A 144,179-nucleotide genomic window follows, 5' to 3' on the forward strand; every position below is an offset into this window, starting at 1 on the left:
ACTTCAACAGCAACAACAAAATACTCACTTGCTTTATTCTTCTAAGATCAGTTGCAATCGGATTCCCGGGTCTTACCATTCAGTGTGGAACCCCGATTTCCCTCTCCTGCTTCCCTCCACGACCACCAGGGTCTGGGATCTTGGTGGGGTCCAGAAGATAACTGGAATTTCTTTTGCTCTTGGCACCGATTTTGTTTATTTTTCTCTAAGAACCAGCTCTTGGTTTCATTAAGTTTCTCTATGTTTTCTGTTTTCTATTTCCTTGATTTTCCATTATTTCCTTTTTAATGCTTACTTATGGCTTTATTTGTTCTTTTTCTCCCATTTCTTAAGGAGGATGACGAGTTCATTGCTTTTACGTGCTTCTTTGTCTCTAATACTGCTATTCAAGGCTCTCAAATGTCCTCGAAGTTATGGTTTGGAACCTGACAATTTGTGATGCATGGTGTTTTTATTTTCATTCAGTTCCAAATGTGTTCTAGTTTTTATTTTGCTAAATGAGCACATAGTGCAAACCTGATACACTTGTAGGGTTGGTGAGATGTTATGATCTTTCTTCTTTTTCATGTGGTTTGTTGCAATATTCTCAGCTTTTTGGGTTCCAGAAAACTTTCCTCTCTAAACTTCCCTCCTAATTTCTGCTTCAGTGTAAGACGTGAGTGAGTTGCCAGGACCGTGATCTTTTTACACCCGTTTTGATAACAGTTTAGTGACTTACTGTGTGTGTCACGTTATTTGCTCATTTAAGAAACGAGGTAGCTGAAAAATAAAAATGCTGAATGACTTGAGCGGGATCATTCAACATGCCTGGACATACAGGCATATCACACATTATGTACACAATGCCTTTAACATAGATGTTCTTTGCAAACCTTTCCATTGAAGTGCCTCCTGCGGCAGTGAGTTCCTAGTGGGGCTGGGGAGGGGTCGATGTGGGAGGGGCTGGGGGGGTTCAGGAGAGGTCTGTGGCACTACCAGCGAAGCTTATCTCTGTCGTGTGCATTTTTAGTGCAACTCCCCAATATGGTTACACATGGTGCTGCTCTGTTTTGTGCTGTTTTGCTAAAAAAATTGGTTTAATAAAGTTAATGTCCCAGGATGATATATGCTTTACACCTCCTGCTTCTCCTCGGCTATGGCTTCACCTACTCACAAGGCCCAGCTTTGTGTCCTCAGGGCAGAGCCACGGAAGCACCTCACTGGAAACACATTTTAAAGGTCATCATGCCAGTGCAGAGTGTTCTAGAAAATTGTCAGTAACTTTTTATTTAAAAATATGGTTACTAGAATGAAATGATGCAGATTCGTTAACTATATCTAAAACTGGATTTCTCATAAATAATAATCTTAAAATAATTTAGAACTTAATTTGCAACTTTAGTGTTTAATTCTTTGGTTAATAAATCATTGGCATTATGAATTTTATAGTTGTAGATGACAGATTTTTATACTGGTCTTGAAAAAAGGCTTCATTTTACCTTCATATTTGAAAGACTTATTTGGTTTAGAAATCCAGGTTAACAGTATTTTTGTTTTGTTTTTAAATCACAGCATTTTGAGATTTTTTCTGTGCTGGTCAGAATACCTTCTGGTGAGCACCGTGCCCACCACAAAGCCTGGCTTCTTGGTTATTGGGTTCTGATCTCCGTACGGTGTGATTCTCCACCAGAGGCTTGTAAGATGGTCGCTGTCATTTGTTTTAAGCCAACGTTAATTTGCTTTGGTTTGTTTTTCTTTTTTCTTTTTTAATTTCTTCTGTCCTGGGGTTCATTAACCTTCTTAGATGTGTGGGTTGCAGTATTTACCGAGTTTGGGTAATTTTCAGACATTATTTATTCAAATATATTTTCTATTATATTCTCCCTCCTCCAACAACTCCAGCTACACAATTATCAGCCATTTGAATTTGTCCACAAATTAATTTGTCCAAAATTAATGCTGGCATCGAATTTTTATTGTATAGTCCCTTTTCCTGGTTTTCATTTTGGACAGTTTCTATTGCTCTGTCTTCTATTTCACTGGTCTGTTTCACTGGCAGCGTTACGGGAGTGGGGAGCAAAAGTAGGTTTACAGTGGTATGCTAAAAAGAGTTTACTATTGTATTATCATTTATTAATTATTGTATTGTTTTCCATGTGAACTGTAAGCCTACTTTAGCCATACCCTGTATCTGCTTTTAGTGATTTTTATCTCACAGTTGAGCCCTTTTATATTCCCCATATTGCTACTTAGCATGAACATTCTTTCCTCTGGCTGTTACACTTACGGAGGCATAGTTATTATAACTTTTTAAGTGCCATTATTTATAACTGTCATTTGTGTCATTTCTGGCCCTTTTCCTATTCATTGATTTTCCTTCTTATGGATTTATTTTCTTCTTCGAATTTTTGGTTACATTTGATTGGATAACGGACTTTGTGAATTTCCAGATCCAGAGTTGTTCTGGGATGCAGTTATTTAAAAACAATTTTACATTATTTTTTTAAAATTACTTTATTGATTTGAGAGAGGAAGGAGGGGGAGAGAGCAGGGAAAAAACATTAATTTTTGCTCTTCTGCTTATTTATTGGTTGATTCCTGTATGTGTCCTGACCAGGGATTGAACCCTCAACCTTGACATATTGGGACAATGATCTAAACAACTGAGCTACCCAACCAACTAAGCTCTTTTTCAAGAAATTTGTAGAAATAAATCTTTTGCGTTCTCCCATATTTGCAACAAATGTCCTCTCATAAGAGATATAAAATCTGCTATTTCAGACTGAAAAGGACACGGATTTTGCCATCGGGAAATCACACTTTGCACTAAACACTGCATGCATATTCGAATGCTTTTAAAATAAGCCTATCAGGAAATGGAAAGAGAGTTCACCTACCCTGCAGGTTGTCCTCCTGAGGAGTCCACCCCTACTGAGCGCATTTCCCGGCGTGCAGTCCAGCGCCCTCCGGTGGTCTTTTGATAGAACTTCACTACAGAAGACAAGACAGCATCTTCTCGGTCCCTCCAATTTCCAGTCCTGCAAGGAAGGAGCTGGGGCAATTTGCAGAAATGAATATAAACACGTGCTCTCAGGGAGAAAAAATAAAAGGAAACTTGTCTAAACATTAGGACAATATATTTAAATCTAAATTCTAAGCTTTTTGGAGGTGATGGATATTTTTATTACCTTTGTGGTGGTGGGGACATACATACGTCCAAACTCAGTAAATTTATACATTATTAATGTACAGTTTTTTTTGTAAACCAACTGTACCTCAATAAAGCTAAAAAATCCTAAATTTTATGGTGAGAAAGATTATAAAATTGAAAGTTGTGTTATTTTTGTTACTGACTGAGGGCAAGTATGCAAATTCACTTTAAATGAAGTGCCAACAGTGGTAATGACCGCAACCCACTTTCTTTTCAGCTTGAGATAAATTACCATTCACATTAAAGCTGAATCTTTGTTCACTTTGTTCACATCAATATTTAAAACAAAGTGTGACTTTAAGTTCACCTGACATTTATTGACAGCTGCTTATGTCATTTCATTTTTATGGGATATAAAAGGCAGGTTTCAAATAAATAAGTAAAGAAGCAAAAAAAATCCATTAAAAGTAACTTTAAACATTATTTGATGTTGACAGTTTTTCTCTGTGTGGAAAAAAATCCTATTAACTCCAGATTTGGCTTCATTAGTGGGCATTAAAATAATTTTCTTGATTTAGAAGAAAAATTCAGGAGTAGGCAGCAAGGCATGTATGAGGAAAGGGTACCTCATTCACCGGCAGGCCAGACGGTAGACTTCTACTTCTCAGAAATGTCATTTCCAGTCTGGAATCCCAAGAACCTTCTGTGATCACCTGCCTCATGGACCAGAAACTCTTAGGTCTTTCTGGGTGGCTCATTGGTCAGTTTAGATCCCAAGCAGATAATCCAGGTCCTCCCTACCGATGGGAATGTGGGCCAATGAACTCCACTCTCTGTCCTAGGTCATCTTCTCACTGTGCCCTGTGTAAGCTGGAAACGCAGACAGTCTGGGTTGTATCCTCAATCTGATGCTTGTTGTAGAAAGATCAGAGAGCTAAGTCTAGTTTCAAACACGCCCTGCACTAAGAGATGCATCCCCACTACGGCCACTGTTCACGCCCACGGCTGGAACTACACACAGAGTTGTTTCTTTCTGCCATCAGAAGCACAGGACTGTTCCGCGTGGGGTTTTGACTTCCACCTAGAAAGCAACATGGCTGTGCTAGCAAACTTTGCCTTCCAGGTCGTCATTCGTGTGAACAGATACTCACTTTGTTCCATCCCTAGTTAGGGTCATCCCCCCCCACAGAGACAATCTCTACGTACACTTTCTGTGGTTCATCAACACTCTCTGAGCAGTCAAATCTTAATCATTATTTTGCCTTCGGGTCTTAGCAGTATGTTACATGTTTGATGGATTAACTAATTGTTCTAGTGAACATAAGAATATGAAAATAAGGCTTTACACTTAAACATGAATAGATCCAATAATATCTGCTTAGCACTTCGGAGGTCACCAAGAGGTTTAATTTAGATGACTTAAGTTGGTGTTTATAAAACACATGACAGGTAGGTAATATCAACCCTAGTGTCAGCAAAACTGCTTTTGTCACCTCCATGCACGGTGACCTCAAGCCTAGATCTTCGCCTTTCTTAACCATCTCGATGGTTACAATACATCCTCAGCCCAAATCTCAGCTGTAATAACTAGTACCTATATAATATGATTAAATTCAGCATTACCTTAAACTTATAGTACCAACCATATGAAAAACATTTATAAATATTAGGTTAATGAGAAGTGGTCATATAAAATACCAATGTTAAACAAATATTATTGAGTCATCTTCAGAATAAATTCTACCTTGAAAATGCATTTTCTGAAGAATCAGATAGTATGGTTAAAATTGTTGAAATTATATGTAAGCATATCAATTTCTTAGCAATGCATACACTATAAACTTAGAAAACATAGGTTCAAGGTGGAAGAAATGGACAACGGTAGGACCCAGGCAGGATTTTCACAGGGGGCTCTGTTTTGCGGGCAGTAAAAGGCACACTGTTGATTAAGCTCAAGAGAAGGACAGTGACCCAAAATGTAAGGCTCAGAGTGTCACCTTGAGGCACTATTTCTGGGTTGAACGTAACTGTAACTCAGGTCAAAGGGTCAAGTCAGAGAAAGTGGCAGACAGAAAAGACCAATAAGGCGGCCTAAACAAATTGGACTTGCTTCACAGTGTCACAAGGGTCAGATGAGACCAGATCTTTGGATTACTGGATGTTATGGGCATCAAACAAAAGTTACAAAGATAAAGAAAAAAATAAGATCAGAGGTGAAGCTCAAGTTGTTTATTGACAATATAACTGTACTATTGGCAAAATACGTATTTTTTGTTTGCAAGGAATTGTTTACTGCTGTTGATTTCTAATCAAGTACTGACACCTAGTGGCAACACTACTGCTTAGCACCGCAAATAATAGTGAACATTGGATACACCAGATCTCACCTTTAACCACTTCCCCAACCCGCTCTGTCCCCACAAAAACACATGTAATTTATTGTAATTTTTCCTTAGGTAAAATATTCATGTAGATTTTGTAGATATTTGTGAATATTCGTGTTGTATGCATGTGTATTTAACTATCAGGAATAAGATATTCCATTCCGCTTCTGTAATATCTGGGAAAAATATTGAGAATAAAGACTGACACTTATCAGAAAAGATAAATAAGAATTTCCACTAATTTTTAAATATTTTAATACCAAATATATTTTCAACTTAAAAATATTTAATTTGGATTATTTAAGATTTATATAGAGAAATTCACCAATCTCTCAATACATAATCAAAGACAAATAAATATATTACTTTTCCCATGTAATCATTAGACTTTAAAATCTCACCATTTAATATCCAGAGAATAAAAATGAGTCCTAAATTCTCCTGTGACCTTATCCAGAGTGAGGAGGGAGGAGTCTTTTCCTTCACAGGGATGTGAGATCTTTATGCAACTTTCAAAAGACCGGGAGCTGATGAGTCCAGTTTTCCTGGCTCTAAGACCAGCTCTTGAAAAGTTGGTGCTTGTCTCGCCTGCGAGGGCGACTTCCAGCCAGCAGGGGGCCTTGGGCAGGAGAGTTTTTCTACTGCTGTCATTAGACAACCTTCAGGCACAGAGAAGAGTATCATCATATAATGATCCGGTCTTATTTTTAAAGTAACATGTTATCATTATTAGAGAATTGACACAGGCAAATCCCACATCTTTAAGAGTTAAATTATTACATATGATAGATTGAGTTCTAGAGAATACATGTGGGGAAGAGCGGCTAACAAGTAAAAAAGATATAGCACTTCACAGAAAATAACTTCTATTCCAAAAACTCAAAGAAATTGGTATTATCACACTTTAATCATTTGTATTAATAAGTAAAGAAGTCCATTAAAATGAAGCACATTAAAACACACACACATAAAGAAACTCGGGTAAGGTCGATGGGGAGTTGCTGATGGGAGTGGTGGCGCTATTTTCTCAAATTCTTCCAGGAGTAAGAATACATTGAAATGCTGATGCAAATATCCAGTCTCATTCTATATTTTAACACTACAGTTCTCCCATGCATATGAGTATCAGACTATCAGCCCATTTTGTTCTGGTCTCAGCCTCCCCAAAACCAATGCTGTGGCTGGACCAGCCCTTCTTCCTATGACTGCAAGATACCTTTCAGCCATAACCATTAGGAAACTTGGAAAAGGTGCAGGTTTATTACTTACAATCCCTGGAAATTACGCAGCACACCTGGGGCCATACAGAGAGGTTGCAGGGAGAGAGAGTGTGCTCCTGGGCCTGGAGATCTACTTTGGGAGCCTAAGGTTTAGTGATGCCAAGGAAGAGAAAAAAAGCAAGTAGTCCAAATGGTCCACTTTAGTTTTCCAGCTGCCAATGTGTTTAGTATTTGATACAGAAATCTTTGAAGTAGATGCCTTTTTGAAATGGAAGCCTCAGCAATTAAAGTTTAATGCAGGTACTTGCATCTTGCATTACAAAACAAACAAACAGACAGACACAAACAAACAACACACCATCACAACAAAAAATTCCAGGGCTTACACTACAGATACCCTGAGGTCATAAGCACTAATATCACATTACTTATTAGGCTAATTCACCTATGCCAATTTCTGGCTTACTAAGTAATCTAATTATTTGGCTTTTGATAGTTCTTTTTTAAAACCAAACTGAAAATGGCTCTGGTGATATAAATATCTGACCCATTTGATGGTTATATTTCTTTGTATAAATTAACAAAGATACCAATGAATACCTGTGTCTCTTTTAATGTTAACTCGACTCGTTCAGCTTCCCGAGGCTGATCAAGCCAATGTATCTGTCCAGGACTGAGCCACACGTAGACCCGGGGAACTTATTTATGTCACGCACCTTATCACATCAGCTGGTGGGCAGCTAGCAGTCTCTTTTATGGTGACATCTCGTATTCACTGGGTTTCATCTCCACCATCCTTCCCTCCAAAAATCTTTTATAATTACTGAAAGCTTCGGGTCTACATTTTATATTTATTTCCATTCTATACATTTTAGAGAAAAATTAGATAAGTGCATTTGAAACCAAAGGTCCTGATTTAATGTACAATTCTGATTTAACGTGTAGCCTCAGGACTCAGTTCAGTTTTTCTCACAGCATGCCCATAAGCCTGGGTCCTCTCCCGTATTTACTCTCTGGGGTGGTAAGAAAGGCTACCAGGCTCTGACCAATGGTCAGGTACGGGTTTCATTAGGCTAAACACAGCATCATGCCTTAAATTGTGTTTCAGCCTCTAAGCCCTAAAGCTGGGTCCCCATAGCAGGGACCTGCATGATCTACATTGTTAACTCCTCCACTTATTTGCACGTGAACTTTCCAATCTGCTGCCCCCAGCAAATATGGAGGAGTGGACACTTTTTCCCTGAGGAACTAGCCCCCTGCTTCACCTTACGCCAGGTGTGTGCAGCCTGTGGCTCAGGGGCCGCATGCAACTCAGAATGGCTATGAGTGCAGCCCAACACAAAATCATAAATTTACTTAAAACATTATGAGATATTTTTATGATTAGGTGTCACAGTGTATTTAGTGTGTGGCCCAAGACAATTCTTATTCTTCCAGTGTGGCCCAGAGACAACCAAAGGTTGGACATGCCTGCCTACCCTGTTGTTACCAAACAGCAAGTGGGGCTCTACTGCTCGCTGCCCAACAGGCAAACTCTGGAGGCAGAGGTTTGGTGAAAAAGGAAAGGGGTTGTTCAAAAGTTCCACAATTTTGGAAGAATGACAGGCTTCTGCCTCAGAGCCCATTCCCTCTAAAACACCCAAACACCCAAAGGGGGGCGGTAAATAATCCCATCACCCTTTGATAGATCAGTTCAAAGCTGCACCTGGAATCCCTTCTCCCATTTCAAGTACAGTCCTTTGGGAAACGTAGGCAGCTGCGGGATGATCATCGAGAAGGCTTAGCTGGCTCCCGGTCGCAGTGACCATGCAGAGCAGCGCTAGTGGCCCGTGCCACCGCGCCTTCTCCGGCCACTAGCGGCCTGGGAATGCTGCCCCACCATGTGGTCTCCAGGGCTCCCCAGGCAGGGAATGCTCAGGACCAACCCCCCCGCCCCGGCCCACACATACCGGGAGAGTGAGGGGAACCAGAAGGGCAAAAGGGGCCGAGTCTCCACCCATCCTTCATTTAAAAATCCTGGCCCCAGATCTTGTGTGGTCCAGAAGCAAGCAGGCGAGACCTTTCCTCTGTGCGAACATGTTACTAGTCTGGTGCCCGCCCTCTGCAGGGGCCTTTGCCGCCGCCGTGTTAACCGCCACAGTTGTGCGGCCACCTTTTCCGCCTGGCACACTCTGTGCAAGCTCCCTCCTGCCGTGTCACGGGCCTCGATGGTTGGTTTGTCCTTACCTGGGCGTCTGGAAATCTGTCCTGCGCGGGCTGCGGTTTTAGTCCGGCGCCTCCGGCACTTCCCGACCTTTCCCTCCTCAGGCAAAGGCAGGCTCGCCCTTGCCACTTCAGAATTCCCTCGCTGCTCCCCAGCGAGCTTGCAAGATCCCCCCTGTAACACCTTCCCCTTCCTCTACAGCTAATTAAGTCCTTTCAGAAAGGCTTAGACCTTCCTTAACTCCATCCACTCACACCTGAAGTGTACAAACGCTCGCAAACACTCTGGAGCCATGGACCTGTTCTCTTCTCCCACCTAGCGGAGCTGCTGCTGGTTTAGACGCCGTGTTCCAAGACCCACCACTTATTTTTGTTCGTTCGTTTGTTTTTTTGCTAGCCATGGCTTAATAAGCCCTTTCTTTAAAAAAGACTTTCAGCCACGGAGGTTAACATTTTTTTGTTTAACGATGATCAAGGAAAATCTGAGTTCATGGAATTGTCAAAATGTGACTTAACTGAAGTACTTAATAGAAGACATTGACAGATATAAACATGAAAAACCACTAGTTCTTCCAAGAGTAAGACTATTTTAGTTTCCCAATTGTATTAAGCCTGATATATTTTGTTATATAAAATTCAGCATATTATATAAAGATGGTTAAAACCATGATGTAGTAATCACAGAGAGGGCACACTTAATTAGCAAGTGTTTTAAAGTCAAAATTGTAATATTTTTGAACTAGAAGAATTATTTATAAAGTTGACATAAAATATATAATTAAATATTTTAAGGTTTTTATTCTGAATTTCAGTATTATTATATTCATACCTCTCTCTATATGTAAATAATAGTATTTATTCAGGTATTTCTTCATGTGGAACCCAATTAAGAAAATCCATGGTTACTTTAATTTACCTAATATGTATATAATGTATATTCGTTATTGCTGAGATATGTGGAATTTCCAGGGGAATTACCAGAGAAATGAAAATCAATTAAAAGGAATATGTTGGAAAAGGCAACAAGAAACTCTGAGAACTAAAAGGAGGAGAGGTGGGCTAGCATTGGAAGTGGGACACAGGGACTGTTTTGTTACACATCAGTTCAGAGAATTCAGGGAAAAAAGGGAAAAAACAGTAACGAGTGTTCTGACTTGTTTTTATTATCATGAATGAAAACTATGAAAGAAACTTGATGGAAAACAGAAAATAACAGAATTTTAAAAAAGTAATTGGTGCAGCTCCTTCAGTGAGTCAGGATTTCAAAACCACGAGGACAGACTCCTAGTTTAATATTGGATTAGCTCAGAAGATTGAAGAGCTGAAAATTCTAGAATTGCACATTAAGTTGCAAAGAACACAGAAAAAAGAGTGAAGATTATAAGAATAAAGACACAACCCAAATGCTAAAAGGAAGGAAATGGGCAATAAATTCTGCAAATGCCCGTCTTCAAGCACCAGGCGGAGAGAAATGATCTCGCCCCGACGCCGAAGGGAGAAAACGGTGCCTTACAGACACAAAACAGGGTCGATTCCAGCCTAAATTATTCAACCAAAGTGTTAAAACTGGTAGATATAATCATTATCACTGAGACAGATAAAATGTAAGGGGCACTCTATATCACAGGCTTTAATATAAACAAGTTTAGACATCTGCTTGGCTCCAACTATCAATAACCACTTCTCTAAGAGGACCGTTAATGTAGATTTTTATGGCCACCCTGCAGTCATGGAAATTATATATATGTTTTTCAGACGATAGGCAAATTCACAGCTCCGTGTTCAGAGTGCTTATTAGCACAGACTTAATTACTATCTCTGTGATTTACTTACCATGTTAGGCTATAAATACAAAATAGGTAGGTGAAATAGAAGAGGCATTTGTTGAGAAGTGACACTGAAAACACTAGTGTTTAAGAACTAGGAAACACGTAAACACTCTGAACAGGTCCTGGACCCACTTCTAGCATGTGCGTGGAGGCTCAATCACACCAACAAATCATCTGCAGATGCCAGCAGTGCGTCTGAGAATTCACCTCAATTCTGGCACTGTCTACCCCGAGACAGTCAGATTTCACAGGCAAAGGCTCAGTCTCACGAGATTGGCTTTCTCTTCAGATGCCTGTGGAAATCCCAGGATGTAAGCTGTGCTTCTGACCAAGCAGCTACGGATCAGAGGTTCATTCAACCCTCTCCTCAGGTTCAATTAATTTGCTAGAATGGCTCAAAGAACACAAGAAAACCCATTTACTCACTAGATAGCTGATTTCTTTTAAAGCATACCAATCAATAGCCAGATAGAGAGATACGTAGGGCAAGGTCCCAAGTGGAAGAGCTTCTGTTGTATTGGAGTTTGTTTTTATCATAAAAAATGTGAAAGAAAATTGATGAAAAACAGAGAAAATAATTAGGATTTAGAACATAATAGGCGTGGATCTTCACTGAATGAGGATTTCAAAACCTTAAGGTCAGTCCTGGCTGGTGTGGCTCAGTGGGTTGAGTGCCGGCCTGAGAACCAAAAGGTTGCTAGTTTGATTCTCCGTCAGGGCACATGCCCGAGTTGTGGCTAGGTCCCTATTTAGGAGCATGTGAGAGGCAACCACACATTGATGTTTCTCTCCCTCCCTTTCTTCCACCCTTCCTCTCTAAGAATAAATAGATAAAATATTGTTCCTAGTGACACTGAGTGTGTTTTAAAAATATTTTTTCTTGGGGGCTTTCACTTTTCTTGGTTGATTTTTTTGTTTGTTCATTTTTAGAGGGAGGGGAAGAGAGGGAGAAGGAGCAGGAGAGAGACATAATGTGTGGTTGCCTCTTGTGCACCCCCTGCTGGGGGATCTGGCCTGCAACCCAGGCATGTGCCCTGACTGGGATGAAACCTGAGTGAGACCTTTTGGTTCACAGACTAGTATTCAATCCACTGAGCTACACCAGCCAGAGCAAAATAAATAGATAAAATCTTAAAAACAAAACAAAAACCTTAAGGATAGTTTCGTAGTTTAATATTGGATTAACACATTTAGAAGATTTTAAAAAGTCAAAGCTCTAAAATTATGCATTAAATGAGGAAGTGTTAGCTGGAAAGCTGAAAGACTGTATAAATGTAACTACTCCTTGACTAGGGGCAAGGAGCCCTACATTCGGCCCTTTGAAGGCAACCGCGAGGCTGATGTGGCCCCAGTGAAAATGAGTTTGACACCCCTGTCCTAGTTCATGCATCTCCTCAACTCCTTACCTTCAGCAACCATCAGTTTGTTCTCTGTTGCTATGGGGTCTATTTCTGTTTTGTTGTTATTATTATTTTTAGATTCCAAATATTAGTGAGATCACATGGTATTTGTCTTTGTCTTATTCCACTTAGCAAAGCACCTTTCTGGTCTGCCCATATTGCTGTAAATGGCAAGATTTCGTTCATTTTTATGTCTGAGTAATATTTCATTCTGTGTATATACATGCCACATATTCTTTATTCATTCATCTATTTATCGAAGAACACTTATGTTGAGTCATATTTTGGCTATTGTAAGTAATGCTGCAAAGAATATAGAGGTGCAGGTATCTTTTCAAATTAGTGTTCACGTTTTAGTGGGATAAATACTCAGGAGTGGAATGACAGTTCTATTCATATTCTTTCTGAGGAATCTCCATGCAGTTTTCCATAGTGTCTGCACCAGTTTACAATCACAGCGTGCGAGGCTTTCTCTTTTCCCCATGTTCTCGCCAACGCTTGTTATTTGATTACATTTTTATGATGGACATTCTGACAGTTGTAAAGTGGTATCTCCTTGGGGTTTTCATCTGCATTTCCCTGATGATTACTAACGATGAGCTATGCGTTTCTTCTAAATAAGGAGAAAACGGAGAGACTTGCAGTAGACTCCCCAACATTTTATAGACTAGGTTACGGCACATGCTCATTTCTGAAGCAGTCAGTGGTAAACCACTTACTGCAATTAGCTTAGTAAAAACCATTTTTCTTTCTGGAGCTGGGGAGATACCACCTTGTTTGTGTATCATGACAATAAATACCCAAATACAGTTGTGCTTCACCAGCAAGAATAAAGTCTAAGGAATGGCTATTGATTAGGGAATCAGCAAAATTTCCTCCAGGGATTCATTGGAGAGCTTTGAGCAGAAGTGTAACAAGACTGGATTTGATTAGGAAGCTCTGGTTATGGTACAAAGCAGAGACCAGCAAGCTTTTTCTGAAAGGGCCTGATTTTAAGCCGTCTGGTCTGTCCCATCCACTCAAGTTTGTCATTGAAGTGTGAAGGCTGTCATAGACAAAATGCAAGTGAACAGGCACGACTGTGTTCCAATGAGGCTTTATTTACAAAAACATTCGGCAGGTAGGAATTGGCCGGTAGGCCCTAGTTCCCTGAACCCTAGGGTAGAGGATAGCTGGAAGGAAACTACACAAGGAGGCTGGGAGACAAAGGCAGGTTTGCCTCCTTGGACTCGCTCCATTAATCAGTCCATTAAAAGGTCTTCACCCGTCCATGCTCATCAGGCAGCTCAACTTACTCAATGTAAAATGCATTTTTCTAGGCCTATGTCTTTCTCATTTGCTTTGCTTTAAAAATCTCATTCATTTAAGAAAGAACAATGGCAGTTGGTGGTATTTTCCCCCGAGGAAGCCTGTCTCTGACCAGGGCAGCGACAGTGGCAGAACAAAGCAGCGACAGAAAGGAGGTGCTAGTAGGACTTAGTGACGGTGGGACGTGAGAAGTTAGTGGGCAGAGGGAATTCTGTGATGTACAGGTTTCTAGGCTGTGCACGTGGCATTTAAATTGGACACGAAGGACAGGGCTTCATCAGATGAACGGAGAAAAGCAGCAGGTCAACAGGGAAGACCGGTTGCATTTTTCACACCTGCTGAGTTTGCTGGAATGTCCGTGGGGAACTCATCCTACACTTTGGATGTGATTTCTTTGATTTGTTGACTTGCTGGGCGAACACTAAACTGCCTTTTATAGGTGAGCCATGTTTTTAGTTTAATAAAAAATTTGAAAGATTAGAAACAAATAAAAAAAAACTATAATCACTGGTACATTATTATACTATATATGATAGTTATATGTTTTTCTGTGGTTATTCCAGTTACTTGATTGATTTATAACTATTATAAAAAGGAATTAAACCTTCCTAAGTTGAAGAAAATGGACACTGATATTTTCATTTTCTTTATACGAACTTTCACACTATAGAACATTGTCAATCATTAGGATTATGTTTTTTTTCTTATTAAAATAGGATTGATGCTTGTTTCACATTATTTTCTGATATCGTTGTTTCACTTACCCCTTTAATGCCTTTATTCAGATGGATGCTGATCTATAGGAATCTCCACAAGCATCCAGAAAAACAAATTCAAGGACAGGTATTTTGTGAAATCACCTTCCAACTATAGTCATGTGTAACACATCAACCCAAATAATAAAAATTTCACATAATGAAATCATGTTAGAGGTTCCTAAAACCACACCTAGGTTTGCTTATTCACTAGAAAAAAGTACAGGATCATCATATAGTTGTTCTCACACCTGTGGTTTATTACAGCGAAAAGATCAAAGCAAAATAAGCAGAGAGAAAATGTGCGTGTGATAAAGTCCGGAGGAAACCAGGCACAGGCTCCCGACGTCCTTTCCCTGTGAGGTTACCAGGATGCGCTTAACTAGCCCAGAGCCCGATTCCGACAACACACGTGAACGCCATCTCCCAGTACCGGTCTCATTGGACTCAGTGCCGGTGTTTTTATGGCACGCTGGTCACACACAGGCATCTTCCCCACAGCACGTCCCAAAATTCCAGATTCCCAGAAGAAAAGCAAGTCATTCACATTAACCCCCTTGGTTTTACAAACAGTTTTGAGGCCTAGTAAGCCACTCCTATCAGTTAGGAAACAGTGGAAACCCTACCCAAATTCAGGTTTCCGGATACCAACCAAGGGCCAGCCATGCAAGCAGAACTTTCTAAGGACAGCAGTCTTAGGCCTGCAGTATGCATTTTTCTGCACAGCAATTATAACCCTGGCTTAACTTTTGGCATTATTTTAAAATTTTATTTTAAAAGCAAGTAATATGATAATAGAATATGGTACTGGTTTCAGCTGAATCATCCATAATTAATTGCAATGCTGGTTACTTTTGTAACTCTTGGTGAATATTTAACAGGTATTTGTGCACAAGTTACTAGGGAAATATCAGGTACTCTTTTTATCCAATTAATGTTTCAAGGTAATTTTTAGATAAAATTAGCATAATGATTTCAGATTCAAAATTAGAATAAAAATTGTCTTTTAATAATGAATGATTCAGTTTTGATTTATATTGCACTAAATCTGTTTATAATTATAACATGAGACATGTAATCATATTTATCAGTTGTTTTCTTGCCCTAACATGCAATTAAAATTATTTGTTTTGTTTATGTTTTCATCTGCTTCATTCAATTGGAGGGATAATACCCATTCTGATAGTTGGCTAGAGTGAGTATTCGTGCCTGGCAGGTTTTTCTTTCAGCACTTGGAATACGTTACCCTACTTTCTCCGGGCCTGCAAGGTCTCTGCTGAGAAGTCCACTGATAGACTCCCTTATAAGTTACAAGCTTCTTTTCTCTTGCTGTTTTTAAGATCCTTTCCCTGTCTTTGATCTTTGACAGTTTTACTGTAATATGTCTCAGAGAATATCTCTTTGAGTCTGGTTGGTAACTTAAGAGCTTCAGTGACTTGAATATGCAAATCTTTCCCCAGATTTGGGAAGTTCTCAGCCACTTTAAAAAAAAAAAAGCTTTCTATCCCTCTCCCTCTCTTCTTCTTCTGGAACTTCAGTTATTTGCAAATTGTTTCTTTTGATAGTATCTCATAATTCAGATACACTTTCTTCACTATTTATTCTATTTTTTTTGTTTTTCTCTGATTAGATAATTTCCAAGTTTCTGTGTTTTAACTCACATTCTTTCTTCTGCTTATTTCATTCTGCTGTTCATGCTCTTTTTTGCCATATCCATTGTGTTCTTCCAGTCCAGAATTTCTGTGGGGTTATTTTTTTATTGTTACTTTCTCATTGTTAAATTTCTCACTTTGTTTGTATATTGGTTTTCTGATTTTGTTGACTTGCCATTTTTGTGTTTTCTTATAGCTTATTAAATTTCCTTAAAACTTATTTTTTTAGCTCTTTATTGGATATAGTGCATATCTCCACATCTTTGGGCTTGGTTACAGGAAGATTAATTTGCTCCTTTGCTGTTATGGATCCTTGATTTTTTCATGTTTCTAAAAGGTTTTCGTGGCTGTGTTTACATTTGAAGTAACAGTCACTCTTCCAGTCTTTAATAGCTGCCCTCCTGACTGCACCCAGGATTATTATTTTTTTTCCTCTAATTGATGTGCTGGAACTTTTCTGCTGGAAACCTGGGAAAGGCTTTCTTGCCTGTGGATGATTATCTCAGATGGTGTTTTCAGGGGGCTGCCAGACACTGCTGAGAGTAGCTGCAGCCTGTTCGTGGCTCATGCAGGGTCCACAACCAGGACTGTGGTCTGCATGCTGGTCACTCAAAGGGAGATGCCTTCTGGATTCCTTGGTGTCTGGTGATGGATCTCACAGCCCTTACAAAGGTGCTTTTGTTTGTGGATTGATGCCAAATTGTTCTTGTTGGAGGTGAGGATATGATGAGAGATACCTGATTCAGCCATGATGCTCTCAGTCACTCCAACATATGGGTATTTTAAAAGTAAAAATTTTCCCCAAGACATTTCCCTGAATTCTTTCTTCATGTTATATGTGCCTTGTGCTATTTTAAACATCATTCATAACATAAATCTACGTATTACTCTCTTGTCTAGGAGTTAGGAGTCATTACTTCCTTGTGTTCACTTAAAACTTTTCATATGTCAACTTCAAAATATCACGTTGTATTATACTTGCATATTTATCTTTAAAGCAAGGAATGCATATGGGCACTTTTTGTTTTGTTAATTAACAAATTAATTAAGATGGATAACAGTTGGAATTTTATAATTTTTAAAGTTCTTTATCAGTATAATTATTTAAAAACATTAGCTTTTTTGATGGACTTTTAAAAAAGTAGCAGTCATGGCTTACAAATGAAGTAAGGAAAAACGGAAGTGAAAAATGGACCTCAGAAGAACCTGTGATTACACCGGCTTTTGAGAAGGCTGATTCGCTGACTGGTGGTCCGCTTCAGTGAACGGTAACAGGAGTTTAAGTGAAATAGACCAGGATGATAGAAGGTAAAATCTATACATTTTTTATTTCTAGGTAATGGAATATTAGTAATGATTACTTTTTCTGGAGCTGAAGTGGCCTAATGTAGTGTACAGGCCAAGGCAAGGGAATTCTCACTCTATGGAATGCTGTTGAAAGGTTAAGATGAGGACAAGTGACTCTGACAAAGAGCATTTTTAATAAATAGTTGCCATGGAAGCCCAACTGTGGGGAACAAGTGTAAACAGCTCCTTAGAGCATTTTACTGGGAAAGGCAATAGAGAAATGGAAGATGATGAAAGGCAAATGTGGAGTTCAAGGGAGATTTTTCTTTTCTTGGTTTAAGATGGGAGCTTATAGAGAGTGTCTATGTATTGTTGGTAAAGATCCAGTGGCGAAGGACATGTTTATTAAAGTCAAGTTTATTTTCAAGTATTAGAAAGCTCACTGGTTGCATTATATTATATTTTAAAGATTATATTACCTAATTGTCTATAGTACTTCTATGATGTGCAGTTATATGGTAAGAGGTTGTTCATTCAGAATTGGTTTTGTAACAACTCCTGTGGGTCTATTGCTCTGGGTTCTATTGCTCACTGCTGATAAGAACTGTGGCTCTCAATGCTGGAGTTTGGTAAAAGGAAAGGAATTATTTACTTAAAAGATATACAGGTTTCACCCTGGCTGGTGTGGCTCAGTGGACTGAGAGCTGGCCTGTGAACCAAAGGGTCACCAGTTTGATTCCCAGTCAGGGCACATGTCTGGGTTTGCTGGCCAAGTCCCCAGCAGGGGGTGTCTGAGGGGCAACCACACATTGTTTCTCACCCTCTCTTTCTCTTCACTTTCCCTCTCCCTAAAACTAAATAAATAAAAATTTAAAAAATAAATAAAAATAAATACATAAATTACAGGTTTTGAGTAATGGCGGAATTTTGCAATTAAGTCCCACTCCCTTTGAACGCCCACAAACACACACAGTCCTGCCTCCCCCCCGCCCCATTTTGCCCAGTCAGGCCAGTCAGAGGTATCGCATTTCAGAGGGAAAAAACCCAGAAGTCCGGGCTCACTTCTCCCCTTGGTTTCTCCCAGAGATCTGTGCTCAGCTGGTAGTTCTCCCGCAGTCCCAGCGCCATCAGCTGTGTCACCACAATCTCCAGTTCTTAATCCAAAACCACATGGTACCTCCTCCTGGCCAGGGTGGGCGAGGGTCCTTCTACCTCCTTTTGACCTGCAAGGTCCTGCATGGTCCCCCCCCCCCCCCCCCACTGCACATGGCTGCCTGCCTTTTAATTTAAATCCTGGCCTGGATTCTCCTCTGAAACCCCATTTCCGACTCCTCTTATAATAGGCTACACATGTATTTTCTGCCGCTCTTGGTTGCCATTGTCAGTCTGAGTAGGCGTGGTCCTGGTGTGGAGCAAACTATTTCCAAGAACCAGGTGCTGAAACGGGGGAGCCACCCTCAGCTACTTCAGGGGTCAAAGTCACACCCATCTCCCTGGCCCAGGCAAACTGTTCAGCGTTGCTATGAAGCTAGCCTGCTGTTATTGATATGCAAAGTAACTCTCCACGGCCCTGCTCCACGTTTCCCATCCCCCAGCCAGGTCCACGGGGGATATCCTATATTCCTGGACACCCCAAGTTCTGGACCCCATTCCACACCTGTTACAGTTCCACGGTGGATATTGTCATGTATTGAATATGCAAATAATTACTTAAAAATTATACTATCATACACATATTTTTAAAATTACATGATTGTAAATATATAAATATTGAAACCATACTGAATAGAATTTAATCATTCCTTAGTGATTCTAGATATTACGGTGCCTTGAAAATATTGTAATAAACAGCAATCGTTTTGTAAGGTATGCTAAAGTATTAGGATATATTAACAGTTTTACAGATTCTGGGGAAAAGGGGAAGGCTCTCTATATATGAACAATAGAAAGATAAACTAATAACAATCTATCACAGATTATTACTTTTGGGTTATAAAGTTCTAAAGTATAAAAACTTCTGCAACAGCGGTGTCATTGACACCTATTATGTGCTGAACGGATGAATGCTTGTTGACGAATTTGTTTAGAAAAAGCAAATGTTTAGCTTATTAAAATAATATTGCCTTGATATAGTCTTTTTATTTTAAAATATGTGTAATTTTCAGAAATTATTATTTTTATCTTGAAATGGAATAATAAGAGATTTATTTGTTATCATTGAATTAAAAATGTTGAAAAATAAATATTATTTTCAAAGCATATTGTGAAACACATGTTTATGTTTTGAAGGCAGATTTCCTATATTTAAATTCTGGGTGTGCTTTTCATCAGCTGTGTGGGCTTGGGCAAGTTACCTAGTCTTTCTGTGCCTCATTGTCTTGCTTTGTAAAATACTAGTATATTGCCTAACTCCCAGAATTTTTATGAGGATTTAAATGCTCTGAAGACATAAAGTGCTTATGATCATGCACAGAACTTCCATGGTAGGTCTTCAGAAAATGAACGTCATGATTATTAAAAACAAGTTTCCTTCATTTTTGGACCTAAGGTCTTAGTGTAAGTAAAAGTTTGTTTTTTATTGAAAATGACAAAAAATACCCCCCACACCCTGGGGTATTATTTTTTCCTAACAAATAATGTAAGTAACAAATTTTATGTTATTCCTTTTGATCTGTCAGTTTAATAGAAATTTAATACTTTGTGTTAATATTATCAGTAATATATTTTCTTTGTCTCAGTGTTATTCTTTTTATATATTGTTTAGTCCTTCATACAAAAAATTAATTACAAACCTAGAGATTTTATATAAGAAACAATAGCTTTAGATATTCTTTGTATTTTAAACATTGACTATTTGCCTGAAAAGAATTGTTTGATTTTTTTAGGTCTGCAAAGAAAACATCTTATGAAGAGAATAGGTGTTTTAAGAAATACATTATCAAAAATATTCTCTGTAGTAAGTTTGCTTAGTTTGCTTCTGTTTTTGTTTTAGGTGTGGTTGTTAATAACTGTGAGTTTGCTGTCATTTTTACTGTTCATATTTTTTTATCTTCTTTTTCTTAGATAAATCCCTTTAACATTTCATATAATAAGGGCTTGGTGATGATGAACTCCTTTAACTTGACCTTATCTAGAACAGGAACAGAACCACAGAAATGGAGATCACATGGAGGGTTATCAACAGGGGAGTGGGAGGGGAAGAGAAGGGGGAAAGGTACAGAGAATAAGTAGCATAAATGGTAGGTAGAAAATAGGGGGAGGGTAAGAATAGTATAGGAAATGTAGAAGCTGAAGAACTTATATGTATGACCCATGGACATGAACTATAGGGGGGGAATGTGGGAGGGAGGAGGTGGGCAGGATGGAGTGGAGTGAAGGGGGGGAAATGAGACAAGTGTAATAACATAATCAATAAATATATTAAAAAAATATTATCTGTAGAAAGAAAATACATTATAAAAGATACAATGAAAAAATAGAAAATCTTCCTTTGTTGTAGAGACATTTACTTTGAAAAAGTAATTTAGAAACACTAGTTATTGATAAAGGTATGATTTTAAAAATTAAAAACAGTCTTTTTAAGAATAGCCATGTTTTTGCTTTCATGAAAAGGTGGGTATTTATCACTTCTGTATACTTAATATATTTTATAAATATTTGGGAGACATTTTGAGAAACGGCATTATTTATTTTTAGGTTAAAGAGAAAATTAATTCTGTGGATGACCTTGATGACTCAATTTAATCAACTGAAACAATTTCAGGCTCTTGTGAGTCACCTTACCCCACTTACAAGAATATCATGTTGCTAATTGAACAACTTTGCATGGATTGTAAAGGTAGCACCATCGTACAAATATAAAGCCTTTAGGGTACACTGTAGTAATAATATATGGACACCCTGACTAGTTCTGCACCGCAGGGGATATATTATTGAGCTACTTATATATGTTTTTTTAATTAAAATAAAATGAAAGCTTTTGTAGGTTCTCAGCCAAACAACTCAGCCAAAAGTACAGTAAGTTCCACTGTACTTTTCTCAGTGTAAATGGCGACATCTGGTGGTCAGGTTATAAGGCTGTTCCTTCAAGAATACTGTAATAAGCTCAAAACTGTTTTTCCTGATATTTCACCTCCTGGAACCTTGGTCTATATGGCCACCATAATTACTTTATATTAAAAAAATCAGCCTTGGCTGGTGTGGCTCAGTGGATTGAGCATCAGCCTGCGAACCAAAGGGCCACGGGTTTGATTCTTAGTCAGGGCACATGCCTGGGTTGCTGGCCAGATTCCCCAGTAGGGGGTACACAAGAGGCAACCACAAATTGATATTTCTGCCCCTCTCTTTCTTCCTCCTTTCCCCTCTGTCTAAAAATAGATAAATAAAATCTTTAAAAAAGTAAAAATTCAGATTTCATCATGTTTAAAACCCAGCTATTTTCTCATTGTCCCTTGGGTACTTGAGAGAATGGTGGTGTTCAAGTCTACCACATTCTGATTGATTTTCTTGGTACTTGTTCTGTCATTTAATGACTGAGTGGTATTTAAATTTCAGACCTAAATTGTGAACATGTCTATTTTTCTCTGTAGTTCTATCAATTTTTCCTTCATGTATTTTGAAGCTGTTATTAGGTGCATGATTGTTTAGGATTCTTATGCTACTTGTTAATTTATCATTGTGCAGGGACTTTGCTAATTGCTAATAATATATTTTATTATGAAATATACTTTGATATTAATGTATCCACTTTAGTTCCACTTTTTTGTTAGGTGTTAATGTCATGTATCTTATTTCTATACTGAAAAAAATTGTCTTCACATTTAAAGTGCATTTCTTACAGGTGCCATATAGTTGGGTCTTGCTCTTTTATCCAGTTGGACAATCTTTCTTTTACTTGAGGTTTATAGGCTATTTTCATTTGATGTGATTATTGACATAGTCATTTTGAAACTGTCATTATGCTGTTTGATTTCTCACTGTCCCATCTGTTTTGTTCCTGTGTTCTTTTTCTGTCCCCTTTTAGATTAACCAAGTAATCTCCATGATTAAGTTTATTTTTTTTGGTTATTAGTTATAATTCTTTTGCTATTTCAGTGGTTGCTTTAAGGTTCGTTTATGGTAAATGAGTTGAAGTTATAACACTCTACCTTCAAGTAATACTATATCACATTATATATTAATTACAATTGTTTACTTCCATTTCTTCTTTCTTAGAATATCCTTCCTGGGTCTATGGAATTGTAGTTTTCATTAAGCTGTGGAAAGTTTTTGGCCATTTTTTCTTCTGTCCCTTCCTTCTACTTCTTCCGGGAATTAATTATACATTAGCCATTTCACTTTCAGTTTCTTGATTGTGATCTTTGTTATTATCACTAGAGGGCGCCTTGAGACAAACTATCCTACAGTTATGGTTTCTACATAAAGGCATGCATATCAAATAGGGAAAGATTAATAGGGGTGAAGGGCAGTATACCTGTAATTGACAAAGAGGCTAAAAATAATGTGGTTTGCTGGAGTGGGTGTGTGGAAGACAGAAAGAACAGATCCTATCTCCAATGCCTCGATACTAATGTTACAAGCTAATTGTCTCTAGAGCTGTTTTTGTTAGTTTTGATCACCAGTTCTGCTATATTGTTCTCCCCTAGAGGTTGATGGTCTAAATTTTGCCTGGGTGCCAAACGGTTAAAATCCCCAAGGTAGTGAGTGCGTTGTGTAAAGGTGGTGAAAGCAAGTGCTTTACCATGTCTTCGAGGGATTTTTTTTTTTAAAGCTCTAAACTGGTTTACTAAACATATCCAAAGCCACCCTCAAGAATCTTGAAAGTACAGCTCTTCTAGAGGCAGAAAATATTACCTGATAAGCTACCTACATTACTGATAGCCATTTCTCTCCCTTCCCTACTTTGAATTACTTGTTAGTTAGGAACTCCCCCTCTGCTGCCAATACACACACACACACACACACACACACTTGTTTAGAGCAATTTAGAAACTGTATTTGTATATAGTAGCTATGCTTTGACACATTTTCAGTGTTAAAACATTGTTTAAAGGGAAATTCCATTTACTATTATGGCAACTTAAAAAAACAAGCCAGTTCGCTTAGGAAAAAATGAAATACCAAGTAAGCACTTCCGTTTTACAGTATTCACAGGACTAAGCAGAGGCTAGCTGAGGTCAGCACCCCACTTCGGCAGAAACAGCAGAGCAGATCTTGCTGAGCACCCTCAATACGAGGCCAGTCCTGAGACACCATGTGTTGGAACTGTTAGTAACAGTTTTGTACTCCGCAGAAATTACACTGCAACAGAAAACTTGGTGATTCCTACCTCAAGATCATATACTTCAACTTACTTGATCAAGGTTAGTTATATCATCTTTTTTTGGTGCGGATCCTGGCCCTCGGGATCTGTGTGTTGTGGCAGCAATGGACAAATTCACAGGGACTACAGAAATCCTGTGGAGAAAAAGGGACAGCATGGCCACTCTCTAAGTGAGAGAGGGCAAGAGGGCCAGAGAGAGCCCAATCCTTGCCTGGACAGGCTTTTATTGCTTTTCTGGGCACATTACATGGAGGATGGTCCTCATTTACTATGCACGGAATCGCTGTAGGTGATTACCTTTTATAGATAACAAAGGAAAGAACAGTTGCTAACTACTTCAAAGAGAAGGATGTTACAGCTCAAGGGGGAAAGTGGTTGAACTGGTTACACTCCATATTTGGGAGGTTTAGCACAGACTTTAGGAAGTTAAAGATACTCAGTAGACATTTGCTGCCTCAATCCAGGGTGAGGGAGTTTTAGCAAAAGCAAGTGTCATAGCAGCCTAGGTACAATTCGGGCCTGATTCCCCACGGGAGAACCTGTCTGTGGGCGTGGGTCCTGTGTGTTGGACCTTGCTCCCCACTGGGTTTTCCGAGTGGGGGCTGGGCTACATTCCCCATGTGTGGAATCATTCCCTATATTTTTTCCCTTGGGTTTCAGATTTGTGATATAATTCTTATTTTTAATTTGGTGAAATTCTGAATTGACACCATGCAAAAGTGTTTATTTGTGCTAATATAGAAAGGAAACAGAAATTTTACAATCTTTTTTAAGTTCCCATATCTCTCATTTTCAAGCGATACCTGTCATTAACTTTATTCAATAAATGTAACTAAAGTGACACATTTTAACTTTCTTAAAAAGCTGCATTTAAATTTGATTTTAGAAATGAAATATGATTGCCTAATAACCAGTGGTGTACTTGGAGATGCTTTGGCTTGCTTTCTAATAGATTTTAGTTTGGTGATGGCTCAGAACATGAAGTTTTGCTGCACCCGATTTTCCACCCCTAAGCAGAAGTGAATGATTGACTTCTAAAGACTTATGCATATATGGATGTTTGTTATTTAAATTGAGCTGAGATAAACACTGTTTATGAATTAAATAAACATGTAACACTAAAAGGATTAATTTCTGTTTTTAAGTGAAAAATTTTGTCATCTTACACGAGAGGACATTCTTAATAGCTGTTTAACTTTCAGCATTTTTCTTTAAATTTTTATAAAATGTCATGCTGAGCAAGTGTACATTTTCTTAATAGCTCAATTAAGAAAGTATTTGAATTTTAATTTATTTTTTTAATATTTGAATTTTTAAAATGGATTCACTATCTTTGCCAGCACTTGAGTGATTGATGGCTAAGATGGCCACGATAGGGTGTCTTGAAGTAGCAACTGGCTCATTGAGGATCGTTGTTATTCATGTATCCATTCTTCATCGTGTTTATTTAGAGCTTTTCAGTTCCAGAATTTCTGTGTGGTACTTTTTTATAGTTTTTATTTCTTTGGTAAAGTACTCCTTCTGTTCATTAATTTTATTCCTGAGCTCATTGAATTGCCTTTTGAGTTTTCTTGTATCTCATTTAGTTTCCTCATGTCTTGATAGGTTGTTCCTCTGTTGGCGATTTGAAGTAGTGAACACTCTTCTTATTTAGTTAAGTTTTTATTTTCACAGCTCAGCAACTTGATAGAAAACACAAGTGCTTACACAGAATTTCATTTTTCCCTTAGCGGACTTTCTTTTGTTTTCCAGTAGATGGTGCTATAGAGCAGTTTTCTGTTACCTGTACTATTGGTACTTAAGCTTGGGGTAGGGTAGAGGGGCGAGTCAAGGTGTGGGAGGCTTAGCCTTGGACGTGGGAGCAGCAGCCTGGATGACCAGGGTGGTGAGTGCCAGTGCTGTTTCCAGGTCGCCTAGGTCTCAGGACACCACTATCGTGGTAGGGGATGTGGCCAGTTAAAGGGAGCCAGTTCGTGAGCCCAATGAATTGCTATCTCATTTCCTATGGCCACCGGCAGCGCTGTGCCGTGGTGGGGAGGCTGCAGACCTGTCCTTGGAGAACTGCAGCTGTGGACCTGTCCCTGTCCTGCCCCCCATCCCGCTTCCCCTACACATTCCAACAGGCTTACCTTCCGAGGGACACTGACGTGTACACCACTTGGTGTGTTGAGCAGAGGAACCTTTATTGAGTTCTAGATGTCCGACTAGTAGATGTTTGGCGGGGATACAAAAGGGTTGTCTCACTTCGCCGTGATGCTGACGTCACTCGCTAAAATAGCCGTTTTATCAGTGCACATTGATTTATAATTTTGATGGTGTTTTTATGGTCTTCTTAATGTAGAGAAAAATAACATGGGCCTGTGCTAAATGAGGCTTCAACCTTATTTTTTCGTTTGGCTTCATTATAACACATCACAGAAGAGTAATGCTAAGGATTTTTAAATAGCCTTTTTGCCAAAGGGTCTAAGTACTTCAAAGTCGTGAAACTGGACTACTGGGTACAAAAAGAAAATGAATGTCAAGTACTTCTGTAAATTGTGAAGCATGGCACAGACCTGTAATGTCCTCATCAGTTTTCACCAGAAAAATTAGATAACGTCTCATTTTATAAGATGAAGATGAAAGAGTGTGTAAATGCAGAAGTAATGCAGAACATTTTTGTGGAAATTTTTTCCTTTAATTAATATTTTGGGAAGAAAGTGGTACTATTTTTTAGTATTTCTAGATAAATTGAAAATAATTATTTTAAACTTAATATTGTAGTTCCAAGGTATACATAGTTTCCTTGTGGTTCACCAAATCATGCTAGACTTAAGATAGAGTAAAAAGCACCCCTCTATGAAGATACAGAGATAAGTCGCCAAAATCCCTGCAGAATGCTTGGAAACACTTACTATACACACAGCTGTTGTTTAAAGAATTCTTAGACTTACAGAAAGAAGGGGCTGTCTGGAATTGCTGGGAATTTAATTATTGCCACTAGGGAAAAATAAAATAATTCCATGAAAGGTGGTAACATTCTGTCTAAAATCATAGCAAACGGTGAGTTTGGGGATGGAGCATCACAAAACAACAGAGAGACTTTAAAGATTTTTAAGCTATGATTCTAGAGAGTAAAATGTTAAAAACCAGCATTAATATAGAATTTTGTAGTCAATCCCCTTTATTTGCAAAGTTTTAATATTTCGGACTATTCCTACTGTAAAGTTCTATCTTATTCATCATTGGTTTTCCAACTTTAAGGACAATAATTGTGATAAAGTATTGTTCTAATCCGTGAGTTCAGTTTTCTCCACTTTCGTAAGATTTGGGTTTGCTGCCTCTCCCGCCGTGACATGAAGTTCGGTCTTGGCGCTGATTCCCTTGTCGTGGCTTACATTGCCCCATCTGTTCTGCTAATTCTTACCTTCAGTTTTCACATTCTCCTTCAATTCTGCGATGTTTGTCCTACATGTAAAAAAGTAATTTTTTTCATTTTTATTCAACCATGTTAATGATATAAAATAGAAAAGTTAAATAGCTATATCACTAGATTTTCCTGCACATAAGACATGTCTATTCAGTTTAGCAACTCTTTCTATACAAATATATGAAATCTAAAATAGTAATATTTCTAAGACTTTAACTTTGTACATGGCAGACAGAACTTTGTGTCTCAACAGAAAAAATGAGTCACATTCCTTCCCGACTAAAAACAGGCCTCACGTTTACATCACCGAGGTAGTAAGTGCCTTTCTACGCAATTCTAACTCGACTCAAACTCTCACCGCAGGTATGCTAGATAAGCACACAGCGGCAGAGACGGAGTTCAGCGAACTTGTGTATTTCTTCAATTGTATGCTGTATATGATTCCTCCTGCTCTCACTTCATTTTGCCTGCTGAGACAATTATGCCATATTCATTTTATCTTTTGAAGGGTGCAGATAATTGTTAAACCTCTTCCTATTCTTTTTGTCGTTCCTTTTCTCTGTACTTTGCATCTCCTTGACCAAATTTTCCCTCAGTTCTTTTTTCTGCAGCAAAATAGAGGTTTTTAATAGTTACAAACTGATGAGTGTATTTCCTCTGTACATCAACCTGCTTACAATTGCATATTGAATGCAATTGCTTAAATGAGTAAATACACTTGATTTTATTACATTTTATATCACATTTATTTTTATAACATTTAAAATAAGATGATATCAAATTTTAACTTGAAAGTATCAAGTTACCAAAAATATATCAAATTTGGAAATGTGTGTGTGGTTTGTATGTGTTTATCAAATTGATCTCAAAAAGAGAATGCAACATCATTTTCCAATCTGTAATCTCAAGATTAAGTTCTGGCCTGCCGCGGACTGGTGGTGTGACCTCAGGCCATCCACAACCTCTCCGAGCCCTCGTTGCCTGTAATGTAAAATTAGGAAGTTAGGCCAAATTAGTGATTTTCATACCTTAAAATTATTTTTTTCGAAGATTAGAACCTTTATTTTTAAATTTTGCATGAAACTTTTATATAAAACAAAACAAATAGAGTTGTTCAGCCGAAGGAGGCACGGGAATGCTGAAGCTGTGCAGTCCCACAGGTGTGCCCGGAAGGAGAAGACTTCTATGGGATATACTCTGAGAACTACCAGTTATGAGGAAATCCTTCTAATTATAAATCCTTTGAATTAAAAGTTGCTGATACATTGTTTTTATGTGTATAATTTTCTCACCTTTCTATATTTTTGGTAAATGGAAAAATATAAATGAAGTTGCTGATGTATTTTTTTATTAACATTAGACTTCTTCAAACTACTTCTGTGGTCCCAACACAACCCTCACATAGAAATGAACATAAACGTCACAGAAGTAAATATTTAGGAAAAGAGCTCTTGGGGAAAAGAGTTACATTGGTAGTTTCTTAATTCAAGTTGTAGTAACGTAAAATTGATTCAGTGAAGGCCTCTCTCTGTATCTGGTATTGAGTTGCTTATTTTACAAGGCCTATTTAGCAATGCCGTTGTCACATCACTCATTTTATAAGGCCTATCATGCTATTGTTAAAAACTGTTATGGAAAACAGCCTCTGAAAATACTGGGGACCTTTTTTGTAAAGGCATTGGTGTCACATTATCATTATCACCAGTGTCTTTTTAAAATTATTTTATTGTTCAATTACAGTTGTCTGCATTTTCTCCCCTCCGCCCCCCAACCCCATACAAACCCACCTCCCTCCCTTGCTTCCACCTTCCCCCTTGGTTTTGTCCATGTGTCCTTTATAGTAGTTCCTGAAAACCCTTCTCCCCACTGTCCCCTCCCCACTCCCCTCTGGCTATTGTTAGATTGTTTTTAACTTCAATGTCTCTGGTTATACTTTGTTTGCTTTTTTCTTCTGTTGATTATGTTCCAGTTAAAGGTGAGGTCATATGGTATTTGTCCCTCACCACCTGACTTATTTCACTAATCATAATGTTCTCCAGTTCCATCCATGCGTTTTATGTTCTGTATACTATTTTACACCCTGTTTTGGGCATTTAGTAAGAGGATGCCTTTTATAAGAAAGGTTTAAGTAAGAACACTCTAGTTCAGGACGGTTGTAAAATAATTTGAAATATTCCTACACATTTCATAATTAAGTGGACTATAATTATAATTAGTTGAATGTTTCCAAATTTAGCTTTAATTCTGGAAAGGAAACAAAGATATAATTAAAGAATTATGTATCGGGGGTGTTTTTTTGTTCCTCAAATCAAAGAGTTTCTGAAATCTTTGTGTCCACATGAATAAATAAATGTTTCAGTCATAATACAAACAGCAAAATAGTTTTACTTATTTTCTTTGCCAGTAGAATTTCCACATGACTTTATGACAGCACCACTTTTGTCATTTCAGTTTGAAAAGTTAATAGCATAGACATACCTTAAAATTTTCACTAAAAGTATAAGAATAGGAAACTCATTTTAAGGAAACATCCATTAAAATAAAAAACTAATTAAACTTTTATAAAGGGCGTTTTTTTCTAAGAATTGCAAAGTAATGGATTCAATGTGAAATATAACTTGCTTGTTTAAATTTCTTTGAGCCAATGGGATCAAATATCACTTTTCTAAAGTTATATTTATTCAACTGACCAATATTAATTATACTTTTCATCGGATTAATCTAAATATCATTACATACCTATGTTCTCTAATATCTAAACTTAAAATAAATAGGAATTTATTTTATGTATGATTATTTTTCTCTTTATGCAATTCTCAAGTTAGATCTAGTCTATAAAAAGCACATTTTATAAGTTACATATTGTTTCTGCAATAATGTCTTGTTTTAAATACTGTAAGTACTATTTGACTCATTTCAGATGAGGCAGGTGTTTAAAAAAACTGTAAAGAACTAAAAGAAGGTATGTTGCCAAATTTTATGAATTAAATTGAGATATTATTGATTTCTGAAATAAACTGTAAATAGTGAATGGCATCCACTATTATCCATGTTTGGGTAATAGAACTGAATTAAATATTTTCTTATACACTGTGAATAAAAATGTGAAATAAATATTCATAAGGAAGAATACACTTTCTCCGCACCTATTCATCACATTCCACCACTTTTTAAAAATCTCAGAAGTGCATGTATCTTTTTAAAAAAGTTTTGGCTGCTCCCTCCCTTTCCTCTACCATGCCTATCTGCACACTGGAATCTGCACACTGGAGTTATTGTCAGAAAACTGGGCTTCATTTGCTCTCATGATTTTGCCAGTGATAGAAGGCCAAATAACCAGACTCATCTAGGAATACTTAGTCAAGCGGTTACAGTTCATAGAGCTGTCACCCAAGGGGTGACATTTAAATCTCCAGTCATTAACTTTGTCATTGGTTTACCCTTTACTCTCAGGGAAAACTCCGATTTTGTTTTGCATGGAGCACAGACCTCAAAATCCATTTAGTTCTTGCCAGATAATTCAGCCTTATCTCTTCCTACTTCCCCTACTCTGCCCCTTTGCTCTAGCCTCTAGCCACATGAGACTACTTCTAATTCCACAAGTGTTCTTCACCTCGAGTCCTGGCATCTGCTTCATTTCTTTTTCAGCCATACTTTTTTTTTTGTCCTTTGGGTATCAACTTGCACAGCATATCCACCAAAAAGCTGACGATATTGGCACAAAACTAGGATGCACCTTCTGTGTGCCCCAACAGTGCCCTGCTTGATATTTATCGTGGTATACCTGACTCTGAGTAAACATTTCTTGTCCATTATCTTTCCAGTTCATAGCATGATTGTTCAGGGGTGGACTCTGGCATCTTCCTCTTGTAACTTCAGTGCTTCTCAAGCTACCTCAGTGCAGGGTTGTTAAATAAATGAATGAAGGGTCAGAAAACCAGAAGCTCTGATCTTAGCCACAATTCCTGTGCAGCATGGGCAAATTATATTTCATAGAATTCTTGTGTTGTGTGTTGTAGTCATATATAGATGTTTTTGTTCTCCTTAACACTTAGTTGTAGTTTAGATTAAGAATATAATTCTTTTTCTTTCTAGATGCTGCTGAATTGGAATCCTATAGAGCTTATCCTGTAGGATTAATCAATCGGTCAAATTCATATCAAGATCTACTTTTGAAAACATCACAAGAATATGCACAGATTTTGAAGAAAAATTATATGACCTGGAACAGAAATAGTACAAATTTATTTACTACACTGTTTACATGGCATTTTAATTGTTTTTCATTAAACTTCTAACATGTGAAATCTTTATTAAAGAAAAGTATTTTTGGATCATATGTGCATAATGAAAATATACATTGTATTTTAAACTAGGTTTCTTGGAATCTAAGTTTTAAGCAGATTTCGTAAATGAAACCCAGCACCATTGAGTTTAACAAACTCCAACTGCCCAAATACCATCTGTTTAAACAGTCTCCAAACAACCTAGTTGTCATTCATACTTTGGTGGTGCTAGTTGATAGCTTTTTATTTAATGTTCCAATTTTATAACTATATTGCTCCAAAAGATTTAGTCAGATATCATTTTGATATCTGCTGCTGAGGCTACCATCAATGTCTGGATGCATTACAATTGCTATAGTGCTCGTAGACTTACACTTTTTTTAAGTCACAGATTCATAGATCTTTCCTCATGAGGGAATAAAGTTTGCCTAAGGCCTTTTCCTCTTTTCTATGGATTTTTGATGTTTTTTTAGAAATGGTCTTAAAATTAGAGAAAGGTCCAAGTTTGGTGGGAAGAACTCTTTCCCCCTGAACCGTTTGAGAGTAAATTGCTGACATGGTGCCACCATCCCTGATTCCTTCCATGTCTACAAGTGTATTTCCTGCTAGTCAGTACGTTCCTCTTGCCTACCGTATGACCTTCACAACCAGAAAATTAACACCAATACATTCTCTTATTTAATCCTCATATTCTTTTCAATTTTTGCTCTTTGTCTATAGTTTCTGTTACAGCAAAAAGATCCTGTTCAGGTCCATGGATAACATTTATTTGTGTCTATTCATCTCCTTGAGTCTGGAACAGTTTCTTAGTATTTCCTTGACTTCCATGACCTTGACTCTTTTGAAAAGTAAGTTCCAGTAATGTAGGATGTCCTTCAATGTGGATTTTTCTGATGTTTCCCATGATACAATTTAGATCATACGTTTTGAGCAAGAGCATCACATAAGGGGCCCTGTATTCTTCCCGCCGCATTCTGTGATGTGACCTGCAATCTCGATTCCCGCCATTCTTAGTGATGTTGGTGTTGATCACAAAGGTAGTTCTGCGGGGTTTCTCCTCCATAATGTTCCCTTTTTCATTTTACAATCACTTGGTGTTTTATAGGGAGGTTTATAGAGACTACGTAAATATCTCTTCATTAAACTTTCATTTCATTCATTTATCAATATGGATCATGGTTCCTTTTATTCAATGGGTTATAATTTGTTAAAAATCATTGTTAAATTTGTTTTTTTTTTTAGAAATATTCTGTATTGGCAGTTTCAGACTTATAGAAAAGTTACAGGAATAGTATTGTACAGAGAACTCTTGGTCATCATTTCCCAACTGTTAATATTTTACTTTATTTGCTTTATCCTTTCTCCCTTCTCTATTTCCAGATATAAGTGTAGGTATACTTTAGTGTGCATTTCCTAAGAAAAAGGAATGATCTTACATAACTGTAGTATAGTTATCAAAATCAGGGAATTAAAATTGGCTCAGTATTAATACTGAATCTTGGATCTTATTCAGATTTTTCCTATTATCTCTAACATCCTTTATAGTCAAGGAAAAGCCAAGATGATGTGTTATATCCAGTTGTCCTGTTTCTTTGGTCTCCTTTAACCTGGGACAGACCTTTAGGCTTCCTTTGCTTTTCATGACATTTTCATTTTGAAGCGTATAGGTCAATTATTTTGTAGACTTCGTCCCAGTTTAGGTCTGTATAATGTTCCCTCATTAGTAGCATCAGGTCATGGCACCCAGGCACAGATGTCACACAAGTGATGCTGAGTTCTTCCCAGTACAATAAATTTGGAGGCACATGCTCAGTTTTATTACTGGCAATGTTGACTTTGATTGTGTGGTTAAGAAGTGTCTGCAATGTTTGTCCACAGTAAATTTGCACCTTACCTTTTGTATGTTATAGGGATCTTGTGTGGAAGTACTTTGAGTCTCTGTAAATATCTGGTTGCTCCTCAAAATTTCTCCAAGTAAATTTAGTGTCACATCCATTGTTGATTCTTGTTTGAATCAATTATCATTATGTTGGTGGCCAAATGATGCTATTCTTATTCTATCATTCCTTGTTCATTGATAAATATAGAAAGCCAACCAAACAAAGAAATGAGGGAGAAGGAAAAGCTTATTATTTTGGTGCTTAATTTCCCCCAGATTTGCCATTTCCCCCAGTCATAGCCATTTGAGCTGACTTCGTATCTTTTTGCCCTATCCCCATTATTCATTGAGCACTTCCTTACTCTCTGGCCAACAAGATGTTCCAAGCTTATCCTGTAGTTTTCTGCGCCAGCCCTGGAATCAGCCATTTTTCATAAAAGCCCCAACATTTTTTAGGGCTGAGTGGTAATTAGAAACCAAGATCCAGGCATTAGCTGTGGTAGGTGTGCATATTGCTAAGAGGATTGCCGTTGCCCAGTGGCTCCCGCAGTGAACAGCAGGGTATACGGAGAACCACATACATGCGAACATGCATTAATCTGTAGTTTTGTATTGAGTTATATTGAAAATAAGAAGTTCTTACCAATACTTTCTTTTCAATCCAATCCCACATCGTTCATTCTAGTTTTTCTCTTTTCATTTTTTAACTCCTTTTTCTTGCAGTGAGATGGCTCCCATCATCAGTATCTTTAATTATTTGTTCAACCTTCTTGTTTGTAACCAGTCTCTGCTGTCTCTGCTCCCGCACACATGTCCTCCTCACTCCCACTTGGATTTCAGCACCCCATATTGGATTGTCCCAACTGCCGGCCCAAGTGTACATGCTTTCTTCACCCCATTCTTTGGTGGACACCCTGAAAGCTCTAATGGAGATTTACATGGAGACCTCTAGGGTTTGGGTATAAGGCCTTCTTTTGATGACAGCTGTTCTCCATTGGAAAAGCAGTTTCTTGCTTGTTATGAGGCTCGGACAGACAGCAAATCTCTAGTCATGGGACACCGAGTAACTATGTTACCAACACCCCCTATCATGGACTGAGCATTCATTATCTAATCTACCAATTCAGACACAAGAAAATTGCATGAGCAGTGTGATGGTCAATTTATGTGTCAACTTGGCTGGGTCACAATGCCCAGATACTTCGTCAAACATTATTATGGATGTTCCTGTGCGGGTATTTTTGGATGAGATTTACATTTAAGTCAGTGGGCTTTGAGATTGCATTCCATAATGTGGGTAGGCCTCATTCAATCAGTTGAAGGCCTGATAGAACAAGAGACTGACCTTTCCCAAATAAGAGGAAATTTGCTAGCACACAGCTGTTGGACTCACACTGCATCTCATTCCTGAGTGTCCAGCCTGCTGACCTCTCCCATCAGATTTGGACTTTTTAAGTCCCCACAGTCACATGAGCCAATTCTTTAAAATAAACCTTTACACACACACACCTTACTGTTTCTGCTTCTCTGGAGAACACTGACTAATAGAAGCAGATAGCTCAGGATCTTGGAACCCGCTCTGATTGATTCACTATCTCTTCTACAACTCACATTTTTGGCTCCATGGAGAATTCCCTATGACTAGTTAATGGAGGAGAAAACAAACTGAGCCTGGTTTAGGATGTGCAAGCATCAGCTAGGGTTAGATGGCCCACGTCATTGCATCTCTACTCAGGGGTGCCTCTGAGAAACAGTGGTGAAGGACAATTTTCTTGGTGGGCAGAACTTTGGGTCATGCATCTAACTATTCACTTCAAATGGAAGGAGAAATGGTCTCAAGCACATGTCTACACTGATTCATGAGCAAAGACTAATGGGTTAGCCAACTGGTCAAGGACTTAAACAGAACAAGACTGGATGATTAATTGGTGAAAAGGAAGACTGGGGAGGAGTACATGAATGGACTTCTCTGAATGGGTCCAGATGGTAAAGATATTAATGTTCTATGTGAGTGCCTACTGGGACCTAATCATTAGGACCATGTACAAAGTAGCCTGTCCCACCCCGCTCTGGAATGGAAGCTATGCTAGTCTCAACAACATAGACTTCACCCTTCACCTCACCAGGGTTAACCTGAGCAGTGCTGCATGTTGTCATCAGCAGAAATCAGTGCTGAATGACATGGCGTTATTCCCTGACTTAAATTGCCAGTCACTTGGTGACAGGTTGAGGACACTTGATGCGGATCCTGGCCTGCAGGATCCTGTGTTGTGGCGGCAATAGACAAATACACATGGACTACAGAAATCCTGTAGAGAAAAAGGGACGGCATGGCCACTCTCTAAGTGAGAGAGAGGGTGAGAGGGCTAGAGAGAGCCCAAGAGAGAGAGCTGACCCCCGCCTGGACAGGCTTTTATTGCTTTTCTGGGCACATTACATCCAGGATGGTCCTCATTTACTATGCACAGGTTCACCACAGGTGATTACCTTTTACAGACAACAAAGGACAGAATGCTGCTAATTACTTCTAAGAGAAGGCTGTTACAGATCAAGGGGGAAAGTGGTTGAACTGGTTACACTCCATACTTGGGAGGTTTAGCACAGATTTTAGGAAGTCAAAGATACTTAGTAAACAGTTGCTGCCTCGCCCTGGCTGGTAAGGCTCAGTGGATTGAGCACCTGCCTGCGAACCACAGGGTCATGGGTTAGATTCCCGGTTGGGGCACATGCCTGGGTTGTGGGCCGGGTCCCCAGCTGGGGGCGCTCGACAGGAAACCACACATTGATGTTCCTCTCCCTCTCTTTCTCCTTCCTTTCTCCTCCCTCTAAAAGTAAATAAATAAAATCTTCTTAAAAAAACATCAACAAACAAACGAAAAAACATTTGCTGCCTCAATTCAGGGTGAGGGAGTTTTAGCAAAAGCAAATCTCATAGCAGCCTAGGTACAATGCAAGCCTGATTCCCCACGGGAGAACCTTCCGTGGGCGTGGGTCCTGTGTGTCAGATCTTGCTCCCCACTGGGTTTTCTGAGTAGGGGCTGGGCCACATTTCCCACCCATAGAACGGTTCCCCCTAGATACTGAAGCCCTCGTGGTGGAAGTAATGATCTGCCCTATGTGAATAGATACATAATCTGCACATGTTTTTGCTTCCAGCACCAACATCCCTCATAGAATTCCTTATTCATTACCATCACTCATATCGCCTATGACCAGAAATCTCACTTTTAAAAAGTGCAAAGAAAGTGCAGTAGTGGGCTTACTCCATTTAAATTAAATCCATGTGATCTTTCTACATGCCTGTCACCCAGAAATATATGGCTTCATGTTTCCGTGGAGTGGGCTATGGAAGGCTCAATCAGTTATATTTCCTGCTGAAAGACAACACTCTTATAGGATGTTACCTGATAGGATGGGGAACATATCTTAAACCAGCAGCCGCTATATAGTGTGGTTCCATCACCATCAGAATGCCCAAGTCTGGGAATCAAGGGTGGGCATGGCAGGAGCCTCCTCCTGCTGCGTTTCCTTAAGGGATATTTGCTTGTGATCGCTGCAACCTTGGGCTCGGTGGGTTTGGAGGTCTTTGTGCACAAGAGAAGAACGAGGAAACATGACCAAGGTTTTTTATATCAGAATCTAAGACTGCCTTATAATCCTTTTCAGCTTCATGTTCTACTAATCTAAGAGGCAGAAGAGAGGGTCACACTACTGACTGAGGTGTTTGATCTGATTACCAAGGAGAAATTGGGTTGCTGCTGTTCATTCATTGAGGGTGGGGAGGGCAAGATGCAGAATCCGGGAATTCACAGGCCACCATTGATATTCCCTTACTTTACTGGTCAGTGGAAAATTGAGGCAACTCAATAAAGACAGGAGCATCAGGGACACAGATCATGAAGGAACGAGGGTGATGAACCCTGGCAGCTGAGGTGCTAGCAGAGTCAGAGAAAGTGTAGTAGCTGGTGAAGGGAGGAATCGACTTGTGCCTCAGAGCCACGTATAAAAGTGGGAGTGTAGCAGCTTGTGTGTTAATTACTTGATTCTCTTTCCCAAAGCTTTACATGAAGAGCATTGTGGCTCACATTTTAGGTTTCAGGTGGGAGTATGATGCCAGTGACCTGCCATCACTCAGTAACTAATGGGACTTCATATGTCCTTGTGTTGGGGACATGAAGTCTTCATCTGGACGAGGTGGCTGGTCAAGGACAGAGTGGGTAAAATTCTGGATATTCTCTCCTCCACTGTGTGTGTTGTGACCCGAAGGCTGGCCTCTGTGGACCACACCAGTGGGCTCTTTTGTCTCCAGCAACCATGTGGGTTTGACCATGAGAGTCACAGACAAGAGAGCAGAGGTGGGAGGACAGTGAGGTCATAGCTTTAGTTCCTTCCCACTGCACTGCAGGTGGTCAGGGGCCACATTCCTCTCTCAAAGGTTACGGCTTCTGTCCACAGCGCTATGTCCCTGGGTTCTGGTCCCGACCCCCTCTCCTGTCCCTGTTTGTCATGCACAGCGGTAGCAATGGTGGCACCCTTCTCCGGAGGTGCTTCACTAACTGCTGCTGCTTTACTTCATCCTGCCCATAACCTCGTAAGTAGTCCCTTTATTGAACTCTTCCCAGTTATTTCATTTGAATTGCTTGTCACAAACCTCTCTGAGGCAGCCCAGTTGAATCAGGCTGGATGTAGAACAGATCTTTTCTCTCAACTAGTGCCAGGCCTCACTGCTCAAAATGGGCCTGATTCACAGTTCTTGAACCCATGATTACCCATCTGTATCCTTCAGATACCTTTTCACCAGCCTTCTGAACGGATAATCAGGAAGTTGTTCAACAAGGCTCTCCCAGTCTCCACTGGCTCAAACACTAGCTTGCTTGAAGGAGAGTCGCAATGAAATAAATATTTTTATCTCTCCAAAATTGGTATGTTGAAACTCTAACCCCCAATGTGACAGTAGAATGAGGTAGCATCTTTGGGAGGTAATTATGTCGTGAAAGCAGTACTCCCATGCAGGGAATCAGTGCCCTACTGAAGGAATCCAGAGAGCTCTCTCTGCTCTCTCTGCCATGTGAAGACACAGCAGACACTTGGCAGTCTGCGACCTAGGAGAGGTCCTCACCAGAACCTGACCGTGCTAGCACCCTGATCTCAGGCTTACAGCCTCCAAAACTGATAAATACATTTCTATAGTTTATAAGCCATGTTGTAGTCTCTGTTGTAGAAGCCCAGAAAGACTAAGCATGCATTTTAGAACATTGTGCTCAGTCACTAAAACATCTTGGAAAGAATGTCCCAACCGGTGAGCAAACTACAGAGCTGCAAATGAGTTCCAGAAACGCTGTGGGAGATAGCCTCCGCCCTCTTCATGGCAGCTGAGCAGGGCCAGAGCAGCTGGAGTAGCCTCCCCTCAGGTTCCTTGGAGAGCAGCCGGGGCAGCGGTCTAAAGGCATGCCCTGTGTCCTGCAGGCAGCACTCACAATGAGCAACACCCCACCCCTGTGGCTCTGCCTCCACCACCTGGCCATGGACCTCAGCGGCCAGCCACAAAGTCTGCAGCCACTGCTCACGGACAAAGGGCCCATGAGCTGGCAGGGAACTCTGTGCTCCATGTACCCTAAGGGGTGTGGCCCACAGCCCAAAGAAGGCCAGTGGGGTGGGCAGGGACTCTCTGGAGGCACAACTCAACCTCAGGCTTCACATATTGGATACATCTGTTGTAATTTATATGCCTTTTAATGGTGTCCAAGCTTGCTGAGGAAGCACTGCACTAACCATGCTTATTTATTCTGCAAATTAGAACTCTATTCTGGAGTAGTTTATATGAAATAAATTAGTTTAGATATGAAATTCTATCCCCATCATCATACACCCTGAAAAATCAACATTACATATGACACAAGCAAGGAAGAGCTATTAGATGCCTTAAATAAAAATTCATATAATCATATATTTGGTCTGTCCAGGAAGCATCCAGCCATGTACTATGAAAAATAGAGACATTTACTGAAGAAGATACAAGACACAAGAAACATTGTACATAGGACAATGACACCTCAGTCCCCTTCAAAGTAGGCACCTTGGGACCTCACAGTTCTCTAAATCACCATCAGCTGTCTTGTTGTATTTTCCTGAATCTCATTGATGGTCTGAAATCTCTACCATTTCAACGGTGATTTTAGTTTTAGGAAAAACTAGACGTCACAGGATGCCATATCTGGGCTGTTGGGGGGGGGGCTGGGTCACCTGGGTGATTTGATGTTTTGCCAAAAATCTCTGCACAGGACATGATGTGTGAGTGGGCGCATTGTCCTGATGAAGCTGCCAATCATCAGTTGCCCATAGCTGTGGCCTTCTGAATCATCTGAATAGTTTTGTGAAGGAATGTTCAAGCTTAATGCAAAATTTGATGCTGATTCGTTGCTCTACTCACTCAGTCATTTTGAACGTGATGGCCACACAGTATACATGCTCACTCAACATCATCTACCACCCCCACTGACTAGTACAGTGAAGTCATCATTGTTCATGCATGTACATTCCAGTCCACTCTCCTTGGCTGCCAGGTTACACTGATGTCACGCAAACCATTCTCATTATATTAACAATGACTGATCTTTTTCTGGACAGACCTCATATATTCAAATCATATATATTTACTAAATATATTAAATATATATTATATCTGTTTATATATAATTATTATATGATTGTGACTGTTGTAAATATTCAAATAGTGTAAAACATTGCCTTAGATTTTATCACTCACTACTACAAAAATATCTCCCCATTTTACCTCAGCTTGCCATATAAACAGGATAACTTTCTACGATGCCATGTTGTGGAAAGGTTGAGAACCACTCCCTGAGGTACCGCACACTGTCTCTAGTGCCTGCCACGCCTACAGCACATTGGTGCAAACCACAGGGAGGGATTCAATGCCAAACTGAACACCTCAAGTAAAGGCCTCCCCAAGTATAGCCGCAACTCTCCACGATCATTTTCCTCATGGTAGCAGAAATAATTCCCCACGGAGCTAACACACACACAGAAACACACACACAGAATCTTCAGAGATAACCCTGATCTAAGAGTATGAATTGAACCAGGGAGCAGATGGTTCATTTTGAGGAGTGAAGAGGACAAAATAACCAGAAATCTTGAATTTCGCAGGGACTATGTTACCTAGCCACAGCCAATACTGACAGGTCTGAGGCTGCAATATCTTGGTTGTAAGGCCCTAGACCCTTCTAGGTCTACTAAGAAAAAGGGTGAGTTTCATAAAAGTGCAGATGAATAGCAATGTTAATGACCAGACACGGCATACTACACACTGTGTGATGACGTTTTATAAAGAATAAAACCGGGCTAAGTCAATCTGTGGTATAAGCAATCAAGGCAGTTGTTAACGTAGGTGCAGAGGGGCCTCTGGCTTGAAGGTCATGTAACGTTGCTTAACTTAAATGTTGGTTACGTGACTGTTTCTGTTCGTGGCTGCTGACCACTTGGTCTCTTTAAAATACAAAAATAGTAATAGCATTCATGGGTTAAAAATCTTCCATCATACATACCCCTGAAAGGCCCAGAACTGCTGAAAATTCCAGCCTTATTTTAAGTCCCCGAGGCTTAGAGCTCACCCTGTTGTCAGAGTGCGTGGGCTCCTCTCACCCCACACTGTTCCGTGTTTCATGCCTCTGCAGCTGCTATTTGTCCTGTCTCAAAAGCCTTCACACTCTGACAAACTCCATCTTTCTCTTAAAAGATTTGCCTCAGTAGTTATCTTCTATAAAGAATAAGTCCTAACACCTCCGCTACCCAGGGGCATACTTTTAAAAACACCCTAAACACACTTCTATTACAGTTGCCCAGCCCTCTTATCAGACTTTAAGTCCTTATTTCATGGGGTCATATCTTTTTAAATCCTAACCTGAGGATATGTTTTTATTGCTTTTAGAGAGAGAGGAAGGGGAGTGAGAGAGAGAGAGAGAGAAACATTGATGTGAGAAATATTGATTGGTTGCCTCCCAATCAGGGATTGAACTTACAACCTAGGTATGTGCCCTGACAGGGAATTAAACCCACAATCTTTTAGTCTACAGTGTGACACTCCGACCAGCTGAGCTCACAACCTGGCCAGGGCGCATGAGGTCATGCCGTATTTACTAGAACCCCGTACTGGTAAATGTTTGCTGAACTGATTTCTCATAGACAAGAACACTCGTGCAACAGGCTGGGCAACACAGAAGTATAGAATTTGAAAGAAGAGACTGAGAAATCAGAAATGTATAAAACTATTACAAAAAACATGGTAAAGTGAGAGTAATAATAACTGCCCTATATACTTCACAAGAGTTAAAATGAGAAAACTGATGAATTTACAAGTACATAAAATGCACTGCATGAATAAGTCATGAGTGACACATTTGCAAACTGAGTAGCACTCACTGTTAGCTCTCCTGGGCGTGGAAGTTAGTCTGACTCCCTACCTGAGTTGGGAGCTTTCCTACGCTGGGATTTCAGTTGGCCAGAGGGCACGGGCTGTCACGGAAAGGGCTGGAGTTCTGCCTGGAAGAATCAGTGCCAGTCCGCAGCCCCTTTGGCACAGCCCAGGGCACTCACTCCATGGCCTTCAGTCTTGGTGAAACACAGTGATTTCAACTGGGTTAAGATGCACGTGAAAATGCACATAAATCTATATTTAGTAATACCCATGTCAGCATTTTATACAACTCTATAGGACCGTGGGGCCTCAATGGACATGGTCACGTAGCTAATGACTACACTAGGTCTGAGGGACAAGTAAAAATTAAATGTCTTTAAATTTAAAAAAGACAAATCACAAGTTAAGTCCCTTACATTTTATTAGGTTGCTATACTGGTTTATAATAGAAATGTTGATATCTTAATCCAGCTTTTCAGTGATTATCTCAAAATGACTATATTTCAGTTAGTAAATTGAAAAAGAAACAAAGGCCATTGTACTTAAAAGTTTCAATAGAATTTAAAAATTTTATGTTAATACTACAATATTCTCCAAAAGCACAGCAGATAGTAATTATCTTGCAAAACAATATTGAGACAATAAGACTGTATCTTGAGAGGATAATTAACCCTATCTTTGAAAGTTCATTACATTGACTTGTAAATAAAAATGTGGGTAAAGTGGCTTAGCAGTAGACATGTATATATATATGAATGTAACTGTACATAATTTTTAAACAGCTATCATTTCTACTAATGTACACAGAAGAAAAAGATCTTGTGTTTAAAAATATTTACTGCTGTTAATTATGTTTCCTTTTATCATAGTACAATATAGAGACAATTTAAATGTTTGTTCATTATTGGGATTGACCATTACGGACAATTCACATAACGAATACTAACAGGCATTGAAATGGGACGTGGCACATCTACACCATCGTGAGGAGAGCTGTCTATGACCCACACTGTGGAGTGCTGGTGCCCTGCCCAGATCCCCTTCTCCTGTGGTGAACGCATTCTCACAACAGTTGGGTGGAAACATTAGGAAGGTGGTAATTGCAGGACAATCCAAAATTCCATCTCATCTCCCAACTTAATAATACACCTTTCCAATGACATTGAGCCAGATGTAGCAAATAGGAAGGCTATACTTACATTTGTACATGTATCTCCAGGCAGGATAAGAGTGACTCTGTGCCTCAGCCCCTCCTGTATATTTATTTTGGGGGCAGTCATTATAGCTAAGACCACACGGAGATCAGATATTTATAGTGACTGATGAGGGTAGTCATGCCCGAGCCATCTCTCCAGTCATCTGTTTACTTGAGTGAATTAATGAGATCAAAGCTCACCTATAGGACATATCTGCATGCAGTAGCTGGAAGCTATACAGTCACCACCAACAAAACCCCAAAACAAACCTGTAAGAACATTGCATTTATAATCTACCCAGTTCTTTCAGAATTGTGACTAGTGTTAAATGCTGCAGAGAAGGAAGCTATGCCAGTTTTCATGATTGGAGATTGAGGGCGGGGGGCTCAGCCCAGAGTTTAATAGACAAGTTTTCCTTCAGGGTGTGGGTGACAGTGTGGTACAAAGCCAAGGAAGACAAAATTCTGGCTATTTCTGTTCACTGATAGATGTCATTTCATTTGGCACCTCACATACATGCAGCTGTGAGGACCACCTGGAAACAACCGGGCAAATGACCCACATACTCATTCAGGACATTGGTACCAGGTGGCTGAGTCAGAAGAACACGAGATGAATGATGATAAAAATCATGTGAGACACTCTAAATTTCCTAAAAGCACCTGAAAGAGATCCAGCGGTCTGGCAGAACACAAAAGCAGAACGAACCAGAAGGATCTGGTATATCCCAGTTAATGTGACTCACTTGCACCATACATACAAGAGTTGAGGAATGTCAGTTAATGCTCATCTGTCTACTTTATTGAGAATTATTTCAGGCCTTTGTTTTTTTCAAGCCCCAGGACCTAGCACCATTCCAACCATGTAATATGTGTACCATGGATGTTCATTGAATTAGATTGTGAGCATTGATGGTCAAGATTATCGTAACTCAAATTTCACATTTGGTTCTCTCCAAGAGCAGAGAATATGATGCCTATGAAGTGGGCAAAATAAAAGAGCCATTTTCCCATGGTTTTTAATAATCCTTTTTATCCTTTTCATTACCTTTCATGCCCTCCTTCTCTTTCTGTTTGTCTCTTGATGTAAGATACTTCCCTTGCTTAGACCCTTTTTGGCTTTTGCCTTCTTTATCTCCCCTTTATTATGAATGGAGACACTTCTTTGACTAGATTATGAGGTCTCTGGTGAAATGAAAGATCTAGAAAGTCAGTGGAGAAGTTGAGGTCATGGCTTCAAATGTAAAGGCAAACTTTTAGTTTGTGTAATCTTTGCCAATGCTGGGTCACCTGTGACAGTCAGGTTGGCTTGTAGGTAACAGATACTCTAACACTTTCATTCAGGACAGCAGGATTTTTTGTCGGGTATCTCCAAAACTGCAGCAAGACTTTCCTAAGAAAGTGTCAGTGCTACTGTCTACTATGGAATATGAGGCTGCAGACTCCAAATTTAAATAAGACCATTGTTTACTACAATTCTTGAGAGAGGGAACTGATCAATAGTCCAGATTTTGGAGTCCTCATACCTAACTCCATAATGCTTAAAATGTTTAGGTTTACTTTTTGCAGAGACACAACCAAAGAATCTCTTTGAGAAGCACCTTGGTGTCAGCAAGGAAAGAGGGGCTCATGCCACCCATGCAAGTGAGAGACAACTTCTGGACACTTAGCACAGGAAGGGAAGGCGCTCTCTGAATACACAAGCTGGCAAACATCAGGAGGCTGTTTGCAAAGGATGCAGACAGCATATACCTGAAAAAGATCAAAATGTTTGAGTTAAACACTACAGAGCTATTCCTGTGCTGGGCCTTTAACTTGCTTAAATTATGAAAAGTGGTTCTGTTCTATTATAGAAAGATTTCTTCATCATTACTCAAATATGTTTTGCTTCCATAAAGTTGGACCAGCTTTTTAACTGCAGGGTCTCCTGTGGTTCTTATTATTTTTGCTCACTAAGAAAGGTCTAGAATAAATAGGGTTTATTAAAACAGTGGATCCCTTTAAGAGGAATATCTACAACCGTATTCTAGGACTGGTTATGCAGAACAGGGTTAGGCAAATTTAGTTGAGACAGATTTTAATTACACAATTTTCTTCGAAACTATGAACACATGCTGACAGAAATAATTTTCCTGACTTTTATAAACCATTGTTATGCAGGTCTCTGTTGAGGGTGGTGGCAGGGAGGTTGGCAGGCAAAGAAGTTGTCTAAGTCTGGATTGAGCATGCAACACTGTGGTGACAAACGGCCCCCAAATGGGACTCACTGAACAAAGTAAGGGTGTGTTGTTTCCTCCTGTGACATGTGCGTCTCAAGTCGAGAGTTCTCTGGTGATTGTAGCCATTTAGGGACGTAGGTTAAGGATGCCGCTTGTCAACTGAAATGCAGTTGCCAACTATATCGGTAGGAAATGAGACCTCTCTTGAAGATCTTAACCTGCTAATCAAATGTTTAGGCCAGAAGTGCCAGCATTCCTTTCACTCTCAATTTATAGATCAGAATTAGATTTAGAACTCGACTCAACTGGTAGGGGCCTGGATGTACAATCATTTTATTGTACCCAGGGGATCAATAGGAATGTTTGTTTTGTCAGAACTAATGATTACCAGTCAGTGGTAATTCATTCTAATGACATGGAAATGTAAAGAGTCTAAAGGAGCAAAAATAATCTTGAAATGGAAGAACAAGTTTGGAGGATTCTCAATATCATTATTTGGTATTTGCCATAATGACATAATAATCAAGCCAGCATAGTATTTGCCTAAGGACAGATACGTAGTTCAATGGAACAAAAGACAGAGGCCAGAAAGGGACTCACACCTAAGTGGACATTTCATTTTTAACAATGATATCCTAGAAATTCATTGAGACTTTGAAAGTCTTTCTAACAAATGGTGCTAAAGTAACTGTATAAAGATAAAAATATTAACTTTATAACCTATCTTGTGCTTCACACAAATCAAAACAAAATGTGTCCTAAACTTGCATGTAAGAGTTAGAACTATAATACTTCTAAAAGAAACAATTAAGTAGAATAATATCTTCTTAACCATGGGGTGGACAAGGGTTTTGCAATTAATATGTAAAAAGCATAAGCCATAAAAAAGAAACTGAATTTAGAACTAAATTCAATACTAAAACTAAAAAGTCCTACTCATCAAAGACACTGGTAACACATTTAAAAGGGAGAAAATATTTCTAATAATTTCATCTGACAAAGACATTATACCCAGAATATGTATGAGGTCTGTCCAGAAGGTATCCAGCCATGTAGTATGAAACATAGAGAAATTTACTGATGAAGACACAAGATATAAGAAACATTGTACACAGGACAATACCTCAGTCCCCTTCAAAGTAGGCACCTTGGGACCTCACACAGTTCTAATCGTCATCAGCTGCCCCATCATATTTTCCTGAATCTCATTGACAGTCTGAAATCTCTTCCCTTTCAAAGGTGATTTTAGTTTTGAGAAAAGTCAGAAGTCACAGGGCACCAAATCTGGGCTGTCAGGGGGCTGAGTCACCTGGGTGATTTGGTGTTTTGCCAAAAATCTCTGCATGGGACATGATGCACAGCAGGATGTTGTCGTGATGAAGCTGCCAGTCACCACTTGTCCATAACTGCAGCCTTCTGAATCATCCAAATAGTTTCTGTGGAGGAATATTCAAGCTTAATGCAAAATTTGATGCTGATTCGTTGCTCTACTCACTCAGTCATTTTGAATGTGATGGCCACACAGTACACATGCTCACTCAATGGTGTCTACCACCCCCACTGACTAGGACAGTGAAGTCATCATTGTTGACGCATGCACATTCCAGTCCACTCTCCTTGGCTGCCAGGTTACAGCAGATGTCATGCAAAGTGTTCTCACTATAGTAACAATGAACTTTTTCCAGGCAGATCTTGTATAGAACCTCCACAGATCAATAATATTACAACAACCAATTCCATTAAAAAAGGAGGAAAAGGCTTGAGAAGACATTTTAATGAAAATAATTAGTGACTAAAAATAATGTGGAAGGCAGCTGAGCATTATTAGTCATCAGGGGAATGCAATGGCATGTGTTTTCACACTTACAAGAATGACTAAATGAAAGGCTGAAGGAAACCAAATATGGGCAAGGATTCTGAGCACCTAGAACTCGTAAAGAGCTCTTATATATTGGTGATGGGGGTGTGAAGTGACCAACGTACTTAGAAAACTGTTCTTGCAGTTTCTTACAAAGTAAGACATGTATTTATGATACAACAATTCTATTCCCAGGTATTTATGCAAGAAAAATGAGAGCATTTGTCTACAAAATGACTTGTACAAAATATTTACAGCACCTTATTCATAATCCCCAAGCCAGGAAGAACCCAAATGACTACAGCCAGATGAGTGGAGAATGTATAACGTGTATTTATGAATAGAACACCACGGTGTAATAAAAAAATGAATGACTGATGTATACAACATCATGAGTGAACCTCCAATCATCATGCTGAGCAAAACGATATCCAGATATAACAGAGAATATGCTTTATTTTTTAATTTAAATGACATTTTGGAGTAAGTAAAATTAACTTAGGGTAAAAGGATATTTTAAAAGTGAGGTTTCCGAGTATGTAGACTGCTTGGAAAGAGGTAGCGGGTATACCGCTTTCTGAGGTGATGGAGAGGTTCTATATCTTGATTAGGATGATGATTGCACAGGCATGTATATTTATATAACTCAGAGAATTATACACTTAAGAACTTTACATTTGAATGTATGTGAATTTTACATTGATTAGCACACACACATACACATTGTGTATGTGTTACACAATGCATTAACTGCATTAACCTGAATAGGTAAAAATGAATACAACACAGACGGTATTGAATGCTGTTGTTAACGTGTGATAGCTGGAGCTCGCTGATGTTCGGGGTGTGATTTGGAATGAGCACTTTGGATGACTTCTTCACCCTACTTATTGAACCTGAATATTTACATGCCTTATGATCAAAATTGTATTTCTATGCACAACACAACTTGAAAACATCCGTCTTAACACAAACATATGTGTAAGAATATTTTACTGGCTCTATTCCTGGTAGCTGAAACTGGGAAAATCCAAATTTTCACAAAAATAAAATGAATAAATTGTAGTTACATGTGTATAATAAAATTTACTTTTGTAATGAGCAGGAGCAAACCACAGCTAGATTCAAATAAATGGCTGCACCTGACAAATATAATATTGAATTAAAGAAGCCAAACCCAAAACAAGGCATACTGTTTAATTCAATTTTTATTAACCCCCAAACAGACAAAAGCAAATTCATGGTGGTAGAAGTCAAATGAGTGGTTATTGGGGTGACACAATAAATACACTGAGATAAGGGAAAAGGTGCCTATGATAGCATTACCCTATTTCTTCATCTATGTGCTAGTTATGTTAGTTTTCTGAAAACTCATTGAGTTGTATTTTTATCTGTTATACACTTTTATGCATGTACATTATTCTTCAAAAAGTTTACCTAAAATACTGCAGAAACTATAGTGTTTTCAGAGTGTCTTTTCTCCCATTTCTCTGCTGTTGGGAGAACCTTGTTCCAAAGCTCTTGCAGTTGGCTCCGGAAGTGTGCCAAGTTGCAACACACAGGATACAAAAGGACAAAATATTGCTCATCTGGATTAAAAGGGCGCACTCATTTGAAGCTTCGGTAGTGATTTCTTGTACAAGCTTATTTAAATAATGGATATATTATAAAAAGAATAAAACAAACTTTACAGCCAGATTCAATAATAATATAAGAACATCTCTGTGAAGCAGAAACGAAATAGAAACAGAATTTCATGTGGATCCTACAGCTACAGGCCTGCTGATAACTCTGTTCAGAAGCAATTAATGAACCGCCACGGTTTAGTTGTTGTGGGTTAAAATTAAACAATTTTCTGTGTGAATTTGGGAAATAGGGCCATGTTTAATGTTTTAATTCAAAGGGTGGGGGTGTGGCTCTCTCCATACATGCAAAGCATCTGAAAGAATAGATTTGACCACCAGTAAGGGTTCTACCTTCATCAAAAGCTTTGGCTCTGGAGAGGCCTGGCTCAGACAGCAGGACACCAGGAAATGAGTCAATCCCTACTGGTTCTATAATTGGATCTGCGGTATCCCCATGGGACCAGAACACTCAGGAATAATTATTAGAGCTCATTCTCGCTCAGGAAACTAGAGGCCTGGAAAGAAGTAATCACAAAACATTTGGAGAATTAAAGGTGATCACTAACGGAGGGAGGGAGAAAAAATAAATCTTTTGCTCAAAATGAGCCTGCAATACAAATTTTTGTAAAAACCAAAAAACAAAATCCTGCTTCTTAAGACAGCCCATTAAATAATCATTCTGAATAGTTATTTATTCCATATATAATTTATTTTATGTAAAATATCTTGAAGATATTGTTTAACGAACAATTAAAAGGATAAATAAAGGTGAAATTGCTTTTAAAAAGGATTGTAAAATAAAACCAGGCAAAAATGGGGAAAGGTTAGGTTTCTATCAAAACTACAGATTAGAAATCTTAGATGTAAAAAATGGCCATTTAAATGGAAATTGCAGTAAGTAAAAACACTCTATAATAACTGCAGTCTTACACCTGAAACTAAACATAACAATATTGAATGTAAACCGTAACTGAAAAATAAAATAAAATAAGTAACTGCAGTCAGGGGGCAGATTAAAGAACGGAGGATATAGAATGGAGAAATTTACACGGAATGATTAAGAATAACTAAGAGGTATAGATAGGTTGAGAGATTCCAAAATCCATTCAAAACATTGCCAAAAGAAGAGAAAATGCAAACAATACCTGAAATAAATTTCCAGATTCGAAGATAGTCATTACTTTTTAGATTGAAAATGTACTCTGAATATAAAGTTGGTTTAATTAATAAAATACAAATAAATGTTCACTCAGTATAGAAAATGTTATATCACCAGAGGTTAAAAAAATCTATGTTACAATCTCTAAAAGAATAAGATTGATTGCTAATTAATATATATATGACTGATGGAAAGAAGCTTCTCATTAATAGAGATAGAAGCCGGTGAAGAATGGTGCAATATCTTAAAATTTAAAGGCAGGATGGGAGTCTTGTTCCCAGCTTCAGTATTTTGAGGAGTGAGAGTAAAATAAACATATTTTCAAATATATTATGACTAATACATTGATAACACAGAGACCTTCATTAAAAACTATTAAAGTAGAGACAAGTGTATAGAGATATGTAATTGGATACAAGAACGTAATTTATACAAAAATTGATAAAATATTTTGGTAATTGAGATTCAATATTTAATAAAATAATATTAACATTTTTGGATTCTTTTAAATATTTAAAGTGAGAGATGAAGGCATACCTTGAAAATATTGCTTTTGTCTCTCATTGTAATTAAAATTATAACCAAAGCAATAGTACAGGAATGGGTGATTCACATATAAAAATTGGAAAACACAAAATTGTTTTCATTAACATAAAATATTATCTATACCAAGATACAAGGGAAAAACAGAAACTCGAAACCAGTACAATTGCCTATTGACACACAACGTCGAGAGCACGCTAGATCTACAATAAGAACGATCCAGGGAGACTGTAATTCCAAGATAATTTTAATCACAGCAAATAAATGCTATAATGTACCTAGATATAAAAGTGAAAGAAAAAAATGATTATAAACAAAGGTAACACACACAAAAATAGATCTATTGATCTATTATTGACCCCAAAGCTTTTCACCTTCCTGATCCACATTCTTTGCCAGGTGACTTTGTGGTTTCTTTCATTAAAGAGATAGTGTTGATTTTCACACCCATTTGGATTTCAGGTTGGTCATGAGACTTGCTCTGGTCAACAGGTGAGGCAGACATGACAGCATGCTGTAGCTCAGTTGGTTGGGCATCGTCCCACGAAGCAAAAGATCGCCTTCCCATTCCGGGTCAGGGCACGTGCCTGGGTTGCAGCCAGGTTCCGGTGTGGGCGAGTGAGAGAGGCAACTGATAAATATTTCTCTCCCTCTTTCTCCCTCCCTTTCCCTTTCTCTAAGAATAAATAAGGAAAATCTTAAAAAAAAAAAAAAAGAAATGACAGATTCTAAACCTGCCTAGGCTTCAAGAGGATTTGAGTTTATTTCCAGTTCTCTCTTTAATGTCTGCTTTGGCCATTAGGAAAATATGACTAGGCAAGCTCGCTGGTCGCAGAAGAAGGTAGGATACATGTTAAGCAGATGCTCCAAGTAAGCAGAGCCACCAGCTGTGCAGTAGAAATTGTATAAATATACATCAATTTGTTTATCCATTCTTTTGTTGATAGACGTTTGAGTATGTTCACCCTTTACCCCTCACTCTGGGGTTCTGTTATGGCTGTTAGGAATAAAGCTTCTACGAAGTTTTGTATACAATCTTTTTTTGTTCATGTATTTTCCAAAGTATCTCATTTGGGTTTTAATTATTATTTCTCTGATGGCTTAGAATGTTGAGCATATTTTTTGTAAATTCTTTGTATAAATTTATGCTCATTTTTATTAGGTTGTTTAGCTTCTTATTAGATGTAAACTTTTTTGTAAGCCTGTGTAAGATATATGGATTCTGAATATTTTCTTACAGACTTTCATTTTGCATTTAGATTTTAATATATTTATCAAAACCAAATTATATTAATTTTCGTGAAATATAATATATGAACTGTTTTCTATTATGATTTTGCTTTTTGTGTACTGCTAAGAAAATTTTTCTTCTCTAAAGGTGGCGATTTTATTTATATTTTCTCCTAGAAATTGTATAATTGTACCTGCTACATTTAGGTCCAAATAAGTCTCATTTGGATTCTCTTTCCCTGTTCATGTGCTCAGCATTGCTTCTAGACAAATGGCCAGGGCTACTGTGAGTGTAGCTCTTATTGTGCGTGTCACTTTTCTCAGGGGTCACAAACTTGTGCTGGTTGTTGTTGACAAGAGAAAACTTGTGAGATATCCTAAATTAAATTACATTTTAATTTAGAGAGAGAGACACACACACACAAGAATAATTAACCAGTTAATAGCTATGAGCCAACTCAAAAATAAACCGCTCACATCCCTGCAACCATGTTGGAACTTTGAACCACCTTCCGGGTGGCTCTCTAGAAAGAAGAATCCAGTTTCCAGATGCCACAGAACCTGCTTCAGCATGAATTTAAGGACTGCTGCGCTCATCTCCTTTCCTTGCCCACTTGTCTGTGGCCAGTTTAAATTCTTTCAAAACAGCTTCCATCTTTCTTCCTAACGCGCAAAAGCCTGTCACCTCCAGGGGACGGCAGACATGCTTGTTTTCGCCATCCAGCCCTCTTGCTGGTGGCTCAGACTGCACACCCCGGGACCTGGCTCTTTCTGGCTGGTGTATGGCGCAGTGACCCCCCTATTTTAGAAAAGCTGTCGGCTGTGAAAGTTTTTGTTTAACATTGCCTAATGTCTATAAACACGTTTGTCAAATATACTAATTTTTTGAGAGAGGTTGAGTCCATCTTTTTCCTCTATCATGGTTGGAAGTAGAAGTTTATGTATCTTAAATGTATCTTTCTCACTTCTTTCTCCTGAATGATTATCTAGGTACTTTAACACCCCCTCTCCCCATTATAAAATATCAACATGAAAATTATTTATTCTTCTTAAATAATAGTAGAGATATTCCACTGTGTTCTCATTAGTTTTTTAATGCCATTAAGTAATAAAACAAATACAAATAATAAAGTCAATGTTCCCTTAAGACATACTTATGGATTATCAAAATATATGCCAACATCTCACGGAGCAAAGCCAATCTGAATGATCTTCAAACCCTCAGTCTCATTAACCTGCATCGTTTTTCTCCTGTCAATCCACTATGTTGACTGTGGTCTGATTTCTCACTGATTTCATTCCCATAATGACATTAACTTAAATTATTTCTGTCTTTGGGTTGAAATGGGACAAAATATTAATACTTTACATTTTTATACAACTATAAATTGTCCTTAGTGATTACCAGCTTGCATAAACTTTTAGTTGTTTATAATATGTTCAAATTAAACCTCACAAAAAATTCTGTAAGTTACAGAGTAATGACTCCACCATATAAATGGAGACAAGACTTGTAGCAGTAAAACAGCTTGCTCAAGTTCACATAGTCATTCAATGAATGAGGTACAATTTATCCAAAGAATTTTAATTCCAAGTCTTGACTCATAACAACAATTTTAAAAAGAAGTTTTAGTAAAACAGTTCTACTTTAAATGCCTCTTCTGCCGCTCAGTAGACATAGGATTCTGAACAAAATAATGTATTTAAGTCACAAGTTTCCACTTCTTCAAAAAAGGCAGTAATATTATTAGCCTTGCAGGGTTGTGTTAAGGATTAAATAAGATAACATTAAGTGAAAGTGTCTAACAGTATTTCTGGCACACTGTAGGCACTTGATAAAACAACACTGGGCTGGATATCTTTTATTTTAAAAAATATTTTACTTCTTTATTTTTAGAGAGGGGAAGGGAAGGAGAAAGGATGGAGAGAAACACCAATGTGTGGTTGCTCTCGCGTGTCCTCTACTGGGGACCTGACGCACTACCCAGGCATGTGCCCTGACTGGCAATCGAACCAGTGACTCTTTGGTTCTCAGGTCGGTGCTCAGTCCACTGAGCCACACCAACCAGGGCTCTTTTATTTGTTTCTCAAATCTACTCTCCACTCTTCTGCTCCCAAGTCTGGAGACTGACGTCTCTTTAAAAATTCAGTGCTTCAGCCCTGGCTGGTGTGGCTCAGTGGACTGAGGGCTGGCTTGCAAAGCAAAGGGTCACTGTTTCAGTCCCATTCCCAGTCAGGGCACATGCCTGGGCTGTGGGCCAGGTCCCCAGGTGGGGGCATGTGAGAGGCAAACACACATTAATATTTCTCTCCCTCTCTTTCTCCCTCCCTTCTCCTCTCTCTAGAAATAAATAAAGTCTTAAAAAAAAATCAGTGCTTGAGTTAGGCTAATATTGGGAAGTTTAAGATCAGAGGAGGTAAGGCAGCCAGGGTATTTATTGCATTTCCTGTTTCTCTTCCTGAACCTCTCATGATCCCTCAAAGTAGCTTCTATTATAGATCAGTACTATTAATTTAATATTCATGTTCCTGATTTGTAAATTAGGAATGATTCACATCCTAGTTCCAAGAATTATTGTGAGGACCAAAAGAGATAATGTAGGCAAAATTATGTTTTCTAGTAAAAATTAGAACAATGTTATTTTGGGGGACAAATCAAAAACAGTATGTCTGAGTAACAATTTATAATTTATAAAAAGACACACATGTGTACATACATGTGCACACACACATATTTATACATTCATATATTTATACAAGCATGTGTGTATGTACCCAACTACCAGCTAATGAAAGAGAGACACAAAGGGGCAGAGAGGATCCTTGGAGACTGCCCTCGTGGCTGCACGTACAGAGGAGCACTGCTCAGCCGTAAGAAAAGGTGAAATGCTGCCATTTGCAACAACAGGGGTGGGCCTTGAGAATATCGTGCAAATGAAGTAAGTCAGACACAGAAAGTCAAGAACCATGTGGTTGAATTCATATGTGGGATATAAAACTGTAAGCAACAAATGAACAAACAAGACAAACAAGCAAAACCCCACAGATTCAGACAACAGCATGGTGGTTGCCCGAGGGAAAGGGAAAGGGAAGGGGAAATGGGAGGAGTTAGTGAAGGACAAAGAGGCTCCCATATGTGGTGATGGGAAGAGATTTGACTTTGGGTGGTGGGCACATGATGCACTATACAGATAACCTATTATAGAATTGTACACCTGAATTCTAGATAACTTTATTAACCAATGTCATCCCAATAAAGTTAATCTAAAAATGAAAAAGCCAAAGTGAGACACAGCAAGCATTTATTTGAGATCAGAAAGATCTCAAATCTTTCAGTGCTAGGAAGCACTGACTCAGGCAGAAATGCAGTGTTCCGATTATAAGGTGAAAGCAAAGGTGTATTTATGAGAGAGGGAAATAATTACATAGGTGAAAGAAATTTCTATTGGTGCTAATAAGCCAAGAAAGGCATTTCTATAGGTGCAAATAAGTTATTCGTTTGCTGTACATAATGCTGCTAATTCTAGAGAATTTCTCTAATATTTGTTCTTCATAGTCAGGATGTCTGTTGCTTTCCTGTGAGCTTTACAACATTTGCTTGGGACACAATGCTGTTTGGGCTCAGTCCAAGGCTTATTTTTCCCAGTGCAAACTTTCCAAAGGGGTGAAGAGTAAGACCTGAGAGGCAGTGCTTCTGGGATGGGGGCTCTGGCCCCATCTTGTCATTTTTCACACCCTAAAAACTATCTTTAGTTAAATTGTTTATCAAGTGAGAAAAACAAGTAAGTACAAGAAAATTATATCATTTCTAATTCTTTATTTCAATGTGAAGCCATGGAAAAGGCTGGTAATTTATTTTTTAAAACATAATTAGGTTAATGTCTTAAGCTATTATTGAAATAATACAAAGGTAATGATATATTTTTGGGTTTTATTTGATATTATAAAATTATCAGTTCATTTATTTTTAAAATATACTGAATAACTCATTCATATGATACATTAGAAATGAATCTTGTTTTTATTTGAAGAAACAGCCTATCAATTGCCATTTGTTTAGAGTTTGCCGTCATTTGTAGGAGAAGACTGCCCTCTTCTGGTTCTGTAAGAAAACTGTTGATGAAGTAATGCTTTCTCGCTGATTGCTGATTCATTTCCCCTTTATATTGTAACGAGCTTTCCTTTGTGGTCAGAGGTATTTAATGAAATCATGTGCGTTTTGCTCTGTTTTATCTTTTGCCACAGCAGCATAATAAATAACCCTAACCTCTCAACAATTTCCACTTCTTAATCTTATTAGTCTTTCTTCAAGGGCACAGTATAAAAATTTCCTCTAATTTTTTATTCCTTGGCTTAGGGAACATGGTTCAAGTATCAGATTCTGAGCAAGACTGTAATATTCTCTTCCAATTAGTTTAAAGGGAAAAAAAGAAGAAAATATGGCAAAGGAGGAAAGGTTGCTAAACTTATCAACTTAAGGTTCTTTTAATTACTTGGAGGATATATAATAGGATACTAAGAACATGCCTTCTAATTTCTCTCTCTCTTTCACAGCCCCCCACATATCATCCCTATCAGATGCCTAAAAATACTTAATTGTTTTTGACCAGTGTTTTGTTCACCTAATTCACTCAGTACGTTGTTTGCCATGGTAATCCTGAGGGAACCTCCTTCAGCTGGTGCTTAAAGAAGGGCAACACACTCACAAGCAAACCAAACATATAGATGGTGAGAGAATAATATTTTTAAAAATCAGGAGTGTTTGACTTTCCTTGTCATGTTTAGAATAGCCACGGATCCCTCCTGAGTCTTTTGCAGTTGATCAACAGTCAGAGCCACAACCAGTTTCACATGATGGGAATATGCTGTCAGAACATCACCACAGAGCAAGTAAGAATTAAATTTTAGCAAGATATCCTTTGAACACGTGCATTCCACATGGGAGGTTCACTTTATTTTCGTATTTAATTAACAGGTCAAACCAGAAAGTAAATAAAATTTCCAGGTGTAGCTCTAATATCTAAAATTTGAATTCTTAAATCAGTGGTTTCTGTGTCTGTGTAGGTAAAATTATCTTATAATTCAAAATAGAAAATATTACCGTGCTAGGGTGGGGTAGATATTTGGCCCAATGGAATAATCAGCTAAGCAATCAAAGCCATCAGATGGTTTCTCATGTCTACTTTCCTCTTTGCTCATCTGAAGAAAATATTAGTGCTAACAGAACCTGTATAGTCAAGAAGGAAGAGAGGAATATATTTGCAACATAATTTTAGGCAACATTGGACACAAATTCAATTTTAATTAACAAATAAGAAACTAGAGTTTCCATATTTTTTCTCAATAATGTTCTTAGAGCCACTTTTGATGAAATTATTAAATACTGCTTTATTCTCTTGGGTTAAAAAATTGAGATAATTATCCTGAAAACTCAGATGTAAAGGAATGGTTTTTCAGAAATAAAACAGAATGCACTGGGACTACCTTTTAGTGCTACAATAAACCAAAATCGTGAATGGGTGTTATTTCCTTCATCTTAGTTAGCAGAAAAGCATTGGTGAAAGTCACTGTATATGAAATGAGAATTCAACTGACTCTGTGCTCTTTAACGTTTTCATCCATCCAGATGAAAGGGTCCTGTATCGGTTCGGCTTAAAAAAATTGGCTGTATAAGAAGCAATAGCAGCAATAGGTGGCGCTAGAAGATCAGTCTGCGAGGCATATCCACGATTTTCCTCCTTTCCCTTTCCTCCTCCAACCCTCAAAACACGTGTGAGGGGAGGATTGTCAGGGAGTGGAGAGGGAATGGAGAGAATCACAGCTGCTGTGTCCTTGCTTACATATTCTGGAAGGAATCCTGGAATATATTGGTGGGGAAAGCAGTGGCCAATTTACTGCAAAGATTTTACTCAAGCCACCTTAACTGTCCCAACAGTTTGAATAAGAAAATAAAGGAAGTTCCACCCTGACCGTTACCAGGGATTTCTGCTATTGCATTTGCTGCTCCTGGGCACTGAGGTCTTGCTGCTTAGAGAAAGCCCAAGGAATGTGTTTGTCATCAAGACAATTATTACATTTTTTTTTCCACAACCCAAAATCACTTCGGGAATACACATTTTTCTATTTTTTCTTCAACAAAGCTGACACAAAGACAGTAATTTTTTTTTCTTTTTTAAAACCTGAAATGGAGTCTATTTTACAGCAAGAGTTTTAATTTATTTTTTATTTTATAAACACTTCAAGGCTGAGTCTTGCCAGCACAGAACTGGCCTTGCCCCAGCTGGACTAACCCCGCGCCGCAACTCATCTGCACCAGTCGCAGCAGCTTCAAAGCACATTCCAGCCCTGCTTTTTCCCACAGCTCTCCTAATCCTCCCTCACGTGACCATGAAGACTGACTTTAAACCCAACAGAAGATATATCTGACATTTTTTCAAGGCTATAAAAACTATTTTCAGGTCCACGAGTGGGGAATAATATGTGGATGTTTGTAGCAAATCAGTGGTTATCGTTTCTCCTTCCAGCTAGCTACTAAGAAGGGTCTTAGTAGCTAGCTGGAAAAATTCAACTCAGTATTCTGTAAAAAATATACCTAAAGAAGCATTACATTTCCAATACTGTTGTCTCCATGGTAGGAATTTTTTTTTTTAAATCATCAGTTCTAAAGGTAAATTGTTACTGAATCTGGAATCAGATACAATATTTTAAAACGTTTAATGATGACACAGCGAAATAGTGTAGAATATTTTGGCTGTATTTTTTCACTGATAGGATTTATTTGTTTTCTATTATTTTATTTTATCTTTCTCCTGACTTGTCAGTGACCAGGAGCTGAACGATCTATCTAAATCTAAAATTTGGCCACACATGTGATGCTAAAAAATTTCTATTACCAGGAAATATCATGGATCATTATCACGGAAATAAAAAATGTGAATTGGAAGTATCTTTCTCTTGTTCCTTTTTCCCTTCATCACCTCCTCCCTCTCTCCCTTCTGTTACCTCTCCTCTTTCTTTCTTTTTTCTTATTATCTTTTCATTTTTCCTTTTCCTTCTTTCTTTCTTTTTCTTCCTTCCTTCCTTCCTTCCTTCCTTCCTTTCTTTCCCTCTCTCTTTTGTCCTTCCTTCCTTCCTTCTTCCTTCTTTCTCTTTCTTTCTCTCTCCCTCTCTTTCCCTCTCTTTTCTTTTCCTTCCTTCCTTCCTTTCCTTTCCTTTCCTTTCCTTTCCTTCTTTCTTTCTCTCTCTTTTTTCTCTCATATACAGTTTATAAGTATTTTTGAATTCTTATTTTGTTCTTGGAGATTTTGCCACACCTTGTTTCTTCTAAATTCACTAACAAATTGTGTGTGTGTGTGTATAATGCAAGTGCGCATAAAGCATGCATAGGATTTTATATTTACATGAAAAATGATGGGACTCTACTAATCAGTAGATTTTAAGCATGAAATTGAAATGATCAGATGAGTTTTAAATTACTTTTTATTGAAATGTGGAGTGGCAACTAGAAGATAATTTCTTGAAGAACAGTTAGAAGGACACCATAGAAATTCAGGTAAAAAGTATTTGTAATCGAATTAGGTTTAGGTTGATGGTTGAATAATTAAAACAGTAAAGTTTTTTTAAAAGATAAAATTAGTGAGACATATGGGACATAAAGGAGATTATGACATGATGCATGTCAATGACTATGGTATAGTTGAGTGTTGAGTGAAGTTTAAGACTTTTAGGTTCAAAACTTGAGTGAATTACTGGATATTTGGTCTCATGCTAATGTTAGCATAGAAAACTAGACTGGAAGTATAAATTTATAAGACAGTATCATACTGGTGGTACTTTAAGCCGTCAGCATTTATGAGGACAGTGACTGCAATGTTATGATCAAGCCCATGAAAAAGGTATAAAAAGGAAGCAGGGTTTTGGTGTATAATTTACCACAGGAGTTGTATGAGGCAAGAGCAAGGGGATGACAGTTTACCTCAGAGTCAAACTTGAGGCAGATGACACTATCCCATGTTTTTATGGAGCCATTTCCGTGGCAGATTCATGCTAAAAAAGCCCAATGTAAGTGAATTGAAACAGATGTGTCTCTCAAGGACTGTAACTTTAGAAGCCTTGGCCAACTTTGACATTCATTTCTCAAGGATGACCATTACATTGAAGAGGAAGGATCCCCTCTTCATTTTACAGAGCCAGAAGAATCATCAACTTAGCCTCAGAAGCATTAAAAGCTGCTCTTCCAATGTTAGAACTCTGTTGTGGTAAGTCAACAAGTGTGGGAAATGAGGACTTTCTGAGGACTTTCCAGATTATTCTGCTAAAACATCAAGGCAAGAGTAAATAAAGACTTTGGGCCTGGGTAACTATTTGTGGGCATATTAGCTGAGACTTTTTCATTTGCAAATTACTGATCAATACACGGTACTTCCTGCTGTGTGTAACTGCCCGTGGCTCTGACCTAAAACGTGGTTGGACTCCAAGGTCCATCCTCTCCTTTCATATCGTAGATTTTTGTGTCTCTGATTTTTATTCTTCAGGTAGAATGAAACAAGTATCTTTTTCGTAGTAACTCTATGAGAGAAGTCCCAAGAATGCCGCTGATGGCCCTGGTTTGGGTAATGCGTTTGTCCTAAGCCAAGTACTGTAGCTGGGGGATCACATATAGTTTGTGTGGGTCTAGGTCATGTGCGTATCCTTTTCACTTGGGGAAACAGGTCAAGTTCTTTACTTGAAAAGAAAAAAGATTTTCTGGGCAGATGGAAAATAATTCATATCTGTCAAACTGGCATTCTTACCACAGCCTGCCACCCCCCGTGCTGGGGCGTTATTACATACCTTCCTTCTCTCTCGCCCCTCTCCAGCCTTCTTGCTGTCCCTTGACTGCTATCAGGCTGTTTCAGGTGGAGGCATTCACAGTGCTGTTACTTTTACCTTCTCTTTCTCAGAACTTCTCAAATTTCAAAGTTTTTCATTTCTCTCAATTTCAAGTCTTTTAATCTCCGATTATTATAACAAAAATGCCATACAGTCACTAGGTTTTCAAAAAATGCATTTTATGAGGACCAGATAATAAAATAGTGTGCACTTTATTTAAAACCAAGCAAGCATGGATTGAAAATACATGTAACTGCAGCTGTGATCCCACATCAAATCTGAACAGAAAGAATCGGGCATTTATTCTTTACATCATTTGCCAGGCCTGGCAGAGGAGGACACCCACCCCCCCGTGGAGCCTCAAGGGAATACATGTTTCCTGATTCCAAGAACAAGAGCCCTGGTGGAAAGGGTTCAGCCAGCAGGCTCCACCTGCTCCCAACAGAGCATGTGAGTAGAAAGGGGCTACGGTGGGCATTTCTGCTCTGTCTGCTCTGTGTGCGTCCTAGGCCACTGGTGCTGATGCATGGTCAGCCCCACGATCATTCTCCTATTCTCCTCAGTGATCTTCAAGGATTACCGCTGTGGACAATTAAGTTGTTAGCTTATTTTATATTGTCTGTTTCCTTCTTTTAAAACATTTAATTCATGAAAAAAAAGGCTGCCTAACTCAGTTCTTTAGCACCTATATTAATGTCTGTCACAAGTTGATAAACGTTTGTTGAGTATATGAATGTGAATAATTCACCAAACATTCATTTTTAACACCTTTATTTTTTAAATCTAAAACTTGGAGACAATCGGCTTAATTTGCCAATGCAGTTTCCTTGGATCTCCATATTCATGAGATTCAAGTTCATCATGCCTTATTCTGGAAACCAGTGCACACGATGCCTGCACAGTGTTGTTCGTTATTTGTAGTGCGCTCCTGTGGAGTATTGTTCCTACAGTGACTTGTTTTCTCAGCTGGTCTCAAGATAGTCGGAGACCCAAGGAAAGATTAATCGATGTCACAGTAGATCTCTTGTTAGAAAAATAATTTCCACTAGCATTTTGTGGTGATGGCCAAATTGGTATTTTAAAAATGATGTTGTCTATATTTTGTTTTATAACAAAAATGCCACTTAAATCATTATATGTAATTACATACAGTGAAATATAAGACAGAGCATTATCAGTGTCTTTATATCTGTTTCTATACTTATTGTTGGGAGACATTCTTTCCACGGTCTCTCACATTTCAGGACATCTGTGATTATAGAAAGTGGGACAAAAGTAGGCTTACCGTTGTGAGCACACAGAGCACAGTGTTTATTCTTGTATTATTATTTATTAATTATTATATTATTTTCCATATGAACAATTGAACACCTACTTTCCCCAGCCTGTACTTTCAAGGACATTTCTATAGTCAATAGACTTAGATAATAGAGCGGAGGGAAGATTTCGTCTTCCTCTGATTGGAGCAGAGGGCAGGGGGTTTTGTCTGCTCAGTATAATAAAAGTAATACCTCTGTTTGGACAAAGATTGGACTGATTTCCTTGCAGCCCATTATTAAAGATCGAGGTTTCATAAATTCAGGGTTTCTCAGCTGTGACACAAATCCACTGAAGGCACCAGAGGCACCCGGGCTGCTCTGCGTGGCTCCTGTACAAAGTGGTGGCCGAGGGCCCCTGGAGTGAACGTGGAATTCCTGCCACTTGCTGCTCCCTGAGCTGTGGAGTCCCTCGTCTCTGACCCGGTGGTCTAATGCCTTCAGCCGGTGTCTGTGAAAATGTGGCAGGCTAACTTGTTTGCTTACACATAAAATAGTATTTCAAATCCATTATAATTCTAGACATTTATTATTAATATCAGCTTTCAGTGCCTGCTTTCTAATAAAATGATGATAGCCTTAACTGAAGTTACAGTCACTGATTCATTCTGTCTCCACGTTGGCATGTTTTATGTCATTTTTGTCCCCTTCAAATGTCTACATGGCTGTCTAGCTTCAGAGATCGAACTCTGTGATCACTGCTTCTAATTTATAAAATAGCTTTCCCATACTTTATCCCTGTTTATCTAAGTACACGTGACATATGACAATATTCTTGTATGAGGACAGTGATGGTGGTGGTGGTGAACCTTCTGAAAATCACAGGGGTTTTTAAATGTATCTTGGCCAAAAAAATATCTTCCCTACCTTGCGGAGGAGTTGAAAGAGATCACCCCTTTGCATCTAACACCAGTAAGCTCTCCTTCCTTCTCAAACCCCCAGCATTTTGTGTTCTTACAGTTTGATCATTTAATGCCCAATATTGCATAGATTATGATTGCATCCATCAATCTCCCTTTTTGCCATTTTATCAATAGACATTCAGAAGTTTCAGTCACAGGGTTTGGTATTATTGTTGTTAATATTTTTGTTTTTCCTTTCCTAAATGTTCCTATTGCACTAAGATCAGTATTTATAAGTTGGTATCCTGCCTTTCTCTCTCTGCAGACGTCCCATAACCAGTTTCCTAGTAGATAAACCAAGTCTAATAAATAAGGAAGCATAACTGGGTGCTGGGGAGAAGTGACAAACTGTTTTAAATTCATATCTTCTCAAACTGTCACCACACATTGCTTACCTGTTCTTCAAATTAAAAAATAATCATTGTTTAAGATTATTTAACCACTACCTATATTGTCTGTAAATGAACATTTTATGGCCAGTTCTTTTATGTTTCCTCCCTTTGAAGAAAATACAAGATTTATCCCCTGTAACTCTTGTATGTCTATGAATTAGAGTGTTTCAATCGACAATAGTTAAACCCTGGTATCTCTGCTACCCAGAACTGATGCTGGAAGTGCATATGGTCAGAGCGGCTTACCGCATTTTACCGTGTATAATGCGCACCCACGGTTTTGGCCCAAACTTGCAGGAGAAATATCTTTTGTTTTAATTTTTAATTCAATTATTCATTCATTTATTTATTTTTAGATACTTATTTTTGTATTATAAAGGAATTCTAGCATTTATTTTTGAACACATGGATATTGTTATTGCTTTTAGAGTTACACTTTTAATGCATAAGTATAAAATATAAGAATTAAAAACATTTATATAGATACGGAATTAGTACTACCCATGTATGATGTGCATCCTTATTTTTCCCTCAAACATTTGGGCAAAAAGTGTACATTGTCCATGGCAAAATACGGCACATCTATTACTTCCTCCTATTGGAACGACAGCCAATATTCAATCAACTGTGTCACCACACAGTTAATACGATTTTACTATTAAGAGAATAGGAATAACTGACCATGCCAATCTCAATGAATAAACCCGATTGAAAGGACAGTAGCTTGATTAATATGAATAATCAGCAACTATGGGGTGAAATGAACAAACTTATTTCAAAAACAGTTAATCAGACAAAGGGTTGGTTGTGTATAATGTGAATTCTAGTTCTTTGGGAGACCAGGTACAGGTAACTTCCACATACTTACCCAACCACACTCTAGCTGGTATTATAGTCCACACAGTAAAAATCAGCTGTGTTCTGTCATATGAGAAAGGTGTGCCAAGTTAATTTTTCAGTCAAGTATACTGAGGTACAATTTATATAAAGTAAAATTAACTTTGTTTTGTATATAGTTCTATATTTTTCACAAATGATACTATTATTTAACAATCACAACAATATGAATAGAGAACTATTCCATCATAAAGTTTTGCTGATAATATTTTCTCCTGTGCTCAGCCTTTGCAACCAATGATCTCTTTTCTGTCCTTATAATTGACTTCAAAAAATTTCTTTATAAGTGGTTTCTTCCATTTAGAACATTATATTTATGGTCCTTGCAAGTCATTGCACATAGCAGTAACTTGTTCTTTTTTATTACTAAGTAATATTCCATTGTGTGTATGTTTACCTTTAAATTTTTTTTTTCATATGGGTATTCAGTTTTACTGCTTCATTTAATGAAAGACCTTCCTCTCCCCAATTTGCAGCCTTGGCACCATTTCTGAAAATCAGTAGACCATATAGGTGATTCATTTTTGGTCTTTCTATTCTGTTACAGCCATCTAAATATCTTTTTTTTTTTTTGCCAATTTCACAAGTTCCCAATTATTAAAGGTTTAAAGTGAGTCTTAAAATCAGGCAGTATACATCTCCTTATGTTGTTCTTTTTCAAGATTTTTATTGAAATTGTAGGCATTGCCATTTTATTTATTTGTTTAAAAATTTTTTAATGTAACAATGCAGTTTTAGCTAGTGTGATAGGACTATGGAAAAAATAATACAACTAATATTCAAGAGATAATTTATAATGTGAGATTGTATTTTTTCATTTTAATACTTAATAGTAAAGTCATATCATATACAAATTAAATTTTAGCTTAGTAACTAAAATGGCAATTAGAAAAAATAATATATACTTGATGTAAACTATCATTTAATGGGCAGATAATCTTTTGGCACTTTAAGTTTTAATTTTAATTTTTAAATTGTTCTGCTGAACACTGGTATTCTTTAGGTAGGTCAAGGTTGTTTTGTCACTAAAATATTGGAAAAAATACATGCCTTTTTTGATTTTTAAGGAAAAATATTATATTTATGTACAGATTTCCATTTTTGGTGCTTCTTATTGTTCTGGTAAATTCTTTTACTTCTTTTAGTTTTTATATAGCATCACTTTTTAAATTTTTTTGGCAAGCATTATTTCTTTTTTATTTGAAAATGTACATATTTTGCTTTCCTATGTGAGGGATATTTTCACTGGATATAAAATTCTTTATTGACATTTTTCTTTTAATAATTTATACATTTTTAAGTTTTTATATCACTTGAATTGTTTCTAATGAGAGGTTAGTGGTTATTCTTATCATTGTTTTCTTATGCATATGTCATTTTTCTTCATGTTTATTTAATGTTGGTATTTCAGTATTTTAACTGATTTGTTTCAGCTTGTTTAACTTTCTATCTAGTTGACATCAGCTAACTAGATGTCTGATTTTTCAAAATATTTGGAAAATTCGCAGCCATTTTCAAATATTATTTACTTCACCCACTTCTGAGTACACACACACACACACACACACACAGAGCCCCACATCTTTAGAAGTGTGGCTCTGCCACCAAACAGCTGTGTAGCCTTGATCAAGTCGTTTGACTATATGTACCTCTTTCCTCATCTACAAAATGGGTTCAATAACAAACTTACTTAAACTTACCTAAAATTGAAATTTTATTTAACTTACTCATAGAACTTACTGTAGCACAAAGGGTAGCCAAAGTTCTTTACAAGTCTTAACTCTAATTTCCATAACAACTCTGTAGGGTAGATACTATTATTACCCCATTTAACAACTGAGGTAACTTACCCAAGGCCATAGTTAGCACATGCCGACATACACGAACTCAGGCATGCCGGCGTGAGAAACCAGGCTCTTGATTTTCACGCTGTGCTGCCTATTGGATGAGGCAAACATGTTAAACACTTAGAACAAGTCCTGTCAAACTGATAGTATAAAATATGTTTCAGCTTTAATTATTAAAATATGCATATTTTTCATTTACTGCCGGAACCACTGTATTTACGTGAAGGCTACCTAAAATTCAAGGAAGATTGGAAAGTATAAGATTGGAATGATTTTAGTGGAAGAGTCTCCATAACCTAGCAGCACAGTTCCTCCGTGCCTGTGGGTCACCAGGCTGTGAGGAGGGCGAGCCGTGAGGGATTCGTGCCTTGTCAAAGGCGGGCAGGGGTGAGGAACTTGTCTGACTGATAGCCAGGGACGGTCAGTAAGTACACTACTATATTTAGCTGAAAGTTAGTAAAAAAAAATGCATCTAGGGTAAGGATGCAAGGAACTACAGGAACTCAGGACCTCATCACTAAAGTATTTTAAAGTACAAACCAATTCTTCCAGAGCCCAGCGCAACACATGAATCAAAGCAAGGGAAGGCTGTATTTACAGGTTATTTTACCATTCCTGTTCTTCAGTAATACCTCTTTCCTTTTAAAAAATATTTTGTCGAATAGAAATAAACAATTTTAGTACAAGCACATGGAGACAAACAGTTTTAGTACAAAATATTTGTGGAAAAGAGAAAACTCTGTTAAGAGGACTTACTCAAGTGAAAGCTGATAATTAAAAATGATTAGAGTGTCCCCCACTCTAACGGTTTCTCTCCCTTTTGTCTTGCCCTCCTTTTTCTTATCTAGTGAGGCAGGATTTGGTCTTTGAAGATTTGTAATAAACCTGTGAATCTTCTGCAACCAACTTGTTTGTATGATAAACTTTGACTTATGTGGAATGTTCTCACCACTTAAATTACATGCATTAAATTTGCTCCTTATCCTTACAAATGCTTATGTACTTCAGTAACATTAAACTTTTCCTAAGAAAGGCCTTTTTTAAAATTTATTTTCAAGCAAAACAAAGCCCGGAATCTGCCAGTGTCAATGCCAGCATGTATAGTAAGTGGTTGTAGCATTTATTTGGGAGTTTAAAATGTTAATTTCTAATCTTTCATTACATTTAGTTTCTTATATGACTGGGAAAATGACTACATTTGACTTCTTACATGTCATGTGTTTTCATCTACAAACATTGCAGTTCCTTCGTTCGCAAAACAAGAGAATTTTGATTAAAATATTATAATCAGATTCTCTTCCAGTAAAACAATACTTCATTTCAGGTTTGCTCTTCTTTGCCCTCTAGGCTGTCATCACATTGGGGCTGGGTATTTATCTTCTGCACCTGTTAAAAAAATCCTCAGTGTCATGAGCCACAACAGATAATTGTTTGAATAATCAATAATTAGTTATTTCAGCATACAACATTGTTTGAAAAACCTTCAGGAGTAATAGGGGAAGACCTTCAGATTCATTTTATGCTTAGTATTCTAGCGGTCTGCATGCCACTCCTCTTATGGATATTGGAGATTAAAGACTTAACAGAGATATCATACGCCTAGTACACAATGGTGTGTGTTTGGGGGGGATTTAGAAGTATTTTGGAAACAATTCTTTTATGCTGGTCATGCTTCTTTTTTTTGTATTATGATTTAAAGGAAAAAGGATCTTCAAGCAATAATCTGCAAAGTCATATACAAAATGGCAATTTTCAGATTCATGCAGATTTTAATTTTTGAATTTCTAACAAAATTTCTAAACTTATGAGTCTAAAAGTTTAGATAATACTTTGTGATTAAAAACTAATGAACAGAAAACCTCCAAAACTCTGTGCTATAATAGAACTCTCCTAAATGATTTTCAGTAAAGTTAAATTGGAAAAACTTGAGTTTCGAAACTTTAATCAGCATCATTCTATGTTGATACCGTTATATCCAACTCTAACTCTTAATCAATTTTCCCAAATACACTTATAAACTTACTGTTGACTACTGTGTGCAAGATTCTCACCCTTTGGGTCTTCCCCAGCGTAGAAGTATGGTGAAGTCTGGAGTGCGCGGTCTATGTCTCCAGGTGTTCACATCTGTCGGCTGGCTAGAGTTAGAGCAGTTTCTGTCTGCCCTTCTCCCTCCCATTTCTCCCTCCTGCACCAGACCGCCCTCTTGACTGCAGGTGCACACTCATGTTTAAGAGTAAGCCAGTGGTACCTCATCCATCAGTGGGTGGCTGAAGAATGCGAACGTGACCAAGGCACTCTAATATGAGTGATTCCCTACTTTACTTATAATGAGAACTGGTGGGGAAGAGTCTTTTTAATCTCTGGTTATGATGACATATGGAAAAAACTTAAATCTTTTTATGGTCAAGGTCCCTACTGTAGAAAAAGTTTCTTCTGAACAAAAGCCCACATTCAGATTTGAGGGATGGCTGGACAGAGGCTGTATGATGGCACTTGAGTCCCTGGTTCTCATTTTGGGAAGCTCATTCCTTCCTCTGTTCTTCATCCTTATTTTAGCCCAAATATTATCAATTGATGTGCTTAAGTTAAATCAGTTTAGGATTCTGTCACTTGCAACCCAGAAGTTCTGACTGACTAAAGCAAGTACCTGTATGACTGTATTATGAGAAAGGGAGAAAGCGTATCTCATATCCTCAAGTACAGCTATACACACGTGTAGGAATGCAAAAGGGAGGGTTTCTTTATGATTTTTCTCATTGAAGGTGTTTCTTTTTAATTGTCCACACATCAATAACACATACCTTAAAGCCTTTGTTGATCCTTGTACTTAAAACATGACATGAAGACAATGTTTAGTATCAATAAATAATATTGCATTGTAGCCTGATGTTTTTGTAAATTGTTAAAAAATTAGGAAAATACCTTGACTTTTGTATTTTCCTTTACTACGTGCTCCCTGATTTTTATTTGCCTCTTCACTTATTAATATTGCCACCAAAGGGTATGACACTGAAAAGAGATACAACTCTCTTGGTCCTTTTGTGACTCTCACTCTAACCTCCAGGGAAAGATTTGGATCTTGGGGCTGCTGGATTTAATGAATGTTTGTGCAAAACTGTGTATTTCCACTTTTCATGTACATGATTAGAATTTGAAATTGAAAGTAGGAAGGAATTGGGTGTGGTGGGTTGTAAGGGCAGATGTCTCTAGTCCCAGTGTATTAAAATGCCTTCATAGTGTGAGTTTGCTAACCCTGCTATGACAAAATACCACGGACCGGGTGGGTTAAACAATGGAAATTTATTGTATCACAGTTCTGGAGGCTAGAAATCCAAGATCAAGCTGTCAGTAGGGTTATTTGTTCTGAGGCCTCTCTCAGCTTGTAGATGTCCATTTCTCCTCCCTGTGCCTTCACATGGCCTTTGGTCTGTGTATGTCTGTGTTCTAATGCCCCCCCCTCTTATGAGCACACCACTTACACTGGATTAGGGCCCACCCCAATGGCCTCATTTTAACTTAATCACCTCTTTAGAGGTCCTATCCCCAAGTAAGTCACATTCCAAGGTAATGGGATTATGATTTCAACGTAATGAATTTTGGGGTATACAGTTCAGCCCATACAATGGCATAACACAGATTTAAGTCTCAGATAAAATGATACCTCCTCAGAAAGACACTTTTCCTTAAATTAAATCAATTTCATTTTGATTAACATACAAAAACTTGATTTTGTATTTAAAGAAGTTTTAATTTCCTCACAGCACCGAAATTATCTTGTATATTTATTTGATTGCGTGTTTATTCTTTCTCTTTTATAAGAGGATGGAGACTCCGAGGGGAACTTGTCCACAACTGGATACCTAGAGCCTGGATCAGTGATGGCATCTAGCAAGCATTCAATAAATAAGTGTCAAAATAAGTTACATCACTTGTAAGACAAAGATTCAAAATACCTTTATTTCAGAAATATTAACAAAATGATTTCTGTTTCAAGCTTCAGGAAATGTTGTTGTATTTAATATACATTCAAAACAAATCCCTGTTTACATAAGAGTTTCTACAAATATTTCCAATGTGCTAGCAAATTCTGAAATGTAGATGGACAAAACATATTTTAAAAGTAGTAGAACATGTGATGATTCTGATAGTTTTAGTGTATGTGGATTGGTAAGTGACTGTGATAGGAAGTTCATGTCTGACTTCACAGCAGGCCCATCTTTAATTGGAATTTATAACAAGACTCATTTTTCTTAGTAGTCAGACAAAGAGAATTTAATCATTACTCTTAATGTCTATTTAAAGTTTTTTTCCTATAAATGTAGCATGAATTTTACTCAGTGAATGTTAGAACCATATGAAAGAAGGAACATTATTTGAAAATTAACATTTGTGAAAGAATTGTTAAAGAGCAGGCAGATGGCATGATCTCCAAGCACTTCTATGCCTTGGATTGGTTCCACTGAGTTCAGTATTATGGATTTGAAAAAGTCAAGGGATAAAAGTTCAAGAGGTTGTCCCACAGAAGTCAAACTTGTAGCATTATAAATGGTATCCTAATTGAAGCCATAATTACTCATGTTGTAGCCTAACTAATATGTACACACGAACATCAAGTGCTGTTAATTAGGCAGGGCTCTGAAGCAACAGTCTGGGAAATAGTATTATGAATTTCACCAAACACTATTATTATCTCAACAAATATTTTGGCCCAAATATGGTTTCCAGAATTCAAATTCTGTGCTATTTAGAGACTAGGGATGGAATGAATAATTTCACTGCACTTTTTTCTCTTTCTTTTTCTCTGCCTTATAAGACACCCCTTCTTTCTGGCCTAATCTATACCTTGAACACTTTCAAGACACCTGTCTTTGTGAGCAATCTTTTGGTTGCAAATGGCAGAAACCCAATTGAAAATGGCTGAAGAAAAAGGGAGTATAATGGATGAACTAAGTGGAAGAGACAAGAATGACTGAAACCAGCAGCTCAAGTGATATAGTTAAGACCTGCTTCTATCTCTCAACTCTGCTTCTTTTTTGGTGGCAAACATCCAAGGCTCTGAGTGGCAACTCCCAGAAGCCCCAGAATGTGTCATTATGCTCTTGGAACTCCTGTGGGAAGAATAATATTCTCTTGCCTGGATTTCCACACAAAATATGTGGAATTGGATCTCACTGGCTCTGGTTTGTTACATGTCGCATCTTGGACCAGTCATCGAGTAATACATGACCCAGCCCCACAAGAAGCATATGGACTAAAGTGGAATAAGGCAGATGCCAAATGGAAAACCTCAGTGCTGTTACTATAAATAGCAGAAATAGATGTTAAGCAGTCAAAACCCACAAATGTCCACTAAATGGTTCATTACTTTAGTGTATGGTGGACCTGACATGTAACTTTTAAATGATCTGCATTCTAACACTAATGTTTTTGGAACTATGCAGCCTATTAATTTCCACATTTGGTCTCTTTGTATTGTCCATTGCCTTATATTATAGTCAGTTGTAAACTTATTGTATTATGAGCATCTTGAAGGAAGTGACTATACTGTTTCCACCACCACAATCCCTCCAATGTCCAGCATCACTAAAATTCAATACTATTCAATAACTGCTAAACTAATGACTTTTAAAATAATTCTTTGTTATTATAAAAATAAGGATAATGAGAGACAATATGAAGATCAAATTGGTCAATTTCCAGCTTGTTAACAATCAGTGTTGGATTATATTTGTTTCAGCTCCTCTTTTGAGAAAGAGTTTAAAAATAAATGGTGGGAATACGTATGGCCATGCTGTCTCTTTTTGGGATATGCTAAAGCAACGTTGTTGGTAATATAACGCATATTTCAGTGAATTGACAAATGATAGGTACAAATATCTAAAAAACTGGATTCATAATTACAGACGATGACCTTTACTCTTTTATTTACAACTGTGAATTAATTAATAACAGACCCATCACCTACTCCTCTGTTTTCTCTTCTCATAGATATTGTGAACCACCTTGACCTAAAAAGACAAGAAATTCCAATTGTTACAAACTTACTGGGTGAGTTTCTCTTACAATTTACCCTGTTATTAAGATTTGGCCTATTTCTGCTTTTTTTCAAGAGGTGATTGATACACTTAAGTTTATTATACACATAAGTTCTACCATGTTTTATCTTATGCAGCTTGGGGCTGCTTGTTGATAGTTTCCTTGTCATTTGACAAATGAAGAATCCTGAGGCCAATTCTAATAATATCTACTGTGCCTATAACTTAATTTATTTAAAACATTCTACCAGGCATCAGGACTGGTAAAACTATCTGGAGGAAGAAACTTCTTTCAAATCAGTGAGAAGGAAGAGAGAAACAAACAACAAAAACTTGCAAAATCACGGGTTTGATCATCACTAATTTCCATGAAATGTTGGTGGAAAATGTATTCCAACAAGAAAATTAGTGATAGTAGTGTTTGGAACGTATCTATATAGTTTCTCAGAACCTGGGTTGTGTCACTTCTTTCCTTCCCACCAGCAGTACAACAAGAAACCACAGGGGGAGAAGAACCACTCTAGATCTCAATGGTTGAGAAATGCTTCTATAGCTTTCACCCTCTGCTTTCTCCCATTGTAGAAGTTCAACTTTTATCAGTATATCTCAATGTGGGGAATTATAGACAATAAAGATTAAATACTCAACTTACCTATCTTAGCATTTTTCACAGTCCGAAGACACGTGACAAAGGACAGATATAGGACAAGAGAACATTTGCATTGACTGGGCTTCTCATCCCAAGAGACTGGATATTTGTCTCTTTTACCTTAATTATTGATTACATCTTTTTCTAGATAGAGCACATCCAATTTTCTTTGGAAGTCTTTTCATTCTGCATTGGATATAGACTCAACAGGACTTTTTATCAGGCATATACATCTTTCCCCATGTAAACGGGTGGGCATCTAACCCAGTCTAGGTCAGTCATGTGCAACTCCTAGCATTTGAAACTGGGTAAAAGATAGTTCAAGGTCTGAGAAGAGTCAGAGCTAATTCCTGTTTATGACAGCATGTGGAGAAGAAGAAACTGTGCACTAGTTCCCGGTATGTGTATCTCAGAAAACGCGTTGGCCCCAGCACTTTCAGGAAACTCGATGCTTCAACTTCTTTGATCCACCCATATCAGTAATATGTAAAATTATTCAAAAATACTTTCTGATGTCTGCAACCTTTTGATTCATTCTTATTATGCCTTTTATTAATACCTCCTACTTGCAGTCTTAGTGTAAAAGATGACCTCTATAAAAAAACTTAACTTTGGTTTTCTCCAGAATAATGCATTATTTCCAAAACCTTTTGTATTTACGTCATTTAAAAACATTCCTTTCGTGTAGCTTTCACAATATATAGTTATGGCTAGTTGAGCATGTGATTCTTCCGTATGGTGAGTTCTTTTCAGGGTAGTTAATGCATTCTTTTATTATTTTTTTAAATTGTGTATCTCTCATGAAGATGTGAATATAGTGAGAACATAGAAAGACTCTATTATTATTATTATTGTTGTTTTTTTTTTGTGAAGTGAGTATGTGAATAATGTGACGCCAGTGACAGGTGGTTATTTTCCCAGACTGTTCCTTAAACTGAAATCAGACACTAATATGAAGTAAACATATCTAACCCTTTCATCATTATAACCAGCATTTCATTTTGCATTTGCAGAGCTGTGTGGGTTATCTGAATAAACATGATTGGGAAGTCTGAAAAAATAAGCATTGGCTCAGGAAAGAGAGGAAGAGGTTTAGAATATTTAATTTTCAATGTGGGTAGCTAGTATTTTTCAGAGTTCAACAGATACTAAAGAAGAAAATGTATGAGGCTTCAGCTGGCCTCATTCTACCATTTGATAACTTATTTATAATTTATACCCTGCCTACTTTCAGAATGTGAATTTGGATGTTTCTTAAAATAAAAGCATATCCAATAGAACTGAATAAAGCTAAAATATCACAAATTATTTAACTTGGGGAAAGAGTTTTTCCAATAATTTAAGTTTAAACTTCTTGGACCAACAAAAATGGAAATTTGATGGTTTTTAAAGTTCATCTGGTAAAAGAAAGTACAGAGTTATTCATTAATTTATGAATGGTTCTCAATTCTTGAGGCATTTATCACAAGACCTTTTAGTAAGAAGGGATGGAGTGACACAGAAAACATTTCCTTATCTTCTAATTGCATACATAATTCAGCACAATAATAGTGGACAGAAAACCACCAAAATCACAAACCTTGTTGGTGTTTCTTTGATATTTGTTAATACTTTAAAATGAACCATATTCCAAAGTTTATATCCTTTCTTGTTTGTTTTCTTTTAGGCACAGTTATCTTCATATTACAGAATGAAATAAAGTATAAATGTAGCCACCAGAGACAACAATCTTATGTTAAAATTTTGCTAAGCTGAAAACCAGGTTGTAACATTATAACAACATAATCAAAACAGTGAAATATTATCACTTATATCCACTGTAGGTGTTTCTTTCTATGTGTATATATGTGTGTGTATGTATTTACCTCTCACATGTGTATGGGGTGGGCAAACGTAGACTTGCAGTTGTTCACATGGAAAAAGACAGTAATTAATTAGTAAATAACAATACAAGAATAAATTCAGTGTTTTGTGTACTCACAACTGTAAACCTACTTTGCCCTCCCTTGTATTTATTGCATGAATAAATTAAAACCAATCTCTGATAGTATCATTAGACAGGCATTAAACGTTAGTACATTTACTAGAAATGTTTCTTCAGATCTAATATACATACATTGGTTTTTGGTAGTAGATGCTTTGGGGAGCTCAACCCAGAACCTTTTCCCTGGGCTACTGCCCTCGCAGCGCAGGCGCGGCAAGTGTGCTTACGTGGGCTTCTGTCCCCAAGGAGATGCCCTGGGCCTGGATGTGCTTGGGAGACCAGAGCATTCTTCCTCCCACAAGACCAATGGCTGCCACATGTGGGGCACAAGGGGTAGAAAATTCCATCTCCTTTTTCTCAAGACAGGACAACTCTGTTGGGCAAACTGCAATGTGTACTCCAGGACTCTCACTCTCCCCAACAGATCAGGTCAAATCTAGACTTTATGAAAGACCACATCCTTCCTCAGCCCCTTACCTCTCCCTGTTCTGCATAATCCTTCAAGGTGCTTTTCCTCCTGAGTGCGTCTTTGATAAATTGCCTGCGCTTTAGTTCTATATTAGGCTCTGCCTCTAGGACCTATTGGGATAAAGTGGTATATTACATGTTTTTAGGTTGAGAACCCTATTAAAGCTCAAAGATCTAAAGCCAGTGCTGCAGTCACTGTGCTTTTGTAGCCCCAGTGAACTGCTACCAGGCAAATTCTATCAGGCCCGGTATCAGGGATGTGCTACCTGCTGTGTAAAAGTCTCTTCCTGGGATCAAGGGGAACAGTGTCAGGAGTCATCAAAATCACATCTGAGGGGGGAATTTTTCACCCTTTCCTCGATCAAGCATTTCTTTTCTAATGAAATACACATTGGATTTTTCTTTTTTTTTTTTTTTTTTTTTTTTTAATTTATTTATTGTTATTTAATTACAGTTGTATGCCTTTTCCCCCATCCCTTCACCCCACCCCAGGTGAACCCACTTCCCTCCCCCCTCTCCACCCTCCCCCTTGGATTTGTTCATGTGTCCTTTATAGTAGTTCCTGTAATCCCCTCTACCTACTGTCCCCGCCCCCACCCCCCACCCCCGCCCTTGCTATTGTTACATTGTTCTTAACTTCAATGTCTCTGGTTATATTTTGTTTGCTTTTTCCTTCTATTGCTTATGTTCCAGTTAAAGGTGAGATCATATGGTATTTGTCCCTCACTTCCTGGCTTATTTCACTTAGCATAATGCTCTCCAGTTTCATCCATGCTGTTGCAAAGGGTATAAGCTCCTTCTTTCTCTCTGCTGCGTAGAATTCCATTGTGTAAATATACCATAGTTTTTGGATCCACTCGTTTGCTGATGGGCACTTCGGTTGCTTCCAGTATTTGGCTATTGTAAATTGTGCTGCTATGAACATTGGGGTGCACAGATTCTTTTGGATTGGTGTTTCAGTGTTCTTAGGGTATAATCCCAGCAGCGGAATTGCTGGGTCAAAGGGCAGTTCCATTTTTAGTTTTCTGAGGAAATTCCATATTGTTTTCCACAGTGGCCTCACCAGTCTGCATTCCCACCAACAGTGCACTAGGGTTCCCTTTTCTCCGCATCCTCTCCAACATTTGTTTGTGGATTTGTTTATGTTGGCCATTCTGACTGGTGTGAGATGATACCTCATTGTGGTTTTAATTTGCATCTCTCTGATGGCTAGTGATGCTGAGCATCTTTTCATATGTCTCTGGGCCTTCTGTATGTCTTCCTTGGAGAAGTGTCTGTTCAAGTCCTTTGCCCATTTTTTAATTGGGTTGTTTGTCTTCCTGGAGTGGAGTCGTGTGAGTTCTTTATATATTTTGGAGATCAGGCCCTTGTCTGAGGTATCATTGGCAAATATGCTTTCCCATATTGTTGGTTCTCTTTGTAATTTGGTGCTGTTTTCTTTAGCCATGCAGAAGCTTTTTATTTTGATGAGGTCCCATTTGTTTATTCTTTCCTTTATGTCCCTTGCTTTAGGGGATGTGTCTGTGAGGATGTTGCTGCGTGGAATGTCTGAGATTTTCCTGCCAATGTTTTCTTCAAGGACTTTTATGGTGTTACGGCTTATATTTAAGTCTTTTATCCATCTTGAGTTTATTTTCGTGTATGGCGTAAGTTGGTGATCGAGTTTCATTTTTTTGCACGTAGCTGTCCAGATCTCCCAACACCATCTGTTGAAGAGACTGTTTTTGCTCCATTTTATGCTCCTGCCTCCTTTGTCAAATATTAATTGATCGTATAGATTTGAGTTTATTTCTGGGCTCTCTATTCTGTTCCATTGGTCTATGAGCCTGTTTTTATGCCAGTACCAGGCTGTTTTGATTACCGTTGCCTTGTAATACAGTTTGATATCAGGTATTGTGATACCTCCTGCTTTGTCCTTCTTTCTCAAAATTGCTGCTGCTATTCGAGGTCGTTTATGGTTCCATATGAATTTCTGTAATGTTTGTTCTATATCTGTGAAATATGTCATGGGTACTCTAATAGGGATTGCATTGAATCTATAAATTGCTTTGGGTAGTATGGCCATTTTGATGATGTTAATTCTTCCAATCCATGAACATGGTACATGCTTCCATTTGTTTGTATCTTCCTTAATTTCTTTCTTCAGTGTTGTGTAGTTTTCTGAGTACAGGTCTTTTACCTCCTTGGTTAGGTTTATTCCTAGGTACTTTATTTTTCTTGTTGCTATATCGAATGGGATTTTTTTCCTGATTTGTGTTTCTGCAGTTTCGTTGTTGGTGTACAGGAATGCCTTTGATTTCTGGGTATTGACTCTGTATCCAGCTATTTTGCCAAATTCATTTATTAGGTCGAGTAGTTTTTGAGTGGAGTCTATAGGGTTTTCCATGTACACTATCATGTCGTCTGCAAACAGTGACAGTTTCATTTCCTCCTTTCCAATTTGGATGCCTTTTATTGCTTTTTCTTGTCTGATTGCTGTGGCTAGGACTTCCAATACTATGTTGAATAGGAGTGGTGAGAGAGGGCATCCTTGTCTTGTTCCTGATCTTAGTGGGAAAGCTCTAAGTTTTTGTCCATTGAATGTGATGCTGGCTGTAGGTCTCTCATATATGGCCTTAATTATGTTGAGGACTGCTCCCTTTATTCCCACTTGGCTGAGTGTTTTTATCAGAAATGGGTGCTGTATCTTATCGAATGCTTTTTCCGCATCTATTGATATGATCATGTGATTTTTGTCTTTGCTGTTGTTGATGTGATGTATTATGTTTATTGATTTGCGAATATTGTACCATCCTTGCATCCCTGGGATGAATCCCACTTGGTCATGGTGGATGATCTTTTTAATATATTGCTGGATGCGGTTTGCTAATATTTTGTTGAGAATTTTAGCGTCTATGTTCATCAGCGATATTGGCCTGAAGTTTTCTTTCTTCGTTGTGTCTTTATCTGGTTTTGGGATTAGGATGATGTTGGCTTCATAAAAAGAGTTTGGGAGTCTTCCATCAGTTTGGATTTTTTCGAATAGTCTGTGAAGGATAGGGGTTAGTTCTTCCTTAAATGCTTTGTAGAAATCTCCTGTGAAACCATCTGGTCCAGGGCTTTTGTGTGATGGGAGTTTCTTGATGACTGCTTCAATTTCCTTTGCTGATATTGGTCTGTTCAGGTTTTCTGCTTCTTCTTCAGTCAGTTTTGGAAGATTATATTTTTCTAGAAATGTGTCCATTTCATCTAGGTTTTCAAATTTCTTAGCATATAGGTCTTCATAGTAATTTCTTACGATCCTTTGTATTTCTGTGGTATCAGTTGTAATCTCTCCACTTTCATTTCTAATTCTGTTTATTTGGATCCTCTCTCTTTTCTTCTTGATAAGCCTACTTAAAGGCTTGTCGATTTTGTTTATCTTTTCAAAGAACCAGCTTCTGGATTCATTGATCCTTACAATTGTGCTTTTAGTCTCTATGTCATTTAGTTCTGCTCTGATCTTGGTTATTTCCTTCCTTCTGCTTGCTCTGGGCTGTCTTTGTTGTTGTTCCTCCAGTTCTTGTAGGCGTAGGGTTAGGTTGTTTGTGTGAACTGTTTCTAACTTCTTAAGGTAGGCCTGTATTGCTATGAACTTCCCTCTCAGGACTGCCTTAGCTGTGTCCCATAGGTTTTGGGTTGTTGTGAGTTCGTTTTCATTTGTTTCCAGGAAGTTTTTGATTTCTTCCCTAATCTCGTTCTTGACCCATTCATTGTTTAATAGCATGCTATTCAGTCTCCATGATTTTGAGTGTTTTGGGTTTTTACCCTTGGGGTTGGTTTCTAGTTTCAGACCCTTGTGGTCAGAGAAGATGCTTGATATGATTTCAATTTTCTTGAATTTGTTGAGGGTTGCTTTGTGTCCTATCATGTGGTCTATCTTTGAAAAAGATCCATGGACACTTGAAAAGAATGTGTATTTTGCTTCTTTGGGATGAAAAGCTCTGTATATATCAGTTAAGTCCATTTCCTCTAGGGTATTGTTAAGTGACACAATATCTTTGTTAATCTTTTGTTTGGAAGACCTGTCCATTTTTGATAGTGGGGTGTTAAAATCCCCTACTATAATTGTGTTGCTGTCAATATCTTTCTTGAAATCCTCCAAGATTTTCTTTATGTATTTGGGTGCTCCTATGTTGGGTGCATATATATTTATAATGTTTATGTCTTCTTGGTGGATTCTTCCTTTGAGTATTATGAAGTGACCTTCTGGGTCTCTCTTTATGGCCCTTCTTTGGAAGTCTATTTTGTCTGATATGAGTATTGCTACCCCTGCTTTTTTTTCCTGTCCGTTTGCTTGGAAAATTTGTTTCCAGCCCTTCACTTTCAGTCTGTGTGAGTCTTTTGTCCTGAGATGGGTTTCTTGTAGGCAGCATATGTGTGGGTCATGTTTTCTTATCCATTCAGCTGTTCTATGTCTTTTGATTGGAGCATTTAATCCATTTACATTTAAGGTTATTATCGATAGGTAGTTATTCATTGCCATTATTTCCTACCTGTGTTCCTCTGTCTTTCTCTTTTCCTTCCTTTCCTTAAAGCAGTCCCTTTAGCATCTCTTGCAGAGCTGGTTTGGTGGAGCTGTATTCTTTTAGACTTCTTTTGTCTGGGAAGCTCTTTATTTGGTCTTCTATCTTGATTGAGAGCCTTGCTGGGTAAAGTAGTCTTGGTTGGAGGCCTCTGGTTCTCATTACTTGGAATATTTTTTGCCATTCTCTTCTGGCTTGGAGCGTTTCCATTGAGAAGTCAGTTGCTAACCTTATTGGGGCTCCCTTGTATGTTACTTCCTTTTTCTCCCTTGCTGCCTTTAAGATCCTCTCTTTGTCTTGGAAATTTGCCATTTTAATTATGATGTGTCTTGCAGTGGGTCTCTTTGGGTTCCTCTTGTTTGGGACTCTCTGTGATTCCTGGATTTGGGTGACTTTTTCTCTCCTCAGATTAGGGAAATTTTCCATCATTACTTTTTCAAACAGGTTTTCTATCCCTTGCTCTTCTTCTTCTCCTTCTGGTATTCCTATTATACGGATGTTGTTACGTTTCATGTTGTCCTGCATTTCCCTTATTGCCTCTTCATTCTTTCTGAGCCTCTTTTCCTTTTCTTGTTCCTTCTGGGTGTTTTTTTCTACTTTATCCTCCAGCTCGCTGATCCGATCCTCTGCTTCATCAAGTCTGCTTTTAATTCCTTCTACTGTGTTCTTCAATTCAGAAATTGTATTCTTCATTTCCTCTTGGCTCTTGTTGATATTTTCTATTTCCTTTTTCATGTTGATATAGTTTGCAGTGAGTTCATTGTAGTTTCCTTGTAGTTTCTGGTAGTTCTCTTTGAGCTCAGAGAGCTCAGTGAGCTTCCTGATGACCATTGCTTTGAACTCAGTATCTGATAGTTGACTTGCCTCTTTTTCGGTTAGTATTCTTTCTGAGACTTCCTCCTTTCCTTTCATTTGGGAATTGTTTCTTTGTCTTCCCATTGTTTGTGAGGCTCTTCTTGTTGGCCTCTGCTTCTTAAATTGCTTTGTTCTGAATCCCTGGGTTTATGATATGAACTTCTATGGTAGAATGCCAATGGGATTCGGTGGTGCTGTCTCCTTACTCTCCTGTGCTCACTGGTCTTGAGCTGACGTTTATGTGTTTAACACGGTCTAACTCTAGTCTTTTCAGCACTCCAGGTTTTGTTGTCGCACCTGTGGGAAAAATAGAAAGGGGGGGAGAAAGAAAAGGAAAAAACAAACAAACAAACAAACAAACAAAAAAAACCAAAGATGGGAAGGAGGGAAAAAGGAAATAGGAAAGGAGGAAAGGGAGGAAGGAGGGAAGAAGGATTAAAGAAAGATCGGAGGCAAGATAAGAAGGAATTTTAACAAAAATTAAAACATAGAAATAGATAAAAGAAGGGAGGAAGAAGACATAAAAATGGTAAAGGATGGGAGGAAGAAGGAATGAAAGAAAAAAAAGAGAGAGAGAGGAAGAAGGAGTTCAGGGGGAAAGGAAAAGGGAAAAAAAAAAAAAAAAGGGAAAAAAAAAAAAATCTTCTGTTGGCTTTAAACCGTTCAGGTTATTTCTGCTGTTGTCCTGTCTGTGCAACGGGAGGCGGTGGTTGGAAGGATTGGTTTCACTTTTCTTCCTTCCTGGGTCACACTCTTCACTGTTTTGTAGGTGTGGTCCCTGGCAGGCAATCAGGCCGTTGATCAGCCAATCCAGCAGCTTTGTTCTTGGGACTCTCGAGTGGCCGCTCCAGCCGCTTTGGCTCCGGACGCCTGCGCGCGCAGCAGTGGAATCCAGCCGCTTCGGGTTTGTGACGTTATTTGGGCTCTGAGCGCGCAGCCGGCCGACCGAGACCGATCGAGCCGCCCAGGCTAGGGAGGCTGGCGCGCCGCAAACTGCTGGTTCAGCCGCCTTGGTGTTACGTCTCTCGCCAGCCCCTTTGTGCTTGGGAAGTGCGCATCCAGCCGGCCCTACGCTTGGTGAGCGCGCAGCCCGCCGCCGAGCCAGAGGCTCTACGCTTGGGGGCCCGATCCAGCTGTCCGGGGCTTGAGATTCTCGGGTGGGCGGGGCCGCCCTGGGACCGAATCACGCGGTACTCGGTTCCGAGGTTTTGGGTCTGTGGGTGGAGCAGCTAGTCTCTGCTCCAAAAGATCTCGGAGGTTTCAGGTGTGGGCGCCCCTCCGGGGTTTCATGTACGGGCCCCGTTCGCTAATCTGCGCGCGCGCTACCGCGCGCAACCGGACCTCAGGTGAGCGCCGGTGCTGCTTATCCCGCGTTCCCCGTTCGCAGTCCAGGGGCGGAGGGGGGAGGGGCGCCAGGGGCCTCGGCCACCACCGAGAGTTCTCTAACTAGCCCCTGAGTGTCTCTATTTTCTTTTTCTTTTTGAGAAATTCCTCCTTTTCAAGCCCCCCTGGTCCAATCAAGCACCTGGCTGCTCACAGCGCAGCCTGGCCCTCTCTCAGGACTCCTGCAGCAGCCCCTGCGCCAGGGCTGGCGCCTCTGCAGCCCTTGTACCGCGCGGTCCCGGGTCCCGGGGACCTTATTGTCCTTGAGCACTCTTCTTACCGTCAGATCTTTCAGTGTCCTCTATCTTTGGTCTCTAATCTTCGTATATGCTGGAGTACTGTTGGCTGTTCGCTCTGCTCCTCAGATCAGCTAGGTATTTCCCTGGCACTGAGGGGAAGTGAATTCTGCTCCCACCTATGTTGCCGCCATCTTCCCCCCCCTCCACATTGGATTTTTCAATTTGAAATCTTTTTTTTAAGAACCTGTAACTTTTTGAGTAAATGACATATATTTTTGCCAAACTCTTAACTAGCTTTGATAGAAAATTAGGAAGTACTTAATTACAAATATCTTTTTATCTACATTTGGTAAAATATTTTAGCCATGAATATTTTGAAGCATAGTCTTAGCTCAGGTAGTCATCATTTTTCGCTTTATAACACTAATGCCTGTAGGGGAAATCTATATACAAAAATACTTTTCAAGTCCAGGTAAATGTTCTAAATATTCTGACTTTTCTTTTTTGTGCTGCTAAGTCTGTTGACTTTTGCCGTTTTGAACAATGCTTTGTTGCACCCCTCCCCCTGCCAGCACAGGCTGGTATCTGCATGCTCCACTCCTACTGCACTGCAAGAATTTGTCTGCTCCTGTAGGTGGAACTAACTTTTGTCAGCCGCTGGTGAACCCGGCTAGGGCTGTGCATTGTTTGCTTCTCAAAACTGTACACTAGCTGGCCACCTGCTTGAAGTATCCTTCTTTCCTTACGAACTCCACCTTGGAAACATAGCCGCTATGTCAGTAACTTCATTAACCCTCTCTAGTCTTAGCTGACTCCCCATTTAGGCTGACCAATAGCCTCCAGGCCAATATCAACCTTCCTAATTAACCATAATGACACTACAAGTGTTCTGCCCCTTAGGTCTCAGTAATCCCTTTCTGTATACTGCTAAGGGCTATTCATTCTGCCTTCACAAAAGAACTTTTGGGAAAGGCTTACCAGAAAGCAGAAGCAGCAGCATGAAGTGTGGAAGGCAAAGCTGGTTGGTGGTCTCTGTGTCCCCAACCAAAAAAAAAAAAGTACTTTTAGGAAGATGATGTACCTGGCAGCCATGAACTCTTACTCCAAAATTTTTTCTTGTCTCTTGTCCTCCAAAATTGTACAAAAAGAGGGAAAAAGTGAACCAAAGCTCATATTTAAACTTCTGATGAGTTACTAGAAAATCCCTTTTAAATATGTATTTAATGGACATGTACTATCATTTTGATAGTGATAGTAACACTAATGGTGCTGGCACAAGGCTAGGCACAGGGATAAAAGATATACATAAAATATCCCTACCCTTTAAGAGTTTGATTTAAATGATAACATTTATATTAAATATTTCTAAAATAATGCTTAATGTTTAATAAGAGCAAGCAGATATTCCACTACTGAGGAATCGGGGAGGATAGCTGCACAGTGAAAGGGACAAGAATTGGGTCTCAAAGGACAAGAATATTTGTAATCAAACAGATAAGAGAATGGGGATAGGGACTTTGAGGAAAGGAATGACATGATCAGAGGCACAGAAGAGCAGAGCACAGACTGAACAAAAGCTAGGGGCTGTCCTGGATTGTGATGGAGTAAGACGTGGGGAGGGCAATTTAGCACAACAAAACTGGAAAAGCAGGTGAATCTGTAATTATCTCGTATGACTTTCTAATGGCTTTGGCTTATTCTTTTTTTGATGGTTGATCTAGTTGGCTTTTCTATTAATCTTGCTATATATTTTTTAAATAAGACACATCTATTAAATACATAAGGGCATTTGAAAGGGCTGATTGTAGGAATGAAAATAAATATGGCAGAGATGCTGAGCAAACCAAAAGAAGTCTAGAATCTTCAACACAGGAAAAACAGAATTAGGGTTAAATAGGGTAAGTTCTTTTTTTAATTGTTGTTCAGTTACAGTTGTCCCCATTTTGGCTCATTCTTCTGGATGAGTGGTAGGCAATTTTTATGCAAGTGAGCAAAGTCAGAGAACATCAAAATTTTTATGGGCCACATTTTTTTTCCAATCCAAACAGAAAATAACTTTGAGTCTTATGCAGGTGGTGTGTGTATATATGTGCATATATATAAGAATATATACACTTTTTACAACTTATGTTATTTATTTTGTTGAATAGAATTTCAGATAACTGGTGTTCCACTTACACCACTAAAATGTTAATATACAGACACATTTGTGAAATAACAGTACAAAAGTCTTCCCATGTTTAACACTTTACATGTATATATGCTTTAAAGAACACAAAATGTGACTTCTGGCCAAGATGGAGGCATAGGTAGACACACTGTGACTCCTCACACAACCAAAAGAAAGACAACAACAATTTAAAAACAAAAAACAACCAGAACTGACAGAAAATTGAACTGTATGGAAGTCCGACAACCAAGGAATTAAAGAAAAAACTCTCATCCAGACCAGTAGGAGAGGCGGAGACAGGCAGCTGGGTAGAGAGGACTCAAGGCAAGGCAGCGGCTGGAGGACTGGAGACAGACCGCACAACCCAGGGCTCCAGTGCAGGGAGATAAAGCCTCAAACCACTGATTGAAAACACCTGTGGGAGTTGAGGAGACAGCGGGAGAAATACCCAGCCTCACAGGAGAGTTCATTGGAGAGACCCACAGGGTCCTAGAATGTACACAATCCCACCCACATGGAAATCAGCACCAGAAGGGCCCGATTTGCTGGTGGGTAGTGGGGGAAGTGACTGAAAGTTGGCTGAGAGTGGAGCAAGTGGCATTGTTCCCTCTTGGACCTCTCCCCCACCAAGCAGCAACAGGAGTTGCCTCACCTGGTGAACACCTAAGGCTCTGACCTTTACTACATAACAGGCACACTGAGACCAAAAAAATGGCCCCAAAAAGAACAGATCAAAGCTCCAGAGAAAATACAACTAAGTGATGAATAGATAGAAAACCTATCAGATGTACATTTCAAAACACTGGTAATCAGGATGCTCACAGAATTGGATGAATATGGTTGCACATTAGATGAAAAAATGAGGGCTATGCTAAGTGAAATAAAGGAAAATGTGCATGGAACCAACAGTGATGGGAAGGAAACCGGGACTTAAATCAGTGGTGTGGACCAGAAGGAAGAAATAAACATTCAACCAGAATGGAATGAAGAAAGAATTCATTAAAAAATGAGGAGAGGCTTAGGAACCTCCGGGACATCTTTAAACATTCCAACATCTGAATTATAGGGGTACCATAAGGAAAAGATGAAAAGCAACAAATTAAAAACTTATTTTAACAAATAATGAAGGAGAACTCCCCAATCTGGCAAAGGAAATAGACTTCCAGGAAGTCCAGGAAGCTCAGAGAGTCCCAAAGAAGTTGGACCCAAGGAGGAACACACCAAGGCACATCATAATTACAATACCCAAGATTAAAAATAAGGAGAAAATTTAGAAGCAGCAAGAGAAAAGGATACAGTTACTTACAAAGGAGTTCCCATAAGACTATCAGCTGATTTCTCAAAAGAAACCTTGCAGGCAAGAAGGGGCTGGAAAGAAGTATCCAAAGTCATGGAAAGGCTGGGACCTACATCCAAGATTACTCTATCCAGCAAAGCTATCAATTAGAATGGAAGGGTAGATAAAGTACTTCCCAGATAAGGTCAAGTTAAAGGAGTTCATCATCACCAAGCCCTTATTATATGGAATGTTAAAGGGACTTATCTAAGAAAAAAGAAGATAAAAAATATGAGTAGTAAAATGACAGCAAGCTCACAGTTATTAACAACCACACCTAAAACAAAAACAAAAGCAAACTAAGCAAACAACTAGAACAGGAACATAACCACAGAAATGGAGATCACATGGAGGGTTATCAGCAGGGGAGTGGGAAGGAGAGAGGGGGGAAGATACAGAGAATAAATAGCATAAATGGTAAGTAGAAGATAGACAGGGGGAGGGTAAGAATAGTGTAGGAAATGTAGAAGCCAAAGAACTTATATGTATGACCCATGGACATGAACTAAAGGGGGGGAATGTGAGTGGGAGGGGGTGTGCGGGATGGAGGGGAGTGAAAGGGGGAAAATAGGACAACTGTAATAGCATAATCAATAAAACATATTAAAAAAAGCACAAAATGTGTCCATATGCATTACTTCACCTAATTCTCAAAACCACTCCAAGGAAGGTATTGCCATCATCTCTAGCCAATAGGAAAAGGGAGGCACAGAGAGGAGAGACGTTTCATCCAGTCGTACAAAGCTTTAACAGCATAATGTACACATGCCAGGAGCACGGGAAAATGTGTAAGATGTAGACCGTTGTTTTCAAACACTGGAACTCCTATTCCACACTGGTTTAGATTGACCAGTAACCTCAAAGCCAATAAAAGTCACACTCTGACCATGTCAACTCTTCAACTGGCAACCCAGAGCAGCATCACTGTCCCTAGATCCTGGAATGGGAGCTCTCCTGGTCCTCTCAGCTATTCTGTGCCAAACTGGATGGATTCTGGCACTACCATCTCTAGTTGTTTTGAAGGGTGGTATGCTCTTCCCTTGAGGCAATTCTTCCACCTCCCCCACTTTCCACCATTGCAGCCATAATCACCAAGCTATGTGCTCTTGCCTTGACATGTGATTTTTTTTAAGGCTTCTTTTTGAGTGTAAGGTGTTGGCAATGAAGACTTTCTCTCCCTATTTCCATGTCTTGGACCAGCTAGGAGGACAGGTGGAATGCCTGCAGACTGCAACAGGGTGTTGCCTGCATCCTCACAGGCAATGCAAGGGCACTCAAAGTCCTACGCCTCAGTTTTAAGGAGGTGACTCTTATGGTTGTTATCTTTTCTGCTTCAGTACCTTACTAGTCACAAAAATAAAAACACCTTAAGTTTAATTTCTTGATTTCAGGCACAATTCAGGGCATATTTGAAGCTGCAACTTCTTAGAAAATATGTCTTTAAATATGTAAATATGATGAGAGGGGCAAATTCCCCTGGGGGATCTGGCATCCTATCTCCTTCTTTCTCTTCTCTCAGTGGGCAAGTTGGGGTGGCTACAGAAGCCAAAAAATAGTCAAATCCATTGCAATCAAACAATAAAGATTTGCAGTAAGTTTAATGCTATTTACATGAATGAATAAAAGACATTTATTAACTACTATGGCTGAAACATGAATAGTTTGTAAATAAAACCTATAGAGAAAGATGGGAATAAGGACTAGAGTGTAAAGAATCTTGTGAAGAAAGATGTTGACAGCAACTAAATGAAAATGCTTTAGAATTGATGTGTACTGGGTGATCAGAGTATTAATTAGGTGATGTGATATTAATTAGATAATTTGTTTCTGCTGCAAAATCCTGTTAACTAAGGGTGGTTGTGTGTGTGCATGCGTGTGTAATACTGGGAACTGTGCCAAATTGAAGTTCTAGAAAATTGAAGTCCTCAGGTTACCTGGAGAACGAATTCAGTGTGGTAACCGATGCTGTAGCAGTAACATCAATGCATTATATTCAGGGTGACCTAAGGCAGGTATGTCAAGGCCGGAATATCCTGTCCTTCACATTGAAAGGAATGTCGCTATTACTTCAAGAAAGTCTGCTTTAAAAAATCCCTAGTTTCAGAGATTCATCATTTCCATGGATTACTACAATTTAGGAAGATCACTGGAATTAGAGACAGTTAAATTTACAAGGGCCAAGCACCCCCAGAGGCGCATTTTAGCATCATTCCTTCAATTTAATTGACATTGGCTAGCAAAATAAGTTAGGACTTTCCAGAACAGAGATTCAAGAATCCTCATGTTTCTCTCTTAAAATCCAAATTGAAACACTATAACATCTGCCATAAACTATAAAGTGCTGTAGCTTGGTGTACTCATTCTTTAGGAAAACACATTTTTCATTAAAATTTTAGAAGTTAATTCAACACCTGCCCATTTGGCATATTTGTTCTGGGAAAATAAGAAAGTTGTACATATTGCTGAATCCCTAATCTTTAACACACTGCCTTGTGTATAACTGACCATCAATAAATATTAGTTGAATAGAGAAATGAGGCAAACAGCGGAGTTACAATGACCTATTGGTGTAGCCCCCACCTCAATTAGCAGGGTTTAAAGTGATGAAGTTAAATTATTGTGATTGAAACTATTTTAAGTGAAAGATTATCAATTAATAGGGGAAAGGGAAAAAATACTTCTCCCTGCTAGTGAACGCCTGAAGTCCCTGAAGTGTCGCTGAGGAGGTTTCAGCTGAGTTTCTACGAATAAAGGTTGCCACTTGCCAGCAGGTGGCCTAATTATCCCATTGTTCACTGGGCATCTAAACTGTTCTGTATAAAGAGAAGGGGCTGATGAGGACTAACTCCTCCTGATTTTTTTTAAAACAGAGATAATGTTTAAGTATATTTCCCATTACTTTTTGCTGGATTAAACAATTGATTAGAGATGCTGATTTTTACACAGCCTAGTCTAATCAATAAGGAAAGTGCATATTGTCTTTTATACATGCAAAATCACGTAGGGAGCTCTACCGAGGTGACACACTAATATCATTGCTGCAGGGATAGATTGATTCATCAGCATCCATGGAAAACGAGGCTGTTTATTTTCCTCTGGACCGTCCTTAAAGGTCATTTAAAATATTATTCCATTTTTTTAACTTTACCAACTTTCCCAACAATCAGTGTAAAAAAAACTGTTGATGTTCAGACTCAGTTTACCTGTAACAAATTTCTCAGAGTTCTGAGATTATTTACAGATTATATAATCTGCTTATAAGGGAAAAGGACTGTTACACCTATCAAGTACATTGAATTTTGTTCTATATGAGTAAATATGGAAAACTCTATGTTCAAAGAAAAAGTGAGAAAGCAGAAGGTAGAAGGGGTAATTATTAATTAAATATATGTCATCTTGTTTTATATTTTACTTTACAAAGTTTACTGATATAAAATATATTGTTTTATTGTTTATTTTCTTTTAAATATCACTTGTTTCTTCAGGATTTTACTAAGTGCTTTTTCCTACTGTTTATATAAGGACCACCTACAACACTGCTTGGCAAATGGAAATAATTCATTTAATATTTAAGGGCTGAATAAATTTGATTCTGAGCATATTTTCCAGGCTAAATCAATAGAAAAAAACCCAATGAAATCTGGCAAAGCAAATGAAAGCCTCAATCCTGGGCCACTCAGAAATTTCAAATAATCTGACGAATTATTTTTCAGCCACTTGCTCCATGATACCTGCTTGTATCTCACAGCATGAAGCTCACTCTCTTCTGTATAGTATGTGTTGGGTAGGTTATCCACCAGGAAAAAAAATAGATTCTTCTGCAGAAAATCAATAATCTGTCTCTAATTCTAAAATGTCATCACTAAATAAGTAAATAAATAAATAGAAAGGAATTCCACAAATAGCATTAACAGTGCAGTTCCAGTGCCCTTGAAATCAGGGCTTTGCTGTTAGTTTTCTTATCTACTTTATATCTTAAGTCTTTATAGACATACTAATTATTACATAATAAGCATTTTAAAAGAAAAATGAAAAGGAAATAATGAGATGAGATGATTTAATCATTTTTAGCCTTGCTAACTCATTTCCTTCTAATTGTAGCTTCGCCAGGATTTCGAAAGATAGAAAAGGCCCTTCTATCCTCATCATGACGTCTGTCTAATTAGCCTTCAAAATGTATTTGGTATTGTGTGGCTATTGCCTTAGTAATTAGAGAAGATACTCATTTTGTTTCCCAATGGAACTGTTACTGCTTTTTTTTTTTGACAGTTTATTGTGTTGTTTTATTTTTTGATGGCCAAATCATTGGAAAATTATTTCTTGTTAAACATGAATATGGTTTTTAAGATTTATGATTGTGTCATTTTTAATCAGTATTTTTTTAAAAGATTTTATTTATTTTTAGATAGAGGGGAAGAGAGGGAGAGAGGGAAACATCAATGTGTGGTTACCTCTTGAGCACCCCCTACTGGTGACCTGGCCTGTAATCCAGGCATGTTCCCTGGCTGGGAATTGAACTGGGACTCTTTGGTTCACAGGCCAGCCCTAGATCCACTGAGCCACACCAGCCAGGGCATTTAAATAAAAACTCTCCCAGGGAAAGAGTATGTCATCACTAAATATATACCCAAACTGATATCATTGATATAAGTGTATATTTTAATTAATAATCAGACTGTTTAAAAATAATTTTGAAAACCTAGACCTCTCAATAGAAAGTTCAAAATTCCTAGAAGATTATGGAAAGTTGTTGTCAGCCTGATTTCTTCTTTAACAACATAAAATTTATGATTTAACTTCAGAGTTGTATCTCCCTTAATCAGCCCTTTGAATGATAAAGAAGGTGACTGCCCAGTTTGTTTAATTTAAAAAAATATTTTAAGAAGTTTCTTAAATGTACTCTAGATGCTTTAAACATTAGTACCCAAACAAAAAAACAAAAAAATGTTTGGACCTTTATATTTTTAGTATTTAAATTCTTGTTGCTTTTAAGATTTCACTTATGTTTTACAGATCTAGAGATCTCTGCTTTATTCCATTACTATCGACAAAGAAAAATTGATTTAGATAATTTACAATAGACCATATTATTTTATCTAAATTTTCTAATTTTTGAAATGATTCAAAAGTAATGATAAAATATGGTTTGGATATTTTCTTTTTTATATAAAAGATATGTTTAGAGTATAAGCCCCATGTTAGACCCCTTTCCTTATTTATTGATTAAATAACTCTATATATTATATACACTCATATATATGTATATACATTTGTGCCCAGCTGTGACTGGCTGGTGTTGGAGTCTCCAACCTAGACAGTCAGTCAGCCAGGCCCATGCTGCTTTGCTCCACTGAACGATGGTTGGCTTCCTTCACTAATAACACTTAACTACATCTTCCTGCAGAGGAACAATGCATCTGGCATCAGCTTTGTCATACCTGTGAGTGAGGTGGCGGTGAAGTCTCAGAAAACAAAGCCACGTCACAATTGCCTACTGGTGTCCTTTTCTTCTTTCAAAAATGACTTTTGAAACTTTAGGTACATATAAGGCTGCCTGGTCAGCACCTTTTTCCTCATTTTCTTCTTTGAGAAAACCAAAATATGTATGTTTAAAACAAAAAAAATTAAAGTTGGATTTTTTTTTATGTTGAAAGTGCATTATGTTCATTTGTGTCTTATTTGACAAGTAAATAATGAACTATAAGACTGGTCATTAAAAGTGCCCTTAAAAGGCTGGAGTATGTGGAAGGGAAGATCATTTCCTATTTGGGAACCTGGATGGAAGGTCAAACAAGGGAAGATTTGTAGCTGTGGCATCTGAGGCAGGCCTTGAAGGACAAAACATATTTGTATCTCATACTTAGTAAGAGCTTACTTAATTTACTTACTTATTTTATGATGAATTGTTTAAGACAGACTGATGATTGATGTATAGGTAGATGACAGAGAGATAGATAGATAATGGAAGATAGCTGGATGGATAGATAGAGGCAGTGAGGCAGAGAAAGAGATGGAGAGACAGAGGGACTGACCTTACCAGAGGTCAAATATTGTCCTAGACACAATAGTGAAAAAAAACAAGCAACATCTCTGACCTTAAAGCTTTACATTCTAGTGCAGGGGGAGACAAATGATAGCAAATAAATATTACCAAATGGTAAGCAAGAAAGTGAAAAATAAAATAAAGTTGGCTGGCTTTATTGTTGCTAGTTAGATGACATTGGTCAAGGAAGTTATTCCCTTTAATGCTCACTTTCTGCAATAAAATGGGCCTCATGTTCACTACAGTTAGATATCTTAAAACTCAAATGAGATAATGAATATAAAGTCTTACAAGTGCTTGGTATATAGTCACATCTAGATTAAAGTCATCAATGTTTAGAAAATAATATTTAGGTGAGGAGGTAGCATATAAGTTTCCAAACCTAACTGATAGCTAGATAGAGTTTTCAAGGAGAAGAGATAAAGACCGATTTAATTTACAGGATTCCTGGATGTTGTGGGTTTTAAACTGGAGTCTACAATGTTTTTCTGAGGAGAACATTAACAAATATCATAGGTAAAGGGGGACTAGACACATACAAACAGTGTGAACAAGGGATTTCTCAGACCTTTTGAGGCACTGACATTACAGGAAGGACAGGTAGGCACCACACAGGACTCAGCACCAGACCAACTCGGTATTTTTGTTGAGTAAAAAAAAGAAAAACAAGGCCATCCACTAGACAAGTGTGTCATCCAAGGAGACATTAAAACAAACATTGGTAATGGTGACTTACTAATTGGGAAGAAAGTAAAATAAAGGACAGACAAAGCTTGAGAGAAAGTAATAAATACATATCTGTCTTTACATGTGCATATAAAAGAATATTAGGCCTTCCAGAGAAGTCTGAGCTTGTCGATCCCAGTGGGGTTGCAGCAATGGCAGCCACTCTGTCACCCAGCCCTCTGCTACCGTCACCGAGTTGTGGGCAGTTACCCTTCCACACCCCCCAAGAGCGGATCGACAGGGGCAGTGTAAGCCCCTAGTTCTAGAAAGTGATGACCGTATTTAGAAAGTCATCAAACATGGTCTCAGATTTTTAAAAAATGTCCTTCTATACTCCATGATAAATGAACATGAGCAAATTCTTTAAATCAGCTACTTCTTACCAGCACAGCTGCCCATCCCTTCTCTATTATGCACACAGTAATACTTATGATAAAGCATAAAGCGGCTTAAGTATTCATGCAAATATCATATTTGTCTTAATATAGAAATGACAAAATACACAGTAAATAAACATAGTTTCAACCAACCATCAAGTATTTGTTGGAAATTACTTTGGCTAGCACTGAGAGAAAACACTAGAAGCATAAAATAAAATAAGATTTGACCTAGTTGTTGCAGCTCTTGAGCCTCTTGAGGGAAAAGATGTATACCAGAGCAGACACACGCACCTGGACACATGTGTGACTGGAAGGTAGTGTATAATTCAACGCTGTAGGAGTTCAAAGAAGTGAATGATTGAGTCTACACAGGTAAGAGTGATATTTAAACACAAAAGTCATATACAGACATATAAGAGTGTGTATATTTTAATTTCTACCTTTTTGCCCCTTGATGCTGGCAGTTAACTCCACTGGTCTGAAACTCAGAGTAATAGACATGACAGAGTGACAGGTACCAGGGGACAGAGACTTTCCTGAACTCTGCAATAAAGAACATGAAATAGAGAAGACCCACTGCTTAGACGGTTTACTCGATGTCTGAATACTTAGTCACCTATATGTGTGATTAAATGCATCATATATTACACTATCACATTACATAAATGCAATTGCACACCCTCACACTTATATGTACAGCACACACTCACACACAATATGTATTCTAGCACTCAAACTACTGGGTTGGCCAAAAAGTTCATTTGGTTTTTTTTCTGTAAGATGGCTCTAGTAGTGCTTAGTTGTATTTAACTTCATTCGAAACAATTTTGTTAGATTGTATTGTGACAGCTGTTATATTGGCGTGCATTTAAAAAAAGATCAAAATTTGTGATTTTTGTGTAGCCATTTTAATATTGAATATGGAAGAAAATGCAACATTTTTGGCATATTATGCTTTATTATTTCAGGAAAGGTAAAAATGCAACTGAAACACCAAAAACTATTTGTGTAGTTTATGGAGAAGGTGTTGTGACTGATTGAACATGTCAAAAGTGGTTTGCGAAGTTTTATGCTGGAGATTTCTCCTTGGACCATGCTCCATGGTCAGGTAGATCAGTTGAAGTTGATAGCGATCAAATCAAGACATTAAATGAGAACAATCAATGTTGTACCACATGGGAGATAGCCAACATAGTCAAAACATCCAAATGAATAAAGTTATTGGTGAAAATGAAGAATGTGTCTTATTTTACAGAAAAAGCTAAATGGACTTTCTGGCCAACCCAATAAATATATTAAATTATGTACAGTTCTTACGTACCATCACATATGCTTCTATACTACATAGAGCAACATATAGGGCATTAGTCTATCAAAAGTAAACACTCATGCTTTGCCCAAAGGATTTAGGTAGCATTCTGCAAGATACCAAACAGACACAAACAAATCCTTAAAAGATGTTTCTTGCTTATTAAACCTCAGCTATTTGCCCTAGTCTCTCACATTCACAAGGACTCAACAAAGGCACTAAGTGCTTTCCAGAACATAGGTTTAAATGAGGCGCCTGCCCAGTGGGCTTACAACCTAATTAGACAGAGACAGTTGACCAACATATGCCCACAGACTACAGTTGGCCACTTATTTATTCTCTAATTAACATAAAGCAGCAGGACAACAACTCCGCCTGTGCTCAGTGAGCAGGGGAGCGTCTGTGTGTGCTGTACAACTCTGCGTGAAATGAGACTGCCTCTTTCTGCGGGGGCTTTCACATGCATTCTCTTGCTTCTTGCTTGTCTCCATAATTAATATTTCTGTGCGTATCTTGCTGTGACTATCTATGTCCAAGCAAACAGACCCTCATGGCTCAGCGGAATCATTTAGCTCAGCCGCCTTTGCGATCCACCCAGGTCACTGGACGGCTGGCTTAGTCAGGCTGGAGCGAGCTGAAATGGTTTCTCCGTGCTTTAATTTTATCTTTTCAGCCACAGCGTGAAGATTTCCATCCGATATTAGTTTGCCAAAGTACAGTAGTGTCTTTCCGTTCTTCCCACTGCCCTTCTCAAACCCTACTGCAAGCTCCTTGATTTCTTTGAAATTTCTCCTAACCCAAGTGTTTTTTTTTCTAAAAAAGCATTTGAAATCATATAAAAGACATACAGTGTCACACTATTAAAAAAATAACTATGAGAATATTATGGTGAGAGAAAGGTAAGCATCAAGGCCAATCAGATAAAGTTGGAGAAAAAGCTGGTATCTAAAATGCATGTTAAGAGCTCAAAAATATTTGCTTGACAATATCCTTCATGAAAGTGATGCCTGATTTTACTATTACTTCATTGATTATTCAAAAAGAAAGATGAAAGCAAGAAAATCATATTCTTTTTCTAACTCTTGGGATACATTTGAGGGTAGAAAAGGTAAAGTTCATTTGGTTTTAGGTTACAGACTGAAAATATTTCCGGTTACTGCTCCTTTAATGGTCTTTTAAAAATTCTATTTAATGCTCTTGATCTGATAATAATCATGATTTATGTCTCCTAGATTACAAATCTTCACAGTTTTACAGCCATGAGTTTTTATTCCAGGTTTACAATTTGCTATTTGGAAAAACTGACATTGTTTTTTGGGGTGAGGATATTGTTTTCTTTTTCCTATTTTTTATTATTTCTAAAAAGATAGTGTATATATTGGAGAATGTAGTTTTCTATGATATTATTTTTCTTTCTTTGATTCTAATATTTTTTAAAGATTTTATTTACTTATTCTTAGACAGAGGGGAAGGGAGGGAGAAAGAGAGGGAGAGAAACACCAATGTGTGGTTGCCATTCATGAGCCTCCCACCAGGGACCTGGCCCACAACCCAGGCATGTGCCCTGACTGGGAATCAAGCCAGTGACTCTTTGGCTCTCAGGCTGGTGCTCAATCCATTGAGCCTCAGCAGCCAGGGCTAATTCTAATATTTTTAAACTCTTACACAATTGCCATTGGATAGTTACTCAATTATTATACTATATGATATTATTTTACTTTTTTAAAGATTTATTTATTCATTTATTTACTTATTTATTTATTTATTGACAGAGGGGAAGGGAGGGAGAAAAAGATGGAGAGAAACATCAATGTGTGGTTGCTTCTGGCACACACCTACTGGGGACCTGGCCCACAACCCAGCATGTGCCCTGACTGGGAATCAAACTGGTGACCCTTTGGTACACAGGCTGGTACTCAATCCACAAAGCCACACTAGTCAGGGCCATTAGATTATTTTAAATTGTTTTTCAAATAAACTTGAGAATAATACAGTAGATATTTGCTGGTAAAAATTCAATACTTATAAAGATACTTCTTATATTTTCTTATAAATTATGGATCTGTGCATTTATTGCTATGTTGTGAAGTAAAGAAATATAGGCAATCCTATTCAAAGTATGTATAAAGAAATATTCAGATATAATGACATTATTGGGCCTTCTCTTCACAAGTCAAGTGAAGGACAGAAGACCTGAGTCAAAAATCTATATACTTTTTAATACAACTGCTTCTGGTGGTCTCAGAAATACCGATATTATAGTTTCTGCATAAATTGAGTTGGTGCAGTCAGACCAGTCATATTTTAGAATTTATATATTTGTTTGAAAATCTTCTTGATCTCAAACATCTGGTGCTTTAGAAATAAATGGTCATTTTAGCCTTTTAAAATCAGATTGTTGCTTCAATGTTTTCATGCATATGTAAATATGTTCTCCATAGTGAAAATAAAGCCCAGATTGTAATAAATATCTAAAGTTAATGTAGTTTTACTTATTTCTATTTAAAACCCTATATCTAGAATTGAAACCATGCAATCTTTTAAACATTTCTCTCTCTCTCTTTTCCATCTTCCATATATCATGGAAATTTCATGCAGCAAAACAGGAAATTCCACCCCAGTTGATGTTACCTCAGGGCCTGCTCCCAGCATGCTCAAGAATCACCTCTGAGAATAGAATTTATTTTGGATTCTTGTATTACTTGCCTCTGTATTGCACACTTATTTGCTGACTGACTGAATTATTTTAACCTTGGTATGATGTACCAGCTTCCAATTTAGTCTTTTTAAAATCAAGACTAAATTGAAACAGTTCAAGGCATAGTGCCTTCTCTTATATAATGAAGTATTAACTAACAATTTTAAAGCAAAAGTAATAAAGCTAGGAAACAATTTAAGAAAGAACTGTAACAGCATGATTCTCAACATTCAAGATCTAAAATATTTTCATTTATCCAAATATATTTCCTTAAGAAATATAGTTAATTGTATGTAATTGCAATTATCAGCATATCAACACTATAAAAATGTATTAGTTGTGCCAGCATTTGTAAGATTTAGTTGTCTGATGGTCCTTAATAGGTAGAATGAGCATTTCTGGGCTCCTGCCAGTTGACCATCTGTCGAGGCAGCCCATGGAGAGTCAGAACAACTGAGATTTTGGCACACTGAATTATGTTGAGCAACTACCAACCTCATTTTAGGTTACAACAGAAGACAGCATTACCAAAAATTGGTTAATTGATTTAATGCTGAGTATTTTGGAAACCTGGAGATATTTATGGGAGCATCTGAGTAAGTCATAGTGAGTTGAACCCATAAAAATGTAAATGAATTAAACTGAGGCTCTTCTTACAGGGACTTTGCCAGGCATTTCAAGGGATACAATGATAACATAATCCTTGCCCTCTGTTGCATACAAATAATATATATATTAATGTTTGCATTATACATATCTTTAAAGGAAGGCAGCCAGTAATTTTTTAAGCGATAATTTTGTTGTAGGAGTACTGAGAGGGAAAAATTACTTCTGTGTGAAGATCAGGGAAAGTAAATCACGAGAGACACATTATTTGTGCTAATTCTCAAACACAGACGTGCTTTTGAGCAGTGAAATTAGAGCTGAAGGTTGTACCAGCAGACAGACAGGGTGACTAAGAGTGAAATGATTTAGAGAAATGGGGACTAAGATTAACTGGAGAGTCAGGATGGAGCTAAATCAAATTTAGTCTTTAGCATCATATTTAAAAATCTAGAGTTAGCACTGGCTGGTGTGGCTCAGTGGATTGAGCACTGGCCTGCAAACTAAAGGGTTGCCAGTTCAATTCCCAGTCAGGGCACATGCCTGGGTTGTGGGCCAGGTCCCCATTAGGGGTCGTGTGAGATGCAATCACATGTTGATGTTTCTCTCCTCTTTCTCCCTCCTATCACCTCTTTCTATAAAGAAATAAATAAAAAATTTTAAAATCTAGATTTATATCACAGAATGTCAATAAAAATTTTTGAACAATGTAGTCATAATAATGTGGTAGCATAAAATACACAGGAGAGAGTGTAGTTAGAAAAATCTAGGAGAAAACTTCTCCAATGATACAACTTAAAAGGAATATTGTCTTCACTAGGGCAAATGGAAAGGAAAAGGAAGAAGTATGGAGTTAAGAGGTGAAGGTAACATAGAAGTGAAATAACTCATTTAGTTTTAGGTAAAAGGAAAAGGAGGAAAATCAAAATGATTCTAGGACTTTGAGAAGGAATGACTGTGGGAATGTTATACAATTAAATTAATATAGAATTCAGCAGATGGCACATATTCGGAGATATATGTATATAATCATAAAGGCCATGGGAGTGCCTGAAAAAATAAGCAGAAATTTGAAAAGTGTCACTACCTAGGGGACAGAGGAAAGACAGAGAAGAGCCAAGGAATGAGAAAAATGAAAGGAAAATGTAGAAAAATCAGTTGAGGAGAGTGAAATAGAAAGTATTCCTAAGAAAGTGGTCATCAGGGTTAATTGCCTAAGAGATATCAAGGAGACAGAGACCTTAAATAATGTCATTGGATTGAGAAAACATGTCACTTGGAAACTTTAAAGGAATAATCGTAGTTGCGAATGTGAGTTGAAAGTCACATTATATTCATTTTCTTTCTAAAAGTGGTGGGACTTGCACTATTAAAAGAGATTGAGATAAGAGAAAGAAATTTGATAGCTAGCTAGCTAGATTTGCAGAGAGCCACACTCAGATGTAATGATGACTTAAGGAAATGATTTAAAGAAGCTTTTTTGGTGGGAATGGTAGTCAGCGAAGGCAAGATGGATACTAGCATTCTATCAAATATAGCCATGTGCCGCATAATAATGCTTTGGTCAATGAGGGACTGCATGTATGGTGGTGGTTTCATTGTATAATGGAGCTGAATTTCCTGTAAGATTTTTTTTCTCCCTCCAATTGGAGCTGTATCTGTGGGTTGGCAATAGATTCCCTCTTACTCACAGAACTTCAGTTTTGAGGGCACAGATTACATCTCAATCAGGCAGCCACTGCCCTGTTTCAGCACAGAGGAGCCTGTCCTCCCAGTGTTACACATTCAGATGCTGCTGCAGCCCTTCCCGACCTAGCTCGATGGTCTTCAGTACACGCTGTAAATGCTTTGTGGAGGACCAAAGACCTTGTACGAGGACCTAGGACCTTTTACAAGGGCACCAGGTCTACAGGAGCTACTTAACAGTATTGAGTGCCACTTCCAGTTCAGTAAAAGCTTTCTGCGGCTGTGCAGAGCTGGCTGTCCTGCTACTTTAGAAATATTTTCTCGTAATGATGTAAAGCATAGATAAGTTTTATTTCTTCTATGAATCTAATGCCAGAGAGAGAACCCTTTGTGCCAGATAGGGTCAATGGAACAAAAAACAATCTCCTAAGTCAAAATAAAAGTATTCAGTTTTCATTTCTATGTTAAATGCCCTTTTTTAAAAAAAAATGACTATCGCAAAGTTTCTTAACCTGACTACTGCTTCACCATGCAGTAGCCAAAACCACATTGCCATGACAGTGTCCTATGTTCCTGTGTTTCTCCTTTCTGATTTCTCATTCCTACTGATCCTCAGGCCACCTTTCACTCCCCACTGACAGTCACCAGTATGGTGATCTACACCTTACCCAGCTTCCCCCAGATATTTCCAATCCATCCAGCCCACGGCCCTGTTCATGCAGCAGCACTGAGAGCTTCGATGTTCTCTTTCTGACCCTGCTGGAAGGGAGCGGGGGGGGGGGGGGCGAGGGGGGGGAGGGCCGTGGGGCGGTGTGTATGAAGCCTCAGCAGTGCGCAGTGATGCCCAGGCCTCCACATTCACTCCCCAAGCCTCGCTGACTCACCCAGAGCACCTTCCCGTCCTGCAAGTCCCATTCATGTAAGTGCCCTATACAGGTGAATCACTTTTTATCCTTTTTACTGTATTTTACTGTACCTTTTCTATGTTTAGATATACAAATACTTGCCATTGTGATACAATTACCTACAATATTCAGTACAGTAACATCTGTACAGGTTCGCAGCCTAAGAGCAACAGGCTGTAGCATACAGTTGATACCATCTAGGTTGTGGAAGGGCAGTCTATGATGTTTGCACAATGCAGAAATCGCCTAAAAATGCATGTGTCTCCCAGAATGGATCCCTGTCATTAAGCAACATATGAATGCACTACAAAATACAGTGACTGTTTACAAAGGTTTATGTAGAGCTAAAGAAACCAATAGAGGATGTTAACCTTCATGCCAGTGCTAGGTTTGAAGAGAAAAGAGGAGGAAATAGAAGACCCCAGTGAGCACTGGAGTTATGTAGAGAACAGCCACTCCAAGAAACATGGCCCACAGCAGAGAGGGGAAGCAGCAGAAAAGCTACACTTCTTTCCCTACAGCCTCCTATCTCCCTTCCTTGCCTTCATTGGCATAACAAAATATAAAGCTGGTCACCACTAAGCCCTGGCGACACAGTCCTTGGGAGTCTGTCTTTTGGAGCATAAATCAAGGCAGAATCAGTACAGAATAGACAATGAATAACCAGAACAAGCATGTTCCTGGCCATGGAAAGAAGTCCCAGGGGTAAGAGAAAAAATGTATATGGAGGAAGATGAGACAATGAATGGAACAAAGTTCAGGAAAAGGTAAAGGTATACATGGAAAACTTAAGTTAAAAAGTGCAAAAGAGGAAAGGATGAGATGCAAAGCAATTCTGAAGTGGAGAAGCAAACAGAGGCTCGTTGCAGAGGCCCTAACCTAGAATGGGTATGCAGTTTGCCTTGGCCAACCTAAGGATATAACGGATGTAAGCAGTGACAAAATCACAAACGTTATCAGCATTTAATCATGATTGTTTTTGTAATCCTTAACTAATTAATATTATAAAGTTATTACCAAATGAGTTGACTATAAAAAAAGTAGTATAAATATAAGTTCAGTTAATGACATAACATTCATATATTTGTATATATAGTATATAATTAATATTGTATCACAAATATATATTATAATATCAACATTATTTTTCATAATCACTGTATAGTGATTAAAGTGATCAACATTTGTTATTTGTTAATATACTTTATGAACTAGCTTAGAAAGAAAAGTTTTCATAATAGTTGTTTTTAACAATTTTGAACGTTTCCTTCTTTTATTTCATTTTAACTTTATTTTTTCAACTTTCTATATTTTTATTGTCGACACCATTGCAGATGTCTGTCCCCATGACCGCCTCCACCCACCCCCACAACCCCTCCCACCGTTGTCTGTGTTTATGGGTTATGCATATACGTTTCCTTCTTAGCCTCTGCACAGTGCTGAGCTCTTCTTTGAGCTCCGTGTTCATTTACCAGAGTGTACACAGCCTTATGTTTCACTGGGTTTCAGAATCCATAAGACAATCACCAAGAAGGGAGTGGGAACAATTTTCTGTCACTACGATGTAACCCTTGGCCTTATGGCTGAGATGCTTTCCTGCTCCAGTCATCACATCCACTGTGTTTCAAGCAGTGAGATGAAAAGGCGGAGAGGGTTTGCCTCATCACTCTGGAGGAGGTTTCCTGAAAACCCGCACAGCACTTCCCGCATTTCTGTGTGTCTCTGACTTCATCACACGGGCCTAAGCAGTTGAGAGAGAGAATGGGAAATATGCACAGCCGTGTAGCAGAGTGGCAATCTCTCAGCAGGAAATCAGTGCTCTGATCATTTGAGAGGTAATGAAAGCGCAGCTTTGGTGGGAATGTACAGTTTGTGTTTGTCAGTGTTAAAATAAAAACGCTCTTTGAAGGAGAAGGTTACATTACTCATATGTGGATATTGGACAATCTAGGGGCTCTAGTCTTGACTTTGAACGTCGCTTCAGGGACAAACGCCCTCGAGCAGCTAGGGGACAGCAGGAATAGGAAAAAATGTGACGTTTGAAGTAAAAAAATAGGATTGAAGGGGATCAAGGGCAATGTAGAACATTTTCCTAGAGTCAGCTCTACAATGAACTTTAAAGTCATTCTGAAAGTCATACAGGAGAGAACGTATTTTAAATTAATTATCTTGAGATGAAATCTCTTTAACTTTTTCTTAAAGAGATTCTTTATGGAGAGCATAAAAAATAGCGACTTGTCCTATAGCAGTATCAATACATAGTGAACAGTGTCATAACATGTTTGCACTAATCATGAGGAATGACAATGATCTCATTTATCAACCTATATATGTGCATATGTATTCCGTATGTATGTACAATACATGTGTATATATTCTATATATGTATGTGTGCATGTATGTATGTATTCTCTGCCCAGTACAACAGTCTAATTATATATATCTATATATATCTCTCTATATATCTATATATCTATAATTAGACTGTGTTCATATACATAATTATATATATATAATTATGTATATAATTATATACTTGTATATGTATATAATTATATACTAGAATTATAAATATATAATTATAGACTGTACTTGGCAGAGAATTTATAGAGTCAACTGGCCAGAAAAATAGTTTCCTGGAGCCACATGAATATTTTATATGAAAGACATACAATGAATACTTACTTTAACTTGAGTCTTCTAACATGATCCCTTCTTTCAAACTTTGGTTCAGTTCTACCCTTCTGAAACTGTGAAAACACCTTTAAGAGAAAACAGAAGATTCAATTCTCAGGTTCTTTCAGTTTTTACTATGAAAATTTCAGTGCCACCAGGAAGGAGGTGTGATAATTATCACAGCATGTTTGAAGTAAGAGCATTGGTTCAAGATTCTTTGCTTTACTAACAAAAGATCAAAAATCTACAACTTAAAAAAATGCATTTACAAATATTGTTGTTTAAGAAATACCCATATCATAACCCATAACCAATATTTTTGAAATGGGAAGGAAAACAAAATTCTTGATTCCACATTATCATAATTTCTGCATGTTTTCTAACATCAGTTGTACAGAAGGTAGTAATTCGTAATGAGTTATATAATATGTGGGGGCATAAAAACCTCATTTCTTGGCCAAATATAATATTTGTAGTGATTCTACTAAGTTATATGACAAATGATGTACTTGATCAATTAATTTGTAAATTCTGCATCATTATTTTGCTAATTTATTGCCATACCTAGTTGAATCAAAAGCATATCACCTGCTTAACTTTTACTCTCAATTATCTTTAAAAATTATTTTATGTCTGTATGTCTTGGAGTTTCAAAAGTCCTTTAAAACACATCTTTTTCTTGCATTAGGTATACATTGAAGGCATATTATTATAATATTTTACTTTGAGAATACAAATGGCTTTTGAGAAAACAGTAGATTGATGCATAATTTTACCCTAATAAATAAGGAAAACAGCTTCTTGTCAGCATACAGAATATAAGTGGCCCAGTGCAAGCTAATACTACACAGATACAGGAGGAAATATAGCTGAAGAATGGCAGGGCATTTTTAAAAAGCAGTCATACATACTTTATAAGAAACCTAATAAAATTTGATCAGTTAAGAGTGTACAAATATAGGAGACCAGGAAATTATTAATAAATGTAATAGTAGGTAAAAATCCAGAAAATAATCTTTGAAGTGTCATGATACCTGGTGTCCAAATGTATCTCACAGTACAGGCCCTCAAATAGCAGGAGTGCTCTTTGACTGAGTTGCTCACCTGCTGATCTATTAGCAGAAATGTGGCAGGTTTAGTATACTACGTGTGGCAGTCAGATTATGTTTGGAAAGCAAAAGGTATTAATTACAGTGTCTGACTTTTATTAAATACTTGCACATTATTTTATTTTATTCTTGTAATAATTGTATTAAAAGTAGTATTATAATTCCCATTTTACAAATGGTGAACCAGAACCTTAATGAATGTAAATAAAATGATGAAGATCACATAACTAGAAAATGAAAGAATGAGCCTGGAACCTAAGACTAGTTGAAAGTTCAAAGTCAAATTCTTAGTCCCTCTAAGTACTTCTTTCTTCTATGCAACTAAGGAAGTTGCTGTGCTGAAAATCCTGGACATAAATAACAGAATCAAGCATGATGTACTAAGATAGTTAATTTCAACAACAATGGACCTACTTTCTGATTACTTGCATAGGGGTTAAAATATAGGTATAGAATCCATCTTGTTTGAGCCCTGGCTGGTGTGGCTCAGTGGACTGAGTGCCAGCCTGCGAACCAAAGGGTCACAAATGTGATTTCTAGTCAGGGCACATGCCTGGGGTGTGGGCCGGATCCCCAGTTGGGGGCATTGGAGAGGCAACCAATCAACTTATCTCTCACACATTGCTGTTTCTCTCCCTCTCTTCCTCCCTCCCTTCCCCCCTGTTGAAAATTAATAAATAAAATCTTAAAAAAAATTTCATCTTGTTTTAAAATTGGCCCTGCCAATTGGATAACTCATGTACTACTGTTGTACCTCAATTTATTCACCTTTAAATGGGCAATAAATATAAAACTTAGTTGTGCTGTTATATTCCATGGATTAATGTATGAAAGCTCCTTGAAGTCCCTAGAACAAGTTTTTAAAAGTGAATTTTAGTTAAAATTAGTTTTAATATTATGAAAATTTATTAAAAAGTGATATATTTTCTTTAATTCATGGCTCACTAGTTGGCAAACAAGAAGAACAATTTTTTAAAGAATATTAAAACATATATCAATGTTGTTGACAAAGATAGGGACAACTCCTCCATCTTTGTGTTTCTAGGACCTGGCACATAGAGGTCGCCACATGAATGTTCAACAAGGAAGTTAAATCAAGTATCCAGTGCAGGTTTACTTAACACTTTGCATCCAGATATTGGAAGGCTGTTCATCTTGCACTAATCTAACAGTTCTATAATGATTTAAAGCTTACAGATGACTTTTACACATAATCATAGTGCCCTCATAGCTCTAAAAGATACCAAAGGTTTTTCAAAGTTATTATTTCAAGTAATATTTACTGAAATTGTCTTATGTACAAGACATTTTACTAGGTGACATGGTTAGGAATGAGTGTAAACATTCAAAAGATGCAATTAATTTACTCAGAAGCTTTTAATCTGTTACCTTAATTGGAAGAGGGTTTTAAAAAAATGTATCACGATTTCCTATTACTTATGTAAGGACCATAGAAGTCATCATTCTTTTCTAACAGCAAGAAAAGGCTGAATAGCCTGAAGATCAACAAGTCTTCTTAGGTTAATAAGGGAAGGGGGAACACAAGGCAAACCCCGGCCCCTAAGGCTGGAGAGAGGAGACGTGTGAATCCAGGGAACCATGGCTCACCAGAGCAGGGATTCTGTGGGAGCCAGTACCTGTTACATCACGTCCAGCTGTGACGAAAAAATTACAAACCCCACCGAAAAGCAAGAAACACAATTTGAAAAGACAGACCGAACGCCATTAACAATGATGACAAAGTTGCTGGAATTATCACTCTAGAAATATTTTTAAAAATCTGATTAATATGCTAAGGGCTATAATAGATACAGTAAATATGATACAGTAACAGATGAGGAGAGATAAGCAGAGAAAAGGAAATTCCAAAAAAAAAAACCAAAAAGAAATCCTAGAGATAAAATAAAGTATCACATCATGAGAGAGGCAGAGTAACTTGAGTTTCTTGTCTGTAAATATAGACATTAACAACAACTTCCACCTTTGACTGAGATAGGTCAAAGTTTGGATAAATTCGTAAGTGTGTGGAAAAGTTGCAGAAACGTGACAGGTTTAAGGTCATCAGGCACAAAAGAGAGTTCAGGATGAGTGACAGGCCTGAAATGAGGGCTTTGTGAAACACAACACACGGGAGAAACTGGTTGGTACCCAGTCGTGCTCATCGTTGGAGTTGACACAGATGTGTATTTGTCAGTAGAAGACTAGGAGGGTTCTCTGTAGGGATGGACCAACCTCAGGGAGAGACCTATGGAGGCTGTTATTTGAAGTTGCCTTAATAAAAAGACCTGCCGACTTTTATGTGACAGCAGCGTACTGCTCTCCCAACACAAACCAAACTGTGATCGATTCAGTGATGAGCAGTGGAATCATTTATTTAAATTAACATTAAAAAAATAAGAAGAACATAAAATGTTAACACAGGGCAATTATGTCAGACATTGTTTTGCGAATGTTTAGTTTTTAGTTATAGTATCAGGCGTTTGTGTGTGCTGCGATATGATACAAAATATACTTATTACTAAGGTTGCTAATTTAGCAAATAAAAATTCAGGATGCTGAGGAAAATATGAATCTTAATATACATTTTGGAAATTTAAAAAATGCTATCACAAATTTTAAAAGATCAACAGAAAACTTATAAGGTTTAATTGAACATACAATTATGAAAATAAAACAAAACAAAATAGGACCTTGCAATATATGTAAGTCAGATCCTAATGCTATACACCTAAATTTCTACAGTGTTGTACGTCAATTACATCTCAATACAATTGACAGAAAACAAAAAGAGAAGAAAACCACCAAAATAAATAGTGATATTAGAATATCAGTCCAGGGTAGGGAGTCTTTCATATATTTTTAAAGAAACTGAAAGACAGGAAATATCAAAGAAATAATACCAGAACATTTCTAGAAGTAAAAACATGAGTCTTTATATAGAAAGTGTTCTATGTGATAAAAAGTAAACCACCAATGTTAAATGATAGCACTGTGACATTTTTAACCTTTGGGAGTAAAATAAAAGTTCCCAAAATAAGAGCACTACTTATCTCAGGCTCAAGAATGAAAAGCTAGTAAGAATTCTTAAATTCACTAGAATAGATCAATGACTACATATTCTGTAATAAAAATTATTAAAATCTAGAATTCTACACATGGTAAATTCATTATCAATTGTGAAGTGAAACACAGAAAAACCAAAAACTTCAAAATATACTCCATTAGGGCAAGGGCTCAGACTCAAAATCAGGGACCCAGCAATAGATCCCCGAACCTTGAAAGTCTTGGAAGGACTTCCAAGGCTGATGGCTTGAAACAGTATAGAATTCAGATCAAAACAGGAGAAGGAAGTTTAGAACAAAGATATTTAGTGGGGAAAATGGAACTAATTCATACAAAAAGGAATGTTCCTAGTAAAAATCTGACACAAAGAAAGTTGTTTCTGATAGATAAATGATAAAGCCTGACAAAGAGCTGATAAAGCAACTGACACTTTAGAAATATTTTATATTTGAAAACAGATATGTGAAAAATCTGCTGGAGTAGATGGGGAAAAAGAGCTATCAGAACATATACAATAATTAGAAAAAACATTGGCAACTCATAGCTCCTGGATGTAAGGTTTAAAAGTTCACAAGCAAAACATAACACAAAACACTACCTGCTTTAATGGTGTACAACATTTGCATAATAATTAGAATATGTCCTGCATATATTAATTAACTATTATGATTAAGTGACAGTATAGAGAGAAAGTGAGGGGAAACAGTATTGCAACATAGCTAATCCTCTACCATAACAGGAAGTCAGCTGCTACTATCCAATCACAGTGAAGCAATGAAGAGTAGTACAAATATACTCGTTTAAAAGGGAATAAAAATATCAGAGTGAAAAATTAAGAGTTGAAAATGTTGGCCTTTTAAAAAAATCTTCACCTGAGTACATGCTTATTGATTTTAGAAAGAGAGGAAAAGAGTGAGAGAAACATTGATGAGAGAGAAACATCCATCATCTGGTTGCCTCTCCTAGTTGCCCCAACCAGGGACCGAACCCGCAGCCCAGACATGTGCCCTGGTAAGAATTGAACCTGCGACCTTTTGATGTACAGGATGACACTCCAACCAACTGAACCACACCAGCCAGGGCCAAAGTGTTGGTCTTTGAGAAGCAAAAACAAGCATAGGGATGGGTGGTACTAAAACTATTAATATCCTCTAGTGTTTTATTTAAACTATACACTGTATAACAACTGGCAAATTGGCCAAGGTGTTTGTCTTTTATCATGACTTCGTTTCAAAATGCATTCCAGCAGCCCTGGCTGGTGTGGCTCAGTGGACTGAGCATGGGCCTGTTAACCAAAGGGTCTCTGGTTCGATTCCCAGTCAGGGCACATGCCTGGGTTGTGGGCTGGGTTCCCAGTAGGGGACCTGTGACAAGCATCCACACATTGATGTCTCTCTTTCTCCCTTCCCCTCTCTCTAAAATAAATAAATAAAATATTTAAAAATTGCATTCTAGCAGATGAATTTCAATAATTCTGCAATTCTACATAGGTCATAGTCTGAATAATAGCTTGCTAACTATTGAATAGAAATTAGAAAATAATTTAAGGCCTGATTTATTTTCTGTAAAGTGTTAGTGGTATAACTGCATCACTCAGTACCATATACACAGTACAGTATGAGAGTACCACACACACACACACCCGCACGATATACTGTGTCATTTGCTATCATATATTATCTGCACTAATAGGATGCCTCGTTTTTGGAAATACAGCTGATCTTTGAACAATGTGGGTGTCAGGTGCCCAACCCTATGCAGGGGAAGATGCACATACAACTTTTGACTCCCCCAAAACTTAGATGTCTCTTGGTATCCCTCAGTGATTGGTTCCAGGGATCCCTACTGATACCAAAATCTGTGATTCTTAGGTACCCTATATAAAATGGTGTAGGTCAATGCATACAGTTGGCCCTCTGCATCTGCAAACACCCAGGCAGATCGAACATGGTACAGGTATTTATTTTTTAAAAATCTGCATATAAGTGGACCCACTTAGTTCAAATCTATGTTGTTGGTCATCAACCATAGTTAGAATGCCATTTTTATTCTATGTAAATGGGTAAGGTATGGTTAAGAATAATTGAAATCACTTTTCTAGTCTGAATTTTGCATTATATCACTTTTAAAATTCCTGATGAGTTTTTCTGTTTTATCTCAAGCAAATTGTATGAATGACCTTTAATGACCTGTGTCTATAATGTACAATGTTATGTCCTGTAGTTGTTAATCTTTGGACTAACCCAAATCTTCAAAGTCACACTTTATGTATTTATGTTATACTTTAATTTGGACAAATGATACTTCATTTGAAATTTTAGGTGCATATAGATGCTGTTTCTATAAGTTTTGTGTTAGACTCTCCAATATTAAATGTGTCCATTTAATCAGATTATTATATTATTACCGCTCATGCTCACACATTAACTATATTGACCTCAATAACTTCTTTGGCTTCTCCTTAATTATCATAAAGCTTATCCTGCTCACCTGCTGACAGCCTAGAAATTTCTAATCTTTCCTTTGCATTAAATTTATAGCATTTTGACTTCTAATGACAAGAAAATATTACGTGACAGGGACTGTTTTTTCATGCACACCAGGTAAATCTTATTTTATCAATCTTTATTTGTCCTTCACAAGTCATCTTTTATGTGTATATTTAAAGCTGATGAAACTCATAGTGGTGTACCAACCATCACAATGTCCTCTACAAATACTTGTATGTATGTCTGGAATTTGTTTCCATCATTCCATCACTACTACCACCACCACCCTCACCAAATCTTCCATCGCCCCTCATCAGGCTTCTTCAGTAGCTTTGTAATTGTTTGATGAAAACCTGTAGTTTCTGAATATGCTGTTCCGTGTGCTCACTCTTTCCCTTCCTACCTGCTCCAGGCTGAAAACTGTTCTTGCCTCCACTCGAGGGTGATTTCCCAGTCTCCCTAACTCGGTGAAATGCCTCTACTACAGGATCTTCTGCAATATACTTGCCCCCAAACGATTTTGTTCATTTGGTCAAAGGTCTTTAGGGTCCATGTGTGCAGGGACTAGTTTGTGTTTACTCATAAGATAAAGTTAAAACACACTCATTGAATTACTAAATGATAGTTTAGTTTAATAATTATATTCTAATTGTAATGTGTCTTGGTTCTTAATCTTCTAAGGCCAAAGTCAAAGTGCAACATTGTTTTAACTTACTATTGCAGGTGAATAAATTTAATTGTTTTTCAAATATCCAGCAAAATAAGCTTACTCTATTTCACACTCATACCTTATCAATTACCTTAATTTTTCATATATTTTAATATCATATTACATCATATTCATTATTTTTTCTATTTAGTAGGTAAGCATCCTGAAAATGTGACTTGAATACATCAGTTTTAGTTTCAGGGAGGAGCAAGCTGTGATGCCGACAGTCATTCAGAGCCCTAGCCTCCTCTGGATGTAAACATCCTGTGGTCAAGAGGCGAAGTAAATTTATACAGTGGACACGGAATAAAGAGCTGAATGAATTATTGCTATTCAGCAACTAGCAATAGAGCACTCCAGTATCTTCTATGGGCATAAGGAATCAAATAGGTATGAATCAAATAGGTATCTTGTCCTCTTTAAAATTGCAATTTTGCAGAAGAAATGAGAGTGATTAAAAAATACAATGTATAGTAGCAAGTGATATAGGTACCTGAGAACCAAATGTTTTAACTTTGTGTTTCCAGAAATTTTCTTTTAGCAAAAATTGCATTCTTTGTTTTCAGTTCTCCCAAACTAAAACTATGACACTAATATATGTGTCCCATAAAGCTCACCCCACCCTCTACAGTCTGGAATACTGTAAACCTTATCTGTGTTTTGAAATCTCCTGTATCTTCAAATTAAAACTGATTGCTTTCATAAAATGGTGTCTGATCACTGTTTTACATTATTAAGTGAATGATACATTCTTTTGATTGTGCTTGCCAATCTAAATTACAGGGGACAGTCTCCCTTCTTCCCTTCACAAGTCTTTCTTTTTATATGTTTTCAGGGTAAATGCTGGAGGGGCTTCAATTTTGAAGTGTTAAATTATCAATTGAAATCATAAGAGCAATTTATAAAAGAGGTAGCTGGAAATTAAAATATGTACACCGCTTAAGGTATAATTCGTGGGGGAATTGTCTTGTCATCACCACGAGACCCTGCAGAACAGATGGAACTGACTCTCCAGCTTCTGCTTGGGTACCTGCTGTTTAATTATAGCCTAATTAATTAAAGGAAAGACTCCTGTGTGGTTTCGGTAGCAGTGAGCAGGAGTGCGGTCAAAAGACGCTTGAATTCAAAGGCTTCCAATTTAAAACTAGTATGTTCAGGAGAAGCAGTTGCTATTTACTTGTTGTGGTCGTTTTCCAAAAGCAGCTCCTACAACAACAAAGTGGCTCCCCCACCCTTCACTCGAATTACATAGTCTGCCCTCTTTTAAATGATTATGTTTCATAAATATTTTATCGACATTTTAAGGATCACAATAAATATTTAAGTAAACCAAACGAGGACTTTTAGGACCATCACACATAAAGGTAAATCTCAATGTGCGCTTCTTCAGTGGTTATTTCTTAAACAAATAAAAAGAATGGTTACCCTCCTCTGTTTTGAGAAACTTGTTCAGCAAATGCTGTTTCCAGGTTTGAGATTTTACTCAGTTACTTTTTCAGCAAAGTGCCCATGAAAACAGCAGGTAAATACAAGTGTGACAAGCCCGGATGACTGGATGGTAGGAGAGGGGCACAGCAGCGATTAGACGCTCAGCAACACGGGTTGGAGCTGCCTCCCACACTCTGTCTCTGCGTGCTGGCCTGCGTGCGCACCGGCGTTTTCCCCGCTTCTCGGATGTTTTTACTCTTTATCACGAACATCTTTGGAGTGTGACCAACCTTTTGACTCTCTGTATAAAGACAGAAAGTTACTATTTGTAGAAAACCAATTACCAGGTGAACAGAACATACTCATGGTTTGCGTTATATAGCGCTGTGTAGTTTTTTATGCATCTGTGGGAAGTGTTGTCAATGCATATAGCTATACATGAGCCCAAGTGATATTTGCTAAAATACAACCTTATACCCATCAGCTGTTCTTTACTTGTGGCCTTGGAAACATTAAATGACATATTTCTTATTTGCTTATTGACTGAGGAGATTTCATAGACTAGTAAGAAACCAAGTCCTACACATCTTCCAACGCAGCTGGCGGGGGACAAGTCATTAATTAGCCAGATAAAAATACATACACCGGATTTGGAGCTACAGTAAGCATACCTATGATAGATTTAAAGTTTCTTTTTTATAGGTTTATATTTGGGGGTTGTACAGGATAAAATTGTTGAGATTGAAATACAATTGTTAATGTAGAAAGCTTATTTGATATCATTCATTAATATTAATATCCCTGATGGTGGGTAGCCTCAAGGATTCTACTCTGCTTCATGTGGGAATCTGGAAAGAAATCACGCTTTTACATTAATATGGCCTTGAAACAGTCAATAAATTTCTTACTGGAAGGAATGTTAATCAAGAATTACTTTCTCTGCTTAAGAATATATTACATATAAAGTATTACTGAGAATGCCAGAATAATAGCTCACAACTCAATCAGTTAAATTCATGTTTGGACACAGTCTTGGGTGACCACTACATGACGCACTACCTGATATACATAAATATGGAAAAAAGAAATTATTATGCCAGTTATTTGACCATGAGCATTTTGATTACTTCTTTTAAAAATACATATTTTGAGTAACACTATTAAAATATAATTGATATATAAAAATTGCACACAGTTTACACAATATGATGAGTTTGGAAATAAGCAGATGTAAAATCATTATCACTCATTATCACACACAAGGTAATAGTTTTATTTTCAATAGTTTTTTGTGTTCCTTTTCCTTTTTTTTTTTTTTTGCTTTTTTTTTTGTGGCAAGAGAAGAGCACTCAAAATGAGAACTACCCTGTTAACAAGTTTTTAAGTGCACAATACAGTATTGTTAACTATTAGTGTTTTGCTCTACAACAAGTCTCCAGAACTTACTTAGTTTGAATAACTGAAACTCTATACCCGCTGAACTACAGCTCTGCATGTTTTCTCCTCCCAGATGCTGGCAACCATCATTATATTCTCTGCTTCTATAAATTTGATATTTTAGATACTCTATACAAATAGAATCATGCATTGTTTCCCTTTCTGTGACTGATTTATTTCACTGAGCATAATGTCTCCTAGGTTCACCCATGTTATCACTAAGGTTATGATTTCCTTGTTTCTTAAGTTTGAATAATGTTCCATTATATGTACCATATTTTTCAGAGTATAAGATGCACCCCCAAATTTGGGAGGGAAATGGGGGTGCATCTTATGGTCTGAATGTAGCTTACCTGGTTTGCTCAGGGCGGGGGCAGTGGTGGAACAGATTTTTTTTCCCTATTTTCTCCTCTAAAACCCAGGTGTGTCTTATGGTCTGGTGCGTCTTATATACTCTGAAAAATATGGCTTATACCACATTTAATTTTGTTTATCCATTAACCTTTTATTAATTTTTAATTTCCTAAGAGGTTGGTATTATTTTATGCTTTGTCTTTCAAAAGTAAAAACAGCAAAGGTAGGAAAAGTCACAAATGAAGAACAATAGAAAATAGAATATAAGAGGAGATCCAAGATGATGGTAGAGGAGGTGGAAGCTCCACTCACCTCCTCCCAGGACAAAGTTGGAATTACAACTAACATATAGAACAATCAACCTGACTAACCTACCAAAGCGTAGCTGAACAGAGGTCTAATAATTAAGGATTTACAGAAAAAGCCACATAAAGGCTGGTAGGAGGGTGAAGACATGAAAAGGTCTGACCATGCTCTCACAGGCGGCACCTGAGGTCCTGAAGGGATATTTCAGCTGCAAAGTTTCCCCCTGAGGAGCATGGGGTGTCAATCTCAAACTAGACTCCCCAACCAAGGGAACCAGAGGAAGGAAGGGGCCCCTACATGACATCTGGCTGTGGAAATCAGCAGGGATTCTGTTCAACAGAGAGAGATAAGAGTGTGCTGGAGACAGGTGCCCTCTTAAAGGGTCAACAGACAAAATCTCATTCACAGTCACTCAAACTGGACTCAGGCAGAGGGGGCTAAGCAAACTAGAGTCATCTGACTAGAGACTGGGGTTTGTGGCTCTGGGAAGAGAGCTGCCAGGATTCTTGTGCCCATCACTCTCCCACCATGGAGATGCCATCTGTCTTGGATGGAACAGTCCCCTCATAGCATCAGCCTGGGGGAATGCAATACACCCACCTTCTGAACTCCCCATCTTCCCACCCTGGTAAGGCTATCATTTAAAATTGAAAGAGAAATAAAGTGCTTTCCATACAAGAAAAAGCTAAGAAAGTTTGTTACCACCAAACCAGTATTACAAGAAATGTTAAAGCATCTTCTTTAAGAAAAAGAAAAGCAAAAAACAAAATCAGAGAAACATAGTTATAAAGAATAAAATGGCAAAAACACATACCTATCAATAATCATATTGAATGTAAATGGCTTAAATGCTCCAATCAAAAGATATAGGGTAGCTCAATGGATAAGAAAATAAGACCCACATATATACTGTCTACAAGAGATCCACCTCAGAATGAAAGATGTACACAGAATAAAAGTAAAGAGATGAAGAGATTCGATGCAACTGCAAATTAAAAAATAGGTTGGATAGCAATAGTAATTTCTGACAAAATACACTTAAAACAAAGGCTATATAATAAGAGACAAAGAAAGCCCTTACACAATGATAAAGAAATCAATTCAATACGAGGATATAACCTTTGTAAGTATTAATGAACCCAATGTAGGAGCACTTAAATCTATAAAGACAATCTTGCTGACCATAAAGAGATCAACAGTGATACAGTCTGAGTAAGAGATTTTAACACCCCATTGATGTAAATGGATAGGTTTTCTAGACAGAAAATCAACAAGGAGACAGTGGCCTTACATGACACTAGATCAGAGAGATTTAATTGATATTTTCAGAGCATTTCACCACAAAGCAGCAGAAAATACATTCTTTCCAAATACATATGGAACATTTTCTAGGATAGAGCACATGTTAGGACACATAACAAGTCTCAACAACTTTAAGAAGATTGAAATCATATCAAGTATATTCTCTAATCATAATGGTATGAAACTAGAAATTAATCACAGGAAGAAAACTGAAAAACACACAAAGGCTTGGGGGTTAAATTACATGTTACTACACAATGAATGGGTTAATGATGGAATTGAGGAAGAAATCAAAAGCTATCTTGAATCAAATGAAAATGGGAACACAACAACCCAAAACTTCTGGCACATGATGAAAACAGCCCTAAGAGGGAAATTCATAGCATTACAGGTCTACCACAAGAAAAAAGGAAAAATCTCAAGTAAACAATCTAAATTTATACTTGAAGGAACAAGAAAAAGAACAGCACAAAGCTGAAAGTGTGTACAAGGAAGGAAATAATAAAGATCACAGCAGAAATAATAAAAAAAAAGAGTCTAAGGAAGCAATACAAAAGATCAATGAAACCAAGGGCTGGTTCTTTGAAAAGATAAACAAGATTGACAAACATTTAACCGGACTCATCAAGCCAAACAAAACAAAATGGAGGACCCAAATAAATAAAATTAGAAATAAAAGAGAAGTAACAACTGACCCAACAAAAATATAAAAGATTTTGAGAATATATTATGGACAAATATGTGTTAACAAATTGGACAATCTGAATGAAATGGATAAATTATTAGGTACAGACAGTCTTCCAAAACTGAAAAAGGAAGAATAAGAAAGTCTGATTAGACTGATTGCAAGTAATGAAATTGAAGGAGTAAACAAACAACCAAAATTAAAAACCTCCCAACAAACAAAAATCCTGGACTAGATGGCTCCACAGAAGAAATTTACCAAATATTTGAGGAAAACTAACACGTATATTTCTCAAAATATTCTAAAAAATTCAAGAGAAGGAAAGATGAAAATACTACAAAGAAAAAAATTTAGTCTAATATCCCTGGTGAACATTGATTTAAAATGTTCAACAAAGTATTAGTAAACCACATCCAGCAATGCACTGAAAAGAACATATATACCATGGTCAAGTGGGATTTATACACAATGGTCAAGTGGGATATTGCAAATTAGTAAATGTAATATATCACATAATCTGCAAATTAATAAATATATTACATAAACAAAAAGAATAAAAATCACAAGGTCATATCAATAGATGCAGAAAAAACATTTGACAGAATTCAGCAACCATTTATTTGAAAAACTCTCAGCAAAGTGGGAATAGGAGGAACATACCTCAACATAATAAAAGTTACATATGAAAACCCACTGACAGCATCATACTCAACAAGCAAAAACTAAAAGCTTTTCCCTGAAGATCAAGAACAGGTCATGGATGCCCACTTTCACCACTCTTATTCAAACTAGTACTGGAAATCCTAGTCACGACAATCATATAAGAAAAGGAAATAAGAGGCTTCCAAATTGGAAACACTGTCATTATTTGCAAATAATATGATACCATATATGGAGAACCGAAAGATTTGTTCAAGAAACTACTAGAACTGATAAATGAATTCACAAAAAGTAGCAAAATACAAATGAATATCCGAAAAGCAGTTTTATTTGTTATATCAACAATGAACCAGCAGAAATGGAAATAAAGAAAAAATCCAATTCACAATTGCTTCAAAAAGATAAAATACCTAGGAATAAATTTAACCAGGAAAATTATAAGACACTGAAGATAGAATTGAAGAAGATACAAATTAGTGGAAGGATATACCGTGTTCATGGATAGGAAGAATTAACATCATTAAAATGTCCATATTATCCAAAGCAATCAATAGATTCAGAGCAATTTCTGTTAAGATACCAATGACATATTTCACAGAACTAGAACAAATATTCCAAAAATTTATACAGAACTGCAAAAGACCCTGAATAACCACAGCAATGTTGAGAAAGAAGAACAAAGTTGGAAGAATCACGTTACCTGATATTAAACTATACTACAAGGCCATAGTAAACAAAACAGCATAGTACTGGCATAAAAACAGACATACAGTTCAATGGAATGGAACAGAGAGCCCAGAAATACACCATGCCTTTCTGGACAACTAGTTTTTGACAGAGAAAGCAAGAATATAGCATGGGGTAAAGAGAATCTATTCAATAAATGGTGTTGGGTAAATTGGACAGATATGCGGGAAAAAAAACTAGACCACCGCTTTACACTTATACAAAGATAAACTCAAAATGGGTTAAAGACATAAATATTAGATTCAAAACCATAAGGATCCTTGGAGAAAACATGGATAGAAAATCTCAGACATTTCTTGTAGCAATATTTTTTCTGATATATCTCAGGCAAGGGAAACCAAAAAAAAAAAGAAAAGAAAGAATAGACAAATGGGAGTACATCAAAGTAAACATTTTTTGTGCAGCAAAGGAAACCATCAACAGAATGGAATGACAATCACTGAATGGGAGAATATACTCACAAATTATCCATCTATAAAGGAGTTAATACCCCAAATTTATAAAGAATTTATACAAGTCAACACCCAAAATACAAACAATTCAATTTAAAAATGGACTGAGGACCTGAATAGAAACTTTCCCAAAGAGGACATAGAGTGGCCAATAGACATATGAAAAGATGCTCAATATCACTAATTATCAGAGAAATGCAAATTAAAACTACAATGAGATATCATCTCACACTTTTCAGAATGGCCATCATCAATTAATCAAAAAACAACCAGTGCTGGCTAGGATGTGGAGAAAGGGGAATATTTTTGTACTGTTGGTGGGAATGTAGACTGGTGTGGCCACTGTAGAAAACAGTGTGGAGTTTCCTTCAAAAATTAAAAATGGGACTGCCTTTTGACACGGTGATTCCAATTCTGGGAATATATCTGAAGAATCCCTAAACACTGATTTGAAAGAATATATGAACCCCAGTGTTCATTGCAGTGTTACTTAGAATAGCCTAGATTTAGAATTAGCCCAAATGCCCATCAGTGGATGAGTAGATAAAAAGCGTGGTGCATTTATACAATGAAATACTACTTAGCTGTAATATAGAAGGAACTCTGACCTTATGCACCAGCATGGACGGGCCTGGAGAGTATTATTCTAAATGAAATTAACCAGTCAGAGAAAGGCAAATATGATATAATTTTACTTACATGTGCAATTGAATGAATAAAATAAACAAGCAAAATAGAAACAGATTCACTCTTAGATATAGAAAACAGACTGACAGCTTTCAGAGGGTAAGGGAGGTGGGGCTGGGTGAAAAAGGTGAAGGGATGAGGCAACAACAATAATAAAAAGCCAAACTCAAAGACACAGACAACAGTATTGTGATTGCAAGTTGGAGAGGAGAGTGGGGAGAGGTACAAGTGGATAAAGGGGGGATAGATGTTGACAGAAAGTGACTTGACTTCAGATGGTGAACACAGTACAAAATACAAATGATGTGTCATTGAGTTTTACACTTGAAACCTACATAACTTTATTAACCAAGGTCACCCCAATAAATTTAATAGTTTTTTTAAAAAGGGGAAAAAAGGAAAGAATATAATATACAATTAAATGCTAATTTGCTTATTAAAGTTGACATGGATATGTCCAGATAATTGATAACCACATTCTTAGTCTCATAGAATGTTGTCACTTTTTTATTGTATATTTTGTTCTCATAAGTGGAATTTCAAGTCAGAAGTGTATCATGGCCGAGGAGTTCAGATTGACAGCTATGAGAATAAATACATTGGTGATGCAAAAACAACATGTGGGTGAAGAGAAAAATAGGGCAACTTTATTTCATCCCTATTTTCCAGGCAAAATCCAAAATAATATACATTTTTGAGGATACATGTAATAATAATTTCAATGTTAAAATATCTATACATTCTAATTACATGTTTCACATTTCTTTAAAGCTCTGAGAATTCTAATATGTTACTGATATATCTATCTAATATGTCACCTGCCCAATCTCAGGCTCTGAATGAGATTACTTAGTCTGAATTTTAAATGACAGCTTCTCACCAACTAAAATTGCTAGTCATACTTTGCTGGGGCTATGCTGTTATGTGCTGAACCTCTAATGGCTTCATAATGTGAAGTTTCCAGAGGAAAGTGACAGGGATATTGTATAGTTTTCTCCATATTCAAACTCTGGTAATCTATTTGGTTTATGGTTCATTTTTCTTTGAAAAAATGACCAGATTTTGGAGGAAGCCCAATCATTTTATGAGCCAAAATATTTATAATAAAGCTTTTTAAGTTATCATATTTGTAGGTTCTAACTAAACTTGTGTGCTGGTAAACCTGATTTCTCTGGGAAATGTGTATAAGCATCAATCTTTAGATAATGTTCCCCAGCTCAGGGAGACAGTATTCTAAGAATTCTAGTTTATAGGACGGGGGAGAGAGAGAGAGAGAGAGAGAGAGAGAGAGAGAGAGAGAGAGAGAGGGAGAGAGAGAGAGAGAGAGAAAACACGGAGTGAAGAAAGGAAGAAGAGAGAAATACACAACCCAGAAAACTACAAAGAAAAACATAAAAAGAAGAAATTCTTTTTAGACTTCCCTAAATCCTGTTCTTAATATCTTTTCTCTTATATCTGGAATTAACCAAAGTCAGTTTCTTAAATACCTTTCATTATCAGCTCAGCATGGGCTGCTCCACCTGGTTTGAAGTGTTATATAATTTCTGAGCACAGACTGAACTATTTTTTACTCTGGAGTCTGCTTCAATGAATTTTTCATTTAATTTTTCTTTAGAAGACCATCAAGATCTTTGCTATTGTAACATGAGGGAGACTGGTTGTCGATAGTGTTATTTTCCAATTTCATTTTCAAAATGCATCCTCATAATATATTCAAGTATTTCAGATTCAATCAAATTGATTCTTCTTTGTAGTAGTGAGGAAATGATTAATTTATTCTCATGGAAACCATGCAAATTTATATGGGAGCTGGTGGCCCCAGGGGATGAAAGTTTGCAAATTAAAGAATTTATTATAGCCAGTTGTGGGTGTGGAGAGTGTACTAATTTGCCAACCCTGCCCTTTCAAATTAATCTTTTATTCTTCCCCACTTAGTTTCCCAGAGGGCAACTCTGCATTGTGTTCACCCACTTAGTTTCAACTAATGGGAAGTACTGACAAGAGATTGGAGGGTGGAAGGAGAAAGAGGTTTAGGGATTTCTTTTTCAATTTTTAATTTTTATTTATTTTTTATCATTTTTTCATTGTTGTTTGAAAACAGTTGTCTCCATTTTCCCACCACCACTTTCCCCCACCCTACTCACCCCCATCACCCACCCTCAATCCCAACCTCTTTGGCTTTGTCCATGGGTCCTTTCTACATGTTCCTTGACCCTTTCTTACTTGATCCTGTCTGACTTGGGAGCCTCGCTCTGGCAGTACCTGCATGCTTTCATGACTACAGAACCTGCCCGGCCCTCTGCTTTCCCAGACTCCAGCCTTACCGCATCCCAGCAACACACTTTCTCCCCTTGACTCTACAGGACTAGAGATAGCTTTTCTCCACCATTGCTAATCTCTGCCTGCTTCGGTAGCTCCTACTGGTTTTCTCAGTCCTGTCCAAAGCTCTGTATATTGTCCTTCATGGATGTCTCTTCATTTGGAACACTTGATTTGAACTCATTTATTTGTTTTCTATTGGGGCCTTGGCTGCTGATAATGAAAATAATATTAATATTCATGTGTAGGAGTTACAGAGTGCTTAGCACATATTGTACATTATGATAAATGTTTTAGATATGCTATTTAACTGAATGTTTTATGAATTCTTATGGGATGTGTATTATCACTAGTTTTAATGAGATATGAGACTAAATTGAGGTTAGGAAAGGGCATCCTTGCCCAAGTCCTCCCCAGCTGGTTAGGGAGCATCAAGACTCAAAACCTTGTCAGTCCTGCTGTGTGAGGCTTGACACTGTGCTTGCGGTTCAGCAGCAGAAAATCTAAGTCTTTGAACAGTGATCTGCAACCAGATACATAAGAAAAATAGAAGTGGTATTTAGTTTAATTCCACTAATATTTGTTAAGTCATTACTATCTGCCCAGCATTAATGTAGGACTTGAGAATGTAGAGATAAAAATGTCTGTTCGCAGGTAGATTTATAACTTGATAGGAGCATCAGACACCATACACGCATAAAGTAAATAATAGTTTACATATGAAAATATGAGTATTTAAAAGCTACAAAGAAAGAGTATTGGAGCAGAATGGTGGCTCTCTGGTGACTCTTTAGGATTTCATGTTCAAGTTGAAATATGTAAACTCACCATGAATCCGGGGTTCCAAGCCCAAGCAGATTTACCCTGTGCATCGAGTGTTGCACACTCTTGTTGGAAGCAACAGCAGCTCATTACCTTTGCTAACAAAACATGCATTTCTTCTCTCTTCTGTTCACTCATTTATTTATTGACTAAAGTTTACTGGGGATTAGAATGTTAGAATTTATAGAATTCAACTGGCTAAGCTCCCAATTACATTTAGATATAAGTAACAAAATAAGAGATAACAGAATATTTTTCTTCTGAATCCATTTTTATCTTTACTGATGTTAAAATACAAAGAGTTTAGTAGACTATATGCACCTCACTTTGTGTAATATAAAACTCATGAATTATAAGACATTGTCATTCATCTGTGACAATGCTTTCACATTACTTAGAAACCAGTTTTATATTTATTGAAAAAGTTGTTTTACAATTAATGAAATATTTTCACACAAGTAACAGTGCTGGGAAAACATAGAAGGAGAATGTAAACAAAATAATTGGGTTAAGGTATTTCTAATTTCTTCCTATTAAGAGATTGACTTTTTAAAATCACTTTGTGACTGAGTGATTGCTGTCCATGTTTTGCAACACAGATTTTGGATTTGGAACTTACTTTTCTTATCTCTAAAACAATAACTCCTTTCTCTTGAGGTTGTTGCAAGTGTCGAGCAAAATGAGACACACGAAGTGGCTAACATAGTGTCTAGTATATAATAAACACAATAAAATGAGTTGTTAATTATGTTATTGTTTTTCTAATTATATTTCTTTTAAGGAAGTATTTGATAAATAGCCTAAAAGTGATAAAAACAAAAATCTGTCAATAGGCAGGAAGTCCAATGGTCTCACTGTTCCCCACCTGACTGCTCTAGGTTGTGAACTATTTAGTGATGAGGGTTACAACTAAAACCAGGCCCTCTGTTCAGTTGAGTCAACAACTTCCCTTAGTCTGAAATTGCTCATTCGTAAAAAGTGAAGATAATAATAATTTACCCCATATCTACGTTGCAGAACTGAAAGATAAAGAAGTGTGAACATACTTTATAAGCTTTGAGGCAATATACAGTTGTCAATTATTATGAGTATCAATTTCATAAATACTTCTTAAGTCTACTTTGAAAGAGGAACACACTCATTTTCCAGAAAGACCATGTGTCATTTCCCTGGAGCCTCAATATAAAGACTCATGAGTGAAAATAACAGTATTTTTAGTTTTTCCCAGCATCCTCTAGTAGTCCCAAACCTTGGTATATTAAAAGTCATTTTTCTTACATAAGTTCTTCAATCATGGGGCAATGACTGTGGCCAAAAACACATAGTAAGTAAAGATGTAAATTACAATGTTCTGATCAACAGCAAACAATATTTAGAGATGCCTGTGGGCTGTGGCTCACATGGCGGACAATCTGAAAACAGCAGCTCTGTCACCTGACACTCACAGTCACTCGAAGGTGTGAAGGCCACGTTCAAATGTGCACACCCTGACCAACCACAACGGGAATGCTCTCCTTGTCCCAACATCTTACATGTTCACAGATCATGTGAATGCAAGAGGTTGCCATGTACAGGCTCTGTGAAGATTTCTTTTTTCATGTTTAGGCTATTGAAAATTATTTTCCAGCAAAATTGACTCCACTCCAATTTTCTCTTAATAATCCATCGTGCTTTTATTATTATTATTTTCCTAGAAAATAGTCACTATTGTTTTCTCCTCCTTTGATTACTTTAAAAAAGAAATGGCACTGGCCTATGTGGCTCAGTGGTTGGTGCGTCATCCTATACACCAAAAGGTGGCAGGTTCAATTCTTGGTAAGGGCACATACATAGGTTAGGGGTTCAGTTCCCGGTCAGGACACATGCCTAACCTGTGTGTTCAGTCCCCAGTCGGGGCCTGTTGCGGGGAGGCACCTGAGTGATGTTTCTCTCTCACATTGGTGTTTCTCTCTTCCTCTCTCTTCCTCCTTCTCTCTCTCAAATCAGTGAATATATCCTCTGGTAAGGATTTAAAAAAAAAGAAATACTGAGATGTTACTTAAAAATTAGTACAATTTTGAAGAAGCCAGTTTTTCATCCACCATTATTCTCCCACTGTTTTCTTTAGGCAAACGACTAAATAAATACTAAATAAAAATCTTCTACTCTGTTAACATAGTTAACAAATATTCTGTTATCTGTTAACAAATATTCTACCAAGAAAAGTTTTATTATTTTATTTTTTTCCAATTTTTAAATTATTTTATTGTTGTTCAATTACAGTTGTCTGCATTTTCTCCCCACCTCTCTACCCCACCCTAGCCAAATCCATCTCCCTCCCCTGCCTCCACCCTCCCCTTTGGCTTTGTCCATCTGTCCTTTATAGTAGTTCCTGAGAACCCTTCTCCCCAGTATCCCTTCCCCCCTCCCCTCTGGCTATTGTTAGATTTTCCTTAACTTCAATGTATCTGGTTATATTTTGTTTGCTTTTTTCTTTTGTTGATTATGTTCCAGTTGAAGGTGAGATCATATGGTATTTGTCCCTCACCTCCTGGCTTATTTCACTTAGCATAATGCTATCCAGTTCCATCTATACTGTCACAAAGGGTATAAGCTCCTTCTTTCTCTCTGCTGCATAGAATTCCATTGTGTAAATGTACCATAGTTTTTTGATCCACTCATTTGCTGATGGGCACTTACGTTGCTTCCGGTACTTGGCTATTGTAAATTGTGCTGCTATGAACTTTGGGGTGCATAGCTTCTTTTGGATTGGTGTTTCAGGGCTCTTAAGATATAAGAAAAGTTTTATTTTCAGGTGAATATGTAAATAGACAAGTGATGTGTAGTATTTATCTCAGCTTCATTTGATTCTCTAAATTTAGGACACTAATTTCTTTTACATTTCAGGACACAAAAACTAGTATTTCCTGTCTTGAATAGTGTATTCTCTTGCCTTGGAATGGGCATCTAAAAATACCTGTTCCTTATAATGATGGTTATCAACAGACATAACTAAAGGCATTTAAAGGGTTACTGGCAGAAATGAAGTGAATGAATGTGTAAACTTTATACAGCACCACCTAAACATTTCTCTGAATCTCATCTTACTGAAGTAAAATTTCAAGGAAATCTCTGGTGATTTCAGAGATACTGCAGGAGATTCGGGGTGGGGTGGGGGCTCTTTATTCTCTGTATATCAATATAAAATTCTTTCTTTTGAACTTTTCTCCTTTTAAAATGTGTAACATCAGTGTATTTCCATTGAGGATAAAAAGAACTTTAAAATTTTCAGTGTGCCTTGCTTTGTACTTTACATTCTAACGTAAGCCAGCAAAAAGAAATATAAGACTTATTTATATTAATGTACATGGAAGTTTTGATTAAAAATATAACTCATTAATTTTTTTAACATAGCAGTTGCTGCACATTAATATTGCTTACAAATAATTTATATTTATATAGTTATTAGGATTGGTAAAGAAAGGAAAAAGAAATTTGAAGCTAAAAAAATTAGGAGTAACTGAAACTTAAAAATCAATCAGATAGATTCATAAAACTGTGCATAAAATGAAAAAATATGAGGTGTGATTTAATTTATAATATTTTACAGTCATAATAGTTATTCTCCTTTATAAAACACATAACTAACTGAATTATACAAATATGTAACTCCTACATAGAAAACATTTGTCAGGTCTCTACACACTACTAAGTAAAATCACCACATGTTTGTAACATTTTTACTTTGTAGTGTTTCCTTACCTTGTTTATTTTTGTACTGATCTTTTTAAATTTTGTATAATATCCTTTATTTTACTTATCTGCTAAATTATCCTGCAGGTTTTCGAAACTGGTAGATTTATGTAGAGATTTTATTAGATTTAGGATTAATTTCAGGGAGCAATACATTTCTAAGGGTGGGTATGTAGACTTCTAATAACATGGTTCATGAAATGTGTACCCATAGTTATCAAACTTAAAAATTAAGCTTTATCTTTTTCTTCCATTGTAAATTTTCCCATCAGCATTTTACTCCAATAATTTTAGCATCATAGATTTTTAACAATTATTTAATTAGATGTTAAAAATTGAGATTTCAATTTTAATGTTTTCTCTCTATGTGTTAGCTGTAGTTTTTAAAAGTATTTTATCAACTATTAGAAGCTCTTAATACAGTTTATACAGGAAATGATGATAAATATATATTTGTTATCTTATTCACCAATCTTAGAATGATGTTTTGGAGCTCTGGAAAACTTCAGTACTGATCAGTGAGATGATTTTTCATATCTTTTTCATATTTGATATGGTACAATCACTTGTAGGTGCCCTTTTTGAGGATGTTTACATTGTTCTATGTGATGCCAATGGAAGCTGACTCAGGTTGGCATTTTAGTGTGGTCACATTAATGCCTTAGAGTCCTCTTACTTCGGGAATAGCAAAATATTTTAGGTTTATTTGTACATTTACTACCCAAACCTGAAACCAAGGATTTCTCCAAGTGTCCTGCTATTGTATTGATAAATAGCTATTAGAGATTAAATTGTAAGTGCTAAGACTGCCCATTACTACTTGGGTTTTAGGATGTGCCAATTTGAAAATACACATTTTTTCAGGACGACATATATATGAATGCAAGATATTTCATTTAATTACATATACTAGGAACTAAATGGTATTTCAATGTTTAATTTTAATATTTCTTATTTTGAATCTCCCCTCCACATATCTTGAGATTAATTATATATATTTCTGTGTTAAGTAAATATTTATGTCTTTTTCCTTCTTTTTCTTGCAGATCGTTAACACTATTCTTATACATTAGGCCTGTGTGATACTACTTATATGTAATCAGTCCTTTCTGAATTTTCTACAATGCATAACTTTTCTTCCAATTTATTTATGGTATTCATAGCATGTAACTATTGATTTTTATGTAAAATAATCAATATAAATTTTTAAAATTCTGATAATGATAGATTACAACGTTAACTGAAATATCTACCTGAGAACAGTTAGTACAATTTTAAAAAGTAAATGAAACATCTGCTCTCAAGCATCATGGAAATAAAGAGATAGTGAAGAATTGGAAGGGTCAGGATTCAGTTAAAAAAGGAGCCATCCTAGAAAGATGATCTTGGAATTGAGAACACTTTCTCTGTGAGACTCTTCTGCCAATTCCTGAAGGAGAGCTAAGTGGCTAGAAGATAAGCTTTACAGACTGTACAGTAACAGCAGCAACATTGGAGTCCAGGGTTGCCTGGAGTTAGCTAAACCGTGAAGGCCAAGGGCACAGTCCTCTACAAGACCACGCTCACTTCAGATGCCAACTGAAGTTTCAGAGGGTCCAAAACTACGCTCAGTTTTGATAATTCTCCAGAATGACTCACAGTACTCACCAAAAGCTTTTTTGCTCATGATACAGTTTAAAAGCACTCAAAGGAAGAGATGCACAGGGCAGAGGCTGGAATTGGTCCAAACAGGAAGCTCCCATTGCCCTCTCATGTGGAATTTGGACATGTTACGCTGCTGGCAATGATGTGTAGTGATACACGTGGAGTGTTGCAACCAGGAAGCTCACCTTTGTTTCAGCATTTAGAGTTCTTATTGGGGCTCTATTGCATAGGCATGGTTCATTGATTAATTGCTGATGTAACTGATCTCAGTCTCTGGGTTAATTAATACTACTTGACCTGAAAGTCCCCACCTTGAAGCACATGGTTGGTCTTTCTGGGCTGGCTAGCTCTACCGTAAGACTCTTGGATATGGCCAACCCTACCCTGACATCCTGTGTGGCCAGCCACTGCCTAAACAAAGACACCCCTCTAAAGTATGATACAGATGTCTCTCAGAAGCTGATGACTAAGATCTGGGTTCTTTTTGGGCAAAGCTAAATTCTTTATTACAGAAGGGTTCAATGAGGAAAAGGAATCTTGTCAAACCTCCCATACTGTGAGGTGAGACCATGAAGGTCTACACTCTGGAATAAGAATGAATGGAATTGGAAGAGTCCTTCTAGGGATTCAGATCTTCCTGCAAATCACGTCAATTCTGATGATGGATTAATTGATCTATAATTGCTAATACCCTTAGCCACTTACCAGAAGGAAATTCAAAAATCCTATGAAGGAATATAATAACTGCCTAAGACTCAAACTGTTTCTCCACTTTAAAATATTTAAGGGAAGATGCCTGACCAAAATGTATCAGGCATACAAGACTAAAGATAATATGATCAAAATTTGAAGCAAATAAATAAAACACACAGTAGGAACAGATCCACAGTGTACTTAGATTTTTAATACAGAAAAAGTCAAAGACTAAAATTAATGTACTGTATATATTAAGTAAAATATAAGATAACATTGAGAAGTTTTGCAAAGAACTGGAAACATAAAAATAATCAATGAAAAATTTAACATTATACATACAGATAAAAGTTTTTAAATTCAAATGCAAAATTTAGCGGAAGGGTTTAGAGAAGGTAAATATAAATGAAGAAAGAAATTAAAATGGGGCAGAAGAAAATATCCAGAATGATGCATTTAGAGACAAAGGTATGTAAAATGCACGTGCAGAAATATTAGGGATGTCATAGTGATGTGGCTGCAGGGTAGAGGTGGGAGCTGTGCCATCAGGGTTGCCGTACTTCTCTAAGATTCCTTCGTTGCACACATAGAAGGCATAATACATGGGGAAACATGTAAACCTTTAGTGGTATCCAGTGTTGCCTGATGACTGGGCACATAAGGGTTCTTCCTCAAACTCTAGAAAATGATTTTTCAGTCATAATTGAAAGTATATTGACCACAAGTTCCAGAATATCCAACTTTATCTTTGAAGTTAAGTTTATTTTTTAAAAAGGTAGTAAAATAGTTCTCACATCTTATGTCTATGCTCACTGTGCTGGTCAGTAATTCTAAAACTAGAGTTTCCAGAATACCTTTCCCTGTATAGTTGTTGGTAACAAAAAAAATGTGTGTGAGATTGGGACGGTGGAAGCTGGGTCGGATTTCCTGTTGGGAGGGTTGGCACTGACTCTCCTGGGGCTGCTGCTGTGGGAGCGAACAGAATGTTCAACAATACTGGCCTCGGACAGCACTTGGCACTGCAGCTCACCTACAGAACTTCCTCTTTCAGCTTATTTTAAATTTGGGCCAAGTTTCAACTTACCCAGAGCTCCCACGTGATGAAGGTTGGCAGTGTTGAGAGACATTCGAGTTTGTCCTTGTCAAGTCCAGTTTGCCCCGTCCCTCCCTGCTGCATTTGACACTTTTTTAATTTCACCCTCACTGCTGTCTCTGCCAACCCACAGTGATTTTTCATCCACCACCAGATGCAGAGGCAGCAACTCTTCCTCAACTTCTTTACCAAGAATTACAAATGTGGCAAAGGGTATAAGCTCCTTCTTTCTCTCTACTGCATAGAATTCCATTGTGTAAATGTACCATAGTTTTTTGATCCACTCATTTGCTGATGGGCACTTAGGTTGCTGTATGATCTCACCTTTAACTGGAACATAATCAACAAAAGAAAAAAGCAAACAAAATATAACCAGTGACATTGTAGTTAAGAATAATCTAACAATAGCCAGAGGGGAGTGGGGAAGAGATAGTGGGAAGAAGGGTTTACAGGAGCTACTATAAAGGACACGTGGACAAAATCAAGGGGGAGGGTGAAGGCAGGAGAGGGAGGTGGGTTTGGCTGGGGTGAGGTGGAGGGATGGGGAGAAAATGAAGACAACTGTAATTGAATAACAATAAAAATTAAAAAAAAATAAAAAGAGAAAAAAAGAATTACAAATGTGGAAGGTCTAAGCTTCGTAAGTAGTCTTAGTTCATATTGCTAAATTGTGATTTTGCTACTTGTTTAAACCCTAACTGACCCTGAAATTGATACTGAAGTGGTTGTAGGGAAATAAAATCTTAAGGATGAATTATCTATTTTCTGGGATATCTGGAATTAATCCTCTGATCTAGGTACCATATTTTGCCATGTATAATGTGCTCCCATGTATAGTGCGCAGCCATGTTTTTGGCCCAAACTTTCGGGAAAAAAACCTTTCAATTTTTAATTCAATGTTATTTATTTATATTTAGGTATTTATTTTTTGTATTATAAAGTAGTTTCAGCATTTATTTTTAACATTATGATACAAGAAATTTTGTGTAACAAACAATTAGAAAACTCAAGGACAGATACAAGGCATTTCAGGCCCTATCCATGTATAATGCACATCCTTATTTTTCCCTAAAAAATTTGGGCAAAAAAGTGCACATTATACATGGCAAGATATGGGAAGTGAAACTGTATTAAAAGCCCACTTCCAAGTGTAAAGGGGACACGGGTCATTCGTGACATGCAATGGCAAACTAATTAATTAATGATTATGAGGATGCCTAAAGTCACATGACTGTAGAAGGCAAGCTGTTAGGCCAAGCAGTGGTGGTTTAGAACAGTTTTGTGTGTGAAAATAAGGACTATAATGGAGTTTGTTGGTTACATGAGAGTGCACTGGAGAACTCGAAGAAATAAAATGAAGAACTCAGGGGTTTATTTTTGCATGTTAAATTATAAATAAGGAAGCAGAGTTTAGGCATTGCCCTAAATAAAAACCTTAACTCTTGTAGGCATAGGGCTGAGGTTACTGAAAGCCAAATCTCAAATCTAATCAAAAGAGTGGCTATATTATAGCATGTAGTAAACTTATAAAGTCACAGAGTTCCATATGTTAAACATAGAGCATTGACTGGGGAGGATTCTACCTTTTAAATGGGAGGGCACATGAGGAGGATTGCAATCCAATTGGAGACCTTTACATTTTAAATTTTTCTGAATCTCTTATATCACCGAAGAAGCCCTTACTCCCCTCTCTAGGAAGATTGTCTGTTTTTACTAAAGAACCTATAATAGTCATCCCTTGGGGGACAAAGGAATACTGATCTTATTTTTGATGTACCCCCAACAATTACCAATGCTTCTACCTCTATACCCAGGTTCAAGCCTTGATAGGACTTGAGAGGTAGAATGCAGATGAAAATCATTATGAATATAATGTAATATATAATTTATTAATATATAACATATTAATATATAATATAATCATATGGGAATATATACAAAAGCTACTGGGGCAGAATGGAAGGCATATAGTGTTGGATCAACCGAATTTGTTGATACACTTGCATTGTGTGGATTCTGAAATCAACAGATTGGCTGCTGTGACTGGGATAACTCTAACAGTTTTCTTGGTAGATCAGTTGAAACTTGGACTCAATTATGGCCTACACTGAGGTTGAAATGCCATAACTTCCTTGGTGCACTGTAGAGGACAGTATCTAAAGGTTAAAGGAGATCGGAATTCTAGAAAAGATCCATCCTGAGAGATTCACTCACTCACTCAATTCCTTATTTCTTTGGAATGTCCAGAATTTTTTTCCTTCATGAAGCTGAAGTATATTCAGCATCCTTGAAAATCTGTGTGTTGATTATTTTCTGAAGGTCAGTATTGGCAGTGGGAACTACTACTATTGAATTGGCATCATTGATTGATTAGGGGTGATATAACCTTGGGTGGCAGGTCCAAGCTGTGGTATTTAATTTCCAGAGGCAATTTGAGTATGGTTACTGTAAATATTACTATAATGGTTACTAAACAGAACTAAAGCAGTTGTCAGAATGCCTTGAAGTTCAAAAATCAATGGCCATGTCTAATTGTTCATGCTGTATCCATCACCGAAGTAGATGAGCAGCCTACTAAAGTCTTACTTAAAATGCATACATGGGAGAGCTCTAGGTCTGGTAAATAGAACATTGACTTGAATCACCAAGTTAGACTTTTGCAACCTCTCAACTCATTCTCAGACATGAGCCCTTTCATAAAATTAGAGTACCTTGCACAAAGAAGAGATTGAAACCCTTAAGGAAGGAACTTCTTATACATTTAAGAATGTATGCTATAAATCTCCCTTATAGCCTTTCCCAAAGGGATTTGCAGCATTCACCATGGTAACTGTTCATGGGAGAAGGGGATATAGAAAGCATCTGGGGTTTTATTGGACACTGACTCTGAGCTGCTACTACTCTTTGGAGACCCAAACCACCGGTGTGACCCACCAGTCTGGGAAAGGGCTTATGGAGGTCAGGTGGTTAATAAGGTTCTGATTAAGGTCAATCTCACAGTGGTTCAGCATTTCCTGAATTAACCCTGTGGTTATTTCATCAGTTTTAGAAATCATATTGGAATAGACATTTTCAGCAACTGACAGAATCCCAGAATTTGCCATTTTTTCTTTCATCAAAGATCTTCCTCCTGTAATCATTTTACTTCTCTTGAAGAAGTTTGGAGACAATTATGTTCGAAAAGGCCGTGTGGAAGCCAGTAGAACTATCTCCCGCTACCAAATGGATTTTGCCTCCTGGAAGTTTTGCTAGAGTAGTGCAAGCATCACAGATCTGCAAGATGTGCAACGCGGCGAATTACGCACGCCGCGTCCCCATTCAGCTCGCCTATCTGGCCTGCACAGAAGACAGGTGGGTGTCACAGAATGGCAGTGGATTACCATAAACCTAATCAGGTGGTCATTTTAATTGTAGCCACCGTTTCAGATATGATTTTGATACTGCAGCAAATAGACATGTTCTCCTGCACCTAGAATAAATCAACAGATGTAACAAAGAATACTTTTTTCTATATAAGCTCTCTCTTCATTGAGAACTGTTTGTTTTCTACTGTCAGGGCCAGAAATATACTTGTGTTGTCTTACAGTACAGCAATATCAATTTCTTAGCTCGGTATCATAATCTTGTTCATAGATACTCTGATGGCCTCTCCCTTCCAGAGCATCACTAAGCCATTCAGTTAATGGTATCATGATCATTGGACATAGTGATAAGGAAGGACCAGCTTTTCTAGACACATTGGTAATACACATGTGTACTGATGAATGGAGATAAATGCCACAGAAATTCAGTAGTTTGACTTTACTTGAGTAAAATTATGAATTGCAGTGCCTGGAACATGTCAAGACAGACCATATAGGGTGAAGGAGAAGTTGACATGTCTAGAAATTGACTCACGTTATGGAATTTATTGATTCGTATGATCAGCATCACCTTGAAGCAGTAGCATGATAGAACAGTGAAGAAACCCTCAGGAGACCCAGACACAGGGCCTGAGGGGCGTGTCAGAATCTGGGGTTAGAATGATGTCCCTCAGGATGTGGTATAAGTTGGAAATCATTGACCACTCTTTCGAGCTTTTTCTTTCATAGCAAACATTCATAACTCAGGAAACAAGGGATAAAATTTGAGCTAATTCTCACTTTTCACTTTTATTCCTAGTAAATGAACCATTAGTGAAAGTTTTGCTTCCTGTCTTCATGCCTTTGGGCTCTGCTGCTTGATCGGTCTTAGTTCCCAAGGAAGGAATACTCAGGTCAGTTACGTGGTCTTAGGTGGAAGCATGACTTTGCTTCACCTTTCTTTGGGGGATGGGTATGGCTGAGAGATGTGTGCATGTACCTCTAGCTGCCAAAAGGTGAATTGGGTTGCTTTCTAATTTTGTCAATTTAGTTCAACTAAGCAAGATTTCCTTGAATTCTGTTTCCTGTGTGGTTTTAGTTTATGCTTGTGTTAATTGTTTAGCCAAACTCTTCCATGATATTGCTGCCTTGGCATCCATTTTATGTGGCCAGGCAGCCTGCAGAGACTTTGACAGTTACCACCACCCCAACCCTTCGTCACCACACGCCCAGAAAAGAGGAGCCAAGTCACTGGTAAATAGGATACGACTCCTGAAATCCTGATGTCCCGATATGACTACCCAACTGCCATTGTGATAAGCACTCTCCCCTGTCATCCAGGGTTTTCCTCTTGTGTGATCCTTAGATAAAAATCCCCAGAAAGATTACCAAATCCTTGCCTAAGCTCCCCCAGCCTTAGCCTGTGAACCCCAAAGCACTCCACCTGGCTGCACTCTCTCTGTCTGCCCTCTGTCCAGCTGTCTCTGCATGACCTCTCAGGGCTTTCTGTGAACCTCCTCCAGGACCTGTGAATAATAAGCTTCTCCACTGCTATTTCCTCATGTATTCTGTTGAATCCTGGCTTGTCGTGGACACCTAGGGCTCTACCTAACAAATGTTAATTTAACAAAGTTACCACAGCTGGGTTGCAAGAGAAATTCCTGAGAGATTTGGAAGGTCGCTCCCCTCCGGAGGTCAGAGTCTGACCCCAGGCAGCGGTGCAGCTTTTGCATGCAGTTGGTAATGTCTCCGAGTACAGCCTGTAGTCCTTTGAACTACCAAAGATCTCCTCAGCCTTGTTTTGGGCCCAGGTGATTGTGCAATTTGGTAGCAAAGGACATTGACTAAAAACTGGAATTAAGAAATTTTTTAGCCAGAAGCACTGATAGATTTATGGTGGCCCTTTTCCTCATATGTCACTCAAAATAAATAATAATAATATGTAAAATAAGCACAATAAACTCAACTATATTCTAATTATTTCTAAGTAATTATTTTCATCATGAAAAATAAATCAAATACCAAACTCTTTTGTCGGGGGGCTTTAACACAGCCCCCCGGTCCGCCACGGATGAAGAAAAAGACTACCAAGACATGATCTGCTTGGGGAGGAAAGGTGGCCGCTTCTCTCAAAGGGGAAGGGCCCAGAGCCTCTCTCTCCAGGGGCTTTTATTAGGTGCATTCGCACAGGAATACAGATAAAGCTCATCAATCATTGTCAGGCAGTAAGGGTTAAACAATACAAGATTTACAGAGAACTTTGAGGGCTTATTCTGAGTTACAGCCAATTAGTTAGAGGGCCATAAAACTTTAGGCGCCAGGCTCATCTCAGGTCTGGACCCTTATCTCTTAAACTGAGGGTACAAATTAAGTAGGTTTCACAGGAATGTATGTATTTTTGTTAGGCCTGATTCCCCAGGGAATCCGCCCCTCCCAGCACAGGACTGCCCTGCCCTCTGTTATTGCTTCAGGCTTAAGTCAGGCAAGGGAAGTAAGGCAGCCAAGAGATTAGTAGACTTCTTGCAGACACAGTGAGGACTCAGGCTATGTCAAAGCCAAGGGGCGAGGGTCCATCACCCCCTTTTTCCACAGCCCCCCGAGTCCTTCCCTGCGGGCCTCTTCCGTGACCATGCCTGTCTTAGGTTGATCCTCCCTTGAGGATTCTTACCCGTCATTGGCTAACTGGCCAAGCTCAGGGCCAAGCAGGGTGAAGTGGGCAGAGGTGGCACACCTGCCAGGGAGATAAGCTTTGTCTCCTTAGTGGCTTATGGTCCCAATTCTGACTCAGCCTTAATCATGGGGGGTTACAGCCTCTGAAACCAGGCAGGGCGGTTCCCAACACTCTTTCAAATTATCTTTATCTTATCTCTCTCCTTTTGGTGTTCTCATCTTTCTACTACACTAAGAAATGATTGGTTTACCTACTGGAAATTGTAGTAGACTAATTGCAAAAATAGCTCTAATTTTTCTTATCTATATAAATACCAAAAATATGACACTCAGGTCCTTCCACAGAGAGGCAGTCTGTCTTAACCTCATCCCTTTAATCCGGGCTAGACTGCTACCACGTTTTGGCGAGCAGGATGCAGTAGAATGGCATGGTGCCACTCCTGAGCTCGGGACTCAATTGTCCTTGTGTTTCTCTGTCTCTCAGTGGCCTGGGCAAGCCTCAGCTAGTTTGGTAGGAGGTGAAGATCATGTGGAAGAGAAGCCACTTGCCCCAGCCAAGGCTTTCTAAATCTGTCTGCCACTAGCAGACATCAAAACATGTGAAAGAACCCAACTAATATCATTAGAGCTGACTACCTGCCATGCGCCTGTCCAGGGACATAAGCATAAGCCCAGCTGAGAAGAAGAACTATATAATACACACACCCATGAATGAAAAAAATTGTGTTGACTTATAGGCCACTGAATATTGAGGTACTTTGTTATACTCCAATATCTAACTGGTAGAGAAACCCAGCACTGGACACTGAAGCTGGGATGTATACAGAGGGGTGTAATTTACTTTTTAAGAAGTTTTAAAATCAAGCTGTATGACAGCGGATGAAAAGGAATAAGATATTTAGCATAAAGTGGGAGAATTTTAGGATTTTAATGTAAGTGACTTCCACAAAATAATTGATGAGACATTTATAAAAAGGGGTTATAATTTCCCAACATAAATTTGGAATACAAAATGGTAAGCATGGACAGATATTAAATGATGAAGGATACTATAATAGAGATTAATATAAATTATAGAACTAGCTCAGATTTATCTGGTGGGGATAGTACCTTACATTCAGAATATATGACCTTTTTACAGGTGTGTTTCAAAAGGCAATTTCCTCTTTGGCTTGGAGTTTTGAGTAGGTGACATATACAATTGCTTTTAACTCCAAAACTGTGTGTGGTAAGATTTTATATCACTTTTCTTTCATTAAATATAATTTTCATAATTATTAGTATTCAAAAATTTACATTGTTAAAATAACAATAATATAATTGTTTGGTTTTCTATCCATTGTTTGGATTGATGATACTGTATCCATAACCTGAGCAGAATAATCTGAAAAGCTAGCTACCACCTTATAATTAACAGACCCATTTATAAAGATATGTTTTGTGTACTAAAGAATTTCACTTCAAAAGGAACTGTTTAGTAACAACCAATTTTGAAACACAGACAAAAATGCATTTATAGGTAACAAGAGATATGTATTTCTATTCCTATGTTCAATAAATATTTATTAATTTCCAATTATTTGCCAGGCACTGATGTAAGCACTGGGGATATGTTAATGAACAAGTGAAGGCATTGCCCTCAGGAAGCTTATCTAGAAAGGAAGGAAAATAGTAAACAAATATAAATTCCATATAGTGCGAGGCTGTGAACGTGCTAAGAAAAATAAAGCAGGGACACAATTGATGGGGAGTCAATCTTTTCCACCAGTGGTCAGAGAATTTCTCTCTGGGAAGGCAGTATCTGAGCTCAGGTCTGACTGGAGCTGGGAGTACAGGTTACCAGAAATGGAAAAACGCTTAAGGAAGCAGCTCTGCGATGTGGTGAAATGAGATGAGGAAAAGAATAGTGTTAGGAAGAAATTAGACTAGACCATGACTAGGTCACATGGGGCTTTATAGGTTATGGTCAGAGCTCTGTATTTTATTTAGAGTATGATGTAAAGCCATTGGAAGTGTGAGACTGGTTGCTTGGCATGATATGTACTCTATTTCTTAGGGTTCACTCTTGCTTTTGTGGGGAAAATACCTGTATTTTGCCATGTATAATGTTCACTTTTTGCCCAAATTTTTGAGGGAAAAATAAGGATGTGCATTATACATGGGATAGTGCTAACTCCATATCTATATAAATGTTTTTAATTCTTTTATTTATGCTTATGCATTAAAAGTGTAACTCTATATCCTTTGCGACAGCATGGATAGAACTGGAGAGTGTTATGCTCAGTGAGATAAGCCAGGCAGTGAAAGACAAATACCATTTGATCTCATCTATAAGTGGAACCTAATCAACACAACAAACAAGGAAGCAAAACAGAACCAGAGGCATGGAAATAAAGAACAAACTGACAGTAACCAGAGGGGAGGGGGGAGGGAGGGTATGGGGGAAAGAAGGAAAAGGGTCAAGTAAAGGAACACATATAAAGGTCCCATGGACAAAGACAATGGGGGGAGGGTGAGGATTGAATGTAGGAGGTGGGGGTGGGTAGGGCAGGGGAGAGTAATGTGGGAAAAATGAGGACAACTGTAGTTGAACAACAATAAAAATAGTTATTTGAAAAAAGAAGTGTAACTCTAGACAGCAATAAAAATATTTGTATACAAAATACCCTGGAATACAATAATCAATTGTGTTTCTAAATATACATAAATCAAAAATGGAATTAAAACATTAAAACAAAATATTTTTCCTGGAAAGTTTGAGCCAAAAATGTGGGAATACATAATACACGGCAAAATACTGTAAGTCATAAGTGGGATGGAGAGAGAGGCAGGGCTCACTGCTCCTTGGCAGTTGCTTTCCTTTCCATTCTCTTCTTCTCAAGTTCTTCTCTGTGTCATTTGAGAAAGGGGATGGGTCCTTGATACTGTAATTTCTAGGCTTATTTATGAGGCCTAGAAATTTTCAGCTCATGCAGAAGAAACAGCTGGGTGGGACACTGGCAGGTAAAGGGAAGAGAGAAACTAGGTCATTTAAAGTATCTTGTTTCTGTCCCTCATCACTGATCATGAATGAACACAGTGAACAACAGTGGTTCTGCTTCCATGGCATCGGCAGTGTGTGTATTACCGGGCTCTGGTTATGCCTCCTTTTTTCAAATCTCAGCCTGTGGGTGGGGACTTCTCTAGAGTAAGCAAAAGTTGAAGCAGCAATATGGCCAGAAGACTATTTCAGTAGTGTAGACAAGAGAAGAACATGTGGAACAAATTACTGTAACAGCCACGAACAAGTTGAAAATGGGATTTTTGGATCTCTTTTGAATATAGAACTAATGCAGCATGTGAAAGAATTGAATGACTAGTGTAATAAAAGAAGAAATATAAACATCTTTAAGAATTAGTTTGAAGAACTGGATAAAGATCAATGGTAGATGTGGGGAAGATTGAGGAAGGAAGAGATTAGAAGGGAGAGTAGATGAATCAAGAGTTTCTTTTGGTAAAATTTGCCATTGACGTGGCTATTTGATATCTATGTGGAGGATCAGGTAAAAAGTTAAGTATATGAATCCAGAGTTAAGGAAAGCACTTCAGTTTAGATATCTACTGCATGGATGGGTTGGAGTATTGGTATAATAAAGTCATGAAATTTGAAGATATTACATGGAAACTGGCTATACATAGAGAAAAATCTGTAATATCAAGGATTAAACCCTAACACACACTTATATTTAGAAGTTAGAAAAAAGAACTATTAAAGGAGACTGAAAAGTCACCACTAGTTAAGCGGGAGGAAAAAGAGGAATGCTTCTGGAAGACAAGTGAAGAAAACTTTCCAAGATGTGATGTCCCCTGGAAAAAAGTTTCATGTGTCATTTATACCCCTCTCTCTGTCTGTCTCTCTCTCTCTCTTGCTTGCTCTCATTCTCTCTCAGTTCTTTCATTGCTTTGTTAGTTACTTGACCAATACATGTTGAGAACTTGTTAAGTGCACCATGCTAGTTAATTCAGAATTTAGATACAGGAGGCCCTGAATACAAATTTTTAAAATTAAATTTATTAGGGTTAATAAGATTATATGGGTTTCAGGTGTTCATTTCTATGATACATAATATGCATATCGCATTGTGAGCCCACCACCCAAAGTCAAATCTTTCGTCACCATATGTTTGACCCTCTTTACCCTTTATTACCTCCCCACCCCCTTCCCCCTGGTGAGCACCACACTGTTGTCTGTGTCTGTGAGGGTTTTTTTGTTTGCTGTTCTTGTTTTCTTGTTAGTCTCTTGAACAAGAGTAAATTTTCCCAGACTGTTACCTTAAACAAAGAATGATAAAGTTTGTTTCTAGACAAAAAAGAATAAGTTAATTTCTAAAACAGACTTATTATCCTACATTTTAGGAAAAGAACAAGACGTATACCTTGCTTCACACTTTATATACATTTACTCACTCAAATACTATGAATATACGTACAGATATTTTATATTTAACTATACCATATTTATTCATAGTGTTTTCAATAAAAATTAAGTAAACTATTTTCTCATGTAGGTATTCTATAATTGTATTTTTCTGCTTGAAAATCAGTAGCATCTTCTCTCCAGAGCTCTTTATTTCTCTGCGGCACTCCAAGGGTTAAAAGAGTCAGCCCCTTGTCCTTGATTCAGAGGATGGCTACACTGGAGCTGCCCTTTATTTCCTTTACATTTTGTTTTGCTCTTTCTTTTAGGACTGAGCATGTAGCCTTCATTCTTTTCATCGCCAGCCAAGACACACCTCAAAAATGGGGAGCTATCCAGAATATGGGTTGGATCTAACTCTTAAAATCAAAGATAGGTAAGCTCCAAGGTGAAAATTGGACAGCTCGGGAAATCCTAAGTGCAAACACCACCTTTCCATCAATTACCTGCAAATCATTTCCTGCTCCCTTGTCTCTGAGATGCAGGATCGCAGCCTCACTGAAAATTTTTTTTTTAAATTAAGCAGCACATTTTAGATATCTAAGAAGAAGCTGAATGAAGCAGGGGATTTTAGAACTGGATTCCATTCAACGTTGCTACTGGTTTATTTTATCATTGCATTTTCACAAGTGGGGGTGAGAATTGTAGAATTTAATGAAGGTCATTAACGAAGAAAATATGGCAACAAAATAGGCTTGATGTTTCAGAGTAAAAAATAGGAAAATTGAGAAAGCAAAATATGCTATTAAGATTCTGCACTGCTATTTCCTTTTTTCCTCAGCATAATTATGATCTGCTTGTGACAAATCAAATACATTAAGCAGACTGAGCCCTGCAAAATAATTGTATTTAACTACAGAAGTTTTTGTTTTCAACCTTATTCAAACTATTAAAAGCTTATGTTTATATCTTTATACTCTTTAGTCATTAGAATTGGGATTTAATGCAGCAGAAAAGACAAGAACCAGTCCCCAGTATTAACCTACTGTTAGCTGATGGGGACAGCCAAGCCTCCTGAATAAAATGCAAAATACATATTTTAATCTTTTAATAACATTAGGTTCTGCTGTGGCTAAATTTATTTCTAAAGTATGTGTACCCAGAGCGTGCCTAGAGAAATTTAATCTACAGAAGGTTTTAACAACCAGAAATGGCTCTATTTAACTAGGTTAAAAAATCAGACAAAGGAATAACATTTTCCCCTTAATTCCTCTCATTAGAAGCCATGTCTAGCAGAGACCAAGACCTTTTGCCTTTTGTAAGGCTTTCCATCTGCCCAATTTGCGTGGATAGTGATGATGTATGGTAAATGACCTCTACTGAAGGTCAAAAAATAAAGAATCAAGATTAAGATATAATTGAAGAATACAAAAGAAAAAAAAAAGAGAAAACAAAGTCCTGTAGATACCTGGAAAAATTAGTAAAGACATGAATTCTGCTATTATATATTAAGAAGTTACTGACACTCTAGGATGGCATGCGTATGCCCCATTCAGTCTGTCCTGAAGTTTGGAATACAGCCACAGTATTAGAGTCACTCATCCCTTACTTTTGGGTTCTACTGTTTTCTTTTGTTTTTTTTGTGTTCACCTGTGATATCCAAATACTAGACAGGACAATGAGCTGCTTTCGGATATTTAAGATGGAAAGGGAATATGTCTCTTACCACTGAGGGTCATAAGTGGATACCACCTGGGCTGGGCAGTGTCTAAGATGGCACCTGTGATCTCTGACACCTCATATTCACACCTTTGGGTAACACTTTGCCTTGCGTATGGCTGGATTTGAACATTCACTTATAGTGAAATGAATACAGTAGAAGTGATAAAATGCTAATTCAAAGGTCAGGGTTTAAAAAGATTGTGTCTTCAATCTTGAGCTCTTTATCTCAGAATCTGTACTCTGGTGGAAACCAGCTGCCATGATGTGAGAAGTCCTAAGGAGAAGGCCACAAGGCAAGAAGCCCATACTTCCAGCCTTCAGAGAGCAAGAACCTTAGACTTGTAAACAACCACCTGCGTGAACTTCAAAGTAGATTTCTCTTTAGTTGAGATGAATGCAGCCCCAGAAAATATGTTGATTGCCTACTTCTGAGAACCACTAGCCATGAATGCCCATCTAAGCAACAGCAGCATTCTTGGCTCAGAGAGATAATAAATTTTGTTTAACATTCTGAGATAATTTGTTACACAGGTAATTTATTAACTAATGTAATATCTTTTTTGGATTCTTCACTTAGTTTTGCATTTAAAACCCATACATTTATTTTCTTTGTAAGCATTAGGAGTTTATGATGAATGCATTTTTCCATTAAAGTAAGAAAACAATAAGAAATGAGATAGAACGATATCAAGTAAAGATGTTAGAATACCTTTGGATAGAATTAGCCTCAATAAATATAACTCTCTTTCTTAACTTTTCCTTATTTATGCTATTCTTCATTCTTTATTTATTATTATATTTATCTTAGCTAAATATCTTGGTGATCTAAGGCTTTGTTATATTGACAGAAAATAAGAATAATTCTATAACTTCTTTCCAACTATGTATCCATAACGTATTTCCAATAGAAGACAATAATTGCTCATTACAGTGGCCAAATAATTTCTCAGAAGATAAACTATTGTATCAGTAGACAGACTAACTCATGGCAAAGTCTTCTGACCACAGGCTACCATGAAGGAAAGGGGAGAGTCAATATATCAGCATTTGGCATCCAACTATATAATGTCTGGGTGTCTCTCCCTATCATTATTAATTGACAAACATTTCGCTAGATTAATGAAGAATAAAGGAGAGAACACCTAAATAAATAAAATCAGAAATGAAAGAAGAGACATTACAACTGATGCCACAGAATTAAAAAAAAAATCACAAGAGACTACTATAAACAATTATACACCAACAAATTCGATAATCCAGAAGAAATGGGTAAATTCCTAGAAATTTGCAACCTACCAAGACTAAATCCTGAAAAAATAGAAAATCTGAACCGACCAATTACAAGTAAGGAGATCGAATTAGTAACCAAAAAGCTCTTAACAAAAAAGATCTCAGGACCACAGTTTCACTGGTAAAGTATATTAAACATTTAAAGAAGAATTAACACCAATATTTCTCAAACTTTTCCAATACACTGAATAGGTGAGAACATGTCCAAACTCATTTATGAGACAAGCATTGCCATAATTGAAAGGCAAGTAGAAACGCCACAGGAAATCAAACAATGGAATGTTGATGTTGAGGGGAGGGAGTGGTGAGGTCTGGTTAGAGGTGGGCAAAGGGAGAAAAAATGGGGACAACTATAATAAAAAATTAGAAATAAAAAGCTTAACTTAAAAATAGAATGTATGAGTATACATACAAAAATTTTCAACAAAAATACTAGCAAACCTAATTCAACAACATATTAAAAGGATCAGCCATCAATACCATGTAGGAATTGCCCCTGGAATGTAAGGATATATCAACATTTGAAAACCAATTATAACTATACACAACACTAATCACATGATCATCTCAATACATGTAGAAAAGTGTTTTATAAAATTCCTCACTTCTCATGAAAAAATTTCTGAACACACTAGGAATAGAGGGAAAGACTTCAACATACTAAGGCCATATATAAAAGCCCCGAGCTAACATCATTCTCAATGTTGAAAAAGTGAAAACTTTTCCTCTAATATGAGGAACAAGGAGCAAAGATGTCCACTCTCACCACTTCTAGGAGTCAAGTTTCTAAATTCTAGGTCCCAATTTCTTTCCTCTACAATCACCTAACCCAGCAGAGAAAAGTCATCAAATTCAATTGTCAATTAACATATATTCGATTTTAAAAGGAGTTAAAAGCCATCCCTCTGTTTTCTTTATTAACACTGGGATTTTACGATGAATGCATTTTTCTATTAAAGTAAGAAAACAGTAAGAAATGAAATAGAGTAATCTCAAGTGAAGATGTTAGAATATCTATATCAACATAGTACTAGAAGTCTTAGCCAGAACAGTTAGGGAAGAAAAATAATGAAGAGATGACCGCCCAGAAAAAATGTATTAAGATTGTTCCTCTTTGCAGATGAGATGATCTTATATGTAGAAAATTCTAAAAGTTTCATTAAAAAACTACTAGAACTTATAGATTAATTCAGTAATTACAGGATAAAAAATCAACATAAAAATTCAATTGTGTTTCTATTACACTAACAATAAATTATCTAAAAAAGAAATTAGAAAAACAACCCCACTTATAATAGTATCAAAAGGAATAAAAAACTTAGGAATAAACTTGATTAAGGAAGTAAGATACCTGTATACTAAACATTACAAAATACTGATAAAAGAAATATGAAAAAAAGAAATTGAAAGGCATCCTATGTTTATGTATTGGAAGACTTACTAATGTTAAAATATTTATTACCCAAAGCAATCTACAGTATTCAATAGTATCCTCATCAAATACAATGGGATATTTTTTTACTGAAATAGAAAAAAATCTATAATTCATATGGAACCACAAAGGATGACAAATAATCAAATCAATTCTGATAGAAGAACAAGGCTGAGGCACCATATCTCTTGATTTCAAAATATGTTGAAAGCTATAATAATCAAAACTGTATAGTGTAGATCCAACACGGCCGAGGAGCAAGTGGAAGCTACACTAACCTCCTCTGGGACCGATCTACAATTACAACTAAATTGTAGAGAAATCATCCTGAATAACCCACTGAACACTGGCTGGAGAGAAGCCGTATGAGCACGGACAGACAGAAGAAACTACTGGAGAATAGGCATTTTTCTCCAAACAAGATATACAAATGACCAACAGACATCTGAAAAAATGCTCAACATCAGTCATCGTCAAAAAAATACTAATCAAATCACAATGAAATATCATTTCACACCTATTAGGATAACTATAGTGAAAAAAACATGTGTTGTTGAAGATGTGGAGAAATTAAAATTCTTATACACAGTTGGTGGAAATGCAAAGTGGTGAAAGCTGTTCCAGAAAACTTTATGGTGATTTCCCCAAAATTTTAAAAATAACTATTTTAATAGTTCTAAATATAGAATACAAGATCCAACAATCTCACCTCTGGGTTACTCTAAAGAATTTAAGTCAGACTATCTAGAAGATGTCAACACTCCCAAGTTTATTGCAGCACTATTCACCATAGCAAAAATGTGAAAATGACCCAAATTTCCATCAAAAGATAAGGAATACAGGAAATGTAGTATATTTCAATGGAATACTATTCTACCTTAAAAAGAATTAAATTCTGCAACATGTGACAACAAGAATAAATCTTTTAAAATATATTTATTGATTATGCTTTTATTGATTATGCTGTTGTCCCATTTCTCCCCCCACTCCACTCCATCCTGCCCACCCCCTCCCTCCCACATTCCCCCCTATAGTTCATGTCCATGGGTCATACTTATAAGTTCTTTGGCTTCTACATTTCCTACACTATTTTTACCCTCCCCCTGTCCATTTTCCACCTATCATCTATGCTACTTATTCTCTGTACCTTTCCCCTCTCTCCCCCTCCCACTCCCCTATTGACAACCCTCCATGTCATCTCCATCTCTATGGTTCTGTTCCTGTTCTAGTTGTTTGCCTAGTTTGCTCTTGTTTTTGTTTTAGGTGTGGTCGTTAATAACTGTGAGTTTGCTGTCATTTTTACTGTTCCTATTTTTGATCTTCTTTTTCTTAGGTAACTCCCTTTAACATTTCA

The sequence above is a fragment of the Desmodus rotundus genome, chromosome 4, assembly GCF_022682495.2.
Source record: "Desmodus rotundus isolate HL8 chromosome 4, HLdesRot8A.1, whole genome shotgun sequence".
NCBI lineage: Eukaryota > Metazoa > Chordata > Mammalia > Chiroptera > Phyllostomidae > Desmodus > Desmodus rotundus.